This window comes from Cupressus sempervirens, chromosome 8, assembly GCF_028749045.1.
Source record: "Cupressus sempervirens isolate cs-2001-9-10 chromosome 8, ASM2874904v1, whole genome shotgun sequence".
In the NCBI taxonomy this organism is placed as follows: domain Eukaryota; kingdom Viridiplantae; phylum Streptophyta; class Pinopsida; order Cupressales; family Cupressaceae; genus Cupressus; species Cupressus sempervirens.
The window spans coordinates 216,814,764-216,958,942 of record NC_143125.1 but is presented as its reverse complement, the minus strand read 5'-3'; the positions used below and the strand labels follow the sequence as shown (position 1 = coordinate 216,958,942).

The 144,179-nt window shown below is 35.3% G+C and overlaps 1 protein-coding gene across 1 annotated transcript; it reads left to right on the top strand.

Annotated features, from left to right (window-relative positions):
* Positions 1-45,164: 45,164 nt before the first annotated feature.
* On the top strand, positions 45,165-120,845 carry LOC149542272 (uncharacterized). The gene is made up of 4 exons (XM_089797267.1): positions 45,165-45,525; positions 54,742-54,864; positions 67,615-67,833; positions 120,071-120,845. Exons 1-4 carry the CDS (start codon positions 45,361-45,363, stop codon positions 120,554-120,556), a joined length of 993 nt encoding a protein of 330 aa, XP_089653393.1. The 5' UTR covers positions 45,165-45,360; the 3' UTR covers positions 120,557-120,845.
* Positions 120,846-144,179: the final 23,334 nt, after the last annotated feature.

Genomic DNA, 144,179 nt, shown 5'->3' with positions numbered 1-144,179 from the left:
ACATCCTTAACTTGTCAAGGTCATAACTTTTGACCTAGAGCTCAAAAATCAAAATCATTTACACTGTTGGAAAGAAGAACTGAAAATCTAATTTTAGTCCCTATAATAGTGAGCCTTCAGCTGCCCAATTTTAGGGATTGATGAAGGTTTTGACTTGAAATTTTGAGTAGAAGACCTCCAAAAAAGCCATTTAAAAATGCTTAGAAAAACTTGTGAAAAAATATGGAAAAGTTTCAAACATTTGATCAATTTGGATAATCCAATCTCTAACTGGGAAAGATCAGGCAGTTGGAGAGAAGACAAAGGCCAAAGATACAAAGGTTGGACACATGAAGTAGAACAAGTTCCTCATCTTACGCAGCTATTAATGACAAGATTCAATGCAGGTGCCTTGGGATTTTAGATTGAAGAAGCAGAAGGAGTTCAATTTTGTCAAAGTGATTGGCTATAAAGAGGGTATAAATCATCAAAAAGGGGAAAAGTATGCAACAAAAAGTGATCTAAAACCCCATTTGAGCAAAACCCAGAAACCATTTTCAAAATTGAGGACTTTAATTTTTTGGCAAATTGAGCTTCCGAGGTGCGTAGCTCCCAAGTGCATAGCTCTACAAGTACGCAAGTCCACATTTTCAAGAGGTGCACATTTTTGAGGTCTGCAGGTGCACTTTTTTACGTGCATAGCTCCGCAAGTGCACATTTGTGAAAAAATTTCGCCGATAGTTAACTTGCAATTCCAAAAACAGAGCTTTCTATGCATCAAAAATGAATTCTAATGGTATTTTAACTCCTACAAACTCCTAATGAAGGACCAGCTTCTAATTTCGGCACCTCCATGCACTTCCACTTCAACTGATGGCTTCCTCCTACTTTATCTCTCATGCCTTTTCTGTTTTTGACATGTAAAGGGTTCACGCATCCAATTAATGAATAAAATATGGATGGAGTCCCTCTAAGCACCAGATTAATTGTTAGTCTATATATATTTAGTTTGTTCAATGTTTTAAAAGCATTTTATTGCATGAAAATATCTCTCACACTCAACACAAATTGAGGAGACAATTTCTTATAAATACCCCATTGTAATATGTAGCAAGGGCCACCATTATTATGCAATAAAATTATGCTTTTGGTGCTTGCATTTGGAGTGTAGTTATTCTTGCCTAAATGTGTCATCATTTTGTGAATTTTTTTCATGAGATTGTGATTGAGCCAAAAGTTTATTGTGTTGTTTTTGGTTGTGCGATCTTTTAGTTTTGGTGTTTGCTACAAATTTATGAATTTCGTTAACATAATGAGCTTGAGAAGAGATCATCAAATTGTGCTCACATAGCCTTTTGTCTCACATGAGTGCACTTTTCGTGGCCTTGTGATTTGATGAAAGGTGAAATATCATACGATTGTTGAAGTTTCTCACCGACGATTGCATCAATGGATTCTAGGAAGTGTTGTTCCTATTTTCATTGGTTTCCTACCAATTTCTTTGAAAGTTTAACTCATAGCATGTTGTTTTTTCTAGGTTATGTCTGTTTAGGATTTCAATTTCAAGTTATTTCAATTTCATGTTATTTTCTTTCAGTTTCATTATTTGCTTTGCTAACCCCTTGTTAGAATAGGAACTCATTTTAGTTGCACTATTAGAATTGCATTCATTGAAAAACCAAAAAATACAAAAAAAATATTGTTCTTTTGTGTGTGATTTTGAGACAACAAATAGATTTACTTCATTTCGAGATCATAATTAGAACTAGCAAAGGCCACCTTGTGAACAATCACATTTATCTTCAACTGAGCGAATTTTTGTACGTCGCAAGACAAATATTGAACCTTGGAGCTGATCCCAAAAAGATTATCTTTTCAAGAGAGGAATTGCACAATGGATTTCTATCATTGACCTCGTGCAAAATGACTGCCCAACAGTTCTTCAGGCCGGATTTTGCCAGACATGTTGATAACCTTCATGTGTCTTTGGGCGATGTTGCTAGACACCATGAAAATCCATTTGTTATGGTTCTTCAGGCCAGATCTTGTTGGAAACCATAACTTATTAGACCACATTTCGAGTGGTGTTTTTATATCTACTTTAATTTCCCCTTTGCTAAAGAGGGAGTGTTGAGGATTCTAGCCTCATAGTGTATTGAAGTAAATTCCATATGTGTGTTAATGAATTCATATTGATATGCCATTCTAGGGATATAATAGTGAGATGATATCTCCTTATACTCAAGAACATAGCATGTTCTATATCAATCCTTCCTAACTAAGAGGGAGTGTTAAACTGTAGTTCCGTTAGATTGATATGATCATGAGATTTATTATAAATGGTAAATCATCATTAGATTTATATTCTTTATACATACATATTATTATATATATATATATAATATATATTATACATATGGTTAGTTATATTAAATATACTAACCAATGATGATTAACTATAGAGACATGTCTCTTCATGAGACATGCCTCCTCCTCCTCATATTTATATGAGAAGAAAATCTGCAATTGGAACACATCAATCAAATTGGCAATGTTACTACATTTGCATAAATGATCTTAGAAAATCAACATTTCTTTACTCTATATTACCCATTTTTTGACGCACCCCATATAAGTTTGTCTCTTCTGATTTTGTGATTAGTTTTCCTTTGACTAAGGAAGTTTGTTAAGATCTCTTTTTCTTCTATTGATGGACTAGTCACTTCTAGTGATTTTCATGTCCAAAAGTCTTGTCCATCTTCCTTACTAACTTGTTTATAATCATATACCTATTTACCCCATATATCTACTGTTGTATTTTTTATATTTTCTAGAAGATTGAAATTGTTAGGGGTTGGGAGTCCATCCCTAGAATCTTTCTAGAATAAGGCATCCTCCCTTTTTCGTGAATCCCAAGCAAGATAATAACTAATGATGGAACAACATTGAATGATGAAGTTTCGAGTTTTAGAACCTTTTGGGAGAACCCTTGTTTTGAATAGAGAAGTAAAATCTGTAGCATTTAAATACTTTTAATACAATATTTATGCCCATTTACTATCTTTCTATTGGTACATTGACCAAACTAATTTGGCTCCCAAAGCTTCATTTTGCCAACAAAAATTTATAATTCCCAATCCTCTTAGCTCTTTGGGTTTGCAAATATTCTCCCATTTGATCAAAGCTAGTTTCTTCTTTTCTTATATCCCTTTCTAGAAGAAGTTTTTGAGTTTTCTTTCTAATTTTTTATTAACTCCTTTAGACAAGGGGAGACATGACATGTGATGTATAGGTATGGCTGATAAAAATACTTTGATTTTTGTTTCTCTACCTACTTTGGTGAGTCATTTCCCTTTCCAATTTTCTATATTTTTATCAACTCTCTCTAAGATGGGGTTCCAAGTTTTTGACTTTCTATCTCTCTTTTCTAGGTGGATTCCTAGGTACTTGCAAGGGAATAAGCCTTTCCTAAATCCCATAAAATGTCATATATCATCTTCTATTTTTGGAGGGGTATTAAGGAAAAAGGTTTCTAATTTTCCAGCATTAACCATTTTCCCTGAAGCTTCTATATATACTTGTATAATTTGTTCAAAATTTTGAGCTTCTTCTATTGTGATTTATGTTGGTAAGTTCTATAGTCTATAAATTATTGAAGAGTGATATTTGATGTATTTTTTGCCACAGTAATTCCTTTAGTTTTCCCTTGTACTTGAGTTTTTTATTGGGATCAGTGCAAGAAGTTGGGTCTCACTTTTGGCCAAAAAGTGGAAGTGTTTTTCTATTTTTGAAATATATTGTCAATTGATGTCAAAATTTGAGGCATTTAGAGATTAAATATTTTTTTTAAAAATTTAGAAATAAAAATTGTAGTGCCTAGAATCTCCTTTTTGAATATGTAATTTATTTGTGTGCCCATATGATAGATATTTTTTTGGTATGGATCTTTAAAAACCACTTTTTCAAAAAATTTGTTTCAGGACCATACCACACTCATGTGTGGACACCATAATTTGACACAACTAAATGAATTTTTGTGAATCCTTTTAAACGAAGTTACTTGATACACCAAAGATTGATGAGAATAATTTTTTTGAATTTTTTAATGAATCTTTTTTTTTAATTGACAATAAAGCTAATTTCTAAAACCTCTCATGTACGGACACCATAATTTAATCAAAATTTAATTTTTTGAATTTTTTTTTAAATCTAAAAGAATTGTGTGAAGATTGATGACATGTAAATTAATTTTTAAAAATATGAAAATTTTAAAAAGTTATTAAAGTTTTAGTGAATCTCACTATTTAATGTTTAAGAGATACTTTTGATTAATAAATAATGGAAAAATAGAAAATAAACTCATAACACTATAAAATTTACATTTTTTAAATCAAAATAGTAAGGCCTATAATGGGATTTCATTTTGTCAAAAAATTCAATGGGGACGATCGTAAAAAAGTTACGATAATCCCTAAAATTGTTGATTAAATGCCTTAGTCAAAATTTGGTTCATAAAGGCATAGGCTTGGTCCCACCAAGCCTATGCCATGCCTTTCCCCAAGACAAAACCCAATGTGAATTCCCACCCATGGAAAATTCTTGCCCATGGCATTACAATTAGGCACCCAATTTACAATTCAAAAATTGGGTGCTTGATTCTAATTTAGTTGTTAACAGAATTAGGCACCCCATATTTAAATAATCAAGTACCTGATTGTTTAAAAATTAAAATCAGGTACCCGATTATTTAAAGATTGGGTATGTTTCGAGCTACAACAATTAATTTCTATCACAATTATTTTGTTTTCTTGTCATCTTCTACAATTTGCAAGCTATTGATTCGAATTCAAAACTAGTGCAAACATGGGATCAAAACAACGAAGAAAAAAAAAAAATTTCTAGCAAATGAGGAGATTGCAACAAACAAAGAGAATGAAGCACAACATCAACGAGAGAGAAGACAAAGAATTAGAGAGTTGAGCAATGTTTCAGAGGAGAAAGACATTGAGAATACCACAATGGATGAAGAGGTTGAAGACAAGAACCCAATACAAGGAGATTTAGGTGCACATTCTAATCAAACATTCAATACAGGTGTGTCTCCAAATCGTGGAGTGTTTTCTCATGATGAAATTGGTGATTTTTTAGAAGCAGGTTACAATTAAAACAATTTAGATTTTCTTCATGAGAATAGATTGCCAAATGATCATGCACAAAAAATTCCAATGGAAATGCATGCCCTGAAAGAAATACTAAGAAAAAATGAAAATGAGATTCAAATATGAAATGTCAATTGAAAATAGCAATGGTATGAATGTAGAAATGGAAATACCAAGCACTGAACAAACATGTCTAAATGATACTAAAGTGTGTGAACATAATTTTCATTTTTCTAATGATGTGCTAGATAAAGTTCATGGATTGCTTTCATGGAGACAAATTAAGACACATGCTAATAGATTATATACACATTTTGTTTATAATAAGAAATGTGGTTTTCAATGTCACTTGATGTTGCAACTAATTAAAATGTCTAAAATGCAAAAAGTAATGAAAAGGTTAGGAATGTATACAAAACTCAAGAATAAAAATGAGTCTTTAAAACAAGTTGTGTCCACTATTGCTAGTGCCTTTGATGTTATCAGAAAGAGAAGTCGCTCTAAAGATAAGAATGCAGCACAACGAGCAATACCAATAGCTTTAGTTAATGAATCAACTACTGACAAAAGATTGATTAGTGACATAAGTGCATATCTTAATGTGAATTGTAAGATTTTATAAAGAGCTATAAAGAGAAGGGTTAACTTTGAATGTGATCCAACAAATAGTTTGTGGACTTCTAGTGGTAGACTTCTGAGATCTGATATGAAACTTAGTAGTGAAGTCAAAAGTTTGGTTGAAAATTTTTGGCATGATAATACAAGAGTATCGCCTAATTCAAGAGATGTTCTTAAATTCAGAATTGGCTCAAAAATATGTGATCCACATTGTAAACACCTTTTGGACGTGACTCAAACTGAATTGTTTAGAAAATTTGTAGATGGTAAGGTGTTAACTATTAACATTAGTCAAAGATCTTTTGAAAAGTGTAAACCATGGTATGTAAGGATTAACAAGGAAAGAATCACATGTTGTAAAACTCATATTCAATTTTATTGCCATTATGATGTATTTTGATCTATACATGGTACCATGCATAGTAAAGAAATGTTGCAAGAATGTAGTATAAAAATAGCACCTCAAACTATAAAGGATTTCATATAAGGTTTATTTTGTAAGCCACCTAATGACCAATATTTTCTTTTCAATGCATGTCTTTCTGGTACATGTAATATGTGTGGCAATATTTCTTTGTTAGATGAATTTTTGCCTAAAAATTCTTTCACTACTTTTGGACAACAATTAGTTGATGTAAAAAGATTCAAAACTATTGAATATCAATTGAAGGATGGGAAGATTGGAAGAAGGTGTGATCTAGTTACAGATAAAGTTAGTTGTCATGCATTTATGGATGATTTTAAGAGTGTGATCATAAATATGTTAAACACTCTCAATATGCTAGATGGCTTGATGGACAATTTTGCATATGTAAGAATGTGTTTCCAATTGGTATTATACTTTCACTTGTTGACTTTGTAGAGAACTACACACTTGCACCCCAAGATGAGGTATAACCATAATATTACAATTTAGGGCAAGTAATAATTTATGTTCATTTAGTTTATAGGCATGCACCTGATAGTAGAGAGGAGGATCAAAAAATATTGAGAGAGTACCATTTCTATATGAGTTGTCCATTATTGTTTCAAGGTCTTTTATGATAATTTAAAAGAGAGAAAAATTCAAATGAAAAAACATTGGATATGGTTAGATAAAAGTATAGGACAATTCAAGAATGCTAGAATGTTTTATTGGTTGAGTAGGACACATATGCAAACTAATATCCAACATTTGTGGAGTTTTTTTGAGGTTGGACATGGTAAAGAAGAACATGATGGTGTTGGTGCATGCGTGAAGATAGCCCTTAGTAGAGAGCAATTAAAATTTGAAGAAAAGGCCAAATTGAAAAATGCACATGAAATTGTGGACTGGTGTAACAAATATTTATACACATGATCAAATCAAAACTCTACAATCAGATGTTTCTTCTGCCTAGTTGAAGAGAATAATATCCTTTCAAGATACGACTATGAAATTAGGAGGTCAACTAAATGGAATTCATTTAGAAGTTCATATTCTAACACTTGGACTATATGGACTAGGGAGCTTGCTTGTTTTTATCAATTTTGTCTTGCGGGTGAATGGGAAGAACACAAGAATATAGAATGGGTTAAAGATTTGCAACAGAAATCATTAGCACCTACTAACACACATTTTCAAGATGATATAGTAAATGAAGGTTAGAATGTTACTTTTGTATCAGAAGACTATGGTCATATTTCAGACCTCATACAACTTGGTATGCACAATTAAATTAAATTTTGCAACATTATTTATTTATGTACATGTCATTAATATATTATTTATATATGTACACATGTGATTAAAGTGTTTATGTACTTTATCTTATCATGTAGGACATGTTTATGCTATTATTGTACCTAATGATAATGATGAACAAACTGAGTATTAGCTAGCTAGATGTGTGGAACCTAAGAAAAAGTTGATATGTCATCAAGTAGATGATGATGGTTTTCAGTATCCAATTGGGTTTGTCGTTGTAGCTAGCACCTGGCTATGTACATACCTAATAAGAAGAAATGGTTTACCAGCATTTGAAGACTACTAATCTAAAAACAAGATTTTACACTATTCTCATTTGGTTATGGCAATGAATATCAAATTAGAAAGATACAAAGGGAGACCAGCCAATAAGGTATTATGGACAATTTCAATGGATGAGCATGAGACAATCATAGATGCATTGCAAAAGAGAGAGGATACATATGGTACATGGGATGACTACATTTAAATCAAACCCATGTAAGTTTTTTCTTTATTGTTCTATTTTTAGATATGTACTTATATAATTTTTAAATGTATGTATGCATTGTCAATAGTAAATTAGAGAACTTATATATACCTCTTATTCAGGTCTCAATTACAATTTATGAAAATTTAAATATTTAAGGTGGATCGAACATCAATATCTTGTGCAATTACACATAGTGAGTGCATACATTGCATATATTTACATAATTCAGATAGCTTGTAAAATTTATTTTGTAGGACCTCATTTGAAGAAATTTGTTGAACCAATTTTATATTTTGAGTTCACTTATATTTATGCCATTCACATTGTCTTACATATATTGTGAAACATGTTGTAAACATTTAAAAACTGGAGTTTACTTCTATTCGAAAGTTAAAGGTGTGCACTTAATATTAAAAATTAATTATCAATTCAAGTAATGACCTATTTTTTACATTACTTTTAAATTCAAACATGTTTAAATTAATGTTCTTATATAAATAATTAAAATTATTGTTCATGTATCATATACTTACAAAATGTGTCATAACATGAATAAAATATGTCACAATAAAGAAAATGGTTCATACTTTTAACATGATAACATAATAATCTATACTGCATACAATAGCATGATAAGAAGTCGTAAAAATATAGTACATGGTCTAACATGTAATAACATGATCTATGAAGCCAAAAAATACATATAATATAGTTAACTATCCTAATACAAAGTGTATCATAATAAATAATATGTGTCATAAAAACACAATCTAAAAGTGCCAAAAGACCAAATCTATCTGATCTGCAGTCCTCTTTACTCCATGCAAAGAGGACTCAAATGGATCACCCTATGTAACATGAGGTGTCTCATCATGTGGGACACCTTGTGGGGCATCGTGTGTCACATCCTGAGAAGACAATATGTACATACTTAATTGAAATGGGTTTCAAGATCTAGCTTACAAATAAGTTAAATATTTAGTACATAATAAAAATAATATCACGTGAGATAGGTGTCCCTTATAATAGAAAGAGGTGTACTGTGAAAGCTACCAAATGTGGCAGTGGTGAGGTCCTGTAATTTACAATACATAAATTTTTTTAATTTGATAAAGATCATAATGAACTATGTATGTATAAATCACAATACTGACCTCAAAGGATGATATATGTAGCTCCATTTGGCTTAGTGTCGTAGTCTCAACAACACTCATGGTGACATAGTCCTAAAATTATGGATAAATAAACCTTGAGTCAAAATTATATATACATGAATTACAAAGTACGTAAGTTAAAAAGTACATAATTTACACTACATTTTTTTGAAATAAAAACATATACAGATCATACTTGAGTAGCAGCCAGTGTCATAGATGTGTCTAAAGATATGCTACCATGATGATCATTGGCATGTCTGAAATGACCAAAAAATGGAGTCAGAAATAAACTATACTGAGGCCTATATGGATAAGTACGATCCATCTCCTGTTTGTAAAACCAAAATACATAAGATTATACATGAATCAAACTTGAAGATAAGTTAATAACAATGTGTACATAAAAATAGTACAAATTATTTGCCTTCAAAAGTTCATACCATAGGTATTTGAGGTTGTGCCTCAGTTGTCGATGGATCAAAACCTATACAAACATCGAACTGTGTAATAGACGACAATCCCTACAAAATCAAATAAAAAGAACATATGAGCACATGTTATTAAATTTCAGTTCCAATGTACATTATTTATAGTTTAATTCAAAGTGCATACCATATGAGGGATGCCAATGTTTGTAGGTCTCGAAAAAAGACTATACAGCCTCCTAGGAGGAACGGTATCATCCATCCTCTGTTAAATGAAAATCAACATACATTAATATGGTTAATACAATTATGTGTATATGTAGAAAGAAAATAATTATGTACTTTATAAAATTTAATTAAATTTTTACCAGTTGCTCCTGACTGTCTCCCTCTCCATGTAGAAGGTCAACAAATGATGACACATCAATATCGTCACTACCATCACCATGAGCAATGTATGTCATCATCAAAATCAACACCCTTAGTATCATGGCCATCATGTGTTGCATTGACATCACTCTGGGGGCCTCTACATATACCTCCACAACTAGTACAAATGTGTCCAAGTGGATGAATATCTATCGCTTGCATTCACTGCTCTAATAAATTGCCCAAAAGGGTACTCAAATTAAGAGCAGATGAAACTACTCAATGATGGTGAGGCACTAGGATAACTGGTGCAGGAAGAGGTACAAGAGGTTGAGGACATCTGTGATTCCTCATATTATCACTCAAATTTTCCCCAGGCCTATCCTTCCACCAAACCCCAGAAATGATCTAATATCAAAATAATTAGGTTTCAAACTCAACCCATAGTTTCTTAAGAAAATAGTTGGGCACCTCATGATTTACATGTGGTGGATGGTCAAATACCATCCACCACCACTCCCAAAAGTGTGCTGATATATGTGGATGTGTGCACCATCTAATAGAAATGCGAGGCTTCTTCTTGCTAATCTCAAAACTCATCTTAGGGTCTACAAAATATCTTTTAAAATCTCATTTATTTAATTTGAGTTGATGGATCTCTCTATAGGATAGCCCATCATAATAGAAGGCGTGCATGTTTTGCCTCCATAATCTAAAGCTATCGATGGCACTATCCAAATCCTTGATAGGTGGGGGGGGGGGGGGGGGGTCACACCTAATGGTCTAAATATCACGCATGAGGTTGCGAAGGTTGTGTCTTATGCTCTCCCTCAAATCCTCTGTGGTAGGTGTTGGAGGAGGACTAGATGGTTGTGGAGGTGGGGGTGGAGGTGGAGATGGAGATGGAGAGGGTAGGGACGAGGGTGGGCGAGGGGGAAGGGGTGCGGGTGGGTCCATAAAATATAATCTGCATATATGTAAACAACATAAAAATTCACAAAATTAATATTTAATAAAATAAATGTAAATCTCAATTATATAAATGTACATATTTAAAACCATATCAATTATATAAATAAAGTTAAACACTTAAGTAAATGCTAATCTTAAGGCTAATTGAACATTATACCAAATTTAAGCCTAATCATAAAATAATACTCCAAAAAACTATTAATAAATCAACTTAAATGTGAATTCTAAAAATAACTTATATTTATGTTTAGGATTATGCCTTAGCATTTACAATTAAGTTTCAATATTAAAACAATTAGGATTTGACATAAATAAGATTGTGGTTTGGGTTAGGATTTAGGATTATCCATTTAGAATTAGGGTAGAGTAATTAGCATTATGATTGGGGCACAAAATATAAGATTTAGGATTACAACTACTATTTCAAGGCTTATCATTTAAGATTAGGCATTAGAATTTAGAATTATGGTTTAGGTTTAGATTTAGGATTTATGGATGATAATTTAAGATTATAGTTTAGCACTTAGAATTAGTGTTTAAAAATTAGGATTAGAATTAGGATTTACATTTTAGGATCACATGCTAGTTTTAAGGATTAAGATTTTTAATTATGGTTAAGATTGGGATAATTTAGTGTTTAGTAATTTAGATTTTAGCATTTAGGGAAATTATTGAGCAATTAGGGTCTAGCATTTATAAACATGGTTTAGCATTTAGAACTAGGGCTAGGGTAAAGATTATGGTATGGGTTTACATCATTAAATTAGAAATATGGTTAGGATTATGGTATGTATTTTCTAGGATTTAATATGAGTGTTTAGCATTTATATTTAAATGTTTAGTATTATGCCTTAGCATTTATGATTAAGATTCAATATTAAAATGTTCAATTAGGATTGAACGTTTAAATACTTGATTGTGGTTTGGGTTAGGATTTAGGGTTATCCATTTAGAATTAGGGTAGAGTAATTAACATTATGATTGGGGCACAAAATATAAGATTTAGGATTATGGAAACTATTCAAGGCTTATCATTTAAGATTAGGCATTAGAATTTAGAATTATGGTTTAGGTTTAGATTTAGGATTTATGGATGATAATTTAAGATTATAGTTTAGCACTTAGAATTAGTGTTTAAAAATTAGGATTAGAATTAGGGTTTTCATTTTAGGATCACATGCTAGCTTTAAGGATTACGATTTTTAATTTATGGTTAAGATTGAGATAATTTAGTGTTAGCAATTTAGATTTTAGTATTTAGGGCAATTATTGAGCAATTAGGGTCTACCATTTATAATCATGGTCTCACATTTAGAATTAGGGCTAGGGTAAAGATTATGGTATGAGTTTGCATCATTTAATTATAAATATGATTAGGATTATGGTATGTATTTTCTAGGAAATCTAATATGAGTGTTTAGCATTTATATTTAAATGTTTAGGATTATGCTTTAGCATTTACGATTAAGGTTCAATATTAAAACAATTAAGATTTAACATAACTAAGGTTGTGGTTTGGGTTAGGATTTAGAGTTATCCATTTAGAATTAGGGTAGAGCAATTAACATTATGATTGGAACACAAAATATAGATTTAGGATTACGGCTACTATTTCAAGGCTTATCATTTAAGATTAGGCATTAGAATTTAGAATTATGATTTAGGTTTTGATTTAGGATTTATGGATGATAATTTAAGATTATAGTTTAGAACTTAGAATTAGTGTTTAGATATTAGGATTAGAATTAGGGTTTACATTTTAGGATCACGTGCTAGCTTTAAGGATTATGATTTTTAATTATGGTTAGGATTAAGATTACTTTCCATTATGGTTACTATTATGGTTAGGGCTAGGGTTCAAGTGTTAGGTTTAAGATTTGAAGTTACAATTAGAAATAGGGTTTAACATTTAGGATTAAGTTTATCATTTAAGAAATGGGTTAGGATACTTGTATTAGGGTTTCAAATTAATGATTAGGGTTAGGTTTCTCACTTTTAATATAATGGTTAAAATTTTAATTAGCGTTAGGGTTAGGCTTAGAATAATGGTGAAAATGATATTTTACATCAAGGTTAATACTATGCTTAGGGATAGTGTGTAGTTTTATAAAAAAAGATATGGCCATTAAATTATTAAAAATGTTGTTGTAAAATTTATCTAACTAAATAATGAAATGATAAATGGATATGATGACACATAATTTGGAGCAGGGGATTTAAAATGTTACATTTGATTTGGAAGGGAAACATGACTTCTTGAAAATCACAAATAAAATTTAAGAGAGTCTAGGTTTATGCCATGATTAGGGCTAAGGTTGTGTTAAGGATTTGGTTACATGATTGTTTAAGATTAAGGTTTTAGTTAATATTAGGATTAGAGATGGGCTTACAATTAGAGTTACATGAATCTAGGGTTTAGAGTTAAATTATGGTTTTAAGGTAAGGGAGCACATTAAATACTTAGTTTTATGTTTAGGGTTTAGATTAAATTATTGTATAGTTATGGTTAGGTTGAGGATAGACTCAGGAATATAGTTAGTTTTATTGTTGAAGTTATGATTTTTAATAGGGTTTAGGTCTATGTCACGATTATTATTAAGATTTTGTACCTTGTTTACCATTATGATTTAATATTTGTGATCAAAATCATTTGATATATAGGTCAATTGTGCTTAAATGATCTATTATTTGATATATTGAATTTAGAATTTATTTTAATACATAAAGATTGATTATTTATCATTTAAAAATTAAACTAAATTTTAACTTGATTTTTTTCATATAATGTTGTCAATTCATACATACATCAACATATGTGAATAATTGAGAGACTACAACACTACCAATTTTTATAAATTTAATAGATCTACATAAAATATTAAACTTACATTCAATTCAAAAATGTACATACATCACCTCAAACTACAAGATTAGGGTTACATTGTTAAGTTTTAGAAATAACATTTTAGGGTATGAGTTCATTAAACTTGGTTAGGTTTAGTGTTAGGGTATGAATATGGATAGCTAACATTATGGTTTAGATTTACGTTTAGAATTTAGCGTCTAACATTGTGATGCCCAAAATTATAGGGCAAAAAAACAACCTTTTTTTTTTGAAATAACAACCTAGGGTAACACATATAAGAAAGCTACACACACTCCTTTAGGTTATCGCATGGTTAGGAGTTCAAAGCACCTAATTATTATGATTATAGGGTTGCACAACTTTCAATCTCCCAAAAAAGTGATCCTTACTAGGTTGGTTGGCGTCAGAAGTTAGGGGATTAGTTTTGTTGATACAACATCATAATTAGGTGAAGAAAAAATCAGGTCCTTTGTGCTCTCAATGATAGCATATATACTAGGAATTACTAATTTTCAATCCATGGTGAACACTCAAAATGAACTTGAAGACTCTGCATCCAGGGTAGGATCATGATAAGGGTACACTTACTGAAGATGCAAATGCATATATGTTGTGCATTATGAATATGGATCATGGTTAGTTTAACAAACACTTGGTTGTTAGTTAAGTTGTGGTAAGAGCATAAAGGGTGCACTACGATATTCAAACTTGAGTGTTATAGTACATAAGTTAGGTAGGACATTATTCCCTCCCATGATTCACTATTTATTTGATCTAGTTATTGACTTTTCTAACTCCTAAGGATTACATTTACAAAAGAACTTCTACTATTCATCACTATGTTTACATTTCCATAGTTGTGTCCATTATAAGACCACTTGTATCTACTACATTCTCATACAAAACATTAGCTAATGGACTAGGACAATAAAATTACCAAGTTACAACTTGACCACCATCATATAGTCCAAGTCCCAAATTTTGAGTTATTCACCACTAAAAAACTATAAGCTAGGTAATTCTACTTTTGTCCTCAATGGCTAACCTCATTAAAATATTGATTTTTATTTAATTCTCAACATAATGATATTCTAGCCTGTATCATTATTTAAGGATAACATAAATTTGGTAAACATTCTATCATAACTCCTTAATACTAATTTCTTTTAACTAACAAATGAATCTATTATACACTTAGCATTATGCTATTATATACTATACTAATTTTCATGTAATATGATATGCTCCACATTTAATTAATTAATTCCTAAACATACTATATTCTTAATATCTTGCTAACATTATTTCTCTAATCATTTACTGACACAATCTTACATGAGCACATGGTCTATCTACCCTATCACTTCACTTTACCAAATCTCGAATCCCAACACTTACTAACTTTATTAATTAATATAAAAATAACACTAACTTACCCCTAACTATTATACCCCTAATTTCTAACTCTACTCCCCACCCATCTCCATTCTACCCACTTGTGACACATGTGGAAGGGAAGACCATCCTTGGGAAATACTTTTTGGGCGACAAGATCTCCAAGGAGTGTCTTGTCCTAATTCAGACTAGTACAAGCCCCCCACTTTTCAATACCCCCAACATCCCTTATTTGCAACTTTCCCAATGAATGTTGAATGGAATGCAAGATACTAGGTAGGAGGAGGTTTTCCAATGAATGGGGTGAGAGTTAGTGTGTTGGGGTGGGGTTAGAACCTTAGGGAGGTAGTTAGGTTTTAAGGATCAGTGCCTTGCCTTCAACCCATTATTTTTTTTAATGTTTTGAAACTTCATAAACAATATTGAGATTATGTAGGTTTACAAGGCTATTAAAATGGAATAAGGGGGTTTAAGGATGTGGGCCCCATGGGGTCACATCATACTCCTATCCATCTATTGCATGATTCAAATTTTTATTTTTATTATTTTTTATTCTAATAACTAGGTTTTATGGATACTTTGATATTGGGGTTTGAGTAAGAATATTATTTTACAATTATTCTTAGGAATCATGATACACAGGAATATTCCTTAAATTCTTTTTTTTTTTAATTGGCCTATAATAGTTTGGGATATTTTTCCACTTCCTCTACGAATTCCAAAGAATAAAAGTGCATCTACAACAAACTTTCACTAAGAGTTTTAAAGCATTTTCCTCTATACTGCATTTGATAGGATATGAATATGGGTTTAGGGGTGAGTATATTTGACTACCATGTTATATTCAATTGTTGAATTTACATTCATCCTTTACATCTATCTACTTCATTTGACAACTAATTTTTACAAGTATATTAAAATGAGCGCATGTAATGCATTTGCACCAACTGGATTATATTCTTCCAAATGATGAATAATCTCATGAATTGCTTCTTTCTTGAACATATGAACAATTTCTCATGCATACACATGACTATAGGAACATAATAAATTTTTCTTTCTATTGTATCAAAATACATAACATGAAATCTTACAATGGAATTACTTAAGTTTTAAATGGAGTATCTACTAAAATGAATCTTTCACATAAGAAAACCATGAAATTTAAATATTGATTTATTCATGAATATACATGAGGGAAAACTCATTTACATAACTTCAACATAGACTTCATACTAGTGGTTATTCCTTTACATGGAACTATTTCTTTCCTTCCTATACAACCATGAAATTAATACAATCTTTCTCTTATAATGCCCAACTATATGCATAGCATCAAGTTTCAATTTACAAATTCACATTAATATACAATAGAGTGTAAATACTCCTCCCATTACATAGGAAAACAAAGGAAATTATTCCATCACAACACATTACAAAATGACATGGGAAGGTGTAATTCCTTCAACTACATGATACACTAACAGAAATCCTTGGTTATACAACAATGCCAAGGAAAAACCCTAACTTCTTCATAGATCCCATCCTCACAAAATCTTCCAAAAAGAAAACAAAACCAAGAACCATGTAGGGTCACCTCCCACCCTAGGCTTTTAAGAAGCCACTCACTAAGCTGGGGAAACAAGGCTCAAACAGGATACACTCAAACATTTCACAATGCAAAACAACCACAAATCACAATAAATTTACAATACCTCCAATGTTTAACACAATGATTCATCATTTGAATCATGAAACAATGGGTGAAGGTGGGCTCTCCAAAGATGAGAATGCCATATCCATATATACATATACATCTGCAATTGCATAATACCTCTTCAAGGCTATCAAATACATCCTCCTCATCACATCAATACATGTAACGCCCTGCCAAGGGATCCAAAAGAATTAACCTAAAGTTTTACTGAGTTTTCCAAACCATTTTTTTTTAAAACAAGACAGATAAATCATTCACATCAATAACATAGTAGCGGAAGCAATGACATACAATTAACTATAAACATACATAACAGGTTACATTCCTTAAGGATCCCAAGACATTGAGTCACATTTAAATTTAATTAATTCTAAGTCTAACAACTACCACATCCACATGAAAGAATAATAAGAAAGTCCAATGTCCATTTAATATACATTTGTTACGAATGCCTCTTGGAAAATTAATTCAAAATGCTCAATCATCCATTGTACATGTCACAAGGTATGAAAGGCTAAAAGAATATACATATAATGATACACCATCATCCTCGAATTCATGATACAAAGTACAATAAAGTAAATGAAACTAATAGCATACATGATACATCTATCCATCATTAAGATATAAAATCATAAAACACATCTAACTAAGTGTGTGGTTCCTCCCAACCGTCAATAGCATCATTAGACCATCATGGGCCCTAGCAATCCCCCACGCGTAACATCCCAAGCAACTGATAAGATCGTCGGTACTATAGTAATAGGGACATCACTCCTAAACATACTACAACATAAGCATAAGGAAATCTAACATGCTAATCATTAATATAAGGAAATGCATCAGTAGTAACATCACCTAATCATGATAAACAAGCATCCCAAGAAGCTCCAGCCACAGTGACTACAGACGGATCTTAATGGTAAGAGTAAAAAGCACTACCACCTGACCACGTGGAACCTAAATGGCCCACTCCCACCACGTTGAGGAGATAGTCTCAAGTCCCAAACAGGATATCAAATCACATAATATAAATACTCTCTAAGTCCAGGAATCCTAAAATTATACTAACTCAAAGGTTCCAACACATAGATCGACATATAGACCTAGAGGCACACAAGACATGTAGGAAACCTACTATGTAAGTGGGAAAGTGTCATCGCACAAATCACGTTGGATGTTACCTGAGCAGTCCCCTAGGAATCTCGGGTCCCCAATGATCCTGCAGCCACTAGTATCCTCTCGTATTGACGAGGCATACTACAAAATGCAATGTCATAACCAAGCGTTCTCCCTACCCCATCCTAGTCTGTACTAGCACTCAAGGCATGGGGGAGAATATACAATTATCTTATTAGGTTCATTTTAATCCCCAATTTAGTGTAAATGTTATCACTTATTAAAAACAACTTACAATGAGTCATCCCCAGAGCTACTTAGGGTCTCCCATCCCCCATTGCAAGCCACTTCCCGACACTACCAATAGATAACCTACCCTAGGCTCATGAAATCACAAATCACAAAGTCACCTTAGTCCTATACAAGCAATTGGAAAGCATCAAAAGAAAAGCCACAATAATCACATCAGTTCTCCATGAGCAACTGGAAAGCATCAAATGATAATCATAATGATCACAACAGTTCTCTATCAGCAACTAAAGGCATCAATGATAAATCACAATATCCAATGGTTCTCAATGAGGAACTAGGAAATATCCCAAAATAAATCACAATACTGATCGAAGACTCCAAAATGGTCAAGTCAAAACATATCAAAACATGACATCATCAAGAACAAATCACTCAAAACACCTTAGTCCTCTCAAAGCAACTGGAAGAAAAATCAAATATAATTGATCGATGACTCAAAAATGGTTAAGTCAGGTATCTCATATACATACACCTCAGCTTCACACAAGGAAACTGGAAAGCAATAACAGTCAGTAAATACAAACATGTCATAGAGCATACTTAATCACATTACCATGGTTGGAATGGAAAGATTGAGAACAAATAACATCAGCATGACATCACAACTCATAACCCCTGAGCCTCTAGTAGACATCCTATAACTGGCCAACATCTAATCAACCCCCAAAACCCCACAAGCATAGACAGTACAAACAAAATAGTACAGTTTCATAGTTTGGGTTGTTTTGAAAACACATAGTTTGAGTTAAACAATAAGGTTTCAGTTTTCAGTGTTTGTGTTCAAGTAAATAGTCTCATAGTTCACCCTAACGAATTAACCCATTCATAGTTTGAATTTACCCTTATTGGTTTTTAAGTCAATTTCCTAAAATAATAATCCAAGAATAATTTATTTAAATTATTAAAATAATACTCGTTGATTTTCAAAAAGATAATCTATGACTTTGTTAAAAATCAGTATTAAATAAATTTAATACTTAATCGAACATCTTTTATTATTAATTAATTCCAATCAAATAAAGTTTAACCAAATTAAATAATAATTTCTCATCTTAAAAGATCCATATTAATATTAGTTAATACTTCATTTATTAATTAATATTAACATAAATACTTATTAATTAATTCTTTAATATATATATATAAACAAAGTTTATTAATAAAATTCTTTAATTAATATTTAACTAAATTTAAATATAATTAAAAATATATTAATAAACCAATTTTTTTTTAAAAACGTATTAATAAAAATTATTATTAAATAACATAATAATTAATAATTTAATTTTAATATAATATAATTTTAACTTTTTAAATATTAATAAAAATATATAATAAAACTTTATTACTAAAAAACCCTCACGGCTTAATTCATCGCCGACCCTTATAAAGGGTGGCTACTGCGACAGGCCTGCTGATGCAGGACCTGCAGCAGCTTTGCTGATGCAATCCCTGTGCCAGCAATGACTACTAGCGGCTTAAATGCCAAAGGGGGGTGGGGGAGGTGGTGGCCCCCCGCCTCCAATTCATTTTTGTTTTTAAATTATTATTTTTTAAATGTAAACAAGACCCCCCCCCCCCGCCCCCCCTCATTTCAATGTATAATAATATATATATATTTTTAAATAAATATTTATATAAATTATGTTATAAACAAACCCCCTCCAACATATTAAGTTTTAAAATATAATTTATTATTATATATATATATATATATATATATATATATATATTAATAACTTATTGCAATTTTAATCTAATAGGAAAAATAAGTTGAACCATTCGAATTTTCAATCTCAAATTTTCATCTTTCAAAACCCTACCCAGATTAAATACAATTTTCTTCTTACCTATGGACGAGGTTTTCAAATTGACTTATTTATTTCTTTTTAATCTAGGATTTTTCATTTCTCAATTTAACCTCTTCCCAATTAAATACAATTTTCTATCATCTGGAATGAGGGTTTCCAATTGGGTTTTCTCTTGATCTCTTTGCACACAGAAGGAACCAACATGCATATCAGGATTTTTCCAAAATTTACAAGATTGAAGGATTCATTGCAATGAAACACAACAATCAAATTCATAGTCACGAAGAAGACAAAATTTATTTGAATAGTGTAATTAACTAAGCAATTTAAAACATAAGAATCTACCTGGATTCTGATGCTAAAATCACGAGGTCCAAAAGATTTGCGAGAGAATTTGCTTCTTTCCAAAAAAGCTTCTCTCTAACAGTTTTCCCTAAAATTTCCTTTCCAAATTTCGCATCCAAAATCGCCTCCCAAAATTTGCGGTCCCTCGAAAATGAACCCCAAAGTTGTGATAAGGAGTTTTCTCCTCAAATCGAGGCACTAATTGTGTGTTCACCCAAGAGGACTCCTTGCTCACAAGACTCAACTCTATATTAACTTTTATTGTCTTTTCTTTATCTTTACCCATGCACATTTTATTGAATTATTAAATAACTTTATTTAATTTTCACTTGACTCCTCTTTTAATTAATTAATTACTTTTAAATCTCATGCACACTTTAATAAAATATCTTTATTAAGTTCACATGTTTTATCCTTTTAATTAATTTCTTCTATTTTAAACTCATGCACGCATCATGCGATCTAAAATCTTTTCAATAATTAATATCTTTTCACTTTTTAATTTATTTTTGAACATTTAATTTGATAAATATTTATTAACTTAAATAACAATAATATTTAGCATTTATTTTAAAAATGAACTCTAAATATATTATTATTAAATTAAATAAATACTATCATGTTCTAAATTTATACTATAACTTTTATCTCCAAATTTAATTCTTTTTATTTAATTAATTTCTCAATTAATTAAATATAATTAAATATTAAAATGTCATAATAATTTTCGATTAAATTAAATCCTTAATTTAATCTTTTGATTAGACTTAATTAATAGAAAATACACCAAAGACTCATAAAGTAAAATACGAAAACTCATCATAGAAAAACACACACAAAATCAAACTAAAGGGTTATAATCATGAACTAACGTCATTCGACACATTCGGAGGGTACACGACTCAAATACTTGTTCTAATCTTCAATTAGGACAAACGGCTTAAAGGTTTAGGATTTGGACTTCAGAATTTATCTCCCCTCTCTTACCATTGAGATAATGCGATAGGGTACACTCATCCTGGCAATTTAGGGAAGTCAATACCCAATACCTACAACCTGCATAGAATCCACGCATGTACAACATAATATTCTAAGCTAAATAGGAAATGGCAAGAAGTGGTGCATCGTGTAGATCCTGACTAGCAGGTGACTACGACTCCCTTCCTTAACCACATTAGAAATGGCATACATAAAGAAAACAAACACGCACACCATACATATGCAGTATGGGGTAAGTATCCATAAGAAACACGTATGATAATCATCATCAATAATTGAAATCATTGAATAATCATCATGCATACATGAAATGTAGAGTACCAAGAAATCTCATCATAAGTCAACTGAATGTTAAAACAATATCTGATAATCTTAAAACAATGCCACTAATCATAAGCATAAAACCAGCCTATAAGAGTTTGTCAAAGATAACAGAAATGTGAACTAGGGGCAGGTACCACAATACACTTATACCTCCCATAATACAAATGTCTCTTCAAGGCTATCAAAATACAATTATACCTCCCATAAAAAACAAGGCATATGACTTCAATGGAGCCCATACTCCATGAACAACAAAACCCTCTCCAAGAGGAAAATCTCTCAACTTCAATGTTAAGCCCAACTAACCCCTTCACCCAAGGCATCTCTTCCCTCCCAAGGGTGAGTGAAACCTTCACACCCATTAACAATCAACACTCCAAAAATAAGAACAAAGAAAGAAATTTAAAGAAAGTAAATGCAACACAATCTACAATCACTTCAACACAATGCAAACTCTGATTTTACCAACAACAGTTTAACAAGATTACAACACCATTATGCAAGTGCAAAAGAAGGTCATGGCATGGGCATCAACCTTTGTCCAAGCTAAGGCAATGATAGTTGATGAAGAGCTCCCTTCTCCTTAGTCTTTCCCCCTTCCAAAACTCTAGTTGTTTCTAAACTTAGAGAGTGGGTGAACACCTCACTAGTTTTTCCAAGTCCACTAAAAAGACTCTCCCACTATCTCTTTTTGGCAAAAACATCAAGCCACTATCTCTTACAACTTTGTCCCTACCAAATTTTTTATTTTTGACTAAGTGGGAAGATGGGGATGTACTCATGGGACAACTCGATTTTTAAATTGGTAGAAGAATGCATTGATTAAGGGCCCCCCTAGGCTAGCTAAGCACTAAAATGGTCAAATTTAGGACCCTAACATGTTATGCTAACATATGAGTAGCTTATTTTCACAAAAATGACACTTTGGGACCACATGATGACCCTCTAAAATCCTTGTCAAGTTTGAACTCGAGTTTCCCTTGATGGTGGCCCATCCTATCCCTTCTCCAAGTGGATTTTCTTAAATCTTTTGAAAGGTAATTAGTTTAAGGTTAAGTGCAACCATGACATAAACCCTATATGGCATGTCATCAACACATAAACAATTTACAAGTGTCAAGTGACACATTAAAACACATCACACATTACAATGACATGTCCCTAATTCATTCATGAATAAATATTTATTACACACACGCAAACTTACATTTAAGAAATAAGCACATCACAATGAGGCTTTGAATCTTCCAAAGATTCGCCTTGGCTATATTATGTCCACATAAGTTTGGGTCTTGTTTCCCCAATAAAATTCCATGGTTCAATTGCCTGCACACTAAAGTCGAACATTAGCAGCCCAATGAAAAATCATATAAAATGCATGTATATAAGTGCATAATCAACATTAACATACTCAATTGTCATAATCAACTTTTATTTTGTAATCATCTTCATATAAGGATTTAAAACATTAAAATATTAGAATCTACATATTAATATTACTATCTAATCAAATGATCCAACTAACATTTTGAACCACATCATAATCCATTTCCGATCATATTGATGAAATGTTGAATCTAAAATGTTAAATCAACCAACATGAAAATTAGTTTTGAATACATTTCTTAGATCAAAATCTCCTAAATGTAAACATCAAAACTAGCATCCTTTGACTCAATTAAATATAGTTTGATTACTAATAGTATCTTGTTATCATGATGAGATAATACATTATAAGGTGTATCAATTATGTTAGAGAATCAAGATGTGTGCATAGTCATATAGTTTTCAAAATTAACCATAGAATAAATCTAGTACGTTTTATTGGGCCATAAAATCTACCCTCGTGAACATCAACATATCCACCTAATACTACTTGCACAATAATTAATTTATTACATTACATCATATTGAGTTCTACTATGTAGACCCTTATCCAATCTTGATAACAATTTTTTATCTATGATTATTAGTAGTATTCGTGAGGGTGGGTGTTGATTCATATTTACATAATAACCACCTAAATCAATTATCCTCATAGATCAAGAAATATCATGAACCCATTGACATAATCCCTAAGTTATGATGCCTCGAGCCTTTATTCCATAGGGTCTTAGTTTATCAACTAATGTAATTCTGAATACGATACTTAACACCACAATGACTCAAATGTGTATCAGTCTCAATAAGATTTTAGGTTCATTATTGTTAAAGAAAATGCTAGTCATGGCATACTTAAATCTTGGAACCTTCTTACCATCATTCCATCATAAGGTGTATGTTAATAGTATAAAATTCACATCTCATACAGAAGCAGTAGAAACATGACATTACATCTTCCTACTCTTCCAAGATTTAATCATATTCATGTTATTAAGATTTATAATAGGGTCCTAGGGAAGGGGTTTTACAAGCATCATGGTTTAAAAATTTACGTTTACTTTTTTTGTTATATGGTTTACAAACTAATTTACAATTATTTACTATTTAGTTGAAATAAATCTAAAACATCAAATCATTCATCATTGTAACTTTTATTAAATACATCGAAACATCTAAAATAACAATTTTTAAATGAACATCTACAAAACAAAAAATTAAATGAACAAATACAAAACTATTTAAATGAACATATACAATAATCTAAATATAAAACTATTAACGATGGAAATTTACAATTTTACATATTAAAAACTATTAAACGTGAAAAAAAAAGCAATAAATTGACAAAATTATAAAGTGAAAAACTGAAAAATAATAATAATAATAATAGAAAATAAAGTAAAATACCTGGTATAGTGAAAAAAAAAAGCTGGGGGTTAGTAGGAAACCAAAAATGGGCTCCCGTTTCTAAGGTTAAATCGGGCTCCTGTTTACAATAACTATGAAAATGAATGAAAACCCACAAAAAATGGGTTATATACTTTTTAAAAATCAGGTACCTAGGACCCAATTTTAAACAAATTGGGTGCCCAATTTTAAAATCATGATTTAGGTACCCAATTTTTTAATACGGATTGGGCACCCAAACCATAAACGAGTACCCGATTTGTTAAAATTGGGTACCCATTTTTGAAGAGGTCTCATTCCATAAAATTGACTTCCACGGAATTACAACCCAACTTTGTGCATTCAACCATTGTTCTTCCAAATGCTTCAACCATGATGCTAAATATAAAGGGTGAGATTAGATCTCCTTGTCTGGTTCCTCTAGAAATACTAAAAAACCTTCTGATGATCCATTAATGAGGTGAGATATTTTGGTTGTAGCTATACATATAAAAATAAGATTAATCCATTGATGTGAGAATCCAAATGCTTCTTAACTTTTGCACAATAATCTCCAATCCACCATATCATATGTTTTTTTGTATATCTAACTTCATAAGAATGCTTGCTTCTTTATTGTTTTGAGTTGAATGGATAGTTTCTTAAATGATGATGATTCCATCTAAAATAGATCTTCCAAGGGCAAAACTTATCTGCTCTTTTAATATTAGTTTCAGGAAAACGTTTTAAAGTCTAAAGGCTAGTGCTTTTGATAAAAAAATATAAATACTATTACATAGTGCTATTGGTTTAAAATCTCCAACTTCATCATAATTTATTTTTTTAGGGATAAGTGTTAAAATAGTATGATTAATCTCAGTTAACAATGATCCAACACTTCTAGAGGCTTCTATTTCCTTCCCAAGATCCACCCCTAGGATATCCCAACACTATTGGAAGAAGGCTTGTAAACCATCTGGACTTGGGGATTTATCTAGATTAAGGCTAAATAGAGCTTTTTTTAATTTCCTCTAAAGAGAAAGGTTTATTCAATACTTTATTATCCCTAGATGTAATTAATTTAGGGATTTCTTTTGCCATATTCTCTTGTTCTGACCTATTACAGCTATCATAGTTGTTTAAAATATTCTTATAATAATCCACAAAGACTCCACTACTTTAGTAGAATCTTCTTCTAAGATCCCTTCATTGTTTTTGATTTTAGTAATTCTATTAATATTCCTATTATTAAGAGAATTATTATGAAAGAATTTTGTATTATGATTGCCCTTAGCTAACCATATTTCTCTCTATTTATATTTCCAAAAAAATTCCTCTTTGGTTAATATACTTTCTTGTTTTGCTAATAACTCTTTTACTTTAGTATATTTTTCATTATCCATTTCTTTTTTTAATTATTTCTTCATTACATTAAGTGTCTTAAGCTCTTCTTCATTTTCTAAATTTTATTTGAATATATTATTGAAGTGAGTGCTATTCCATTTTAAAATATTTTCTTTAAGCAATATTAGTTTGGAGTAAGGTCTTCCGATTAGGGCCAAATACAATAGCAATTACAAAAACAGTTCTACAAGATCCCTCAAGATCCAATCACAACACAAGCTAGTCTAGATCCACAATTTGGTAGAAACCTCCAAGAAAGATCTCAACTTGTGCTCACAAGTCCACCAAGAAATCTCCTTGTTTCCCAAGCCTCAGCTACTAGCCCTTCTCAAAATTCACAACTCCACCACAATCTTGTTCTAAACTACCTCACATTTGGCGCTCTATCCATGGACTCAGGAAAACTCACCCTTCAGCTAAAGCAATACATCCTAGAACCTTGGAAAGAACTCTCTTGCTGCTATTGTTTGATGTTGTTTATTAAGCCACTATTGAAAAACCACATTTTTCCATATTTGAAAGGATTTCTAGATGGCTTTTGAATTTCTTCAAAGTCTATTTTGATAGGATAGTGATCTAAACCAACATTTGGCAAGATAGTTGAGTGAAATTCTAAATTTATAGTGTTGAGATCCCCTTTGAATATAAATCTATCTAATCTTTCTGCAATATGACAAAATTTGAGTCTTTTATTATTCCATGTAAATAATTCGTTGATTTTTTGAATGTCCATTAAATTATTTCTTTCAAACCATTCTCTAAAATTTGTAACTAACTATGTTACTGTTTGAGATATATCCACCATACTTTTCTTCTAGGTTAAGGATTGCATTAAAGTCTACACCAATTAGGAAGTTATGTCTATGATTAAATTCAATAAATGCACTAATATCATTCCAAGTTTCTTTCTTATCTGTTGTTTGGATAGGTCCATATATATAAATGAGTGTAAATTAGAGGTTATCTCTAAAACTTTTAACTCCACCCCCATCCAATTATTTTTTGAGACTATTTTGACAAAGTCTATTTTTCTTGTATTCCAAATAATACCAATACCCTCAGATGCTCCGTTAGATTCTACTAATTATATCTTCTCATTGCCCAATTTATTTTCCAATTTGATTCCTTCTTCTTTATTTAGTTTAGTCTCTTGAATTAATATTAGTTCTATGTCAAAAAGTGTTAAATTGTGCTTTAGTAAGTGCTTCTTGCTAAGGGCATTTAGGCTCCTAGCATTCCAGGTTGTTATCCTTATTGATTTGTGGGAAGGAACTTCCCCTTCCCTACATTCAATATTTTGCTAATCTTTTTTTGATTGTTTGCCTTCCCTATTTTAGATCTTAGTTCTATGACTATTTTTCTTCCTTGCTTTATCTTTTTCTTGCCACGTCATGGGACCTTTAGTATCTTGATTAATTGAAATACCTCAATTGTCAATCTTTCTTTGGGAATTGTTGACACTAGATGGTATTATGTCATCTTTTATTACTACATCTTCTTTTTCCAATTCCTGAATCATCTGATCTCCTGTATCCATCTCATCCATCTTTGTTCCCTACTTTCTATATTATGATATTTCATGCTTTTGATCTTTTCCTTTTCCTTATAATGATATGTATCTTCTAATACCCCATAATCTTCCCATGATTGTGAACTCTCTGACTAGTTTCCATTCATTCTTCTTTTTTTCTTTTCTAGTATCCTGATCATCTTGGCTTATTTCCCTAAGTTTTTTCGTAAAGGTTTCTACTTCCATTGGTATAGGGACATCCTTATTTTTATCCTTATCTTCATCAATCGACTTTGATTACTATCTCCAAATATATCTTTCTCATTTTCTAGAGTTTTCCAAAATTTATGTGCTCTCTTTTTAGCTCTTTTTCTGATACTAACATTCCCTCATTGCTTAGATGATGTTGTGGGAATACTAGTTCTCTGAGTTTTTCTTTCTTCTAGTAATGTTGTTTCTATCCATTCTTCTCCAATATACCCTTCTATGAGTTTTGTAAACTTTAATTCAAGATTTCCTAAATTTGAGCCTTGCTCTTTCCTACTGTCATCCCCCCTATAATCCTTATGAATGATAGTGGGTGTCTTGGTTATTGCATTCCCTTGTTAAAGTTGTTGTTCATTGAGTTCAATTTTTGCATACTCCTTATGATTGCCTATACTCTAATTCTTGCAATTATCTTTCATATTTGATGCTAAGGGACTCAAATCTAAGAGATTTTCCTTTTGAATTGAGTGGATATCCACCTTTCTTTCCTTATTAGCTGACCTTTTCAAAGTATTTTCTTGTAAAATTCTATTTGTATTCCATTTGTTGATCCTATTCCTTTTGATCTAACACTCTCTTTTTTATTTTCTTGGTCTTTATCTTTTAATGCTTGACTATAATGTTCCCAATCAGCCTATTCCCTTACTGATATTTGATCATAAATATCATTCTAAGTTAATAAAATGTCATGTATTAATATGTCATAGTACTTTATGCAAGTATTTAGATCCTCTAAGAGCCCATCCTCTTTTTGACACTTAACACATTGATGAAATCTAGCTATTTGTTGTTGAAATTATTCATTCACCCTTTCCTTCCTCTCCAAAGATCTCTTAAGCTTCCACTCTATTCTTTTGATGATCTTTTCTTGTAGATTTGCTTGATTCCATTTTTTTAAATACTCCCTTCATTGACTCTTCATTGCCACCTCACTTTTTGTGTGTGTTTTGTTTGAATATAACTAGACTTATCTAACTTCTTGACCTTCTCATATTCTGACCTCTTTCCATTGATGTAATTTATGCTGAGTACTTCTTTAAGATTTGTGGTTTTGTTTTTGATAAGATAAACAAGTTTTATAAGGAGCCTAAAACCCAAAAGTAGCTACATATCAAGGTTGATAATAAGCAAAGAAGCCCAGCCAGAAAAAAACAAGTCTAACAGCTGATAATAAGCACAAGGCCTAGCCAACAATAGAGGGGAACAAAAAGGCCAGATCAAACTGTCTTTAACATAACTAAGAAAAAGCCAGAACAAAAAGCCAAAAGAGAAACAACAAAAGCACAAAAAGATAGAACAAGAGGGCTACTCTTCATTCTTCTTCTCGAAATCCTACATGATCTGGGCAACCTCATAAATCTTCTGGTGCTCCTCGGCCTTCTGCTCCTAGACTTTCTCCATTTCCTAGTCCAAATTGGTAAAGGTGATATCAGTGGCCATATCATCATCAGACCTGGCTCTTTCTCTGTCCTTTCCATCCTCACCTAACAACAGGCCTTTGTCTTTGAACACACCAGTTAAAGAGAGAATATTGTCATTGATTGAATTGAGGAGAGAGATCATCTTACTAGCCAAATTATGATTGTAGTTTTCAAGGTTGTTAATTCTCCTCTCAACCAAACTGGCTCTATCGCTCTGATCCTCTTGGTTCTCATTTTTAGTGTTCCTTTTGTTGCCTTTCAATTGAAAAACCTTCTCTCTAACCTCTTCCAGCTCATGGTATAGCCACTTGATTGATCTGAAATTATCAATCATGTTGTTACGAGCGTTGTTCAGAAGGTTCATACCTGTCTCCCTTGCATTATTAGAGATGGCCACAATAGCTGGATCTATGAGCTCTTCAAGCCAGGGCTCTTCCTAATTTTCCACCAGAATCTGAGGATTCATAGCTTCTCTATAAATTCCCAATGTCACAGTCCTAACATTGAAATTCCTCCAAGCTTTTCTCCTATTTTTGACAAGCACTTCCCCCTCTTTAGCACCAGTATTATCCTTTTCCTTCTCCTTGGACTGAGATTGAGGATGCGGATGAATAGGGGAAAGGGGGAGAATCATAACATCTAACCCCTGGTTCTAAACCCTTTCATTATCTGCATCATCCCTCTTCTGTTTTTCCCCAACATGGTCCTCTTTAATCTCCTCTTCCATCTCCTTGTCTTCATCATTAGAAGCCATGTCCTCCTCATCCTCATTATAATCCATATCATCTTTACCAGAGGTTTGGTCGTGGTCCCATGGGCTCTTTCTTCTTGGGGTTAAATCAGAGGACTACTTCTTAACATGACCCTTAATTTTCTTTCCAGAAGAAGCATTCCCCTCCTCCTTCGAGCTTATGCTCTGAATTTCATCAGAGTTAGAAGAGTAGCTAGAGCTACCATTTTCCTCTTTCACATCCAGTGAAGGATTGTTGCTAATCATATGAGCTTTGAAGTACTCGTGGATTAGCAGCAACAATCCCTCATGCAGAGCAGGGTTGACAATGGGTTTCTTCTTAAAGCTAGTGATAGCCTTACTCATGGAGTTAAGTAAGTAGTAAAGGAAAGAATTTTTCCTATCATGGCAGAAATGATTAAGAAGAATGAAATGGTGGGTTCTTACTCAATCAAGCCTAGGGTCCAGAGTAATATATTCAATGATAGCATGCAACACATACCTCTAGAGCTTCTTGATGGAATCTGTCACATAGAATGTCTCACTTTTAATCAATTCATTCATTTCTTCGGTGCTCTTCACAAAATCCTTCACAGCATTGGTAGAGAGTTTTTTATCCCTGTAAAACTTGAAACCCTCCATAGGAATCTCGGTGACCGTAGCGACAACCTCCTCAGTGATGAAAAAAGAGACACCATTCACTTTCACCTTGCCGTCTTTCCATGAATTCACCATATTGTTGGTGACCTCAGAATTGAAACCATGAATTTTGGCAATGTAACTTGCAACCCCTCCCTTTTTCAACTTTTTCCAAACTTTTCCCCTATTTCTCCATTTCTCTAGGTCCCCCACCAGCTCCTTTCTACAGTGTTCTCCCACCATCTCTTCAGTATTAGCTCCTATAATTCTCATAAACTCCAAGCTCTGCAACTCCTTCGTAGATAAAATTTTGGCACTATTTCTCTAATATGCGCCAAGATAATTCACCTTACTAAAACACAAGTAGTAAATGATGATTTTGACCCACAAAACATGTTAAAAAGACAATGATAGCCTCAACTGCTTGCGTAAACCAAAAAGGCCTTTATGACTCTTACTCATATCCCATATTCCTTTAATATTCATTATTACCATTAGATCTCCATCGTACACCCTTGGATTTTTTCCAGGTTGATAAGGGTCTTGGCTTTCACCAGAAGATCTATTCCTGATTGCCATGTAATCAACTTGTCAGATCCCACACCTTTGTTGGCAAACCAATCCACAACTGGATTTGCTTCTCTAAACACATGTGTGATGTGGACAGTCTCAAATTTAGCAAGGGTGTCACGTGTCTCTTCACTTAGATTGGAAATCAATCAAGAAGGATGAGATTTGCCATTAATACAATTAATTATGTTATTGGAATATCCTTCTAACCAAAGCTTAGTTATTCTGACTTCAAAAGCCAATTTAACCACATGGCACGCTGCTCTGGCTTCTACAAAGTGATTAGTTTGGATTCCCAATGGAAGAGAAAAAGCTGACTCCTCCAAAATTATTTCTTATTATTCCACCACTTCCCGAGGGACTTGGATTTCCTTTTGAGGCACCGTCGAAGTTGGCTTTGTGCCATCCCTCTGGGGGAAGAAGCTATCTGGCTTCCTATCTTTTTAGCTTCTTGTCTTTTTCCTCTTCTATCTTACTGCCACCAACTTCAAAATCTCCCCCCTTCTTGACTTGATAGTTTTCCTTAATGTTTTTATAAATCTTCCCCCCAAGAACAAGAGTCAACTCCTCTCTATCCCTAAAAATTTTGTTGTTCCTTTCCTTCTAGATACTCCAACAAAAGTGAGGCAAAATCCAGGTGCTTAATTCCTGCAAAACATAAGATTTAAACAGACTTTTCCATTGGCTAAAAAAATCTAGAAGATTATCTGTCATGCACCAGCAAATCTCAAAATCCTGGGTTAGGAACTCCCAAACCTCCCTAGAGTAAACACAATGAATGAAAACATGGTTTCCCGACTCTAGCTGGTTTTTACAAAGAGGACATCTATTAGGCATAACATGTCCTCTCTTTTTAAGATTATCTTGAGTGAGGATTTTATTCTAAAGGGCCAACTAATAAAAGATGTTGATCTTGGGAGTGAGACCAAGAAGCCAGGCATTCACCCAAGGGGGTTTCTCCCTCATACACCAAAGAGAGTTATAGCCTGAAGCAACAAAATGACTACCATTGGGATTATCCCCCCAAATCATTTCATCTCTCTTATTACTGAGAACCATAGAGTTTAAAATTATCATAATCAGTTTCAGATCTTCAGATATGAGGGAAAGATCTCTCCATCCCTGGCCAATCCTATAATTGCTAACTTTAAACCCAAATTATCGCGTACATTCATTCACCCAAACTTCATAGGCATGATTGTTCATAAGGGGACCTTGAAAAAGCCAACTATCAGACCAGAATTGAATATCCTCTCCATTACTCAACTTCCAAGAAACCTTGGCCCTTGACAGGTCCCTGGCCTTCAGGATACCATTCCAGATAACTGACCCTTTTGGAATGTCCTCATTGTTTAAAATAAAATGAAGAGAAGGCCTTTTGATATATTTATTAACTAGCATACCCCTCCATTCACCAGTGTTGTTGAAAATACGCCATATTTGCTTGGACAGAAGAGCCTTATTGAGATGGTTAATTTTATTATGCCAAGACCACCATACCTCTTTGGAAGACACACATTCTCCCAAGCAACCAAAGGATACCTTTTTCTCCCTTCAAGACTAGTCCATAGAAAGTCTCTGAATTTTTTCCATCTTCTCTACAAATCTCCCAGGAATTGCATACAAGCTCAAAACATACATAGGCAAGTTTTTTAGAGTAGATTTGACCAACTAACATTTTCCTACTTGGCTAAGTGAAGCACCTTTCCACCCAACCAACTTTCTACTAAATCTTTCCAAAATCCCATTCCAGAAGGAGTCTGGGGAAGAAGATCTCAAAGGGAGCCCAAGATAGGTAGAGGGAAGCTTTCCCACTCCACATCCAAGGATCCTAGCAATTTTTCTCTGTCTGACTTCAGGGGTATTAACAAAGAAAATTGAGCTCTTTTCCCAATTGATCAGCTAACTAGACCCTCTACTGTAAATATTAAGGATCTCTTTCATAGCCTTAGCCTCCTTGATAGAGACCTCCTCCCCCCATTATTGTGTCATCCACAAATTGTTGGTGGGAGAAAGGCTCACATTTTGATGAAGGCTTGATCCCCTTGAGACTTCCATCTTTCTTTTTGCGCTCAATAAGCCTACCAATACATTTAGCCAAAATAATGAAAAGAATAGGCGAGAGGTGGTCTCCTTGTCTAAGACCTCTAGAAGGTTTAAAGAAGTCTGAGGGAGCTCCATTGACCAAAATAGCAAGAGAAGACGTAGAAACGAGCTGAGAGATAATCTTATAAACTTTTTGATCAAATCCAAAGGCTTGAAGGACTAACCCAAGAAACGACCAGTCAACCCGATCATAGGCTTTAGAGAGATCCAGTTTAGCAACATACATTTACATTTACTAGCTTTCATAGAATGAATAACTTCATGAACCATCATAATTGAATCTAAAATCTGTCTTCCAGGGACAAAGCTAGTTTGTTGTTGAGAAATTATCAGAAGGAGAATTTTGAGCATTCTAGAAGTAAGCACCTTCGAGATGATCTTATAAAGAGAGTTGCATAAACTGATAGGTCTGAACTTGTCAAAAGAGTTAACCCTCGAAGATTTAGGAATGAGGACCAAGAAAGTGGAATTAATCTCCTTGAGAATACTTCTCGCTCCAAAGAACTCCTGAACAACCTTCGCCACATCTTCCATTGCCACCTACCAATACATTTGAAAAAAGAAGGTATGAAACCCATATGGACCTGGAGATTTATCAATAGGCAAGAAAAAAAGAGCTTCTTTAACTTCCAACGCATTAGGAATAGCCTAAAGCATTTTGTTGTGGTGGGGTTGGATTATCTGAGGGATACAAGAAACAATGTCCTCTTGAACCACCCTTGATAACAAGGGGTCCCATAACAGAAGAGAAGAGAAGAAAGACACCGCCTCAGCAGAGATATCATTATCTTTGGTCAGCAAAATTTGCCCCCTCTTGATTCCAGAGATTCTATTATTAGCTCTATGCTTAAGAGTGGAGAGGTGAAAAAACTTCGTGTTCTGATCTCCATCTTGGAGCCAATTTACCCTTGATCTTTGTCTCCAGAATTTTTCCTCCTTGTTGATGATATTGTGCAAGTATGAAAGAATAGTCAGCTCAACCTCCCTATTTATCTCATTGTAGTCTTCCTATTGGATATTGTCTTGAATTAAGGTTAGTTTATCTAATAGATCCTCCTTATCATGAAAGATATGACCAAAGTCCATCTTGTTCCAAACTTTAATCATCCTCTTCACATTGCTCAATTTCCTAGTAACTCTAAACATAGCAGTTCCTTCCACACCAATCCCCCACCAGAATTTCAATTATTTTAGAAGCTTTGGGTGGGAAGTCCACATTTTTTCAAACCTAAAAGGAAAGTTCCATCTTGGTTCAATAGGAACAACTGAAAGGGAAATAGGAGAGTGATCAAAGCCAACTCTAGGAAGCAGAGATAACTTACAAGAGAAAGATTGCAACCAATCAAGAGATATTAAGGCTCTGTCCAATCTGACCAGAATACACTCCTGACCTAATCTTTTGTTAGACCAAGTGAAAACACCTTCCGAGAGATCCAAATCCAAAAAAGCCAAACCATTAATAAAATTGGAGAGGTCCTATTTACTCTCCCAATCTTGTGCCAGGCCTCCTATCTTCTCCTCATCCACAAGAGGAGTATTGAAATCTCCCATTACTATGCCCTTCCTTAATTTAATAGACTGCACTAGCTCTCCCACTTTAGACCAATAATTATTTCTTTCTCTTTTATTGTTAGGAGCATATAAATTCAGCAAAAACCAGCTTTCATTATAATACAAATTATAGACTCTACAAAAGAGAATGTTACCTTCATTATATTCAAGTTCAAATTTAAAATGCTTGTTATTGTATAAAATCATCAGGCCCCCCAACGCACCCTCTGAGTCAGAAACAACACCACTCATGATGTTGCTAAATTTAATGTTCCCCAAACTTTCCTTCCTCATTTTAGTTTCTTAAACTAAAAAAACATCAGGCCTTTGGTCCTTGATCATATTCCTTCCAATCTCTTGTTTGTGGCTACCATTGAGTCCACAAATGTTCCAAGATAGAATCTTCATTCTTTGACTGATGAACAAGATTCCTGGATGGTACGCTACGTTCCATCCATTAAATTTCTTCTCATTTCCTCCTTTCTTAGTTGTTTCTTGCTTTTCCTGCTTGACTGATTGGAGATAAGGCCAAGATTAGCTTTTACTCTGCTCCTTGTTGTAGCTGGAGAAGCAAGAGAAGGGTCATGACTATTCTTCTTCTTTCTATTTTTGACCACAAACTAGGGAGCTTCATCAGTGTCCTTGCAATTATCAAACAAAGCCTCCAGTCTGGTCAGGTGTCCCGGTGAGGTGGCTGATAGTCGCTCAATGATTCTGTTCACAATCTTAGGGGTTACCCTATTTACCGAGCTTGTGTTGGATTCTTTGGACAGAGGAGGATCAGCTACCATAGGCTCCTCTAGAGAGTCTGAGACAAAGGATAACTCAAGATCTGGATTAGTAGAAATCATGACCTCATGTATCTTCTCAAGCCCTTGGGTCACCCCCTTACCTTCCTCTTCTAGTAAAACGGTGGTTGCCTTCTTGTGAGGGAGGCATTCCGTGCCATCAGGTTTTTCCTTTGTATCTTTATCTAAGTTTGCATCCACCTCTTGGGGGGCTAAGACCTCAGCTTGAGGATCTATTACCATATTAGTATTAACTTTCCCCACTATCTCCCCTGCTTTCTTGTCTCAAGTATCTTTCTTCTTCCATTTCTTTTTGGGAGCATTCTTGCTGGCTTTGTTTTGGACCTTCCCCTCCTTACCTTTGCCTTTAAATAACAGGCAGGTGCCAGCTTTGTGGCCTACCTTTTTGCAGTGGAAACACACAAAAGGGACACTTTCATAATCGATATATTGGATTCTACTTCCCAAACATGACTGAAGTTCAATGACTTGGGGCATGTCCTGGCCTTCCGTCACGCCAACACATATCCTAGCATAAGTAAGCATCTTCTTAGCAGCTATGACATTATCAATGGAAAGGAGTTCTCCAAATGATCATGCAATATCATCAAAAACATCCTCGTGCCAATATTCAAGAGGAAGTTTAGGCAATCTGATCCAAACCAGGGCCTGGGTAAGGAAATCATTGTTCAGATCCAAGTTGGAGGTCCATTTCTACAGGATCAGAGTGGATCTCCTTAGGGACTAGTTTCCTGCACACAAGATTTTAGCATAGTCCTCTGAGCAAGAGAAATCAAATGACATGAACCCTTTGGCCATAACAGTCACCTCAACATGCCCTTTCAGGTCCCATTTTTTCCTTGTGAAGACCCTCACTACGTCAAAGTTGGTCCATGGACCAATGAATTTGCCCACCAAAGTAGATGCCATACTGAGGATATTATGATCTATGATTTCTCTGGGGACTTCCAGTGCGAAAATGCCCTTCTCCTTATCAGATTTATCAATAATTTTAGGAAAAGTCGACTTACTTGTCAGTTTGACCCTGAAAAGATTTGACCACCGACCCCTGGTCCTAGAAGACCCTCCAGCTAGGGGGGGAGGAAGAATCTTCTCGCCTAGATGAGGTTGCAGTGCTTGTGGGTCCCTGTCCTTGGATGCATCAGCATCTTGCCCACCCTTTTCCTGCTCTGCACTAGCAAAATGGTCCTCGATGCCCGTGTTCTCCAAGTTCCCACCTAAAACCCGTTTCATATTATCGCTTCTCCCTACTTTGCTCTCCATTGTCATGTCTACTAATTGTTTCTTGTCTATGCCATCACTGATTTGTGGTTTTGTTGATCTGATATGAATTACTATTTGAACCCATTATTGATAATGCCATTGATTTTCCCCTCATACCCAGAAAAACTTAAGTTATATTTGGATCTATTTGTTATATCTTTTTAGTTTTGAATTCCTTCTAACCTAACTCGATATTAATAAGGAATTTAATATCGCTTGTTATATTAAAATATGCTTCAATGCGAATGAGATTACCTAGATCTTTAGCAATTTTATTAAGAATTTAAATTTGATTGAGCTCAAAAAGAAGATTTTGATATTTAAACCATATAGGAGCGAGATATTTCTCTAACTTTTGTTTATCACAATCAGGTTCCCAATTTAAGAATTTAAGAGAGTAACCCTTATAAAGACAGTGAGAGACAAATATAAAATCATTCCTAATTTCTTTATTTTGACAATGTAAGTAAATCAAACATTTGGAATAAGTAGATATACTTACCTTCTCCCTACAGAGATCCTTTAACCATCTTACTAGTTGTAAAATCTTATCTTTACGGTCATTCCAGTAAGCATATACTCCAAACTCTTAATATTCCTGCCATCTTCTCTAACTAACTTTGTTATTGGTAATTTGGATACCTCTAAGCGAATTATAGGTTTCGATAGAATCTACAGGTTTGGGTTTTGTATCCTTAACACTTCTTGAGAATGTTAGGGATTTGAATGTAAAGATATAAAATGGGGTTAGCTAATTGGGTATATGAGGTTAAGATAAAGTCTATTGAGACTAGAACCTAATACTGCTTGTTTCCTATGAGGTCAGATACAAGCCCCTATACTTTTGTTCAAGGTATTAATATTACTCGACTCCTTGATTGGACCAACTAAATTTTGGTTAAAAGTAAAAGCGACAGGCCTAGATCCAATGTGGATGCTATTAGCATCAAACAAATTTTTCAGGTGAAGCTTACTCAAACTAGGGTTTCTACTATGATCATCAATTTTAACTTTGAATAGGGGAAGATCTATTAAAATATTAGATTTAAGCATATATTAAGTACTAGCAAAATGAGTGGCTTGCCTCTTCATTTGGATTTCTTCCCATTTTGCTAAAGAAATGGATTTATTTTCAATATAACCATTGACTTGGGGTCGATCTACTGTTGTAGCTTTCTTCTAGAGGTTTGCTATGCTTCTGAGTCTTTTTTTTCTAGTTGCCTACCTAGATTCATCCTTCTTCACACCCTTCTGTTGATGAGGCTTCATTTGATTGTTTGTGTGAGGGCTTATCCTTACCATCTTTCCAAGTTCCTAAAATCTCTTTATCTCTGGTTTCATGGAGATTGGACGGAGCTACAAAGCTATTGTTGCAAGGGATAAAAGAATTTTGCCTTCAAAGTGGAGTTTATCGGTTTATTGATGATGGTCATTTTAGGTTTGGGCTTCCTTCCTTCAGAGAGGTAAAATACTTCCTCTATTTCACATTTTGTAATTTCATCTGGCCTGAATAGGCCACATGCTTCACATATTTTCTCGAGATTCTCAAGGAAAGTTTTTTGGCATTTTGTAGAGCATAACAATTGCCATTTTATATATTTTTTGAGATTGTCATTTAATTTATTAATCAAACTATAATTAATTAATTAATTAGGGGATAATATTAATTAATTATAGGATAACATATTGAATCAATAATGCCTTAGAAGATGACTAAATATGATTAAATATTATGTGATCAGATTCAGGTGTCTACAATATGTAGTGGTAAAAACAAAATCCTCCAAGACTCTAAGAATAGGATACCAAGCTAATTCATGACACCACCTCTTTCACGATGATCATATAAGCCTAGAAGACACCGTTAAACAAATACAACTCATTAGTTGCTCATTTAAAGGCTTCTTGAGCATGATTATACTAGGTAACAAGCACATTTTACAAAAGTGGAAGTTTAGGAGGACGAGAACACAAATTAGATAGCTAATAACTTAAGTAATGAGTTTAAACAATTGAAAGTTTTTGTAATTAAGAAATAGATTTAGAATCAAACGTTGATCCCAAATAAAATAAAATAAAATACTATAAACAAATATTTATAATATTTATACAAAATACTATACTTTTGTCTTTTATATATATATATATATATATATATATATATATATATATATATATATATATATATATATATATATATATATATATATATATATATATATATATATATATATATATATATATATATATATATATATAAATAATTAATTATAACAATTATAATAATTTTATTTATTCACATATAATAAAAAATAAATACTATATATATTTTTAAATTATTTATTTGATAAAGATAAAAATAAAAGGAGAAGAAGTGATTACTTAAAATGAGAAATATAATCATCTTTACATTTTAAAATCAATGTACTTGAAAATTTATACAAATATAATATTAATTCTTTCATTCATATTTATTAAAAAATTTAATTCTACAATAATAAATGCTAACACTCATAATAAAGTTGTGAAAACTAGGTTTTGTTTTGTTTTTGTTCGCTTTGCTAGAGTTTCATGCAATCTTTGAGTTTTCTTGTGTATGACTCTCTATCTGAGCTTCCCTTCTGTCGTTTCCACTTGTCAAACCACATTTACTGTAGGAGTTTTTAGGCTAGTTTATAATGGCCTTGGCTAGTGGTGATCCAGTTGTTGATACTAGTGTTCACGTTGCTACTTTGGAAAGCCATGGCACCTCCATTAAACAAACCTCCTCGCAAATTCGTCCTGAAAGTTTTTCACGAGGTAATCCTAATATTATCCTTCCTTTGCAAGAACTTGATGTTGCTTGTGATTAGCTAGAACAACATACCTTAATAGGGTATTTTGTGGGTAGGACTCTGCCTGAAGCTATGCTCCAAAAATGGGTTAACAAGAGCTGGACTCATCATGGAGTCTGCTTTGACATTGTGCAAAACCTTACCAAAGGTTTTTTTTTAATTTCGCTTCGCCAACCCATCATAGACAGATGCGATTTTTAGCAATGTTCCTTGGTCTGTGCATTCTTCCCTACTTATTTTTCAAAGATGGTTGAGAGACTTCACTATCTCTAAAGAAAAAAAGCCTAGGGTTCCTATGTGGGTAGAGTTCCCAGGTTTACCCTTGCCATGGTGGCGTTTTATTGAGTCATTGCCAATACTCTTGGAAAAGTTATAAAAAAGGAACATGGGAAATTGTCCAATGCTCGCCTTCAGAAACGTGTTTGCGTTGAGGTTCATCTTTCCAAGGATCTTAAGGATTCTGTGGAAGTACAAATTGGGGCTCAAACCTTCTCTCAGAAGGTGCTTTATTTGAACTTGCCTAACAACTACTATAGATGTTAGTCATCGGAGCACAAGATTAGGGATTGCCCTTTGGCTGTGCCTAGGGTTAAACCACTGCCTAAAGAGTTTCCTGCCAAACTAGTAGAAGGGACAAAATAATAATGGACTACTGTTGGGTGCAAGGACAAGGCTCCCTTAGCTTCTAAATAATCATATGTGGCTGCCATTTGGGTTCCTCCTATCTCAATAGGAGTGCAACCCCCAGCCAGTTTAGGGACGCAAGAGACTTTTTCGAAACCAAACCCTAGTGTCTCACGGGTTTCAAACCTTGGTGTTTCATAGGGGATTAAGGTGGCCGCTAGGGCTAACACCTCGGTTGTGATTTGTACCCCTCTTGCTACTTCTTCCATAACGACTCAGAATGTGTGGCGTTCTCACAGTCCTCCCGAATGTGTTGAGAAACCAGAGGAGAAATGACGGGCCATCAGTCCAAAGGATTTTCTGTCTGGCTTTAACCCAGTTTCTACTTTCTTGCTGAATAGTTACTCCTCTCTTGAGGACGAGGAAGATATGGAAGAATTTTCATGAATTTTTTTATCATGGAACGTGCGAGGTCTTACAGACCTCTCCAAAAAGTACTATGCCAGGGATACTCGTCATAGACTTGGAAATTTAGATTTTCTCTATACGCAAGAAGTTAAGATCTCTGGTTTCATGCTTTCATTTGCATGCCGCATTATTTGGCCATATGGCATTATGTTTTCCTCTCAACACGATGCTAACAGAGGTGGTGTAGTTATTCTCTTGTTACCTCGTCTTCATTCCGTTATTATTTCACACCGTTCTGACCCCATGCATAGAATCATTTGGCTTTTGCTTTCTATTAACAATCATTCTTTTGGAGTCGTTAATGTTTATGCTCCCAATGATGCTGTGGAAAGATCTCAATTGTGGGGCTAGCTGGCTAGCTGACAACTTGTCTCTAGCTACTTCGGTTATGTGTGGTGACTTCAATATGGTTGAGTTTGCCTCTGACAAAGATGGCATCTTGCCTTTTCGCTAGATAACTGGGGAAAGGGAAGCCTGGTACTATATGTGCAATAAATTGGACCTTTTTAATCCCAATACTAACCGTCGCCAACATAGTGGGGTTTGGCACACTTGGTCCAACTTTCGAGCTGGCTCTGACCACATTTTAAAATGTCTCAATCGTGCCATGATTACTGCACAATCTTTTTTCTCCTTTTTTTGAAGATCGAGATTTACCTGTAATTCCCTTGCTAGATATGACGTTATCTGATCACTATCCCATTTATTTTGCCATTTCAAGGAAAATAGCTATCCAACGAATTGTCAAGTCACAATTTTTTCTCAACACGTCTATGCTGATGCATGCTTCCACTATTGCTCATATCCTACGTGTCTGGAATTTGGAGCCACATCCGCATTCTCAGACAGGGTGGATTCAGTGGTGGAATGATGCCATTACCAGAATCTCTCGCTTTCTACGTATCTATGGACAACAGTTGGCGGTTTTCAGAAGGTGGTCTTATGAATCCACTACCATTGTGCTCAAAAAAGCTTCTGAGGCTCTCACCCTTAATCTTTTTGATGTTGATTTGCAAATTCAACTTGCCAAATTTCGCCATGACAAACATGTTGCGAATAATTATGCTCCTCAAGGGGCCCAAATCAAAGCTCGCCTCCATTGGTTGGAGGTTGGTGATAAAGCTTCGAAGGAATTCTTTCATGCTCTTTGAGCCTGTCATACCAATTTTGGGATTAAAAAAATCAAACAAGGCACTTCTGTTCTCTCCAATCTCCCTGACATCTTCCGACTATGAGAATGTTTTTGCTTCATAGGGAAATTTGGTTGCTCAGGAGGAAGCTCTCTGAAAGTGCATTTCTATTACTCCAAACCACCTAGCAATTGAGAAACGTGCTTTCTGTGAGCAACTTCTTACCTTCTGAGACCTTAAAGAGGCAGTTTTCTCCATGGCAGATGATAAGTCCCCCAGGTGTGAAGGGTTTCCTTGTGAATTTTACAAACACCTCTGGGAGTATATTGGTCCCAATTTGCACAAAGTTTATCTTGAAGCCTATCATTCTAAAATCCTAGGAGCGATTATTAACAAAGGAAACATTAAATTAATACCTAAAGCTGGAGATCCTGAGGATATTTACAATTGGCGATCCATTACCCTTCTTAATATGTCATACAAGATTATTGCTAAGGCAATTTCTCTTAAAATTCACCATCTCTTCCCTTTAATTGTGTGGCCTGAGCAAACTAGCTTTATCAAGTCCAGATATATTCTTGACAACACCATTGCTGTCTAGGAAGGTATGGAGTGGGCTCGCAAGTCCAAGCAACCGGCTTTTTTTTGAAAATAGATTTTGCAAAAGCCTATGACAGGATTGAATGACCTTTCATTTTGGCTATGCTCCAGGCTCTTGGTTTTGGTCTCGATTTTCTGCAGTCTGTGGAGATGCTCTTTGGAGATGCTAATGCTTGCATTACCATCAATAACTCCTAATTTGACACCTTTGGGCTTTTTCATTCCATCAAGCAAGGTTGCCTTCTAGCTCTGACGCTTTATGTTCTTGTTGCTGAAGGGTTTGACTATTTACTAGCCCACTCCGTAGCTTCAGGTTTGGTTCGTGGCATCTCTTTACTAGAATCCTCTTCCCAGTTGGTCAATGGTCATTTTGCTGATGATTCCTTTCTCACTCTTTTGGAGGATGAATAAAACATCAATAATGCCTTAAATTGCCTTGACACTTTTTGTCAAGCCAGTGGCTTTGCTATTCAATGGCATAAAACACTCTGTTATTGCTATTCCTTTTTGCCAGCACCACCTTGGCTTAACTAGTTTGAATGGAAATGGGTCACTCACAGGGAGATTTTTCGCTTTCTAGGCATTCCTTTTGCTTTTCAAATGTCGACAATGGATCTATGAAATATTGTGCTTGCTAATTACTAAGAAGTTGGATTATTGGCTTACGAAACTGCTTTCTCTTGCGGGCAAATTCCAAATTTGCTCTAAAGTTCTTGTAGCAATGCATGTCTATTATTCTTCTTGTTGGACTCCTTCAAAAGCCTCCTATCAAAAATTAGAGCAATTGCTTCATGATTTTCTATGGGCTTCTGGTCTTGATCATCATGGCTTTCACAGAGTTGCTTGGGATTTTTGTTGTCTCCCCAAAGAATCTAGAGGCCTTGGCCTTCTCTCCACATAGAGCAAGACCTTGCTCTGTGTGCCAAATGGATTATTCATGCCATCACTAGAGATGAAGCTTGGAAGATTCTGGTTCGGCATTGCATTTCTTTTGGGTTTCCTATTAATAGACCTGCATGGAAGGGGATTGGCTTTCACACCCTTCTCATCATGCGAGAACCTGTGCTCATACGAGGCTCTTTTGTTATCAAGAGCATATGGAAAGCTTGAGAAGTTGTCAAGCCTTGGCTTCGCAGGTCTGGTGACGAGTTCTGTGATGGACTCTCTTTGAACCAACAAAACATTTGGCGGTCTCCCCTGTTTGCCATCCAGGGTATCCCCCTTGCCAAGACTCAAGGTGCTAGTGCTCTGCATTTTTTCAAACGAGGCATCAAGACTCCTTAAGATCTTTTCTCTAGGGTCTCCATGAGTCTCAGATCTTAGGAAGATATGCAAGTCCAATACCATCTTGCCCGTTCAAATTGACAGACTTTTGACTTATTGCTTTTTGTAATCTTAGGGCACTTAATTCATAAAGTGGGTATTCAGTCTGTTAGACCTTGGTGGACTGATTGGAAGTGGTATCCTGCCACTCCTTTCACCAATCACAAACCCAGTATGGGTTATAGATGGCTTTCTCCCCATCTACCGATGGTGGATACATTCAATCAGAGATGGCATTTGCAATCTTCTCTTTCCCAGTGGAGAAAGTGCTTTGACACTATTTGGAGTGCTATTACAGAACCCAAAATTGCTCATTTTGCTTGGTGCTTGGCTTTTCAAAGTCTTCCCCTTGGGCCTCGGCTCAAGCATATTGAGATTTCGGATCCTAGGTGTCCATTCTGTGGCCAACCAGAGTCTTTTTTGCATATTTTCTAGTTTTGTAGACGTGCTCAAAATTATTGACACTAGATTCATGATTTTTTAAAGCCATTTCGGCTTGAACCCTTCTCTTGGCACATGGTTATTTTGGGTGATTCCCTCAAGATCCCTAGAAAATTTACCCAGATTTGGCATACCTTGAGGATGGAGATTTTGTTCACTCTGTGGAAAGATAGAAATGTTGTTCTTTTCACTCATAGTTTTCTTGATATAAATATTGCTATGTACACTAAGGTGCACATTTGTAATAATGTAATGATGCAGATTCAAGTACAAGCAAACAAGGTGGCCCTGGAGGTGGCCCACCTTCAAGAGCTTCTTAATCATTGGGGCAATGCCCCTTGTACTATTGCCAGGGTACCTCCAGATGCCTTGGTTAATACCTCGACGCCCAAAGGCCGCCCCTAGAGGCACACTTCTTTAGGCCGCCACTTGCACATGCCGATGGTGGGTGGAGGCACCGCTCGATTTCCCTGACCCGTGGTGGCATTGGTTGGTCCTCGATTCCTCGTCCTAGTCCTCGACGGGTAGTTTCTAGAAAGTGGCCTTTTCGCCTAGAATTGGCCATCTCTCCTTCACGGCTTGATACAAAGGATGCTGACCAGGCCCCTGATGATGTTGCTGATGGCTAAACTGTTCCCAGCCAACCTGCCAAATCCAAAGATGACTAAGGATTTCATAGTTGAGATGAACCACCCCCCATTCGCTGGCACCGCTTTAGCTGTCTGAGGGGTTGTTTCTTATATATATATATATATTTTGATGAATAGTTTATGATTCCAGCTTAAGTCATGTGAACTCTTGCAGAGTGATCTTGTATCACCTAGCCCCTTTTTGTGAATTGTAATCTTAGTGTATTTTTATTAATAGAAAATAACTATTCATAAAAAAAATAAAAAAATCTATTATTTATATAAATTGCCCATGAATTGATCAATCCGACTCCCACACTACACTTCGTCTACAAAAAATTCTGGATAGTTCTTGTCTCACAGTCGTAGCTGTTAGAGCCATTGTGGCTCCTCTCTCTATTACGTAGATAACATATTCATACTGACAAATAAATTTAGTTTTACTAAAAAAAGTTCAGGCTACGAACTCAACAATCCAAAATTCTGTTGTGAATTTTAAAGAAAACAATGAGTTCGAGTGGAAAGAAATATGGGCTTCAGTTGCGAGCGCCCATTCCCGCAAAGAAGCCGTCAAAACCTGTGCGTCCTCCGTTGGGTTTCCTTAATGACGACGACGACGATGTGGAGAGCGAAATTGCTCGGCAGGCCTCTAAAAAGAAATCCCAAAAAGATGTAAGTTTTTTATTTCCATCTTCACGTATCCCAAATTCAATCCACATAGATTTACGAAAAAAATCCTTTAGCTGTTACCGTCTATCCCTCGGAAATGTTATCAGAATCTAAATTGTTTTGGCGTGGACAGTTGTGGGCTATTTTATTGTTCTCCTATCTCTTTCTGTCTCATTTGCTCTCCAGACGTTTCGAAGTGTTTTAAGTCATTCTTGGATTGGTTGTAGATTTACTTTAATCTATCTCTTACGACAAAACATTTGCAGTATCCAAACAATCCCAAATGGCTATTTTGACAATTGCTGGTAATGTCAATACTTAGAAAGCAAGGCAAACGTATCGCAATAAGCATCAACAAGATTCATGTTCAGAGTTTTCAAACAACTATCTTCATTTGCAGAATTATATTTTGGGTACTTTCAATGAATTGCAATTCTGGGGAAAGACAGTACGATAAAGAATCTAATGGTAATCATAACATAATAATACAAAACTCAAGTCTACCATTAGGCTATGAGATTATGACTGTTACACCAATCTTAGTTAGTGATGTCAAATATGATTCTAATAAGGCTCATTAAACAATCCCATTATTTGTATACCAAACATTGATTGCAGTGCACTAGACCAGAATTCATAGTCATTTGGTTTTGCGACAGATTCGTGTTTTGCTTGCATGTCCATTCAGAATTTCAAAACTTCAAAGCTGACAAATATCTGCTTCAATTAATTTAGGAGAATGATGGGACAGGTTGTTGAGTTAGGCAATGCATTTGCCAATCGTCATTGCATATCAAACAATGAGGTGTTAGCAACTATCACATCTTGTGCAGATACAGCAGTGATTGAAGCTTATAAAATTATTGAGGTGTTCCTTCGAGAATCCTCAAGATCCCATCCAGAATACTTCCGACTGAGGTCTTTTAGTTCCAATGTGTAATGCCCCTTTCTTGGATCACCTTGTACTTTGCCCTAAATTTACAGACCCAAGCGAAATAAACAGCATAATATAGCTTGAGATATAATCCTAACTTAAGAATAAAATGAGATAAGTCTGTTTAGGAACCTGCCAACCAAGTTAGATGATAATATATATGTAATTAATGAGATGCATCCATTTCTAGGGTTAGAAATGTATATAAATCTATAAAAAATCTAAATGATTATGTGGGGGTTCAACTATAATGAGGGTTGAGATGGGAGATATGATAAGGTGCCCCAAATATCACTTACCCTAGGCCCAAGGGCAGAAACTCTGCCCCCCTTGGACTCATGTGGCCTGTAATTGTTCTAATGAGGTGGTGTACCAAGTGAGGCCTGTACGCTGTTCTCTTCTATCATACCATCCTTCTCACCTCTTATGATTGAGGATCCCCTCTAGTTTATTTGAACAATTGATCAGTATGGCATTTGTAAGGGATACTGCAACTGAGTGCCCTTAAAACAACCCTCAACCCTAGACCCAAGAGCAGACACACTCTCCCCTTTGGTGTCAAATTTTCCTTTACCATTCTCATGTGGTGTACCTTGTGAGGGGCCCTCCACTGTTCCCCTTCCTTGCACTCCCTTCTTTTCTTCAACATGATTGATTGTTGTAAATAACAATTCACTTTATAAATGCATAGATATGTATGTCAGAATCAAGCATTCATGTCTTCTTATAATCTGGTATAAATATATACACTCACATTTATATGATTGACATAAATGCATATGCATAAGTAATATAACTAATTCGTCATATCATAACAATTGAAAAGCTTACTGCATGAATCACCCTACTGCATAAATTATTACTTCTGCTGTTGATTCGGTGCTATGCAATTGCTGATGCTTATTGATGTTCTGAATTCATTGTTCATTCAATTGTTGTTGAATTATTGAATGAATTCCCTTGATTTGATGATCCAAGGTATTGGTGAGTTATGAATAAGTAATCATGATTAGATGATTGAAGAGAGACAATATATGTTAGCTAGTTTGATATATTGGTGGATGGTGATTGAATGAATGTCAATTTGTAGAGTGATGCTTGATTGCTGAATTATATGTTTTCTTGATCCCAAGATAGAGTGATGATTGATGTGGGTTTGATGATTGTTTGCTTGATCTTGCTATTTGATTGTTTGGTTGTTTTCTTGAGGGATTAAGGCTTGATGGATGAAGGATGATGATCAATAAGTCCTTCAATGCTTGGATTGAAATCTCTTTTATTAGTTTACACTCTATAGGTGAAAGGGTCACTACCCTTCATAAGAATTGAGTCACCATTTTTCATTGTCTAATTTGAGAATAATAATATTGTTTCCCAAATTGATACTGTTGGATGTCCGCCTCAATTGAAACCTTCTCCTCTTTATATCTTCCAATGTTGGGGGGAGAGTTACACCACTTCATAATGGATGCCATTTGCAATGGTCACAACCTTCCACAATCACCACCTTCTGGAAGAGTCACAACTGTTCATCATTTTTACCCTTTGAAGGAGTCATATAACCCTTCATAATTGTCACTCTTTGTAACTTTTGCCCTTTGAAGAAGTCACTTTCTTATTTTCTTCTCATTTCGTTTTCCTCTTTTGTTAATTCTTACTTGATTCACAACTTCCCTTTTTGCTTCCTTACTCTCTTCCCCCTTCCAATTGAAGTTCTCTTCTCCCTTTCTATATCTCATGTTTTAGGGAGTTGGAAGCTTCTCATTTCATGCCTTTACACCCTTCATTAACTTTACTTATTTTAATCGACCCTTCATCAACTTTACTAATTTTAATTATGTTATATTTTAATTTTATTCTTATACATTTTTTTTTGTAATTTTAATTTTATTCTCTTTTTTTATAATTTATAATTTTGTCTTTTATTAAAACTTATTTCAGAAATGAGCCATTACACAATGGTTTTTGGTCCTTGAATATTTGAGAAAAAGCTTAGCTAAATCCATCATTTTGGCCTCAGCAAGCCCACCAAAAATCTAAAATCAAGAGATCCCTGTTGGCAATGGTCTGAATCCATCATTTTGGCCTCAGAAAATCGTAGATCAACTCTCCCCATTCTGCTAGAGTCTGCTGTCATAAATAGTAAATGGTCATCTGAAAGAGTTGAGCCAATCATTGCAAGCAGTTCCTAACTATTGCCTTTTTAGAGGAGAAATTCCAGGAAGTGTTTTTCTATTTTATCATGTATATTTATTGACTGTCATAAAAAATTGTCTAGCATTAAAAAAATAACAGATAATCTAAGTTACTAAATTGGCCTGAAACCTTGATGAATCTGGATATGAAATGTAATGGAATTGGAATTGGAACTGATTTGTGCGCATTAGAACAAGGCTTGATATTTTTAAGCTGGAATTACTTGAATTTGTATTTGGGGTATTCTAAGTGCATAGGGGTAATTCCAATGCAATTCTGAATGATTCGAAAGCAACACTGGATGTTTTCAGGGTGGCAGGTGTCTTCTTTCAATGTGACTTGATCAATTTTCTTTGACTTTTGAGTCTCAACATTCAAAAAGTTGCCCTAAACTCTAAGCTTATGTTCATAATTGATACAGAAAAATGGTGCTTTTTGCTCAATTTTCTATTAATTATTGAATTCAAGCTTGCTGCTTCAGTGCTGACCATACAGGTATCTGCCTCAGACCATTGTTAAATATTTTTTACATACTGTTCATCAAAGAAGGCAGATGAGAAAATTTACTTGCATTTCAATTTGCGCTTTTCAATGCACAAAAATAATGAATACAATCAAAGTTGTGTATGTAGATCCAAAGTGAGCTGACTTGGCTGGTTCTACTGGCTTAAAATCTTAACTTTTCGAGGAGTCAGATAGAAAGCATACTTTTACAGGGAGTGGTTGTGGGGCTGATTGAGGTTATTCTAATCTACTTGTTGTCTAATTTCAATGATGCTGATGGTAGTTTAGATGAAGATCCACAGGACATTGATTATTCTAATTAGTGATTCTATTAATTTAATATTTAACAATGAACATCTATCGCGATATTTGAGTTTGACAAATTATTATCAAATACATGAAATTGCCTCAGTCCATGATATCAGTAAAGAAAAAATTTGGATTTTGACTGCATAACTTTTTTTTTGTGAGTTAGAGAAGAGAGTGGAAGAATAATAGCTGACCTATTTAGTTAAATAGATGTGGGGAGGGTGGGCCACAAATCCACTGACTTAGAAGGGCAAGGAAAGAGACCAGTTCAACTAATTACCCAAAGAGAAGGGAGGGGAAAGAAATAATATTGGGGAAATAAATTGACAAATTAAGGAAGACCAAAATAAAACAAATAAAAGAAAAAGAAAGAGATAAAAGCAAATTAAAATACACATAAATGAAAGTAATTCATATGTAAAGATAAAAAATATTTGCATTCTTATAGTTTTAAACATGCTTATATATAATAAATTAAAATATAGCGATATGGGATTTAGTTATATGCTTACAAGGCAATATAAATATATAATGGAATGAATTGATATTGAATTAGTATATAATATTTGTAATATATATGGTAGTTTTGTTCAGCATATGCATGCCATGTGGTATTCTGATCTTAATTTTTGTTTTAGGCTACAAATATGTATATATTTATGTTTTTTATGTGTTTTTTGCTAAGTTACCTGATTCTTTTATTTTGGTGTCGGTTTGGATTTTGGATTTGATCCTGGACCTGATTCTGATCCAGTTCTCACTTGGTTCTGTCTGGGTCCTTCCCAGGCAGAATTCAGGGAGAATCTGGTAGAACCCAAAGGGGCCCATGGCTATGGGTGCTATAAAATGTGTCCCACATGCTTAATTTTATGCTTTTGAAACCTAACAAAAACTAAAACCCTAATTTCAACCTCTAAAGAAAGCCTTTGGTCATTTTATGTTATTTCATTCTTTTCTTAAGTATTTCTTAGCATTCACCATTTTTACTTTGTTCTTATTATTATTTTATGTTTGAAGTTTTAAACCAATGATGAATGAACATGTATAAATCTATGATGTATATATAAATTTATAATTTCATTGTACATGTATGTATCTATGTATGTATATGCAGAACCAGAATCCAAGCACCTTTTATTCTGCCAAATCTGTGTACCCAAACCCTAACCCAAACCTGAATCATAATCTGGATTGGTAAATTAGGTTTTTTGTATGGGATGCACCCAGAATATTGGCAGCCCCCAATTTGTTTTGCTGTACTGATGTATCACACCTACACAGGCATATGTGCCCGGTTCAAATTCAGTAACTTAGAAGATCCAAATCCATATAGCAAATGACTGGAAAGTTCTCATTTATTATTCCCCAATAAAGCTACAAATAGTATGATACAGTCCTGGACTTGTGTGCTCAATAGAAAGGTCCACACTAGTTAGCTTTGGGAGTAGGAAAGGAGGTTGCTTAAAATTTTGGAAGGGTCTTTCAACACCCTTTGTTGTGTATAATTTGCATTCATAGAATTCTTTGCTACAACAGATGCCAAAAAGCTTTTGGTAATTGAATGAATTGCCTTACTTGTTTACAATACCGGGAGGATTCTGGAAAAGGCTGTCAAGAATAACTATATAGTATATGCTTGTTAATAAAATTTCAAAATTAACTTTGTGTGCGCATATAAGGCCATGATCACTTTCCATTGGACCACATCTTATTAGTTCCTTATACTGCATGCCTTGTGTGCTTCCACATTGACCAAACAATGAAGGCTGGATGTACAGCAGAATAATTTTAGACAATTAAATTTTAATCTTCCTGAAATCATAACTCCATATTCCTGCAAAACATCAAATAATAAGTTGCTGAATAGGTACGGGATTGGGTATGGGATACGAGTATGCTGGTAGGACAATTTTTTATACCTTGGGTGCAGTACATATATACATACATACATACATGCATGCATGCATGCTGGTATGTCAATTTCAAATGAAACTAGTAAGGAAAAGACGTATAAGAGCTACAAATGAATCTTTGGACAAATCAGTAAAATAACAATCTTGCAAATTCTAAATACTAAGATATGAATTGTATGTGTCAAATATGTCAGATGATTAAATATGACTGCTGATTATGATTGATGTTTTATGGACAGTGATACTGTCATTCACCACTGATTATATGAAACCCTTATACATTTCAATCAAGCATTTATGAAAATGGAATTGGGTAATGAATTGTTGGATAAATGTGACAGTAGCACCATGTGAATTGCAAACATGGAAACACCAACATAGAAACTTCAGATTTTTATTTAGGGTAGTCAGTTTAATCAGGAATAATGTTTTCAATAACAGCTACAACTCATAAATTCCCCATATAAGGTTTGTAAATGATCTGAAAATGTCCTTTGATCAGCCAAAATTATATAAATATATATATAAAGAAATTTTTGAAAAATTTACTTTTTAAATGTCTAGCCACAAGAGACTTCCAGGAGTCTCAGAGACACTTAGAGGACTCATGGGCGTTGCCAAGACACACAGGGGTCTCCTAGGCTTCCCTAAGACATTTCAGAGACTTTTGGCCTCCTTGTGTTCCAGTGGTGGTGGGATGTATTGTCTCCGTCCCCTCGTCTTGAGGACCTCTCCAGCTTGGGAATGCAAGGGTCAAAGGGCCTGGAGATGTCCTTCTTTTATTACTTTTTGGCTCTCAATGCCTTTGGGTTCTTTGGGTATGCACCTTGGAGGCACCTAGGTGTACTTCTAGGCAAACCTGTACCTAGACATACCTAGTATTCTTCAGAAGAAAGTATTCTTCCCAATGAAAGCACTTTAAGAATCCAATCAAAGTAGAAAGGAGCAAAAGCTAAACTGCTAAGATACCACCCAAAGCCTAAGAGACCAATCACAACTGAAGATCTAGAACATATTGCCTTAGGGTATTTTGACTTTTGGAGGAATGCTTCCTCATGCTTTTAGCAAGGAGAGTATCTGTGTACAACCATCAACAGAGTCATAGGCATCCATTTGTAATTTTTCAATTTTTGTTTCCGTGCCCTATGGCTTGCCTCATGTCTAGTAGCTGAGTTTGGTAATTTTACTTCTTGTCTTAGAGATGTTTGTTGAACCAAGAATGAAATCTTAGTCTCCATTTTCAAGGAAGTCCCATCATCTTTAAATCTTGCTTTTCCGAGTGCATACAAAATGATTGTTATCTTCGATAATCTATTCCATACAATGTTGAAAGACTTCTAAACACAATATGGAGCCAATGTTTCATTCTTTGTAATTGCTGGGGGCACAGATGGAGAGCCAAGTTCACTATCCTCTTGAGGCAATAATGAGACAAGGCTATTCAAAAACTTGCTTGAGGTTCTGCCAAATAAATAAATTCTTCTTCTAAACTGCTTGATTTGCATACCTATTGCTTGAGATTGACAAACTAAAGATTGAAAGAGGGTTTGCTAGGGCATCCTGATAATCTGTGGCCAATCATGTTGCATCGAAAGCACCTCACAATTAGCCCTTTAAGATGTAAGAATTGGGTTTAGTTGCTTGTGAGGAGCAAATCAAGGAAAATGAGAAAGATGTGTAAGGAGTAGTAGATAAAAAATGATTTTTTCTTACTGATGGAGGTGACAAATTGCTCTGATGCAACAAGTTGCAGTACATGGAAAGCATTTGGGGAAGCTATGGGCCTCAAGAGAAGATTTATTTCACCTTCTAAAGCCCATGTCATGACTGAGGTCTTTAAAGAATATGATGTGGAATCAATCCCTAAATTTTTTAAGGAAATGCAAAAATGTGCAGAACCTTTTCTGTTGTTTCAATGAGTAAATTGGACACAAATTTTTAAAGATAACCCAGTCTTTTTCTTTTATTGGTGGGCTGAAGCCAAGTCGAGATAAATTTTTGAGATCCCTTAACTACTGTGGGAGGGTGTTTCAAACCTCAATCGACGTACCTCTTCATTACAGCCAGAGAAATCTCTTAATCCTTTGTCCTTGGGGAACATAGGGTCCTTACTTTCAAAATCTAGATTTCAATGTTCTGGATGATAGTGTCAATGCAATACGGGACTGTATTGGCAGCTATTTGCTTGTTTTTGGTTGCTTGGGTAAGTATCCCTTGTTGAAGACTTTGTGACTTGGACAAACAATTCTTGGAGAGGATTGGAGGCTGCTTCTGTAGAGATCCTGGAACATGGCTTCTTTTGCAATTAGGTTCAGCTGAAGATTGCAGCTTTGTGCACCAACACAGCATTTAGTTTTTTCCAAAGTTGGTTTCTTCTTGGCCCCATAGACACCATTTTTTGATCTTGTGACTGCAGTCATCTTCAGAAAACCAATGCTGGCTTACCTATCCAACCTTCCTTTCCTACTTGGAGACTCCAGATTTGTCCAAGAATTAATTAATTGACTGGTTGATTTTGTGAAACTCGACGCAGAGCTGGAAGATTTAAAGTGCCATGATTGATATCTCAAAGCCTAGGAGACAACTATTCACTCAGACTCAAATAATCATAGTAACATGGGGACACGTCCCCCCCCTTTTTGCCCAAGGCACCAGGGACTTGGGGACTCTGTTCCCCCATCCCCAGTGGTGCCACCAGATTCCACCATCTCTGCCGAGGATAGGGGGATGTCCCAGTGTTAACTATTTGCTGATTTGACTATTTACGTTCAATGTTTGATGTTCCGATTCAATGCAGTGTTCAAGTATTTACTCTTTTACATCTTTATATCTTATATTGCAACGTCCCCCCGACGACCCCCTGCCATCCCCAAATTAAAACCCCTCTGTCCCCCTGTCCCAGAAACTTGTCCCCATGTTCCCCCATCCCCCCACCCCCAGGGTGGTGTAACTATGCAAATAATTCATATGCCTAATTAATTAGTATGTGAATGGCGGCATATGCATCCAAATCATGTTGCACTGGATGGTTTCGTGACCCAAATCTTTGCAACATTGAGTCAGCAGTAGGCAGTGTATAAGATTTAAATGTATTAATGGTGATAATGTTTATATTGTAATAGTGTTGTCTTCTTAAATGGATGACTATTAAAAATTACAAATGTGCATCCAATCATTTCTCCTTTTTGTTGTCTTTCTATAACTTTATTTTATTGAGATTTCTTTTAATTTGATTTTCCTTTTGTGTACTGCTAAATTTCAATTGTTGGTAATTTAGTTAAATAATGTAATTAAAACAGAAAAGTTTCTCAACTTGTAAAATGTTGTTTCTTAAATCTTATATTTTTATGGTTGTAATTGCAGGTTGAGCAGCAGCATAAGCAAGCGCTGGAAGAGGACCCTTCTGTTTTTGATTATGATGGTGTATATGATGAAATGAAGAACACGATAAATCGCCCTTTGGAGGAAGACCGAGTGAAGAGAGAGGTAGTTATATTGTATTTAATTTGATCCATTCTTCATTTTAGAGCTCTACCTTTTGATCTGTTTTCAGTACACAAAGTTTTTGCCATTCTCCAGCTTCTTGTGTAGAACAATAAAATTATTGAAGATTGTTGTGAATTGTACATTTCTTGCAAAAGTATATCCTTTAACCAAACTAAATTTCAAGATGCTGGTGTATCAACATTGTTGAGTACCATTAGGCTTCAGCCCACTGGACTGACCTTTAGGAAAAATTATGGGTAATCTTTGTGGAATGTTTATTTTTACAAAACAGCTTTGCATTTGGTGAAATTTTTCGAAAAATCAGCATTCTCTAACTAAACTTTATCTCAGTTTTCTCTATTTGGCAATTTTTCATTGACTGATTTTTGTCTGAAGTGTTATGTCCCCTTTTTTGGATTAAAATAATTGATGATACTATTTAAATTGGGCCCAATATCTGCTAATTGTAGTGGTAGCTTAATATTATATATTTCTTTAATTGGCAAAAAGTGGGATCTGGTTCCATTCTAATAAATGAACAAAAGAAAATGAATGACCGCTTCAGGCCCTCGTAAGGTGAGGACAAAAAAAATGAGCTAACACAAGAATCCTACAAAAAGCTTAGGAAACCCCATGAGAGCACAAAAAGTGAGACACTGAAGAAATAATGTTGTTGAGATTGCCAAAGTTTGGAAATGAATCACAAGGAAAGAAAAAATCATCTAGCCTATTTGGATTCCACGACCCACTAAGTTCCATCATCAATCGCATCTTGGCCTTCAATTTTGAGCTTCCCTGCATTAGATATGTGTTCACTCCTAGTTTGAGCAATGGAGCATTGTCTAACTGGAAGAAGCATATCATCGAGATCAAAGAAGTTTGCACAACCGTAATCCAGATTCTCCACGAAGGGGTAAGAGCTCTCATCATCAAAACCATTTCCGACCACCTCATAATGTTGATCAAGTATAGGAAGATCTTTAGGCTGAGAGGGGAAACACACAAAGCACAAATGGGCTGAGTAGAAGGCAACTCTATAGGAGCCAATCAATAGTAGTAGGCTCAGAAGCATGATTGGCTCCACATGAGAAGCCATAAAAATTTCTTGATAGCGCCAAGTAAAATAAGCATATAGATTGCTAGATTTGTTGACCCATTTTTTAAGGTTGAATTTCCTAGAAGTGGTTGTCTTGGAAGAAGAGCATCCAACAACCATATGACCAATCATTTTGCACCTAAAGCATTTTAATGAAAGTCCTTCATAATTTAAGTATGGGTCCAGGTACTAGATGAGAGTGAATTAGAACATAATGGTTTATCAACTTTGAAATTTCAACGATGGCACAAACTTTGGTAAATTTGCAACGAGGAGCCATAAATGCAATATCCATCTTCACAAAAGAGTCTATCTGATCAATCAAATCCCTAATCAATGTTTTATCTAATAAAGTATTTAATATTAATGGTCATTTAGATATTTTAGATATTTATATATTTAGCCTTTTAGGCAGGTTTTAGTTCTCTAGTTAGTTTCTATATAATATGGAAACTTTCCTGCTGTCAGCTTTTCAGAAAGTTTCCATTTTATTTTCAGTTATTCTCTATTATTGTAATATTTCTTTCGGTTAAAAATGGACGAAGCCATTATATTTTATTATAAACCACTTCAAGAGGCTCCAGGAGGAAAGAAGTAGTTAAGAAAACCTCCCTTTGCAGCCGAATCAACAATATATATTCAATGAGAAACAACCAGAATCTGCCCAAAAAACAAATCGGGAGCAGATTCAAAATCAAAATACTACATGAGTAGCCTAAAACCCCCTAGCAATCTGTCAGATACTAAATGAAGATTCTCCCAACACCCATTCCGAATCTTTATCAACTATTAATGAATTGGCTAATGATGTTGAATCCCAATTGATCGACCCTTATCCAAAGCAGCCCCTTTATTGGCTAGCCAATCAGCTAACCTGTTAGCCTCCCTAAAGCAATGTGAAATTTTGAATTCTACAAATTTAGAAAGTAACGCCCTCACCTCTTGGACAATGTAGTGGATCTCCCAACTAGTAGAGTGTCCTAATGTAATGGCTGAAGTTATAATTTGAGAATCCCCTTCTATGTGGATTCTCCAAATGCCATTAAAAATTGCAAGACCCATTCCTAGATGTAAAGCCCTTGCCTTGGCAATGTTATTAGAACCAATTGGAATCTTGGAACATGCTGCCCGAATAACTTGGGAATTCAGAATCTCGTAAGACATAACTTGCCCCTAAAGTCCCAGGGTTTCCTCTTGAAGCTCCATCAAAGTTGAGTTTAACAAAATCTTTATCAGGCGGATCCCACTTAATGTCCTTCCTTCTCTCCATCTTATTTTGTTTGCCAATTAACACTCCTTTGAAGGGGATAGAAATGAGTGTCCACCAATTCAAAACCTTGGAATAGGAGAAAAGTGAAGACAATGACTTAGATTTGGATGTATATGCATTGATCATCTCAGACACTGATTTTTCCACAACTTCAGAAAACTTGAGCTATTGAACATCTCTCTTGTCCGAAAATTCTCTTATTTCTTTCCCACCAGATACTCCAAGTGATAGTTGTTGGAATCACCCGCCAAATTTGAGAAAAAAAGGAATCTTTAAAAAGAAGAGGCCATTGTTCAAGAAGGCCCTGAAGGTCAGCCGGCAAGGGGCCATTCCAACCCAACTTACCAAGTGTCCAGTACCAAACATCCTGAGCAAAGGAACATGATACTAGTAGATGATTGGAATTTTCAAGATGCATTCCACACATAGACTTTGTCTACAATGCCTAATCTGAAAAGACGATCACTAGAAAGATTTCTTTTAAGGATTGCCAACCATAAAAAAGAGCTTTCTTTTGTCAGGACTGCAGGGTGCCAACAAAATCTAAAGATGTGTCTACTAGGATGAAGATTATTGGTAGTCAAAGAAAGATAATCAAACCTGATTGAATACCTGCCAATTAGAGATTCCACAATCCATTAAAATTGTTGGCAAATTGCTTCTGGATTAGATTGTGTTGAAACTTTTACCATCAACGTTTCGAATCACACTATGTGACTCATCATCAGGATGAGAGAGCAAGAGTTGCAAAACAAAGTGAATACCTGCCATTTGGAGCTAATGTCCAAATTAACTTGTCCTCATTTTGATTAATGTACAAGAGCCTTTTTTCAAAGATATTAACCAAGACGTTCTTCTGTGACTGTGTAAGATGAAATTGAGAGAGATCTTTCCAAGCTGCCAAGAACCCATCATCATTTGTTCTGGTTAGAACAGAATAATCCTTTACTACCAACCCCCATTGATGCTAGAGAAGAGTTTTAACTATCGGATCAAAATTTGCATGGAAGAAACGGGGGGCAAGCCATTCCACTAGTCATCCCAAAAATGAGCCTTATCCCTCGAATTTACCAGCCAGGATAAATGAGGAAGGATACCTTGTCTGCATTTGATAACAAAATTCCACAGGGAGGGAGGGTCTTTTATTGTGAAAATCCTAACTGGATCATCAGAATCCAAATACTTCGTCCTAATGATCTTAACCATAAAGACCCTGGATTCTCATATATTTTCCAAGATAGTTTGGCTCCTAAACTGATGTTTCTCTCATAAAGGCTATGAATACCAACACCTCACAATCTTTGGGTAAACAAATCTTATCCCAAGATACTAAAGGGACCTTAGCTGAGTTATCGTTATTGCCCTTCCAAATAAAATCTTTAATATATTTTTTGATCTTTTCCATGACTACCCTAGGAGCCAAAAGAACTGACATAATGTAATTGGGAATGGAGAAAAGAACAGACTTGACTAAAAGGATTCTTCCCGCAAGAGAGAGCCATCTTGCCTTCCAAGAAGCAATCCTATCTCTTATAGATTGAAATATGTTGTCCCAAAGTGAAGCTTTACATAAACCTTGAAAAAGGGGAATGCCAAGATATTTACTAGGGGTTAGAGCAATCTCAAAGCCAAGTAACTTTTGAATAGCTGATTGAATTGATCTTGGGAGATTAAAAAAGAATATCTTTGATTTTGACTTGTTTAATTTTTGGCCTGAGAAAGAGTAGTAAACCTCCAAGGTTTCCTTAATGACATGCGCCTCCCGAAGGGAACCCTTATTATACAACAAAGAATCATCTGCAAATAATGTGTGAGTAACCGACAGCTGGGAGTGATGAAGAGAAATACCTTCCCAAGCACCCTGAGCATTCTTAGCAGTGATGAGTCTGCTCAAGCCTTCTGCCATAATAATGAAGAGGAAGGGAGATAGTGAATCCCCCTGCCTAACTCCCTGTGAAGAAGGGAAGAAACTGCAAGGGGAACCATTCACCATTACTGAGAATCTTGCCTCTTTGATACATGCCATAATCCACTTAGTCCATTTAAATGCGAACCCCATTTTTTGCATAATTTTCATTAAGAGAGGCCAATACACTTTATCATATGCCTTCATCATGTCCAATTTAAGAATCATAGACTAAAGACCCTGAGATTTAATGGAGTGAAGAACCTCATGAGCGATCAAAGCTCCCTCAACTGTGTCTTTTCCTGGAACAAAACCTCCTTGTTAATCAGAGATAATTTTTGAAATAATTTTCCCCAACCTAAGTGAAATAGATTTAGTAATGATTTTGTATATTGTATTACATAATGAGATTGGCCTATAATCCACAAAGGAGGAAGGATTCAAACATTTAGGTATTGATGTGATGAATGTATTATTGAACGGTCTAAACATACATGAGTTTCTCCTGGACTCCTCAGCTGCTGCCAAAATATCTTCTCCCATGAAATCCCAACATTTTTGAAAAAATAAAGGAGTAAGACCATTTGGGCTAGGAGCTTTATCAGCCTCCATTGCAAACACTGCTATCTGAACCTCATCCAAAGTAAAAGGCTGAAGCAAAAGGTTATTATCTTCTTCTGTCACAAGTGACGGGATAAAATTCAGAGAATTTGGAAGGACAAGGGAGTCACCCAATTGGCTGAGAAGATCCTGGAAAAAATGGACTGCCTCTGTTTGAATATCCTTATTCAAAGTAAGGATGTTACCACTAACATCTTTAATTTGAAAAATAGCATTCTTCTGTCTCTTAACTCTGACTGAAGCATGAAAGAAGCTGGTATTCCTATCCTCTTCCCTAAGCCATAATTCTCTAGACTGTTGTCTCCAATAAGTCTCTTCCCTAAGGAGAGTTTCATCCAATCTGCCTTGCAAATCCTTCTGGATATCATAGACCTGTTGTGAGAGACCGTTGTTAAGAACATGAGCATTTCAATCCAATTTTTTGTATAGCTGAAACATCATATACCCTTCAGAAGGGGGGCACTCCAACCACCACTGATGAAGTAGCTGCAGAAAATCTTTATCTCTGAACCACATGCGTTCTATCTTGAAGTATGACTTAGGCTTAAAAGAGTTAGCTTCCAACTGAACCTCTAAACTTATTGCAAAGTAATCTGATCCAGGTAAACTAAGAATATTAGAAGTGCAACATCCGTGTTCCACTAACCATAATGAATTAAGAAAGAACCTGTCCAATCTGACCCCTACATACCGAGATCCCTTTCTCCTATTTCTCCAGGTTATTTTACCATTAGTTGGGACGCAATAAAAAAGAGCATTACCATCAAAGTTCCTAAAATCCTGGGTAACCTGATAAGATGGATCAGCCCCTCCAACCTTATCTTAACTCCTAGTGTAGCATTGAAATCACCACCTAAAATGACCTTAAAGTCCCCAAGGTTTGAGAGAACTTGGGATAGGGTAGTCCACAATCTTTGTTTACTAACAACAGAAATCGGGCCATAAATGTTTGCCAAATAAAAGGAGACTGCAAAGATAGATACTTGAACATTCAGCCAATTATTATTTGAAGAAACCAACTCCACCTCACACTTATGAGGTTGCCATAAAATCGCCAAACCCCCCGAAGCTCCTAAAGAGGGAATGTGGAGAAAAGCCCAACCCTTCCAAGGTCCAAAGAGCTTGTCACCTCTATCCCTAGACAATTTTGTTTCCCGCATTAAAACAATATCTGCCCTGCTTATCAGAATCTGGTCCCTGATAGGCTGGACCTTGTTAGAGGCATTAATGCCTCTAATGTTCCAAAAAATAATTCTCATTGGAGCCTCAGAGAGCCAACTGCTCTCCTTCCTTGCTTCATATGTTTGGCTATTGAAGCAGCAGCCACGTCTTTTGTCTTCCTGGATAATTTGGGGAAAGAGAGGGTAGACTGGACCCCCGAAGCTATTTCTTCCTGTGTTTTTTCCCATAAGGAGGCCTACCTCTTGGATTTTTTGAAGAAAGACCAGAATTTTTGAAGTGTCTGCATCTGTTTGAACAATAGCACAAGCATTATGCAAGGGGGAAACATTCTCATTCATGTCCTCTGTTCGAGTTCCCAAAGTTTTATCATAGTTTGGTTTCCCATTCATGAGCTCTGTTTGAATTCCCATAATTTTATCATATTCAGGCTCTTCCGTTCTTGCAACCTCATCAAACAGTCTATCTGCCACTCCCAAAACAAGGTTGTCAACAAAACCATCTAAATCAGCTTCAGAAAGGCAATTCACTTTAGATGCATCCTCAATATTCTCCTTACCAATATAATCTTGAAAACCCTTATGAGGAGAATGAAATGGAGCAGAATCCTGGTGGCCCTGCTGTACCCCTTTATTAATCTGTAATTCTTGGAGGAAACTATGCTGAAGATTTTTCCTAACTGAGGAACCAGCCAACTCCCCATCGTTAGAAGAACAGTCAGGCTCATAGTCTAAATGCAATCCTTCAATTATTGGAGACTTTTGAGAAGGCACTGCCTTAATATCATCAATATCTTCATCTAAAAAAATACCATCTGGATTTGCCTCATCTAGTACCTTCTCAATGATCAAAGAATCCTGATTTTCGTTTGGAGATAATATAACTGGCTGACAAACCTGATCCACTGAAAGGTTCAAAAGCTTATCTTCACCCAACTGAATACTTTGATCCCTTTGAACCCCTTGAGAACTCTCAATGGGACCTGGTTGCCCTGATTTGTTCATTTACCTGTGGGTTACCCTGTTCTGCTTGGGGAAGGAAATCCGCCCTGAAATCACCCATGATGCGATCAAGAAAATGACCGATCCCCTTAGGACTTGCTATTCTATGAGGATTATGTGAATTGTGGAGGTAAAAGGAAATTGAAAACTTTGATGGAATTCAGGAATCATGACTGAGAGCTTGACACTTTGATGCATATGAACAAGGATCTGAACATATCTGTATAGAGGGTTTATCTCCCTGATTACACTGAGACACCAAATGGCCAAGTGAATCCATTCTGTTCAGAATAGTATGAGAACCATCCAGACGGATTTTCTGATGAAGGGATCCAAATTTGGGTACCAAACACTAGGCTCGAGGCCATTTCCTTGTGACATCTCGGAGTAGGCACAACCTTGGGGGGAGTTTGAAATCATCCAAGGAGATCCAGTCATGCCTCAAAAATATACCTAGTTTATTAGCCATTGCCTCCAAGATTTCCAACTGTCTGAATATGCAGGAAAATAGATCCAAAAGGGGAAAAAATAAATCTGACACTTATCCAATTGAAAATTAAGATACCAGAGCTGCGTGTGGACACCCCAACCATTGAAGAACCAATCCTTAGCATGATGTACTTTATCTCTGCTAACCTTGTCCTTAAAGATAGTAATGAAAAAACTAAGGCTATTATCTACCAGAAAAGACTCTTGGGACCTGCCCCAATTTTTAGCAGTCCAATCTGAAATTTGTGAATTCGAAGGAGTATAGTTCCAGATCTTACCAATGAGAGCCCGTGCCTGTAAGTCTTGGACAGAATAAGAGTACATTGGCTTCGTAATACACAATCTGAAAGCATCCCGTGATGCTGCTCTTTCTTGCTGAGCAAGGACATTACATGAATTAGAGCTGAACCGGTTCGGATTCCCGGAAGTCCTGATGGAGCCCTGATTTTTATGGTCTCCATTTATGCATTTTCCTTACTGCCCTCGTCTTTTCTCCCTATAATTACCATTGTTGTTCTATTTCCGATACTCTAGTGATATCCACATTAGCCTCCGCCATATGCCTACAAAATATTATTCTAACCAACACAATTCACATGAATTGTTGCAAAGATTCTATCTGTGAAATTACTTCCAAATTACTTCTAGACTATCAATAAAATTCCTCATTCTATAATAAAGTTTCATCTATACTCAATACTGAGATGATTAATTGGGTTTTGTAAAGAAACCAATCTCATGTTTGTAGCCCTATAACAAAGACCTTGATAAATAAATAATTTTCATAGAATCAAAAGTGTAGGATGTCAACTATACTGAATGGTGCAATAACTTGCTTACATTAGAAAATACGAAGTCTGAAAGATGAACAACATGAAGTTGCAAATCATGTGTCCAATCTTCGGTGTGTGCTTGAATGCCTACAGTCTGGTGAATGATACAGCAGATGGAGATGTTTCTGACTTAATTAATGCCTTTTCTAAACAAACTGTTTCTTCTGATATAGAGTGAACTGCAAGTTGAATGTCTAAAACACTGGAACGAATTGTAATATGCCCTTCTTGGAGGTCTATGTGCAAAGGAAAGAAAGCCGGCCTGTAGACAGAAGAGTCCAGTGACACACAACATGTATAATGAAGCACGGGAGCATTGGCATACATCTGGAGTATTAACAAATAGAGCAGCATTCAGACACATATGTCTGCCGTAGGTGTTAAGAGACAAGTCAGCATATTGGAGGGAGCCATGCAATCATTATGAAGGTGCCTCTGTGAATGATTTTACTATACCATCTTTTCCCTATGCTATTGAGGCATCGACGTCAGAAGGAACTGAGGAGGATAAGTGACAAATTTTTACCAGAATAAAAGGTGGCTGCTACAATATACATAGACAATATAGAAAGATGGATCCAACATATGTTCAATATTATTGGGGAACTAGAAATGGATAGAAGGATTTCCTAGTCATCGATATGAAGGGAAATAACAAATAATAATAAAATGTACACAACGACTTACACTCAAAGACAATGGTGCTGGAACTAATGAAGCAAGAGTATTATTGTGATTGCCTTTCCACGCACATAGGATATGAGGGTTTGTCGTCATTAGGCTTCTTATCAATTCCATATCAACTATTGGAGAGGACTAGAGAAAATGACAATAGCATCACAGGTCATCGAATGATATTGGAAATCTATCATCGATTTATAATGCACCGTGCCCAAGTCATCCTCCACGCAGTGCCAAAAAGATTTATAATTTATATACTGGAAACGTCATTCTCCACATCAGATGTATATCTGGTAGTTTGAAGCAAATAAGACAGGATATTCATAATCACTTTTCATGTCACAAGCAAAGCCGGAAAGTATGGAGTGAATCACAGACATCTATATGAAGGCTTTATTCACCATTCATATATACAAAAACTTTCTGCATATTCTGAAGCATGTGTTATTTAAACTCCTTCCTTGGAGAAGATTGAAGTTTGAACCAAGCTCCTAGATATTGAATTATTGGGCATAAATTTCGCTATTGTTTGACATCAAATTGTGTTGGGTGGAGCATCAGCATCTGAGTGTCTTCAATAAGATTTTTTCCACAATATAATCAGTAAGATTTTTTATTTGTTTTAGAGTTAAAATACTATATAGTTTGTCCTTTATGATCATCTTTATTTTCTATTAATAATTTGTTATTAGGATAAGTGCATCAAATTGATCGTTGCTATTTAAACTCGATAAATACAAATATTGTGGAATATTATGATTGTTTCCTTATTTGTATCTATTTTGTCTCTATAAGGGTTAAAACATCATAGACTAGTTCAAATATGCATGAATACGAAGTGATTTGACGCATCTTGATAATTGAATTGTTTATAGATTTAATATACATAATATCATAGAGTTGTATGTGAAAACATATAGTTTTGACTCTATCACCCTTTTAAATTTCAGCACTGATTAATAACTCGCTCATAATTCTCAATCTATATGCTGGCAATAATTTAATCTCTTTCCTTTAAGGGTTTGATATCTATTTGTTTTAATAATTCACTTTTGATCTTATTTCAGCATTCACAAGTTTATTAAAGTAATCGTATTTTCGAAGATCAATACTCACTATTAGCAATCTAGAAGTTTCCTTAACCTTTTGCCATTTTGGGAAACTGTCTTTGCACTAAATCAATCTGCCATAAATGTCTTGGATCCAAGTTTGTTATCCAGGATCAGGTGCATCTGCCTTGGTTTTGCAGAACCAGAAGTGCAAGGGATTTGGATCGTATCGATCAATCCCGTCAAGTTGGCCACAACTGATTAGATATTCCAACATCGAGCAGGCAAGGCTTGTAGGATTCTAATCTACGGTTTTGGGAACCAACAAGTCCCTTTCGATTGACTAAAAACTTGGTGAGCAATTGGGGAAGCTGCTTGATCAAGATGAGATTTAACTAGATGGGACGGGGAGATGGGCTCGCAGATATCAAAAGTTACCCTTTTCTTCGGTCTCTATCGTCCCATTTTGTGAAAACAAGCACCCCAATATTGATTTGCATGAATGCGAGTTGGGTTTTGATAACATTTAGGCCAAGCTTTATCCACCCAAGCACTAGATTGGAAAACCCAATGAGGTGTATTTTTAGGCAAAGAATGTACTGATCCATCCACCCATCGACTCAAGTGAGAAACCCTTTGGGGAACCGAAGATGCCCTAGTAGCCGAATCATGAGAAAGTTTTTCCCTGAGATCCTGAATTGGGAAAAACCGATCTACCTCATCACTCCACCGCTTCGATCTATTTGTTGCCTTTCCAATATCCCTTTGGGCCATTCCTATCTCTCAAGCCTGATCCCCAGTTGCAATCTATGCACTCTTATTAATCCTAAACTTCTGCACTTAGTCTCTATTGGTGTGATTGGGAACGAAGATGAGAACATAGTCTCTGTTGGCATGGCTGGAACCGGATTTGGGGGGCCTTTGTTGCTGGTGGTGTTGATGGGGCTGAATCCTCAAGGAAGGGCCAGGTGCAGTTGTAGACATGCTGAACCCTCTTCTCTATTATTGTAATTAATCTTTTATGAATATACATTTTCATAAAACGGTATCAGAGCTTAGGCAGTTTTTGGTGATAGTTTTATAAAAAATCATAGCTTTCACCTATTTTTTTGGTAGTAGTTTTTTGCAATTTTCATATGAAAAATCATGGTGTATCTAGGGAAATCGTTTTCAAAATTTTAAAGGTTTTTCTGGTCTACAATTTTGAGGGTTTTCTTCGCTTGCTTTTTGTTGGTGTTTTTCATTGAAAGCAACCCGTGCAACTAGCTTACGTATGCTTAGGAATGCTTCTGGTCACTTCTCAAATATTTAATTTCAGAACTTTCTTGAAAAATGATTTTGGAGGGAAAATGGTTCTTTTACTTATTCTTTTAATGTACAAAATAAGGAAAACTAAGTGTATTCATGAGACCACCTACTTCCTTAATATTGTTATTTACAATTTGAAGTTGAAGTAGAGTACAAAATTCATGGGACCACCACTTTTGAAATATTCCTAAAAAGTACCAAGCAACTCTTTCTCTATTTGTTAGGAACCTCCCTTCTACAGGACCTCAACAATAGGAAGCGAGTTTGAAACCTTATAAGTTCATGTTGTTGATCAAGTTGCATGCCTTGGTCTCCGAGGGTTATCACCCTAAAAGTCTTTGTTTAGCCCTATCATATTACAACATTCAGTGACTTTCTTTTGACAAGTGATTATTAAATGAAATTTACCCATATCAGCGACTAAATAGAAATGAAAATTTGGTTTGGCTATGGAACTATTTGAAATATTTTCCTTGAAAATAGGAGCTCCTACTTTTTAGTGTTGGATATTTAAGTAGGTGAAAAAGGGGTGGGGCTAGAAATTGCCCCACTAGCTTAAGAAAGCATTTTGCCACTTGTCAAACATTTAATTTCAGAATTTTCTTAAAAAAATGATTTTGGAGGAAAAATAGTTTTTTACATATTTTTTAATGCACAAAATATGGAAGAAAAAGTTATTGGGTTCACAAGACCACCAGCATCTATAAATGTCGGTGTATAAGGTTTGAAGTCGAACTAGATGACAAAATTCATTTGACCACCATCTTTGAAATATTCCTAAAAGGTAGCGAGGAGCTCCAGCTCTATATTTTAGGAGGCTCCCTTCTGTGGTACCCCAGCCTTAGGAAGCAAGTTTGAAACCTTATAAGTTCATATTGTTGATTAAGTTGCATGTCTGGGTCTCCCAGGGTTATCACCCTAAAAGTTTTTGTTTAGCCCTAGCATATTACAACTTCAGTGGCCTAATTTTGATCAGTGAGTATTAGATGAAATTACTTATATTAGTGACCAAATAGAAATTTTCTAATTTAGTGTACATGCTTCTTTTGAAATTTAAAAACCAATCTTGTGCTTGTTTCTTGTATCGTGATATTTTTAAATTTATACATTATCCTTTTGTTGGACTGATGTGCTCAGCATGTATTCATTTACTGTAGTTTGCATGCATTTCTATGTTAGAAAATGGTAGAAAGATATTTTAATTAATTTAATTTTCATTGTAAACTACTGCTTATGAATTTGGATTTAGTGCAGGTACCTTCAGTTTTCATTGAAGTAATTGTTTAATCACTAAAATATCTTTTTGACTCTGGGCAGTCCAAATATATTGGGAAGCTCATTCACAAAGCTCAGGTTCGAAAGCAAGAACAAGAAATAATTTATGAAAGACAACTTGCAAAGGAAAGAAGCAAGGAAGATCACTTGTATGCAGACAAGGAAAAATTTGTTACGTCTGCTTATAAAAAGAAACTTGCAGAGCAAGCACAGTGGCTTGAAGAAGAACGATTACGTAAACTCCGTGAAGAAGCAGATGATGTATGTAAATTCTGGAACTTGTACATTACTTGACCTCAACTTCAGTGGCAGAGGATTCATTTTCTATACATGTTATCTGTATTCTGTCGTTGCATGCATTAAATACATGACATTTCCATTTGTGCTGTTCCTCTTCTTGCATGGATGTCTGTGATCTTATAATCTAGAGGTCTTCATGGTATGCAATCAAGTGCCCTTTTAAAGCAATGCTAACCTTGGAAAAGCCTTTGACAACAGCATATAGAAACCTTGCAGAGTAGATGTCATGCAAGAACCAAACAAAATGAATTTCAAAAAGCCGTTTGACGAACACAATTAACACCACCTTACTTCCATTATATAATTTTTATCAGAATCTGGCTGCTAATAGCCTTTGTCTCCATTAAGGAATATTGAAAATCTTTTTCCATTTGTTGCTTCTGAAACGCCAGAGTGAATGTTTGACCTCAAAAATGCATTCAGAATTAATAAAACCTTTAGCCTAATAGTGTCTCCATGGTGGGATACTGAACATGCTTCTGGAAGTTGAATTACTTACAAGTCCTCCCTATTTCCTCTCCACAGTGCTTTTGGTTGCTTGAGTGATCCATTGAACTGAAATATATGAACTAATTTTGGTAAGGAGGATCTATAAGCTAGTTATGCAAATCATATTGATGTTTGATAGCTTTAGACGGATAAACCTATATATAATTTATATATATATGTGTGTGTGTGTTCTTTATATTTGAGATATAAGGTTATTGTTATATGAGAAATACATACATACATACATACATACATACATACATATATATATATATATATATATATATATATATATATATATATATATGAGATTAAATTTGTTATTATTAATTATCTGATCAATGAATAGACATGTCCCATGAAGGGACATGTCTATTCATGGCATTTTCTCAATATAAATTTAAGAGGATGTTGCATTTGGAACACATACCATAAACAAACAATGTTATTACATTTGTAGCGATTTGAGTAACTCAACATGGTATCAGAGCCAAACTGCAAATAATATAGAAAAGGAAGCAGTAATTTCTCTTTTTAATCGAAAGAATATTTCGTTGACATTATGGAAAGTGTAATGAAGTAACATCGTAACATCAAGATTTTAAGTCACCTTGAATTTATTAGAGCCACAAATAATTCCTTGGCAAATCATGGTTCTTCTCTGACAGTGAAAAATTATACAAGGATATCATTGTACAGTTATTCACCCAATATAAATTCTGGAGACTCGTGAATTGAGAGTTTCTTCAATTTATTATGCCTGGTGGATTTACGTTGAGTGCACTCATCATCTATAGATCACAATAATAATATTGCAAATAATAAATCGGTCAACCATAAGATGTCATAATAAGAAGACAGAACAAATGGAAACTAATTGGATTCGTAATATCTTATGTGGATCTTCATATTTGGAGTGTGAGACTCTATCCTTAGTATAGAAGGAAAAGACACGCATAAGTGATAATGGAATATATTTTTTCTTTAATTTTGTTCCAGCTGTTCCTCTCATGTTCAAACTGCATCGATTCATCGTGATTGAGGAGCCTTGAGAATAATAGCATATGGTATGACTGAAGTCTTCATGTGTGTATGTACGAATGGGCATCATGCAGATATGATTGGTTATAGTGCATGAACATCAGTTCTGTTCACGTTTTTCTCTCCATGCATTGTATTTGACAATTTATGAAATGTCATTAGTGGGTGTTATGATCTACCGCCAAGTCTATGTGGTAGCCGTTAATGATTTGTAACCACTATCATTGAGCCTTCCACAAGCATCTCATCGTTTACATTATGATGAGAGATTGATTCTGGCAGACGAGGAGCGACTTGTGGTAATCAGGTCTGGGCATGACTGGGATGATACTTGCATGCAGATGGACGAGGTTATTTCGAGTGTGCCAGAGACCATCAAGAATTTTGGAGTGATATTCCTGGTGGAAATCACAGAGGTACCGGACTTCAACACCATGTATGAGCTCTATGATCCTTCCATTGTCATTTCTTCTTCCACAACAAGCACAAAATGATTGGTTTGAGTATTGACCACTAACGTAGGTATATATTTTATTATGTAAGTATATATTATATTATGTGAGGTTTCTTTTCATACTATTATAATAAAATATAATGTTAGTTATTTGCATTATTTATATGGAAGGTATTTAATACGAAGATATGTATATGTAAGGTAATTTAAATATTGTAAATATTCTTTCAAAATTATTCTTATTGAATGGTACAATATAAATGTGATCATTATATATAGAGAGGGATAAATTTGTATATATATAATGTCCGAAATTTTCTAATTCATTTATATATAGGTGATTAATCAAAATATATTTTTAAAATGTTTTTAAAGTTAAAATATAATAATAATATTATTGAGAATAATTATTAAAGGTGACTTTTATTACTATAAGAGCTATTTGCCTTGATTTTTTCTTCTGTGAATGTTATTATAGAAAAAGGGTGAGATTGAGATTTAGAGGGAGTCTAACATTTTATTAGAGGCAACTTTGAAAGAGAGAGAGCAGATAGAAGATATGGCTTAATCAACCCTCGGTGATCCCAGTCGTACTGATTTAGAGGGAGTAGACCATGTTGAGATGGATTCTCTACTGATCACTAAATTGTAGTAGTCAAGAGGACTGGATTCATGACTATTGGGTCTACCTCCTGTGTATAATGAGGAAGTGACAACTTCCCAAATGATGTCACTTGTATTTGCAGAAGTTATTGTAAGGTGACAATCTTACAATAACTTGTATTATGAGATCTAATAAATTGAGTATACAGTGAATGTCTTGCATCTCAACATTTTAGGAGGCCATTAGTATTTGGTGAATATCATTGATATTCTGGGAGATTAATACTCATGATATCAGATGTGATATCAAACATTGTTGAGTAATTGGTGAATATCATAATCTGGGAGACCAATACTCATGATATCAAAACTTTTTGGGAGACCGATACTAATAATATCAAAACTTTTTGAGTACTTGGTGAATATCATTGATATTTTGGGAGACCAATACTCTTGATATCAAATGTGATATCAAAACCTTTTGAGTACTTGGTGAATATCATTGATATTCTGGGAGGCCAATACTCTTGATATCAGATATGATAACAAACCTTATTTGGGTGGTGGAAATCAAATTGTGACAACAAACTCATGATATTGAATGCGATATCAAATGGTGGAAATCTTCTGAGATATCCTTAAAATTGTTATTTGTAATATCACATTGAAGTAATATTTATTCTTATGTGTTTATCCTTTTAAGCTAAGAGGGAGTGTTGATGTTTGATAGCTTTAGTTGGATAAACCTATATATTATTTATATATATGTGTGCTCTTTATATTGAGATATAAGGTTATATATATATATATAATAGATTAAATTTGTTATTATTAACTATCTGATAAATGAATAGACATGTACCATGAAGGGTCACGTCTATTCATGGCCTATCCTCAATATAAATTTAAGAGGATGTTGCATTTGGAACACATATACCAAAACCAAACAATGTTATTACATTTGTAGTGATCTGAGAAACTCAACAAATCGAAGATACAGTATACCTCATTAATAGTGCTGTGTTTTAGAACCATGATTTAACAGTAATAGAAGCCTCTGTTGTAATGTTGAATGGAATACTTTTCAAGAGAGTTAGGTAACATATGCATACACATTGTTGCCAACATACTCTGGGGATGCGTTGAATAAAATCTACGTTCCAGAGTTTCTGGGATAGCAATGGCAGGGGATAGCAGGATTCATTTTGGGTCAACTGAGCTAGGAGTCCAGAGGTAATTAATAAAAAAAGAGAATTTTTCAATTATTCATATGTAAGCAGTTTTCCCACAGGGATGTGCGCCAATGTCCTCTACAGGGGCGGGGGATCCGATGATTCATTGTTGTGGGGAGTTGGCGAAAATGGCATTCCACCACCTCCACAGAGTCTTTGGAGATGGTTAGGACATTTTGAGGATGATCCCCTGTTTTGGGGAGAGTATAGAGCTGCTGGAATGACCCTGGGATCCCCTTGGGACTCGCTTATGTCTCCCAAGTGCTCTAGAAATCATCATTTATCTCAGTATCATTCAGCTCAAAAAGTGCAGTTAAAAATAAAATAGCAAGGAATATAGTGATAAGATTGTGGAAATTCCATCATCGCCCATCAGCGTTCCTCCACCACCACACCATAATCCTACTGCTGCCCTCTGGTTTAGGCCTTTTGTCTCTCAATCTCTGAGATCCATCCTTGCATCCCCCTTCCCCCTGTCTTGAGACTCTGTCAACATAGTATATAAGACATTTGTTATATACATTAGAGAACCATATTATATAACGTTATAGCTCAATTGAGAATTCATGATAGGTGATGTGCATATATATTATAAAAAATTACAGAAAAATGTTCAAAGGCTACAGGTTGCAACTACAAAATGACCTATAAAAGCTGGAAATAGAAGATTTTGATATAAAACATGGGGCACGTGCATTATTAATACATTTTTTTAAAATTTGTTGACAATAACTATACCTTTCTGTCAAACTGGTTTGACTCCCTTTAAATATTATAGTAGATTCTATAATCATTGTTTGGTGCTTTGAATAAAATGTATCAATGTTGCCCAATACTTTCTATCTCATAAATTTCACTTTGGCTTTCATTTAAAAGGAAATAGTTCATAATCTCTTCAGTACATAGCTCATTCAGCATGGTAAGAGTGGTGTAAACATTCATCTTTTTCTTTTTGTATTCATTTAGGCATCATTGCCAATATCTTATTCTAAATTTAGTGCATGTTCTCCATTAAAATTTCTTAGAACTGCAAGGGGAGAAAAAATCAGATTGTTATCAGTCAAACAACGCCTGTGACTTGTAGCATATGTAATGCAGCTGTTGATATTGATTTGTATCAATCTGGATCTGGGAATTGCACACCAGGCGTTTCACAAATCTGTCTCAGTTACACAACTGTTATGCTCCCCCTTTTCTCTCATTTTGGTGTGTTATCTATTTAAATTGCACTTTTTGCAGTCTGGGCCATAGGGATGACCGTCCCTGAGATGGCCAGCTGTGCCCTGCCATTCCTGAGCTGTACCAAAAATATTTCCTAAATTAAAATTTATAAGGATCCCTGGTAACATTTCTGATTTGTCCTCAGTGTGAGGATGGGTAAAATTAAAATACCCCGGAATGGGTGAAAAAACCTAGAGGATGTGTCACTGTGGAACATAGATAAAACAATTGATGATTCTTCTTGTACTATTTATTCATGCAATGGATTAGTTTTCCAGATTAGTATCCAAACAAAAGTTTTTTCGGAAAAGGTCTGTATAAGTGGTAGGCAACAGAGACAATTGTTCTAGTCACTTCAAATTAATGATTCCAGGTTTCAAATGTATTGTTGGCTTTTGGTTGATACCCAATGGCGGGTTTGTGTGGGTAAATATGTCAGTAGAGTAAATCACTAAATTGTTTTAATTAACTCTTGGTTATTATGCAAATACACTGAATTATTTAGATCTGGTTCAGATATGCTGTGGCATGTTGATACAGCCTGGATTTTGAGGCACTGGGACAAATCTGTTAGTACAGCTTCAATTTGGCAGTTTTCTATGTGATGGTCTCTTTGGTAAATTCCCTAGTTTTCTTTCCTAAATCACAATTCCAGGTAGAACAAGATGTAGAATAAAATTAGTAATATTATGTACCTGTCTCAGATCCTGCAAAATGTTAGTAAATCATTGCCACATAATACAGAAAATAGATCTTCCTTGTTAGAGCTATTAAAAACATATATCATTTCAACTAGGGTTAGGATCATTAAATTAACCATAAGGTATATTTAGTCTATTAGTGGAATCCAACAATAAGATGGCATATTGGGGTGGCTTAATAAATTCTCTATCCTAGACACAAGAGCGGATGCCACCCCTCTTGGCCATATGTGGCCCCTGCCATGCCTATGTGGGGGTGTACGTATTAAGGAATCCATCGTATTAACCCTCTACTGTAACAAACGGATTTCCATATCTAAAACGTAGACAGTTTTAACTAAAAACTCCCAGCATTATATATAGATAACTGAATCCCTTTCCCATGATATTAACTACTTTTAACTGAAAATTAAACAATAATCATATTCAAGATCAATGATTAACTATTCATAACTGCAATTCATGATCAGCTGAAATAAATAGCTTAACAACTAACTATCATAACTGTATACATGATTAACAGAAATAAATTATATTCATATTCAATTGAAATATCTGGTTCAACGATTAACTACTCATAACTCTAATCATGTTCAGCTGAAATAACTAGATTAATGACTATCTATCATATCTGTATACATGATCAACAGAAAATAAATTATAATCATATTCAATTGAAATAACTGGTTCAATGATTAACTACTCATAACTGTAATCATGTTCAGCTTAAATAACTAGATTAACGACTATCTATCATATCTGTATTCACGATCAATTGATAAATAAAGTAAATGCTTAACAAGAAAAGAAAGGAACATACAAACATCATTGGTGGATCTTTAGCTGGCTGTGCAAGCCTCGACATTGGTGAGAGGAGAAGCATTGACATAGGCTTAACCTCCCAACCTTGGACCATACTTATCCCCACACATTCTATTAAATTAGAATGACCCTCCCTACCTCGGGATCGGGCTTGGGATGTTCTTTAGTCTAGCCACCTGAGCATCTTGATGTTTTGAATGTCCGCTCAATTATGAAACAGACATGCTTACATAATTGACACTACCGACATCAAGTGATCATTAGATGGAAAACATGCCTATAAACTATCTTGGCCAAGGATTTCTGATGGGTTCATTGGCCTGATCACCACTGCTCGACTTGACAACAGGTTCCATTTCAGGGATAAGCGTGAGCTATTGAGCATATTTTTTAAAAAGTTATTCAAGTCTGATTTCTTCTTTGTTTTCTTGCAGATTTGTTCCACCTCTTCACCATTTCATGGCTACCAGCCGGTGAGTCCTAGGTGCATTAAAATTTATGAGCACTCTGCCCTTTTTCACCTCTTCACCTTTTGTGGCTTCATTGCCAGTGATTCCCAGGTGCATTGGATGAGCATTCTGCTCTTAATATCTTTTTCATGGTTTGAGACAGCATAAATCTTGCTAATGATATCGTTATTATTCATGATGGTTTTTACAACATTATGAGACTCCTTAATCAAAGTTACCACTCAACTTCTTTAATGATGGTTTAGGATACAATGAGAAATAAAAATGGGAAACTCTCTATAACTCGCAGGAGACTGTCAACAGGCTACATATGATGATCATAGTCTTAAGAAAATAAATGGACTTCTATGCCTAGCCAGCAGCAGTAGAAATTACATTCAAACAAAGGAAAGAATAAAACCGTAGGGAAGTACTTCATGACTTGATAAATATGGTTTGCCGCACTTGGCTTATGACCGGCACCCTCTTGTCTTCTAACCTCAATAGTCTAGCCAGGAATCTTGCTCGGCTCAGTTGTATCACACAAACCGATCAAGGTTGAATTGGTAATTTGAGGGTGTTGGCGGATGTATAAAATTATTGTGATAAAAGAACTCGGCTTATTGCAAACAAGGAGCTTGGAACGGTGGCAGAAAAGAAGGTAAAAATGGAAACAATGGTGTCCGACTGCAATCATGGCTTCTATTTAAAAGACTAGCTGTGACGTCTCGGCTTCCATTGGTTTTAAAGATTTAAAACCATTTGAATTCCAAGTATTAAATCGATTATGGAGAGAGAGGAAAGAATAAAATAAGAAGTTGGAAAGAAGAATTGGAAAGATTATAATTTTTAATTGTTATTATAATATATATTTGTATACGTTCATGTAAGTATATAAATGGGGTGACATCGTTAAATTATGTTATTATAATTTATTGGTGCCATTTCATTTTTATATTTATATGTACGTAAGTATTTATTATAATAATATGATGAAGATCATTTAAAAATCGCGAGGTATGTTTTATTTTTTTAAAAATTAGATTATTTTATGTTTTTCCTAGAGTATTTTCTTTTTTTTTTGGGATCGGTAAACAGCCGAAGCCTAGTTTAATAATAATAATTTGTTATTATTAATTATTTTTTATGTGATGCAAATTCGAACCCAAGACCTCCCACATAAGAGGCTCACAAGTTACCATTGTGTTGTAGGCTCTTGCCTTTTCCTAGATTATTTTCTTAATAGCTCATGCGGATCCCATAAATGTATCCTATGATCAAGTTATCGCATCCCTTCCAAGGAAGTTTAAGGTCATACTTGCCAATCCTGGTGATTGAACTAAGCAAACATCCCATTCCGCTGATCCCATTTAGCAATGCTTCCCCCCTCTTCATCTTCTCCTGCAATCACCCATGAAAAACACTTTCGCCATAATAATAATTCCATAATAATTCATAAAAGCATATTAATCGTTATTTTAAATCAAACAACTGCTAATCACCTAATAACAGTTATTGGTTAATGACCATCTTCATTAACAGTTAATACAACATATATAAATAACTACCTATTTCACATGATCATGAAAAAATAATTCGTTAAATTCAACGGTTATGAACAAGTTTAAAATTAGGTCAAAATTTGGGATGTAACATCTACCCTAGGTTTAGGAGTTGATAACCACTCCTCTTGGCTTCCTGTGGCTCTTGCCATCCAAATGAGGGGGTGTACCTAGTGAAGTGTCCATAATCCATTAATCCTCTACCCTATGCCTAAGAGCTGATAACCATTCCTCTTGGCCTCATGTGGCTCTTTCCATCCATATGAGGGGGTTTGTTAATGTTTTGTTAGCTGTGATAGAGATCCATCATATTTGTGATGATCTGCGTATGTGATATGAGTTTGAATTTCATGATTTGGTGTCATGTGTATTCAGTTATAGCTGTTGGAGCTTCGTGAGGCTAGCCTCAATTCTTATATTAATTCTTTTCTATTTCGTTCACCGTCCATAACTACTGAGTATGCAATGACTTGACCTCATGAATGCTGTGGCTTGGCAGTAGGGACTTGTGTATTGTTCGGAGATGCCATTGTTTTTTATTTGTAGTTGTTGGTTAATTTTATGGGGGACTCATTGTTTCATGGTAACCGTCAACCCTTGGTCTTCCACGTAAGTCTCTTCAGCTTCAATGTGACACAATGGAGAAATAAAAACTCACTCATGTCACTTTATTCAGGTCCAACAGTTTTGATTGTATTTTAATGGTGGTGTGTATACGTAGCGTTACCGTCTTGGAGTTTTTATATTCACTAGGCTTTGAGAGTTTATCAACATCATCATATTTTTAGTTATTGTAATCTCAGAATTTTGTGAGTCCTGAGTATTATCGCACTCTGTAGAAGTGCTGGTTCTAATATATATCTTGTATTGCAATTTTAAGCCGCAAACATTGGAGCCAACTTTTTGGTGTTGTGATAATCAAAGCTATGAGAATGCTGCTCCTGTTGAGAGGGAGTCTTGATATTTAGATGATCTTTTATATGCTTTAATGAGTTCTTTGTGAGAAGTTCGAGGTTCAATCCCTTGTTAATGAGTTATTCTTTGTGAGAGAAGTTCGAGGTAGAATCCCTTGTTATTGAGTTCTTCTTTGCTAGGGAAGTTCAAGGTGAAATACCTTGTTCCACCCTTTGGGAGTAGCTAAGGTGTATTTACCCTCTGGGAGTACCTATGGTGGAAGTCGTGTGCATGACTCAATGACTTTATTATTCTTTATTTTTTGATTCACCTTCTCGGAGTAGGTATGTTGAATGTTAATATATTGAGACAATTTTGTATTGAGAAAATCCATGATGAGATTTTTGTTGACTCCATTGTGCTTGTCAAGTTGAGAGGCACCTTTTCATATGTCTGATCTCTCTTGCTAAGAGGGAGTGTTAGTGTTCTGTTAATTGCGATAGAGATCCTTCATATCTGTGATGATTTGCATTTGTGATGAGTTTGAAATTTACGATTTAGGGTCGTGTGTATTCAGTTATAGCTGTTGTAACTTTGTTCAACTGGCATCGATTCTCATATTAATTTATTTCTATTTGTTCACTATTTATAACTGCTGAGTATGCAATGGCTTGGGCTCACGAATGCAATGACTTGGCAGTAGAGACTAATGTGTAGCTTGGAGATGGCATCGTCTTTTATTTGCACTTGTTGATTAATGTTATGGGGGAATCATTGATTCATAGCAACCATTGACCCTTGGTCATCCACGCAAGCCACTTTAGCTTCTATGTGATTCAATGGAGAAATAAAAACTCACTCATGTCACTTCATTTGGGTCTGATAGTTTTGATCATATTTAATGGTATTGTGTATAAGTAGTGTTGGCATCTTGGAGTGTTTATATTCTTTTGGCTCTGAGAGTTTATTAGCGACATCGCATTTTTAGTTATTGTAATCTCATAATTTGTGTCCTGAGTATTATCGCACTATGTAGAAGTGCTGATTTTTATATTTTGTATTGCAATTTTGGAATTATTCTAATAAGGATTGTTGTTCTGATTGTAAGAATCATAACATTTGTAATTAGTCGGTCTTACTAGAAGACTTTGGGACTTTTTGATAAGAGAAAAGTCAGGCTTATTGATTGATTGGTTGGAGATTTCAATCATAAGTGAGAATCCTTTTATTCTTTTTGAGATTTTAGGTGTGATTCGGTTTTTCCCTCGAGTATGAGGGTTTACCTGGGGTAAATTTGTGTCTAGTTTTCTTTTTAAATGTACTAATTATTGCATGGATTATATTTTGGTTCAAAAACTTAACAGGGTGCACCTATTGATGTGTCCATAATCCATTAATCCTCTACCTTAGGCCAAGAGCTCATAATCACCACGCTTAACCTTACGTAGCTCTTTCCATCCATTTGAGGGGTTGTACTTGGTGAGGTGTCCATAATCCATTAATCCTCTACCCTTGGCCAAGAGTGGGTAATCATCCCTCTTGTCCTCATGTGGCTCTTGCCATCCATGTGAGGAGGTGTACCTAGTGAGGTGTCCATAATCCATTAATCCTCTACCTTAGGCTCAAGAGCCGCTAACCATGCCTTGGCCTTCTGTGGCTCTTGTCATCCATATGAGGGTGTGTACTTGGTGAGGTGTCCTTAATCCATTAATCCTATACCCTAGGCCTAAGAGCCTATATTGATTCCTCTTGGCCTAATGTGGCTCTTGTCATCCATATGAGCGGGTGTATTGAGTGAGGAGTCCTTAGGAGGATAAATGAATAAATTAAAGAATCTAGCAATTCATAAAAGAAATAATATGTTAGATATGCTAAGAACACATCTCATGTACACCACTTTTGATGTGAGTTTTATTCCACTACAACATGGATAATAAAAAACTCAATGTTTTAGAATGAAACACCAAATATTCAATCCTCTCTTGTTATAAGGTCACTTTTCATGCTAAGTGTGCAAAGTAAGATCATGAAATGACTTCATGGTTCCTTCAATTGAAGATACTCAATTAGTGAATTAATTTAATTTGCTGGTAATCACTTAGTCGGACTTAACGCTATTCATTTAATGGATATCAATCATTTGGACTTCTAAAGATTTGGCTTCACATTGTGCAACGAAAATCTAGTCTTGATTTTCCAATTTCCCACTTCAACTTAACTTTTACTACTACTTCTAACTACAAGTGCAAGTAATCATGAATGGACTTGGACAGTACTAGATGTAACTTAATGACTCTACCCACCTAGTGCAAGCTTGTAAGGAGCAATCAAATGGTTTTCAAATCAATGTCTCCTCTTCAATCCCATCAAATGGGTGCAAACTAAAGATTGAATATCAATTGAAGTTAAGTGCTTTTAATTACAACTAACCACACAAGGCACACTTACAATTAGCAAGAGGCTACTAGCTCGGTTTTATTTGAGTCAAGCAAGTAAACATCCACAATTACTTTCATCGAACTAGACTACTTCAACATCAAATGAAATCTAATCCAAGTGAAATATTGAGGAAGCTATGCAACACTTCAAAGCAACATTAAGTAATCCAGCTTAAAAACCAACAATGAATTATCAATCACCTTGTTAAGCATTATAGCAACAATTTGATCAAGTCTCTTCCTTAGCTAATGTACTTTATTTCTAGCCCTCTAATGCTTCTCTTCTAATCTAATAATTACAAATGTGAAGGCCTTGGCTTTTTATGGTTGTTAAATTACAACGAAGGGCCAAGATCAATTCAAGATCGAGGGCTAGGATTTATCCCTACAAACCCTAATTAGGGTTGCCAAATTGTCAACTAGTTACATGAAGGCACTAATCCATGGGCCACTAAGAAAATTACAAAGCTTTTGATAGCCAGTGAGAAAATTGGACAATTGGCATTATTTGACCGAATGTGCTTGAAATTGGAATTTTCTGATTGGAGATGATAACTAGGTGCCACCTCACTATCCTTATCTTGTAGATTTGTTCAATATTTTGATGGAGAGAAAATATCTCTTGATATTCAACATTGTCCAGCTCCTTTAAGATGACATATTCTCAAATTGCTTCCTCTTTGAAATGTTCACGATTTTGTAGAATTTCACTCATTGCTTGACTTGAAATTGCAGCTTGAACTTGTAAACCTGATTGTATTTGTGAACTGGATGATATCTTCACGTGGTGGGATCCCTTAGAGTAAAGTTGAACTTTCTCCGGAAATTCAAGTTGGTGAAAATTTCTCCTACTTGTAGATTTTGATTATCTTGAACCATCTTGATCTTCATCCGACTTTGTACTTTGATTATGGATGAAATCTTCTTTTCATTTGGAGTCTTCGAGCATCCCGTCTTGGGCTTTTCTTCGTTTGTCCTCTTCTTATGATCACCTTGTAAAATTAGAGAGAAGAGGGTATTAAGTTTGTAAACTTATAGCAAGAGAAAGGAAATCTGAAAGCCATCTTGCATCAACATCAAAGAGTCAAGATGAAGTTTCTTAACCAGAAGGTCACTTGAAGTCTTGGGCTTTTCTTCATTTCTCCTTCCAACGATCACCTTGCAAAATAAGAGAGAAGAGGGCATTAAGTTTGTAAAATTTATAAGCAAGAGAAAGGAAATCTGAAAGCCATCTTACATCAACATCAAAGAGTCGAGATCAAATTTCTTAACAACAAGATCACTTATAATTTTTTTGAAATGCCTTAAGTGAAGAACCAAATCCTTGAACCTACTCTTTTCCTTATAATATCTAATTGCTTTCAAAGAAAACTGAAGTTTGAGACAGGTCGATTATTTTGAATTGGAAGCAAATTGATTAATTCATTCCCCTTGCAAACTTTGATTTGTGAAATCCGGTTATGAATTCAATTCAGATTCTCATTTTATTTCAATCAATTGCCTTACAAACTTCCCTCTCTTATCAAATGTCTTACACCTAGCATAAAGATTTTTGAAATCTGACTGCAAGTATTTTAGTTTTACCATTGCAAATTTTTAAAAATGGAAGGAGATTTTATCCAGAAACAATATGTAATTCTCACTTTCAGATTTGACATCTCACCACCCTCTTAGAATTTTGAGGACAATCTGTTCAACCTCACCCAGAATTACAGCCTCCTGAAAATTTTATCTCCCTCCTAACAGATCGCTGACCTCTAGAGAATCTCGGTGCCCAAACTTAAGAAGAAAGTCACCTCCTAGAGAATGTGCAACTTGCTGTTTCTTGCAGGGAAATTTGTTTGTGATTTTGTAATGTCCCCTTTTCTAGCCATTTACATTTGACGCGTTGTTAGCCTTTTCCATCATGGTCTTGTGGGCTAACTTGGTCTTGCTAGGGGTTATTATGAGTTTGACACATGCTTCTTCACTTTCAAGCCGATCAGAGCCAATATAGCAAGGGGGTCCTGACACTTACTATTTATATTAAGTCAATTGGGTTATGTATTTCTAGTTTTGTAGTATTAGACTTGGAGTGTCTTGCTGAGAGTTTTCCGACAAGATATTATACATGGCTTTCTGAGTTTGACAAGATATTTATTTTAATGTTTGAAGATTAACTTGTTTTGGTAAAGTGACTTTAAAATTAAAAAGGGGAATTAGTAAGTCACTTTAGCTTATAAAGTTATATTACTCACTCAAGTGGGAAAAAGAAATATTAAAAGAGAAAAGAGAATTAAAATGAAGAGACGAACAAGGGAATATGAAGAGTCACCCTGATGTGCTTAAAAGGAGAGGAGGGAGCTAATTTTCAGCATGCTTGGATATTGATTTGGTTTGAGCTTTGTCTTAGACAAATTAAGGAAACTTCAACTTCTATTCGGGATCCAAGGATACAAATCCTTAGGTTCTTGGGTGGATTGGACGTAGCTCCGGTTCATCAACTGTGGTGAATTGGTGACAGAGTTCACAGTTGCATTTTAGGTTCATTTCTGACTATCCAATTTGACTGTTATCACTGTTTATACGATTGGATTGTTATTGTATTGCTGGTTTATAGAAAATTCTGGAGTATTTTGTTGTTTAATGTTGTTGATTATTTACGGGTTATTTGCTGGTTTTTATTTTATAAATTCTTGTTTATGATTCTAAAAATTATTGTGGTAAAAAATTGGGGATAATATCTGGGTAGGATATTACAGTGTTGAAATGATCTCATATTGCCTTCCTTATATAGGCAGTAGATAGCTTGAAGGGGGATGCCTTATGTGGCAACCAACTAGGTATAGTTATGCCAATAAACTTTATTTATTCAAATTGTTTTTAGGCCTCTATAGGCCAACATGAATAGGAGATTTAATATTTCAAATGTCCATTTCCTTATTAAATCAAAATTACTGCCCAATATGTTACAACTGATCCTCATAATAGGAGACAAATTTTTGATATGTGGGAGGATAAATCCTCATGGGAGGGCGGAATCCGCAATCTACTAAGGAATTCCTTCTTTGCTCCTTTGAATGTTAGTCACTGTCCTTCATTTCCTTATAGCATTCATGCTTATTGAAATAGCCACCTCCTAGTCATTCTTGCTGCTTTCATTCCTCCCCCATTTTCTTTGCATCACCACTTTTACAGCGCTCATCGTTTGGAAAGCGAAGATCATGATCCGAAAGACTTTGAATCCTGGGAACGCAACGGGATCAGCTGCTTCCCAAGAACTCCCTCTAACTCCTTCACCCTTGTTTTGACCTTTTTAACCTTCATTGAATTCATCCTAAGGTACCTATTTTGCTTTGGGGACATGAATATTGTTGTCTTGAGTTCTCCCTCAAGTTTCAAGCAACCCATATGCACTAGACTTGGAGGAAAAATCTTGGGCAAGGGCCGATTCCACCCCTTCTTAAGGATTCAATATTCACACTTCGATAGAATCTCCTAATTCATCACTAGATTTTGTTAAACCAATCTCAGGACTCAACCTCTCATTCCAACTAAGAGGGGAGGTAAGTTAATTTTTCGTCATGATGCATTTTCTCATCTCTTGCCACCAAGTCATGATTCGCCTCCTCCATACTCATGTGGTGGAAATTAGGGGAGGGAGAGGATAAAATCCTCAAGAGTAGGTGGATTTTGCTTTGCCCAGAGGATTACTCTTGATAGGATATGCATCCTCCTAACTTCAATACTTAGTTCTAAAGTCACCCAACTTCCATCACGTCATCAATAAGACATCCGATCACATTCACTTAATGGGGTGGAAATTTGATGATGATGAGAATTTAATCCTTAAGGGCAGACGGATTCTACCCTGCCTTAAGTATTACTCATGTGATATGCATCTCACCAAAGTGAATTTTTCTATTTTCCTCCAAATCCTCGCAAAGTGATTCTTGTAGGGAATGTTTTCTTTCTATTGCATTTGGTTGGATTGGGCTCAGAACACCCTTACTCATCCTTATCATAACTGATTGTGGTTGCTCATCCTCTTCCTTTACTTTATCGAACTCTTCATATGGCCTGGAAACTAGAAAAATATGCTAGCTAGAACCTACTTCTACAATTGAAGTGAAAAGAGGGGGTCCCCATCCGTAATGGGACGATGGTGTAAAAACCTCAAAGCACCACTATTGAACAAGAGTGATATTACCTTTATGAATATAATCTCTGGTCTAATCTGCCCGTGTACTTGATATTTGACGTTTGTTTTAGAATGATCATAATAACTAAGAGGGGTGTGAATCAGTTATCCTCAGGTCTAGATGTACCAATTTTAACTTTTACTAGCTTCAAACAACTTATTCAATCTCATGAACCACTCGGTCTATATAGCCTCTCATCAACAACTTAATATATTCATTCATCTCTTAACACTCTGTTCAGTATATGTGTCGACTAACTGAAAATAAACATTAGCAAATAACATGCATCATAACATATCATTTACACAAGTCAATGACACTTAGATTTAACGTGGAAACCCAATTGGTAAAAACCACGACTTACATGCTACCAATTTTTCACTCTTCTGTAGTGAGCTCGGTTAAGAGCCACCCTCTTAAAGGTTATGAAACACACTGTTAGGTTTGACCATGTTAAAGGATTTAATCACCGTGTTAGGAGTGGCCTGGTTAGAGGACTTTTGATCATTTCATTAGAATGTCACCTTAATTAAAGGATTATAAATGACTGTTAGTTCAACCTTGATTAAAGGATTTTGACTGCCACAATAGTTAGCAAGTAACAACAGGTTTTAAAACACAACTCACTTTGCAAATTCAAATCTTCATTTGGCTCATGGTAGTTCATGGACTAGACTTCATCATATTCTCCATCTCTGATTTGCTTAGAAATCCTTCAAGCAATCTCACTTCACCAATCTTTTCACTTTTCCTTTGCTACCCTATTCTTCACTTGTCCACAAGTTCGCCAATCAACAATGAACCAACCAATCAACCAACCAGAAAACATCCCTTTCACCTCCTTAAATAGGCAACTTTGATCTTTTGCTGTTGAAACATCACCATAGATCTTAGGGTTTGAGTAGATTCAACAAATCTGATCGCCATTTTATTCTTCCTTATCTTTCTTGACACATCTAGAAACTTCTCTTTAAATCCTCACCATAGATCGCTTAACAAACTCAATTCTTGCATTAAATATGTGAGGTCATCAATCCTTACCTTTCATGCATTTTGACCAATTCAAAATTTTAACTATGTCAGCCTCAAATCTTGATTCTTTCACAAATTGTTATTTTGCTACCACTCAGTCATCACTGTGTTCTCCTGTTTGGTCATTATAGGATTGCTTGGTCTCTATTGTTTTGTCCATTGCTCGGCTTACATTGGATCGTTCGTTCTTCACTATGCTCGGTCGCTACTCTATATTACCTTTTTCTTGCTTGGCCATAATTGTCACTCAACTAATACTATTTTGCTCGGCTATCTCTTAAGTTCCTTAATCTTCTGCTGTATCTCCTTCATTGACCGACCTTAATTTACTAGGTCATGATTAGTGTTTTACTCAATTTCTTGTCTTTCATTAAACATCTCTTCGATACTTCAACTCAATTGACTTCTTTACATCATATAATGATTAAACAACAAATTATCTTGTCAAAGACTGACTGATCAAGTGCCCATTGTAATTCCATCATACTGATTCCTCTTTTCTCATCAACTTCACTAGTTCATCTAGTTATCTCTCTTTTTATATACTCTTCATCAATCAATTGATATGACATTCTACACTGTTAGCAAATGTCTTACCAATAAGATTTGACATAAATGACAACATAACACTTGCTCTAATTGCAGTTTCCAACAATTTTCCTCTTTGGGATCGATGGCAACACCTTAAGTTACCATGCAAATGCAAAAGACATCACTTGATTTGTCGTTATCAGCTCCTTTTGTATTCTGTAACAAATCTTTATTAATATCCTTAGTTTCATTCTGATTCTCATTTACACAAACTCCTATATGCTTCCACTAGCTTCTTGTACACTTTTCCCTTTATGATACCAATTGTAATATCACATGCATTAGCTCCCTCTATCACACACATCTCCAATTCCATATATCTCCCTCTTTGACAACAATCTCTTCATAACATTTTTATAACATTTCTCCCTCTTAATATTGAATGGTAACTACATATGTATTCTCCCTCTTTGACAACAATGCCAAAGACATCATCCATTCTTCCTCTTTGTTTCAACATACACATCAACTTCTGATTACTGTTCTGATTGATATTACAGGATCACTTCTTTTTTTGTCTTTCTTCATGATTGCTTACAGCGTCATCTGCCCATACTTTGTTCTGTCTTTTCATAGCTTTAGGCAGTTCGTAAAGTGTGACTTCCTGCATCAATTTGTAAGATATTCTGATCATACATTTTATGCATGCATCTCTATTCAATTTTTCTTTAGATAGGGGAATGACCCCTAGCTTACCTCTTAGATACACGTATGCATCCTTAGGTAGTGCCTTTGTGAATATATCAACTATCTGCTCCTTTGTGTTCACATATTCCAATCTCACTTCCTTGTCTTGAACTAGCTCTCTCAAGTAACAATACTTGATAGCAATATGTTTTGTCTTTGTGCGCATCACATGTTTCTTAGATATGTTTATAGCACTTGTGTTATATCACAATATATCACAACAGGTTCAGGGATCTCTTTCTTCATTCCTTTCAACGATTGTTTGATTTATACAATGTTTGAACAATTAACTGCTACATCAACATATTCAGCCTTTGCTATAGATTGAGAAATATAGTTTTGCTTCTTGCTTGTCCATGAAATCAATCTCATGCCTAGAAAGAAAGCGCCTCCACTTGTACTCCTTCTATCATCAATGTTGCCAGCCCAATCAACATCTGTGTAAACTTTTAGTTCAAACTTGTCACTCTTTTTATAACACAAACCATAGTCTTCTCTTCCTTTCAAATATCTTAAAATCCTTTTCACAGCCATCATATGAATTTCTTTAAGATTAGCAAAAAATTTGGCAACGATACCAATAGCTAATGCAATGTCAGGTCTGCTATGTAGAACATATTGCAATTTGCTAATCATTGACCTATACAATGTTTGATTTACTTCTATAGAATCATCATTCTTTGAAAGTTTATGTCCAGTCACCATAGGTGTTCCAACTAGTCTAGAATCTTCCTTTCCAAAGCTCTTTAATATCTCCTTGATATACTTTGGTTGTGTAATGTAAATACCTTTCTTCATCGGCTAAACTTGCAAACCAACAAACAACTTGATCTCTCCAAACATTGACTTCTCAAATCCTTTTCTTCATTTCATTAGCAAATGATTTGCACAACTTATCATGTCTTTCAAATATGATATCATTAACAAAAATTTCAGCTGGCAATATCTTGTTCTTAGATCCACTTTTCAAGTACAGATTGCTATTGTCATTAGTTCTTGCAAAATCAATTTTCACCAAATAAGTGTGTAACCTTTCATACCATGCTCTAGGAGCTTGTTTCAAACCATATAGTGCTTTGTGTAACTTACATACCATATTCCTCTTGCTAGGATCAACAACTCCTTCTGGTTGTTCAACATAGACCTATTCCTCTAAGATTCCATTCAAAAATGCAGGTTTGACATCCATTTGGTATACTTTGAATCCTTTGTAAGCAGCATATGCAAGCAAAGTTCTGACTCCTTCCAACTTTGCAACTGGAGCAAATGTCTCCTCATAATCAAGTCCTTCCTCTTGCATATCTCTTACAAACTAGTCTTGCTTTGTTCCTTGTGCCTTCACCTTTCTCATTCATCTTGTTTTTGAAAACCCACTTGGTTCCAATAAATTCTTGTCCTTTGGCCTTGGTACCAATGTCCAGGTCTTGTTCTTCTCAATTTGATAAATTTCCTCATTCATAGCCTTAATCCAATCTTCATTCTCCAAAGCATCTTGAACTGACTTAGGCTCAAACTCATACAATAAACATGTATCATTCTTTTACTTACTTCTTGTTAGGACTCTTGGATCTTTGTCTCCAATGATTTGATCTAGTGTATGGTTTCTCTTGACATATTTTGCTAAGATAGGTTCAGATCTCTTTTCTTGTTGTATTTCACTTAGTCCAACTTGTTCATCCTCGTCAAGTATCTTTGGCTGCAACTCAACATTGTCTGTCTAGTGTTCGGCCTCCTCATTCTAACGTCCAACTTCTTCATTTTGTGACTTAGCTCCTACAACCTGATACTCAACATAGCACTTGGTCTTGCTCTTGAAACCAAACTTTGTCATTTTTCCCATTTGACATTTTTTACACATCACTTTATCAGGTTTTCTTAATCTTGGTAACCCTCTTACTCTTTTCATCTTATTAATGTTTATTAGAATATCAAAGTTCACATGACATAGCCTCTTATACCATAACCAAACATCTTCATATTGTGCAAATAATTATTTTCAGATAGGTCTAGATAGAACACATTACCTCTTTTTTGCTCTCCACTTCCAATTAATTCACTATAGCATCAAAGATTTTTGCATTTTTTGTTTTGGAATTCAACTTGGTAGCACGAATTGTTTAATTGTGCCACACTCAACAAGTTATATTTCAATCCATCAACCCAATATGCATTGTCACATTTGCTCTTATTATTCAATTTAATTGATCCTTTACCTTTTGCATAACGTGGTGATTCATTGCCAAACTTAACACTACTTCTATTATAATGTTGTAGCTTTTCAAACTTAATTGTATCACCAGTCATATGATGTGAGCAATTGTTGTTAATTATCATTTGTCATTCTTACTCACATGAGAGATTAAAGTAGCTTTCTCATCTTCATTGGATTCATCTTTCATTGCTACATATACAACTTTTTCATCATTTTCATTAGAATCACTATTAGAATGATCTTCTTCAGCAATGTAACAAGATTTCTTACCTTTTCCTCTGTAGTCTTTGTTACCTTGGTTGGTCTTTGTTGTCTCTCCTTCCTTGGTATTTGTTGACTTGCCTTTCGTCCTTTTTATCTTTGTTAGGACATCTTGTTGCAATATGACTTTGTTATATGTAAAACATATAACAGGAAGTTTACCTTTGTATTTGCCTTTTCCTCTTGGTAGTCTTCTTGCCAATAATGCTTCAAGATCATTAGGATCATCATCTGATTCACTTTCACTGTTTACATGCTTGCTCTTTTTCTTTCGTTTAGATCCATCAAGGGTTAGTTGAGACTTGAAAGCACACTCAACACTAGTAGGTGTATAATTATCACAACTCAAATGTAGTGAGTCTACCAATTAGACTATTCTGGGACATATCATTACTAGGTGTACACCTTAGTTCCTGAATTGCAGATAGGGTGTAAAGTCCTTGATACCTTGCTGATCACAGTCTCATCAAATATGATTCCTCCATCACCTCTAATAGCATTCACTACTTCCTTGATTCGGCCACAATACTATGTAATAGATTTTCCTTCTTTCATTCTCATGTCATCAAACTTGCCTCTTAAGCTTTCATCTTTAACTCTTAACTCATTTTTGTCTCCATGAATTTGTGCCAACTTACCCTACATTTGCTTTGTAGTAGTTGACTTCCTCCACATTATCAAATTCAGCATAACTCAGTGAGGATGCCAGATCTATAATCATTTGATTATACTCCTACTTCTTTATTTGCTCAACTGTCATGGGTCTAGGTACTTCAATGTATTTGTTTTCCAGGCAGTATGTTGCAAAATCTCCGACTCTAGATAGTTACAATTTCATTAGACATTACCATGCTGGAAAGTTCTCTTTGTTCAATTTAGGGATCTCTCTCTTGTACATCTTGATCTTTGACTTGAGTTCATTTAAACTTTCCTTACAAGCATTAAAAGCTTGGATACCAATTGTCAAAATGATTAGAATGATTGAGAGGGGGGGTGAATCAGTTATCCTAAAGTCCAGATGTACCCATTTTAACTTTTACTAACTTCAAACAACTTATTCAAACTCAAAAACCACTCAGTCTATGTAGCATCTCATCAACAACTCAACATATTCATTCATCGTTTAACACTCTGTTTAGTATGTAGTGCCTCTCCTATTTGATTTATGTATGTCTTTCTGGGTGATCATGATTGGGACTCGTGAGTGGTCTACACCCTTGGGGTGCTCTGGTTATATTGTTACTTTAGCTAGTTGTTTATGCCTTCGTCTGATTGATGAGATTATTGTTCAAAATTATTGATGTATATTGTTGGATTTAGTGTGATGTGCTTATGCTAAAGATATTTACATCGTTCTTGCAGTAAACCTGTAAACCTTTATTATGGTGCCAATGAATGAGTTAAATGGATTATTTTAATGAAATTGATTAAATGATTATTTATGCGATTTTGTATACTATTGCTTCGGCTATATTATTATCGTGCATCTACACTTGATGACACTTACAAGACATATATCTACAGCAGTGGCACATAGAGTTAGTGATCAAATCTTTCATGTTTAGCCAATATCGTCCTTGTATGGGTGATGTATCCCTATGGTGTTATTTTAACCCTCTGGTAATTGGTAAATCCAGATTCATAATGCATTATGTGATTTGAACCGTAAATGTGTCTGTGCATTTAGGGTTCCGCAGTTGTCGTGGAAAAGATTAAATTAAATGCTTTTTAATGGCATAGAGGGATTTTATTTATTTGATTTAATTTAATTTATTTTCCCAGCTAATTTGTCATAGATGAATTCCAATTAAATTGGAATTTGCTTAATTTAATTTGGGAAAAGGGGGCAAATAATTATTAAGTGAATTAATAATCTATTTATAAGTCACTTGATAAAGTGCTTATATTATGCCAAAAGTGAGTTTGTATACTCACTTTTCTATTTTCCTATTTTTGAGAAATGAGAAATTTCCTCCAAAACCCTCTTGGAGAAATTCTTTCATTTGCTTGTTGTGATCGATCCGTTTGGTGGATTCGAGTGTGGAGTGACTCGTTGGATTCGTGTTGGAATTGCTCCACTTCCCTGATGGTTTCATTCGACTCGGTGGCCTGTTTATTTTACTATGACTTTTCTCGTTTTGCGTACTTGCCTGCGAGGTAGGGCTTTCTCACTTAATTGTTTTGGCTTTGTTTTAGTTTCTGTTCTTGATATTAATTTGATTGGAGGTTGAGAACTTGTGTTCCTCTCTGTTATGATATGCTAGTTCTACCCAATTGGGCAAGTACGAATATTCTAGTGTTTTTGAGGGTTTTAGTTTGAAGTTTTATGTTGTTTTGTTGGCCGTTTTTGCATACGAGCTTAGAACTCAAATTTATATGATTTTTGGGTGTTCGGCAACCATTTGGATAATGGGTTTTAATTTTGTCGATTTTTGATGTTGATTTTTGAGTGATTTTCACATCGCCTTGTTTTGCGTGCCACCTAGTTTTCTTGGGTATTTATCTGTATTCGCCTTGGTCATGGATTTGGAATTTATGTCAGGTTTCTATTTCGACCATAGTTTTATTTTACCATCATTGGGATTTGTGTAGAATCCATACTCTCAGATTTAGGACGGTTGATTGAGTTCATGATGTTTGATGTTTTGTTGCCTTATTGGGATTCATGTCAAATCCATACTCCTGGATATAGGCTGATTGAGTGAGCTTGTTATACTTGTTTCATTTGTTGCATTTCATATCCAAACCTTGCATTGGTAGTATGTGATTATGTTCATGAAGTTGGTTGTGCCCACACATGAGCACGTGCGCATGCATATGGTGGGATCTTGCAAGACCCGAACTCTCGGATATAGGCCGGTTGAGGGATTGTTCATTTGGGGGTTGGGTTGGGAATTGCATTGTCTATGGACACTCATCATGTGATGACCATGGTTATGTAGGATAGGCGGTGGAGTGGCTTCTCTTGTGTACCCTGGCTCAGAAGTGGCCGACAAGGTAACATGAAGAGGATTTAACAAGTGATAACCAAAACTAACAAATGGAAAAATAAACTTAATATAAGATAAGAGTATGGAACACTCGGCGTCCTGAGGGAGTTGATTGAAGGTGTGTGTGTCTGGCCTCCTGAAGGAGTTGATCGAAGGCACAATATCTGGCCTTCTGAGGGAGTTGATCAAAGATACATTTCAAGTCTGGGCTCCCAAGGGAGTTGGTTGAAGGCTTGAAGTACTTGTGCTACCCGATGACATGTAGCGACACTCCACTTGAGTCCCTACATAGTTATCCTTAGTGGTTCAGACCAGTGACTTGATGTTTTGCATTGTCTTTATGATTATATAGATGTTGGTATCATGTTCTTGATTGGTGTGTGTATTAGCCATGGGTGATTGTCTTATGTGATTGTGGTCAGGTCATTATCTCCATGAGCACATTAGGTGTGAGCCTATGGGTTTCACGTGGTTGGGAGGTGTAGCTATCTATACCATTGCCGAGGACTAGTGTACAAAGATGGTCTACTTCTAGTTCGAGGTTGGTGCTAGATATTCACTTGGTACTTCGGGGTATCCGGAGTGTTTCCTTTTGATTTATGCTCTATCTTGGATGCAATGATATCATGTTTAGATGATGTTTAGTATATTACTTGATGCACTCCTTTATCATGATGTTGTATCCTATTGCTAGAGGATGTTTCTTACCACTGCTTTGGATTAGTGATGCTATTGGTAGATGTTTCTTACCACTGCTTTGGATTAGTAATGCTATTGGTAGATTAGCATGTTGGATGTGCTTGTTCCTATGATGTTAATTGATGGTTATTGGTAAGAACGATCTCATGAGACAACTCCAACTGTCTTGTTGACAATTTGAGATTCATGCTCGGGGGTATGGTTAGGATCTTTGAGATCTCATTATGCCATTATGGTGGGGAGGAAACGAGCATGGTTGTATTGAGTTGGTTATTTCACATGTGTGTTCTTTCCCTTTCACTGTGATGATGTTTATGCTCTTTTTGTATATTGATGATACGGTTTAGATGGATAGATGTCTTTGCTTCTACGTTCTAGTCTATTAGGATGATTTGATCTTCTGGATCTGATTTCAAGTGTTTACTCCTAGACTATGGTGGTTTCAGTACCCCTCGGTGTAGAGGTTCTAACCCTACTTGCTTTTTGAATTGGCCATTTGGCCTTGTGAGTAATTCTAGGCAACCATTTGCCAGTTTTGTGCGATGTTGTCCTTTTATCTCACCTCTTCTTGCAAATTATCATATGATACTAGAAGTATTGTACTGCTTCTTGAAGAATGGCGTATGATATGATACTGTCACACCAACATATTAAAGTCTATCATATGGCCTTAGTGGAAAGTATTGCACACGGTCCGCGAGAAAACCTGCTCAGGCAAACAACAGATACTTTCCGACTTGTTTGATGTGTTCTAAAGGGTGTTTTGGATAACCTTTTGGGAGTTCTTGCTTCCTATAGTCATTGGATATATATATATATAGAAGGAGGAAGAAGAAATAAGGAAGAAGAGAATGTCAACTTATAATTAAGATATATTTTATATATATGTGATGATTCATTTGACATAGGTTCTAGACCTCTGCGAGATAAGATAAAGATTCTAGAAAATTTTAGGGCTTAAGGATTTTAGACTTAGCTAATTTCAGGGTTCAACATTTGTCTTTTAGTATGGTGTCTAGTAGAGGAGTGGTTGTAACCTTGAGCCCTCATCTTGTGCATGACCGTTTGGGGGTCTCTGCTTGTGATTTGTGATTATGTTTTGGTTAGTTGGAAACAGACATGTATGTTTAACCATGGTAGGAACTTTTACCTTGGGCTTAAAAAGAACATCTTGTTTAAGATTGGTTGTTCAATTTTTACCTTTTATGATCTGTGGATGTTATCCAAATCTTCGTTAGGTATTCTCTTGATTCATGTGATCTTTGGTTTGCAAGTTATGGTTTAATGCTTGGGGATCTTTGGAAGTGTTTGTAAGACTTTCGCTTGTATGAGTGAACATGTGAGTTTAGTCGTGTTCCCTATTTTGTTATCTTGAGTAGATATTTCATTCTTGCAGTTGGTTACCTTTTGTTGTTGTTAACTTATCTTAAGAAAAAAATTATTCAGTGCATGTTTTATCCTTGCGTTCCAATGATCTTTGGGCGGGGCATTACATAGTATATGCACTAAGTAACAAAAAATAAACATCAGTAAATAGCATGCTTCATAACATAACATTCACACAAGTAAATGACACTAGGATTGAACATGGAAACCCAATTTGGGAAAAACCACTAGTAACATGCTACCAATTTTTCACTATTCTGAAGTGAGCTTGGTTAAGAGCTAATCCTATTAAAGGTTACAAAACACACTGTTAGGAGTGACCTTGTTAAAAGATTTAGTCACTTTGTTAGGAGTGGCCTAGTTAGAGGACTTTTGATCATTCCATTAGAATGTCACCTTGATTAAAGGATTTACAAATGACTATTAGGTCAACCTTGATTAAAGGATTTACAAATGACTGTTAGGTCAACTTTGATAAAAGGATTTTAACTGCCACAATGGTTAGAAAGTAACAACAGGTTTGATCTGTTAAAACACAACTCACTTTGAAAATTCAGATCTCCATTTGGCTCATGCTGGTTCATGGACTAGACTTCATCATATTCTCCATCTCTGATCTACTTGGAAACCTTTCAAGCAATCTCACTTCACCAATCTTCTCACTTTTCCTCTGTTACCCTATTCTTCACTTGTCCTTCCCAAATTCGCCAATCAACAACGAACCAACCAATTAACCAACCTAAAAGCATCCCTTTCACCTCTTTAAATAGGTAGCTTTGATCTTTTGCTGCTTAAACATCACCATAGATCTTAGGGTTTGATTAGATTCAACAAATCAGATCACATTTTGTTCTTCCTCTTCTTTCTTGACACTTCTAGAAACTTCTTTAAATTCTCACCATAGATCACTTAACATACACTGTTCTTGCATTAAATATGCCAACTCATCAATCCTTATCTTTCACGTGTTTTGACCAATTCAAAATTTCTACGTTGGCCTCAAATCTTGATTCTTTTACAGATTGTTATTTTGTTGACATTCGGTCATCACTGTGTTCAGCTCGGTCATCACTTGATTGCTCGGTCTCTACTATTCTATCCACTGCCCAACTTACATTGACTCGCTCAGTCTCTACTATTCTATCCATCACTCGGCTTACACTGGCTCTCTCGGTCTTCACTATGCTCGGTTGCTACTCCATATTGCCTTTCTCTTGCTCATCCATAACTTTCACTTGGCTAATACTATTCTGCTAGGCTATCTCTTAAGTTCCTTAATCTTTTGCTTTATCTCCTTCATTGACCAACCACAGTTTACTGGGTTATGCTTAGTGTTTTACTCAACTTCTTGTCTCTCATCAAGCATCTCTTCCACATTAATTGGGTTGATCTGCTCTTATATTTGGTATTACTCTTTTCATTTGATTAATCCTCTTTCTATATCCCTCTATTGATTGATTGTCTTATACTCCTTATATCTTCCAACTAGAGAGAGAGTCCCACCTCTTCATGACGTCTCCCCCTCTGTAGCGGTCAAAAAATTCACAATTACCATCCTTTGAAAAAGTCACAACCCTTCAGCATTGTTGCCATTTGGAAAAGTTGCTCCCTTATTTTATTCTCGTTTCTTTCTTCTTATGTTAAACCTTCTTCAACTCCTATGCTTCCTTCTTCCTTCCTTCCTCCACATCCCCTTTCAAATGAACTCTCCTCCCTTTTATATGTTGGGAGAGTTACCACTCTTCATTGCATATCCCTTGACCTTTCACTAAACTTAATTAACTTGTAATCATATTACATTGTATTTTAATTTTTAATTTTATTTTTGTTATTATTTATTATCAAATCTTATTTCAAAAAGGGGACATTTCATTCTATCAGAGCATGTGGACACATCACAACCTATGTGGATGTATTTGATATGCATCGAGATTCCAAGTTATAGCTGATACATATCCAAGCTGTATGTATACATAGTTCTATGCCAGGTACTTGAACATATACTATTTCATGGCATAATTTATAATTTAACTGATAGGAGCATTTGTGGGGTCTGCTACATTTAAAGGGAACGACGTTCTGAAAGATCCCTATGACTTATTTGTGTAACTGATGGTATGTCTTCCTTTGGAACTCTTAGATTGATTTTTTATGCTTAAAACAATTTGTTTACTTGGAATTTTCTAAAGAGAAAATGTTTCTTGAGGTATTGACCACTTCTTTGCCTGTGTAGCAGATTCCTTTGATTGCAATATGAATATTTAGCTATTGTTTTTCTTTTCTTATATTGATTTTCATTGATTCAATTTCACATATTTGGTGCAAGAGTCGGCCTTTCAAAGGACAGTGCTACAAAAACCACCGGGAACAATGTTGTAGATAACCTCATTTACATATTTGGTATGATCATGAAATTTGGTTACACACTAGTGGTTGACTATACGACCAGTTTTTTCTCTAGGACAAGATTGTTAAATGCTGTGTTGCTAAAAACCTAGTCCATATCTTGACCGGTTCATAATGGGTATTGATGTTGGTTAGAATATGACGAGCTTGCTTTTGCCCAAGCCAAATGGGGCAAACCCAGGAAGAATCTTCTCCCAAACATAAAACAATTACTCAACACAAAAAAAAGATCATAACCAACCCTAAAAAGTGACTTCCAAGTTACCAATAAAACACGTATTATGATAATAGAAAAGCTTCTATTATTAGTTAATGGATATTTGTTTGTAATCTATTGTAAATATTAGAATGTTTCTAATATTTAGTTAGTTCTAGATAACTGTTAATTTTGTTTTAGCTAGAATAGAAAGTTTCTATTCTTTATGATTGTTTCCTTAGGAAACATCGTTCCATATTTTTGTATATATAGACCTCTTAGTCTCTGTCAATAATAAACAAGTATTCAAATTTTTTCGAAATATTTATAATTTCTTTCGAAATTATTTGTTGAAATTTTTCGAATTTATTTTTGAAAATTTCTCTACAACCATCTAGGGCTTCCGTTTTTTTTGAGAAATTCATTTGCAAATGGCAAGTTTCTTGGTTTGTTCCTAACCTGTGTTTGATTTTTTGAAACCCTACCTCTACTCAAGTTCGCATCTGTGATTTTCTGGTTCACGTGATTTGCTAGTTTTTGCATTCGTTCTTCCCAGTTTCGCGTGCATATATATCTGCAAAAATCATTGTTTCTTGGGCGTTTTTTCTCCAAGGTCATCTCTTCCCCAAGCTCCTTTGCTCGCAACCAAATCCTCAACACAAACAGGTCATTTTTGATGTTTTTTCCTATAGACGGGTCTTTTTTCAAATGCTTGTAACTATCGAATCCGCCATTGTTTGGAGTTCAAACACTGATCTTCAGCACTCTCTCTGCCTGTAGTAGTGCTCTGTGAAAAACTTGGCCTTTCTTCTCCAAGGAATCGCTATTGTTTTCCACAAATTGACCTTCAATGGCTACCGGGTAGGGTTTTACTTGAAACCCTAAATTTTGAGCTTGATTTTTTATTATTATAGATTCTTGGTGGATTTTCTGAGAGCTCATGTCGTTCGTTTTTTCTAGGTGCCTTGATTTTTGTGCCTCAATTTTCAAGCTAGTGGATCCAAAAATTGACAACATATTCTTTTTGGGTTTTTTGAGCTCTCTTCTAGGTCATCGTTCAAATTTTATGGGTTGTGTTTTTTTGACTTGAAGAACATGCCTTCACAGATTTTCATGCTTTTTCATTAGAAAAGGTGCTATGGTATCTTTGACTAATATTTTGCTCAAGAGAAACTCAAAATTCAATGGTCAGAATTATGGCACTTGGAAGCAACAGATAATAGTAATTTTTGAATATCAGAATATCGATCAGATTGTTTTGGGTGTTACACAATGTCCGACTGCCCCCTAGTGTCGATCAAGATACATGAGATTTGAATAATCGGGAGGTTGTGATGCTTCTCAAATTATCTGTAGCTAATGATTAACTCTCTTAGAATCCATCCGACAAGACAACTGCTGAGATATGGGTACATCTCAAAAATCTTCATGAGACTTCTGACAAAAACAAAGCTTTCTTCTTGAAGAACACTCTGTTTTCTATTATCATGGATGAGCGAACATCGCTCTAGGCTTACTTGATCAGGATTCAGGAAATCTGTGATCAGTTGCTTGTCATTGGTCGCAAGATGGAGGAAGAGGACATTGTGTCTATGACTCTTTGAAGTTTACCCAAATGCTACAAGCATATTATTGAGACTCTCATCATCATGTCTTCTGGTGTTGATCTGAAGTTCATCAATCTTTGCACATTTCTACTTCAACAAGATCGGTAGAAACAACAATTTGGTAGCAGTTCCAGCTCCATCTCCATCTCCATAGAGTGAGCCTTTGTTGCTAAATTCTTTCAGAAGGATAAAGGCAAGTCTTAGCCATCTTCTCAGTAGAAGTCCTCTACTCCAACTTCAGAAGGCTCCTAAAAGAACATTCAATGCAACTATTGCCACAAGTTTGGTCACATGAAGGTTGAATGTCAGAAACGCTTAGCTGCCCAATCTAAGCAATCAAGTTCATAGCCCAAAAAAAAATGCATAGCACACTTAGCGGACGGATTCTGTCTTTTACGACTTCATGGCTAAAAGACCTGTAGATCATGTGAAGTCGTCTACCTGGTACATTGATTTAGGTGCCTCTCGTCATTTCACCCACTGCAGATACTAGTTCACTAACTACTAGCCTTACTCAGATTCTATTATTTTTGGTGGTGGAGAAGAGTACATTGTTGTCAGTAAAGGCAACATTCAGATTTAGTCTGCTGGGAGGAATCTCATTTTTCTCAATGTGTACTACGTTCCAGAGATGGAACTAAATCTACTCCCAGTCAGTCAATTATTGCGACATTCTCCACAATTGGAGTCACCTTCAGTTCACATCAGTGTACCATCACTAGTAGGGCGACTCAGTCAATTGTTGCAGTAGGTCTTGAGGATCATGGCCTTTTCTGCCTTACTGATTCTGATGATTCTTGGGACTTAGCTATGGCTGCTCGACATTCTTCTGTTAGCACACTTTGGCATTAGTGATATGGGCACTTAAATGTGCATAATCTCTCTTAACTTGCTCAGGAAGAGCTTATCCTCGGTTTGCTAGAGATTCAAACTCAACAACATGGAGTTTACGATTTATGCCAGGTTGGGAAGCAACATCTCACACCTTTGACTAGTTGCGATTCATGACGCGCTTCTCAGGTACTTCAGCTTGTCCATGCCAATATCTGCAGCCCTATGGCCACTCTTGTTCTTGGGTCCAGGTAATTTCTTTTGTTTGTTGATGATTTCAGTAGAAAAATATGGGTGTATTATTTGAAAATGAGTCTAGGATATCTATTATTACTGCTAGGTCAGACAATGGGGGGTGGAGAATTTTATCCTAATGAATTCTCTAGCTTATTGGATACTCATGGCATCAAATGTCAGTTAACCACACCCCACACACCACAGCAAAAAAGTGTAGTTGAACGTAGGAACATAACAATCACCGAGATGACTCTATCTATGCTCGAACATAGATGTGTTCCAAAGAAGTTTTGGGCAGAAGCAATTAGCATTGTAGTTTTGAACCAGTCACCCATAGTGGTGGTCAAAGGTAAAACTCCGGAATAGGTTTGGTTAGGTCGCAAGCCCAAGATTAGTCACTTCAAGGTTTTTGGCCCCCCTTGCTTTTGTTTGGATCCCTAATGCATCATGCACCAAGTTGGATGCCAAGAGTTAGAAACTCATGCTTGCTGGATATAGTAGTCTTCACAAACCCTACCGCTTGATCGATATTGAGACATCTCGTCTCCCGTTCAGTATCGATGTAGCCTTTGATGAACAATGAAGACCATTCGTGCGTATTTCTCTTATTCTTGATCCAACACACCACCCTATGAAGGCTTGTGCTTTGGAAGTTAGGCTTCCTTAAGGTCCACCTAATGGGAGGACTCGAGTAGCTCCTGCAGCTCCAGTTATACTAGTGATCCCTGTATAGACACCTCCAACTTCTCGTGCAGGATCACCTAAATTCTTAGATGCTTCACTTGAGTTTGATCTGGATTTTTTTGATGAGAAACCTGATTACCAAGCATCTCCTGATAGTAATGTTGGTCGTTCTCCTCTCCGACCTAAGTGGTGGGCTAAGACACTTGTTGATCTTTGTGATGATGAGCTCATTGATGGGAGAACTGCTTGGAAAAAGAGCAAACCTACAGAGTTCGTTAGCTTTTCTCTCATGGCCAAAAACATCAAAGCCTGTTGAAGAATAACACATGGGTCCTTTTTGATCTTCCACTCGGATAGAAACCCATTAGCTGCAAATGGGTTTATAAAATCAATTACAAATTTGATGGTACTTTGGATAAGTAAAAACTTCTTTAGTTGGAAATGGCTTTTCTCAGTGTCAGTTCATTGATTATGAGGAGACCTTTGGTCTTACTGCAAAGATGAGCACCATCAGATTAGTCCTAGCTATGGCAGCATAGTTTGGCTGGAAGGTCTATTAGATGGATGTCAAGAGTGCTTTCCTGAATGGTGATCTCCACGAAGAGGTCTACATGATGCAACCTCCTAGTTTCAAGGTTGCTGGTAAAGAACATCAAGTTCTTAGATTGGTGAAAGTTCTTTATGGCTTGAAGCAGACCCCTAGGGCATGGTACATAAAAATTGATAAGTACCTCAATGATCAAGGCTTCATGAGGAGTTCTTTAGACTCAAATTTGTACATCAAGACTATTGACAGTGACATCATCCTTATGGTTATTTATGTGGATGATTTGGTCATCACTTGCAGTTCGACATCTTTGATTCAGGGAATCAAATAGAATTTATGCTAGTTTTTTGATATGATTGACCTTGGGCTCATGTATTATTGCCTTGGTGTTGACATTTGCCAATAGTCTTTTGGTATATTCATCTCTCAGTCCAAATATGCCAGGGCTCTATTAGACAAATTCTGTATGCATGATTGCAATCTTGCATCTACACCCATGGAGAAAGGTCTCAAGTTATTTGCAAAGTTTGATTCTCCTCCCCTTTGATGATACTACATACAAACAACTAGTGGGCAACCTCATCTATCTCTTTGCTATTAGGCTTGATATCAGCTTCGCAGTTAGTTAGCTAAATCTCATGCTTTATGACAACTCCCAAGGCTGATCATTGGATAGTAGCAGAGCGTGTGCTTCATTATGTGAAGGGTATTTCAGATTATGGACTTCTTTACTCTCAAAGCTCTAATTCTAGACTCAGTGGGTTCACAAATTCAGATTGGACAGGTTTTGATGACTATAAAAAGTCAGCTTGTGAATATGTGTTCAATTTGGGATCAGGTGCCGTCACCTGGACTGGTAAGAAGCAGTCACTTGGACCGGTAAGAAGTAGTAGGTAGTTTCTCTCTCCCCCATCGAGGCTGAATATAGAGGAACATTTAAGGTAGGTTGTGAAGTTGTTTGGCTTCGTTGGATGCTTGGGGATATGTAGATGACACCAATAGGACCAACCACTTTGTTTTTTGATAATGAAGGTGTTATCAAGTTAGCACGAAATCCAGTCTTCCATGAACGAAACAAGCATGTGGATGTTCACTATCACTACATACGACAGCTAGCTGAAGACGAGACAATAGACTTGCAGTATGTTCCTACCACTGATTAGACTGCAAACATTCTCACCAAGCCTCTTGGTCCTAATAAGTTTGTCAAATTAATATGACAGCTTGGTGTTGTAGATAGATTAACCATTAAGGGAGGATATTACAATAATAGAAAAGCTTCTATTATTAGTTAATCGTTATCTATTTGTAATCTATTGTAAATATTAGAATGTATCTAATATCTAGTTAGCTGTAGATAGTTGTTAGTTTTCTTTTAGCTAGAATAGAAAGTTTCTATTCTTTATGATCATTTCTTAAGGAAATATCGTTCCATTCTTTTGTATATATAGATCTCTTGGTCTTTGTTAATATTAAGCAAGTATTTTACCAATTACATCGTAATAACACAGATGAACACAACAAAAGCAAAAATATATTCCCATCTCTCACTCTATTCAGCTTGAGCTTCATGTCTACTCATTGCTTAGTGCTGCAAGTATTATTGTGTTAAAGCATTCTCCAACTATTCTTATGCTTTAGAGTGATAAATAGATGCTAGGAAAGTAAAGGAGCTTGAAAAAGGAGAATCTCCATCCAAGTCTTATTTATTTTTGTTTTAAAATTCTTTTCATGTTTTTTTCTAAGCTCTGATAAGCTTCTAATGGCGAAAGGTATTCCACAATGGCAACAATAGGTGGAGTTTAATGATGTGTGTTAGTAGAAACTCATACATTTCTTGTTAAATTTGACGGGCATTTACATGCCAAAATATTTATATTTAATGATAAACTTAATAGTTCCAAAATAAGTAGCAATTGAAACAATGATAAATATATTAAATGAAAGGAAAGGCCTATAATTTTGTGAGTTTACATTTGTTAGTCAATTGTGTATCAAGTATGAATTTTTTTTGATGTTTTGATTTGGGATATTTTTAAATTTTTTTAATAATAGTTGAAAATTTCATGGGCACATGCTGAGGCAAGATATATACACTTGTTTAACAAAAAAAGAAGAAGAAAACACAGAGTTTTAAACAATTTAGATTTTAAATTAGCAATATTTGATAATGAATACAATATTTTAAAACTTACTCCAAATTGATATCTCAAGGTTTTTTTCAGATGGATAGATTTAAGATACCTATACTAGTATATTTATTCATAAAAATTTCATCATTGTTTCTTTATTTGTTGATCATTTTTTAACTAGTAATGGTAGATTAGGGTTACACTATTGTTTTTGCAATAGATGAATTAATTAATTTATTTTAATTCGTTAATTTTAAAATATATAGGCATGGTCTAGATTCTGATAGAATGGCTGGGAGCATAGTTGAAAATATTGTTATAGGTAACTTATGGTCAAGGGAAAAACAAAAATATTGTGAAATATTGGAGATAAATTAGAAACTTATTGGGAAAATATATGGAACTTAAAAAATTGCTTGAACTTAATTAGAAATGCATTTGTTTTGCAAAATCCAATAAGGAGATGCATCTAATGAGTTAGTAAATGAGTAAACATACTAAACAAGCTGATATGTGTGTGTGCGCGCGTGCAAAAGTGTACAAAATCGCGTCCTCATGTGGAATGTTGATGGCTGACAGCCATAGTTTGGTAGTCTGAATCTTGAAGCAAAATAAAAATAGCAAATTGTCTTTGTAAAACTACAGGGAAATACAAGTACAATATCAGAATCGTCTACGTCTTCCTCTTCTCCTTCCCCTTCTCAACAACTCTAGTAAAACTATGAGAGTGGTAGAGGATCTAGCCTTGAAGTCCGTTATGGTAATGGATATGCCTCCTCTCTCTGCACAATTGGCTGTGACTCGACCTCCATGGTAGATGTAGATGGTACTGGCACTGGCAATGACTCCTCATCTTTTGTATTCTCCTCACCCTTAGTGTCCTCATCCTCCTCTTTATTGGCATCCAATCTCACTACGAATTCACCCTCCTTCATAGCATGCCTCTCCTGTTATGTCCCTCTATTGGAAGTCATTGGCAATATCCTCATCTTATTAAGTGGAACCTCTAAGGATGAAATTGCAATAATGAAGTTCAGATAAGACATAAGATATAAATATAAAACTAAATATTCTTATATGCTAAACTATCATATATTATAGTCAATTATGGCAGATTATAAATAATAATATAAAAATAAATGGCTAGTAAATAATAATAAAAATAGGTGCTTAAGGGACAACAAGAATGAATAAATTAATCAAGATTGAAAATATGTTTATAGAAGCATCCCAACCTGATTGTAAGAGGGAGACAATGATGAAATAAATAAAGACTATGATAAATATCACTATAAATTAATCTAAAAATAACTATCTTATCAATAGCCTTTACAAAAATAGGGATCAACTAAGAAGTATCAATAAATCTAAACATATTTTAAATGGATATTAATATTTTAATTATATATTGTTGATGTTTGTGTGAATACTAAATCTAAACCTATTAAACCAAGCAACCTAACAACATGTGGGATGGATCACAACATTCCAAGTCTTAAGGTATAAGACATTGTGGGACATATATTGAATGAGCAAACACTAATTACAAAATAATATATGTTTCCATTTGATGAACCAAGAAATAGTGGGGACACATGCAATAAAGGAAGGAAGAGTATTGCATAAAGTGGATTATTATGGGAGTAGCCAAAAAGGTTGAAGAGGATAAGAAGGGAGTCAAATAACTTCCGTGTGGATGGTATAATTAAGAGGATAAGGTAAGATTATTCTTGGTGAGGGGTCTTTGGGCCCATGCAATAATTGTTATTATTAATGAGCTTAGTAACATGGGGACACGTCCCCCCCCTCCCTTTTGCTCCACGTGTTGGAGACGGGGACAATCCAGGGACTTGGGGACTTCGTTCCCCTATCCTTGGTGGCGCCACTATATTGTGCCACCTCTGTTTAGGATGGGGGACATCCTGGTATTGACTATTTGCTAATTTGATTATTTATGTTCAATTTCCCATTTAATGCAATGTTCAAGTATTTTACTCTTTTACATCGTTATATCTTATATTGCAAAACATCTTTTCATAACTAGCATTTTAAGTACCATATGTATAGTATATACAATCTCCTCCATCCCTTGCTACCGTCCGCTTGCCATCCCCAAATTAAGGCCCCTCTATTCCCCCATATTGAAAACTTGTTCCCCTGTTCCTCCATCCCCCCATCCCCTAGGGTGGGTGGTGTGACTATTTTAATAAGTATTTATTCTAAGCTCTTTTCACATTATTAAGTAATGAGAATATATACACACACATGTTTGTATTTTATTTGTATAATTTTTATTATATATATTCATTCAAAATGATATTTAATGGTTTATGTATATCAGATAATGGAAATTCACTTAATGATATCCAATGATTATTTGATATAATATTTATTAGTTGAATATAAGAAGTAATGAATTAAAACTCCCATAGTGCCAATGTAGGGGCTGTGCTCATCTCTATATTGTTAAAGTTTGTAGCTGCGATAGAGATGTTTCTCTCAAAATCTGGACATTATTATCGCTATTGTCATCTTTAGCTGTAAAGGACACTTAAGTTTAATTTGTAATAATTAATATAAATGACATGTCATTCACATGCATTGAGGCATGAATATTCAAAGAGTCATAATTAATTATAGGAGTTATGAGAAACTGAAAAGACCTTTGGTTATAATATGAAGTGTCTCTTCTATTGATATATATATCGCATTAAGTGATAGGCATTGTACACTTGAACATTTCATTATCAATAAAGATATTTTGTGTTGTGTGGTTGGGTTTTTCACTTCATTTTTGAAGGGTTTTCCCAGGATATTTTGGTGTTCTTTGTTTTAGTTTTATCTCTTTCTTATTGCTAGTTATTTCATGGTCTAGTTTCAACATGGTATCAGAGCTTGGTGAATAATAGCAGTAAAGAAAGTTTTTTTTAATGCATATATTGCTTAGTAGTTTTGTTGGCTTCATAATTTATTTGTAGTGATCATTCTCTTGGCCTTGATAATTTTATGATTATTGTATGTTGGGTTGTTGTTTCAGTTTCAATCATATTTAATATGGCTCGTTTCTTTGTGTTAGATCGATTTAAATTTCTTTGCTGATGAGATGATTTTTTATTTGTATTGGGAGGATATTTCTGGGTTTGCCTCCAGGTTTCCGATTTCAGTTGATAGATGAAGATTACAGATATAAATTTTAACAAGTACGAGCCCTTCGACTTGCCGACATTATCGTGCTTTGAGGGAGCGAGAGTGAATCGTGATAAGCAGTGGTTTTTCTTCACGCATGGAGATTCGAAGAAGTATCTTAAGGCATTGAGGCTGAACTGCGCAACGCAATGCGGCTATTAGAAGACTACGAGCAAAGACCGTGAGGTTTTTCAAATGGAGTAATTGTAGGCATGAAGAAGACACTCGTGTTTTAAAGGCTGAGCGCCTAATGTGGAGCGGATTAATTGGATCATGAATGAGTACAGGCTTGTTAATGAAAATGCTGCCAACGCCAAATTTTGCTCGTCGGGAAAGTAGCAGCCAAAAAGGTACGGGATAAATTGTTTTTTTTTTCCTTTGAGGGGTTCTCGTTCTTTGCATTAGCTTATATTTATAGTCCATTTGTGGATTTCTATTACCTAAATAATCGTTATCAAAATTATCGTTGGGAGGATTTAGGTCTCAACAAAGTCAAGGTTTTTCACTAAGGTTTGATCTCTCAGCGACAGATTTCGGTATCTTTCAGTGACACAGTAGTTGTTTAGGTGTTGTCCTCTGGAAAGTTTGACAAGGGTTTGGTATTTTATGACGAGACTGTCCTGTAGAGCTCGGTATCTGTAAGTAATACAGTTTTTATCCAGGGTTTGCTTACTTTATCGATACGGTTTTGTTCAATATTTTGCCTCTTAATTTCTCTACTGTTTGATCTCTATATTGAATTTTACAACACTGGTTATAGAGTTTGCATTGATCTAAGTAATAGGTTTTATTAATCTAACTTCATTGCAGGATGCATCAATGAAGTGATGAGAGATTAATGAACATGCAAACATAATATGTTTTGATGATGCCTATCTTCATTTAAAAGGGAGATATCGTATTCAGAGGGAGTCTTTTCAGCTCCAAAGGGAGTCTTTTCAAATTGTGGTGCAACATGCTCATTTTATGTAGTGGTTCTATGGAAGCAACTAGAACTTACATCTTCTGCAGATATAAGACTTAGAGGGAGCTTATAATTTTAGAGGGAGGTTTTCTTTGTTATCTTTATAATGATTCTAATATTATTGTGATGTTAATATTATATTCTTATAATTATATTGATGCTATGAGATTTACAGGCATTATTCTGAATCTCTTTGTTTATATGTGTTTATTGAGATTAGACCACAAAGAGATGAGTATTTATGATTATTGCTAGAAATGGAGTATGCTATTGTTTGGCATCTTTGACTGATTAATCTTTTATATCTCATTGTTGTAGCTGCAACAAGAAAGGCAATAGGTTGCTTTAGGAGATGTTAGATTCAGAGGGAGATTTTATAATTAAGAGGGAGTACTTATGAAATCTCCTTCATTGTCATACATGAATATGATTGCTTGTTACAGGATTTCATGTTGAGTGATTCCATGAATATGATTGCTTGTTACAGGATTTCATTTTGAGTGATTCCATGAATATGATTGCTTGTTATAGGATTTCATGTTGAGTGATTCCATGAATATGATTGATTGTTACAGAGTTTATGATTCATTGTAACAGGTGTTCATGTTGAGTAACTCCATGAATTATGTTTTGAATATGTATGATCAGAATTTATCATTGACATTTTGGTTGCAACTTTGTGTGACTGTTCAGCTAAAGATCTCTCTCTTGCTAAGAGGGAGTGTTCAAGTTTGTAGCTGCGATAGAGATTTTTATCTCTCGAAATCTGGACGTTATTACCGTTATTGTCATCTTCAGCTGAAAATGACACTTACGTTTAATTTGTAATAATTAATATAAATGATGTGTCATTCACATGCATTGAGGTATGAATATTCATGGAGTCATAATTAATTATAGGAGTTATGAGAAACTCAAGAGACCTTTGGTTATAATATGAAGTGTATCTTCTATATATATATATATATATCGTATTAAGTGATAGGCACTGTACACTTGAACATTTCATTATCAATAAAGATATTTTGTGTTGTGTGGCTGGGTTTTTCCCTTCATTCTTGAAGGGTTTTCCCAAGATATTTCTGGTGTTCTTTGTTTCAGTTTTATTTCTTTCTTATTGCTAGTTATTTCATAGTTTTCTGGGCTCTAGTTTCAAGATATATGAATCACTATGTGACAGTTTAGGGTTTGGGTTGTCTCTACGTGAATGACTAAGATGGGATTAATGGAACCTCATAATGCCAATGTGGGGAGGTTAGTATAACCTTCATTTAAATGGCTAATAGTGCTAGTGCAATGTATAAATGGCTAGATAAGTCGATATAATGGTCGGAATATTATGATGAGTCAACATATGCATATGTGACAAGGCTTTGGATAGGGAATGTCCCTTCCAAGAAATTTAGGGGTGCACTCTAGAGAAGATGGTGAAATAATTGAGGATGGTTATAGAATCAATATTATATCGTTCAAAACCTTGGATATCCTCAAGAGGGGTTGATCTCCTGATCTAGAGATGTCTTTAAGGTTTGGGGTTAGAATAGAGAGTAGATTAGTATAGTTAGACTTGTTATTGTGACATTTATTTTGTAGGTATTAGTTGTCTCAAGCTAACTCTAATAGAAAGGACATTACAGTGGTTTTAAAGCATGATCTTGCCATCCTGCAAAGTAAAAAGAATAAACTGAACCTAATCAATAAGAAGGAATCTAACAATATGAAATTATAGTTTGAGTTGAATAAGAGCATAACATAATAGTGAGACATACTATCATCAAGTTATGGTTTGATAGAATACAAATGACACCACCATGAATTGATCAAAGATCAATCTCAAAGAAGCCTGAAGAACTTTGTCTCCAATCGAAATATTCAATTCAACTAGTAGACTATAAGAAAATAAGGTATATTTGCTTGAAGACAAGCAATATTAGGGAGAGCGGACTGTCATGTCCCTCTATTGGAAGTCATTGGCGATATTCTCATCTTATTAAGTGGAACCTCTAAAGACGAAACTGCAATAATGAAGTTCAAACAAGACTTATTATATAACTATAATACTAAATAAATAATAAAAATAAGTGCTTAAGAGACAACACAACAAATATATTAATCAAGATATAAAATATGTTTATAGAAGCATTCCAACCTAATTGTAAGAGGGAGACAATGATGGAATGAATAAAGACTATGATAAATATCACTGTAAATAAATTTAATAATAACTATATTATATTATGAATAGCCTTTACAAAATAGGTATCAACTAAGAAGTCTCAATAAATTTTAAAATTATTTAAATTGATATTAATATTATTATTACATATCTCTAATGTTTGTGTCATCACTAAATCTAAATATGATTTAAACCAAGTGACCGAATAGCATGCAGGAGGGATCACAACATTCCAAGTGTTAGGGTATAAGAAAAAGCGAGGCATGTATTGAATAAGCAGACAATTATAACAAAGAAATATATGTTTCCATTTGATGAAACAAGAAATAGCGGGGATCCATGCGATAAACAAAGGAAGAGTATTGCATAAAGTGGATTATTATGGGAATTATTAGCAAATAACTACCATGTAAATGGTATAATTAAGAGGATAAGGTAAGATTTTTCATGGTGAGGGGTCTTCGCACCCATGCAATGATTGTTATCATTAATAAGTATTTATTCTAAGCTTTTGTTACATCCCAAATTTTGACTTAGTTTTAAAATTTGTCATAGCCGTTGGATTTAACGGATTTTTCTTTCATGATCATGTGAAGTAGGTAGTTATTTATATCCGTTGTATTAATTGTTAATGAAGATGATCGTTAACCATTATTTGTTATATGATGTTTAGCAGTTGCTTGATTTTGGAATTATGATTAATTATTTAAAGTCTTTTAAATGTTTATATGAAAATTATTGTGGAAGTGTTATTATGGTGGAAGTGTTTCACAGGTGATTGCAGGAGAAGATGAAGGGGGGAAGCATTGCATTGACAGGTATGACTTTAAACTTCTTTGGTAAGGACCTAACGACTTGAACTCAAGATACATCTGTAGGACTCACATTAGCTATTAAATAAATAATCCAAGAAATATAAAATAATTTAATTAAAACATAATACTTACCTCGAAGGATTTTAAATAATCTTTCACCTATATATTATAATATATATATGTACATACACAGTTTTAAAATGAAGTGACACCATCATATTATTTTATTATAATAAAATGATGCCGCCCCATTAATATATTTACATGTATGTATATAAATATAAATCATAATAATTTTTGAATTATAACCTTCCAACTCTTTTTCCATCTTTCATTCTTTTCCTTGTTTGAAATCGATTGAACACTTAGCATTTTTTAATTGACAAATATTCTTATGTTACGGAAGCCAAAGAGCCACGTTTTTATGTTATTAGAAATCATGAGTGAGAGTTGGAGGCATCATTTTTTGTAAGCACCTGACTACCTTTTCCATTAAATCTACTTCCTCTCTCTTATTTTTCGATTTCCATTCAAAGACAATAACCTGCAATTACCATTTGAAAATCTTTGCTGCCCATAGATATTCAAGTTCCTTTGCTGTAGTCTTGCTTGCAGAAGAAGTGATCTTTTTTATATTTCGGATATTTGCGCTTGGAGAAACGTTTGTGGAAGAGGCCGAACCATAGCGGCCAGCTAGGCCCAAAAACTTCTTTCTTTTCCAGAATACTCTTAGGTTACGTTACAAGCTTTGCTGAATATTTCCATGTCATTTGTTAGTGTATTTTTTAAAAACTTTCATAACAACTAGAATCATCATAGATGATATTGGATAGAACTTCTTAAGAGAGAGCTTTTTAAATGCAATAAAACCTGATTGAAATATATTGTATGGAAATCAGAATTCAATAATATTTTCAGCTGGTCTCAAGAACATATTCTTCCAAGTCATAGTTTTCGATAAGATATACTAATCAATGAATCCTTTAGAATTTATCTATAGAGCAGATTGCTCAGAATTTCCGAACGCCTGGGACTCACCGGTTGTATAGCCATGTAAAGGTGAAGAGGTGAAATTAATCTGCAAGAACACAAAAGTGGAATAAGATATGATTAAATAAATAAATTAACCATACTTAATAGCTCATGCTCGTTCCTATAAATGTTTCTTGTTGTCAAGTCGAGTGCTAGTGATCGGGTCGTTGAACCCATGAGAAAACCTTGGCCAAGGTAGTTTAAAGGCATGTTTGCCATCTAATGATCACTTGATGTCAGTGGTGCCAGTTATGCAAACATGTTCGTTTCATAACTGTGCAGATATTCTAAACACCGGGATGCTCAGGTGGTTGGACTAAGAATATCCTAAGCCCGATCCTGAGGTAGGGAGGGCCTTTTTAATTCAATAGAATGTGTGGGGATAAGTATGGTCCGAGGTTGGGAGGTTAAACCTAAGTCAATGCTTCTCCTCTTATCGAAAGCCGAGGCTTGGCAACTAGCGAAAAACCCATCGGATGATACTTGTATGTTTCTTTTCTTCTTTCCATGATAAGCATTTACTTACTTGTACGTAGAAAAGATAGTTAATTTTTAATCTGGTTATTTCAGTTAATCATTGATACAGGTATTTTCAGGTAACGTTAATTTAGTTATTTCAGATGATCATTGATACAGTTATTTTCAGTTAATCGTTAATTATTTATTTCAAATGCTCGTTGATATAGTTATTTTCAGTTAATCGTTAATCTAGTTATTTCAGATGATCATGGATACAGTTATTCTCAGTTAAACTAGTTATTTTTCAGTTGATTAATGATATGGTTATCTCAGTTGAACATAGTTATATTAGTTAATTGATGATAGTTAAAACAGTTAATGTCATATGAAAAGGAATTCAGTTATCTATTCAATGAATCTCTTATAAACTGTCTTTGTTTTTGTTATGAAAATACCATTTGTTACAACTCTTTTCACATTATTAATTAATGAGAATATATATAGTTGTATAATTTGAAATATATATATTCATTCAAAATGATAATATTTAAAGGTTTATGTATGTTAAATAATGGAAATTCACATAATGATATTTAATGATTATTTGATATTATATTTATTAATTGAATATAAAAAATAATGAATTAAAACTCCCATAGTGCTAGTGTAGGGAATTAAAACTTATTATAGTTTAATTCTGATATTTATTTTACAGGTATTACTTGTCCCAAGATAACCCTAATAGCAAGGACATTACATTGCCAAATTGCAGATGTCATCCTTTGTGAACAATGGAGGCTACTCTTGTGATGTCCAATGACAGTGAGGACATATGTCGTCCAAATCAAGTGGACCAGCCTGTGCAAATCTACATTTTTTATGCACAACTTAAGGTTATATTGCACAAAGACAAGGTCATTGAGGCATTTTTGCGCTAACTTGTTCCCCTTCTTTGTGTGAATGGCCTCAAATAGGCTCCAATAGTACTCACAACTGGGTGAACTACAAGGATGGTATAAGATTCTAAGGTCAAGTCTTTGCAGATTTGGGACATTTCCACCTCGATTTTGCCACCAAACATTTGTGAAATAAAATATTAAAGAGTTAGAAAACAAGGTGAAAAGTAAAACATATTTTAGTAGCTTAGTTTTTATCTACTTATCAAATACTATGCTTGGGGTTTGAGTGTTTGTTCTCTCCTTGCCAAGTCCAAAGAGAATAGCATGCCTGCTGCATTCTAGTACACTTCCATCTCGGCTACAATGAGGTCTCTTACTGCAACCTCAAGTACTACCGTTTGCATGCATTTATTGAGGTCCTCCATGACCTTGCCAGTAGGATCCCCATAGGATGGAAAGAAGCAAAAATGAGGGTTGAGGAAGTACCTTGCCATACGAATGGGTTGGTGGATCTGATTGTTTCATGTCCTATTAATAATTTCCCACATGGAGTCAAATTGGAGATTGTCCCTCTTGTAGTAATTTTTGATAGCCTCTTTGGCCCTATCCATGGGCTCATTAAGATATCTGTTGGGGTTTGATCCCCATCTACCAAGTAGAGAACTCTAACCGAGGGCCGAGTCACCTATAATTGAAAAGTAGAAAAAAGATTATCATTAATCATTAGAGACTAGAGTTACAAACTAATAATGAGAGGCTTGATTCTTGAATACAAAAGAAATCAAATATTCAACTTTTGAAGTTTCCAAGATACCTTCACAATTCTCTAGTAATCTGTAAAAATTGGTTGTCAAAGTTGATGTATGCAACACTCTTTCCATCCAACTTCTTTGAATAACTTTGAGTCTAGCTATGTTTGACTCACAAACATTGATGTAGGAGCATCTTGCATGGAAAATTATTGGAAAAAATAAATAAAAAAAATTTGAAAAAAAAAAATTGTGGAGGAGAGAGAAAGTGACGAAAATTAGAGGATAAATAATAAAAAAATAAAATAAATAGAAAAAGGTGTGAAAGAGAAGGAAGAAGTGAAGAGTGAGTTTTCCTGAGTCTGTAGACAGAGCGCCAAATGTGAGGCAGTTATAGCAGGATTATGGTGGACTTGTATGTAGACAGAGCGCCGAATGTGAGGCAGTTTGCACTTGGATCTTGGATAAGGAAGAGCTAGTGACTGCGGTTTAGAAACAAGGAGGTTGCTTGGTGGCTTGCGAGCACAAGTTGAGATCTTGGAGGTTTCTACCAGAGTGTGGATCTGGACTAGCTTGGGTTTGGATTGGATCTTGAGAGATCTTGGAGAAATGTTATTGTAATTGCTATTGGATTTTCAAGTATAATAAAATTGTCTTCATATTGTTGCATTCTTGGTTGTGAGTTGGTAAGGGTGGTGTGGCCCTTCGGTAGTAGTATCAGAGCAGTACTTCATCAAGTGGTATCAAAGTGTACCTTTGTCAGTGGTATCAGAGCGTACCTCCATCAAGTGGTATCAGAGCAGGAGTTCCTGAGTGTACAAGCAGATCGCTGAAGTGTGAGGCAGTTTGTACCAAGACCTTGGTTGGGTGAAATTTATCAGAGCAGGCGTTCCTGAGTGTACAAGCAGATCGCCGAAGTGTGAGGCAGTTTGTACCAGGACCTTGGTTGGGTGAAGTTTATTAGAGCAGGAGTTCCTGAGCGTGTAGACAGATCGCCCAAGTTGAGGCAGGTTGCACCAGGACCTTGGAAGGACATGCAAATTGATCGATGGATGCGGAGATGGAAGACTAAACTTGTTGAGGCATGATCGTAGAGAGCTTGTGGATTGCAAATCCGTGGTCCTAGACTTGTGATGTGGTTCCTGATTGTTCGTGCGAGGTAGCAGGTTGCGATCTGACTTGCAAACAATTTGGTTGTCACAAGGAGCGTAGGAAGGATTTGTTGCAGAGGGTTTACAAAGATCTTGGGAGATGGCTCCAAGAGGATTGGACCCTAGGATGATTGCAAAAATTCATGATATAGTAGAGAGAAATTTTTCTAAGATGCTTTCTCGGTTGGATGATAGATTGGCTGATCAAGTTAAGGAGGTTCGTGAGAGAAGATGGCATCGCAAGGTTGAGGTGGAAGAGGATGGTTTTGTTGATCAGATTGTGGAGTCTGATGCAGAACCTGCAAAGCAACTAGAGGTTGTTGCTGAAGATATTCCTAACGTTGTTGATGTTGGGACAGAGGTTGGTTTTCATGATCAAATGGTTGAGTCTGACATGGAGATTGTGGAGCACTCGGTCGTAGATGATCTAGTTGATGTTGGTGGTGACTTGTATGTTGCAGAACACTTAGTCGTGGATGATTCGGTTGTTGGAGGTGAGTTATGTATTGCAGAGCATCTTGTTGTGAGTAATGAGGTTGCTGGTGTTAAGAGTTTGGAATGTGTTGATGGAGATCTACATGTGGCTGTTGATGTGGGGTTTGTTGCTACGGGTATGAATTCACTAGTTGCTGATGTGGATGAGGGTTTTCTGTTGAAGCATTATGTTCAGTTTGTTCTTGGGAATGAGCATGTTGATTGGATGGTTGAGATGCTAGTGTGGAGGATTTGCATGGTGGTTTTGTTGTCCCTATTGAGGTGGAAGCCTTTGGTGAAGATGAAGATGGTGGTAGATTTTTCTTTTTGGCATCAAAGTGTGGGACACACTTTTCTATCTACCGGGGGAGTCTGATGCAAGAGCATCTTGCATGGAAAATTATTGGAAAAAATAAATAAAAGAAATTTGAAAAAAAATTGAAAAAAAAAAAAAAAAAAAAAAAAAATTGTGGAGGAGAGAGAAAGTGACGAAAATTAGAGGAGAAATAATAAAAAAAATAAAATAAATAGAAAAAGGTGTGAAAGAGAAGGAAGAAGTGAAGAGTGAGTTTTCCTGAGTCTGTAGACAGAGCGCCGAATGTGAGGCAGTTTACAACAGGATTATGGTGGACTTGTGAGTGTGTAGACAGAGCGCTGAATGTGAGGCAGTTTGCACTTGGATCTTGGATAAGGAAGAGCTAGTGACTGCAATTTAGAAACAAGGAGTTTGCTTGGTGGCTTGCGAGCACAAGTTGAGATCTCGGAGGTTTCTACGAGAGTGTGGATCTAGACTAGCTGGGGTTTGGATTGGATCTTGAGAGATCTTGGAGAAATGTTATTGTAATTGCTACTAGATTTTCAAGTATAATAAAATTGTCTTCATATTGTTGCATTCTTGGTTGTGAGTTGGTAAGGGTGGTGTGGCCCTTCGGTAGTGGTATCAGAGTAGTACTTCATCAAGTGGTATCAAAGTGTACCTTTGTCAGTGGTATCAGAGCGTACCTCCATCAAACATTTTCTTTAAAGAGGTCAAAGAAATAAGAACACTCTGCAACCCTTTTGAGTGTAGCTTTAACATGATGTATGCAACACTTTTTTCATTCGACTTCTTTGAATAGCTTGAGTCTAGCTATGTTTGACTCACAAACATTTGCTTCAAAGAGGTCAAAGAAATAATAACACTTTGCAACCCTTTTGAGTGTAGGTTTAACATGATGTATGCAACACTTTTTCCATTCGACTTCTTTGAATAGCTTGAGTCTAGCTATGTTTGACTCACAAACATTTGCTTCAAAGAGGTCAAAGAAATAATAACACTTTGCAACCCTTGGGAGTGTAGGTCTAACCAACTCCTTCCCTTGGATGTGTTCTCTCATCAAGTAGAGAATCCACAGGTTATTGTAGGTATATTTTTTTAATCTTTTTTGCATCCTCTATAATTGGCCTCACCTAATTCAATTTTATTATAGGTGGTCAATGACATGGCTTGGAGGATTCTATCTGATGCCACATATGATGTTGCATTGTTGGTTATGCTTTGCTATGCATGGTCAATCTTTACCTTCATTACAAATTGCTCTAACATTAGAGCCAAAGTTTCAGTTGTCTTTACCTTGTCTGAAGCACCCAAGTATTTCATAAAGGTTACTTGATCCTTGCAAGAAACCAAAATATTGATGATGGTATGATTTTTTCGATCTGTCCATCCACTTGAAAGTATGGTGTAGTCAAATTGTTTCCATTGTAATTTTTGGCCTTTTAACACATCTTTGGCCCTAGAGACGTCTTTGAGCAACCTACAAGCATGAGTTAAGATTAACATTAAGTACACAATTTTGATTAAAATGTAACTTACATTCAACAAAAATAAGTAAAGTGTAAAACTTTAAAACTTTTAGAAATTAAAACAAGTGAACTAATCTCCCACTCAAGTCTGCAGGAATAGGCATCTTGTAGCCCTTTCTCCCACAATAATTCCTGTTGCAAAATTCAGCCAAAAAGGAATACCTGCAACATTGAATGTGATGTTGAAACTTAAAATACCAGAAATGAACATATTGAATGTCAACTTGCTGATGCACATCATTGTTCCATCCCATAATCTCCAGTGATGATTGTTCTCTAGGTGTGCTTTTGTGCACCAAAAAACTATCTATAGAAGATGTGTGTGGTGGTGGTCTACTAGAACCAACAATTGTGGTGGCCGAGGGGATGGTAGATTTGCAAATCTGTGGGCCACAGAGAGAGCCCACTATGCCCTCAAGTGTTGCTTCTTCTTCAAGGTTGATTTGGATACTCGGTCACAACCCATATTATTTCAATATGATCAATCTTTTTAGAAAAATCCGAAGTAATAATAGTGATTAGAAAATAATAAATGATTCTTAAAAAGGAGACATAGTGGGTTACCTTGAAATTCAATAATGGCTTCCTTCATGGCCACTTTTGCCCTTTCCCTTTGCATCTTTTTCTCTTCTACGGTAGCAAACAAGGCATTTACTTTTATTTCTTCCCTCGTGAATTCGCAAACCTTTGTATCATGCTTTGTGATCCCTCCAAGGTGATATTTCGAACAAGATATGCCTCCACTAATTAGTTTTTCACATTTTTTGCATATCATAGTATTATATTCGAGTCTTTCAAAGCAATATTTCTATGCCTTGTCGCTAGCCCCTTTAGGGTGTGTGCCTATCCAGATGGACATGCATCTACTATGGTACTGACATATGCTGCAGCTGACCTAGTTGTAGAGCTATCCCTATTTTACCATTCTAATGAAAAATCAACCTATACATATAAATTGAAGGCACGAATTCAGAAATTGAATAAAAAACTTAATAAACAAATCAAATTAGTTTAAAACTTAAAATAATTTTAAATATAGCTAAAATTTGAAAGAAATAAACAAAAAAAAGTGTTAGATTTTGAAAATTTTAAGAAAATATGAAATTGTTGAGAAAGCTATGAAGTTTTTGCAATATTTTGCTAAAGAAAAAATGGTGTTAAATCTCGTTCATTATGCTCTAAAACAAGTTGAGAGTATATTGAAAATGCTATAATAGAGTTCTTATAAACTTTGATGCAACTAAGTCAAGACAATGATTTAAAAAAAGAAAAAAAGAACAAGAATTCGGAAAACTTACTTTTGAATCTGAAGTTGCTTGAATAATCTCTTCAAATCTGCTTTAAATCGTCAATAAATTGCTCTACAATGCTGCAAATCAAGTTCTTTATCCTCCAAACCCTTTTTTGCTCTCTAAACTGGTATTTGCAATCAAAAAAATGTATAATGACCTTTTTGGGCTGCCAGTCACTATAAGCAGACTGAAGTCGATATGTTCTTGACTTATCATGATATTTTATCAAGTTATTGCCAAACTTATCTGTGGTATTTTGGGAACTTTTTGGCGATATTTTTCCGCACGAAAGTTACAGGATTCATCGCTTGGGAAAACTTCTTGCGATAACTATACCTATCGCCGAGAAGTCTGCAATATTTCAATCTGTGGCTGGGAGTACTAGTTTCGGAGGCCAAGGTCAGCTAGTGCTATCAAACTTGATTTTTTTGCGGCTTTGATGATATGTGATGATGATTATCTTTTTAGAGACAAGTTATCTTTGATGGTGTAACACGGGTAATTTCATTGTGAGGGATGGAAATGTCCTAAGATACCGATGCACCCAGAAGAATAGTGTAGGCAGAAGCAAATGCTGGGGGAGGCAGAAGTGAGCACGAAAGCCCTGAGGATGCCTCCCTGATGTGTCCGTCATGGCTGGCAGGTTGCTCTAACACATGCTAGACATGCTAGTGGATGCATTTTACCAGCTCTGATTCATGTGATTCAGGGCTTTGATCCTATTGAAGAGGAAGCGGAGGCAGTGCAAGAAGCTATCGCAACAATCATCTTGTTTTTTGTAGATGATGCAATTTGCTAAAGAATCTGATGAGCTGCCCGGTGATTTGAACTGTGGAGTGGGTGTTGGTAAAATGCGATCTTGAGTCAAGAATAAGTGTGGCAGCTCTTGTGGAAAAGCTGGCCAAAGCGGAGGACGCAGCAGCTGCAGAAATCGGGTCAATGGATGGTATAATGGAGGCTCTCTTAACGTTGCTCCAATACAATAACATGCTTCATTATTTATTAAGCTATATATTAAACTATAAATATTAATAATTAATTTTATCAAATTGATTGTAATAATAATTGACTAGAGTTTATTATTATACTTTATCATTCATTTATTGATTAATCTTGTATTGTATTATTATCAACTTTATTCCAGGGAAGGGGTCATCACATGAACATAGATATATACGATATGGCTTATTAGTTATTTCAATTTAAATATTTGTGAACTATAGACATCTTGATCAATAGGGAAGTATCATATTATCAAATGATTTAATTTTGTAAATTTCTTACAGTTCTATGTTTCTTTGCACATATATATATATATATAGAGAGAGAGAGAGAGAGAGAGAGAGAGAGAGAGAGATGCATCCAAACGCATCCACATCCATCAAGAAAAATCTGCACATCTGTGCTCCTTCTTTTCGCATCCGCACCTGAATTGGTAAGTCAGGAAATATCACTAGGACCATCCTCATAGTTCTCTTTGAGATGGTTGACCATCCTCATAGTTCTCTTTGAGATGGTTAGGCCTCAAAATTTTGTGCAAGTCAATGGTCAACATAAAAGTTTTAGAACCCCAAGTTGTTGGTAGAGGCAAGACTTAAATTCATTTTGAAGGAGGACAGTTCCAGCCCCCATAACTACCCAAAGAATATTAGCCCTTATTGGAACCAGGCATAGAGCTCCTCAATGCCAAAGGAGCCCTTATGGGCTCAACAGACCATTGGTAGATATTTTGGAAATCGGATTTTATGAAGAAAGGTTTGCACTGAGCTGGGAAGAAGGATGTGAATCATTGGCAAGGATGGAAGGGCTGCCATCAAAGGGAGAGTAGCTTTTCTTAAATTTAAGTTAGATATTACATATAGATTATCAAACTTGTGGTGCTTAAATTTTAGGAAATTTTTTACCGACCCTAAATTTTCATCTTCCCATTCCCTATCCTGGAAATTCAGAGAAATACTGCCTTTGAGGTGATCAAGCAGATCAGAAGCTGCATTTATGAGTCTATTTTTGATAGTGAATGCATGCTCCTATCCTAATGTTGCATTTTTATATGCACATTTCTTGTAGTATGTTGAGCAGACATGTCATGACTGTTAAGTGCGGAGACTAGAGAAACAAGCAGCATGGCAAGCATTTGTTATAGTTAGGTTCTTGGAGTATATCTGTCATGATCTGAATAGAATTGGTTTGATTCTCAGTTAAACTAGGCATCTATGTCAATAATTATTACTAGTTTTAACTGTAAGTACCATTACTTTTCTTTTCCTCTGTTATGCATATTAAAGTTTGAACAGAAGTGATTGCATTTGCTTCCTCATGCCACTGTAATATCATTTGGGTGTTTGATAGGGAGAAAATGTTAAAATTTGGATTCGTCTAGAGTTAAGGATAAAAATGATATGTTTCTTAAATGTATTGGTTTTTATTTTTCCTTCCACAGTTCTCTGGTGTGTTGGGTTTCTTTGGAGGATTCATTTCACTATAGTTGGCCAACTTTGCTTTTTAGGTGTTGTAAGGTAATTGTGCTTACCAATGAGTCATTCTTAAATTGACAAGAATCGTTTGCTGCAGGTTACCAAGAAAGGTGATATGGGTGATTTCTATCGTAACTTGCTAAAAAAAAATGTTGCTTTTGGGGCAAATACTAGTAAAAGAGGAGATGAAGTTTTACCTTCTAGGCAGAATTCTGAATCTGGAAAGGAATCTCAACCTTCTGAAACTCATTGTGAGAAACAACCTGACCTTATAAATAGGAAGTCATCTGACCTTACAGCTAGAGATGTCCCAGATGAACCCAATCCATCTGCCAAAAATGGTAGAAGTGAGGACATGGATGAAGACAAGATAGAACTCAGATTGCCTTCTACTGTCTCCGCCAGCCAAGCAGATAGTGGTTTGCAGTCTGAAAAGGGAGAAGTTACCCTAGACATTGGGAGTAAAGCTGAAAACGTTGACGAGAATGTGAAGAGCATTGGTCGGCACCACAGACAAAGTCAAGAGGCATTGGTTGCTGCAAAAGAACGCTATTTAGCTCGAAAGCGAATGCGAGAAGGTTAATACCATCAAAATCTTATGTGATAAATTGCACTATGACTTGTAAGCTTGCAGAAAAGTCAGGTTATATAGTTTCATTTTCATTAGATGGTCTCATCAATGGATTTGTGCCTGTTAAAATCTGCAGAGGGGATATTTTGAATGATTTTATGTTCAAAGGTGGATTTGTATTTCTCTTTGTATAGAAATTTTAGAGTCATCATCGTTAACAATATAAGATTTCAGAGAAGTTGCATGTCAAACCTTGTTGCACTTTAATATTATTTAGTGCCTGAAAATATTTTTTGGAGCATGAATTCTTGTTTTGCAATCTAATTTTTATTCTTTATACATTAGGCTAAGGCTTTATTGTTTTTCTGTGGTAAATTTGAAATACCAACCTGCACTGGGAGGCGCTATGCCTGCCATTGTTTGAATGTCATACGGACGGTGACACCTGGCCCTATCAGAATACTGTAGAATTAAGGTCTAGTTTTAATGGCAGGAGGATATTATTATTTTATGTTGCATTCACAATGCTGAGCTGCTTGTACTACAATTTATTTGTATTTGATTGAAAACGCTGTAGTATAAAGTTATCTGTGGCTGCTAGTCATTGGGTTATAGAATCAAGAAATTTATAATACCACAATTAAAGTTTGTGAACCTATGGCTTCTCTTAATGAAAAATGGGTGCATTTGATTGCCGGCTCTTGAAGATTCCCTAATCATTCAATCATTTCACTTGATAAATCTTTTTACAAAAGAGTTGCAGGTACTCCTGTAAAAAATAATCAATCGCAAAGGAGAGACAGAAAGATTCACTGAAATATATTACTTTGACTGGTATAGAGGGCTAAACTTCCTTCTTTTTCAAAATAGTAAAACTGTCCAAAAGGGTGCCAACTTTTTTTAATAAATAGAGGTGCTATTGATCGCTTTTGCTCGATTGAACGTTCCTTCAGTTCATGAATGGGGGGAGTGCTTCTGGTGGACGGAGTCAAGCCCATTCGTCATGGGTGGATCCACACCTGAGACGGTAGGGTTCAAGGTTTGATCATGTGAAGGTGTCCTATTTTTTTCTTGCATTAAAATAAAATATTATAATATTCAAATAGGGTGGTAAAAAGACACACTACCAAACTCCGAGAACACACAATAACTAAAACAAATGGTACAAGCCTCAGAGCAAACTTAAGCAGCTAAAGCCATGCCTAGTGAAGGGAGGTCTTTTTTCATCTGGTTTCCCCAAACATCCCCGGAGCAGGGTATCGACTTTCATTTTGCATATAAGACAAGTTGATGCAAATTAGTGAAATTGTCTAACATATGGAAGCACTGAAATTGTCGGAAATTTGAGCTCTGCAATTTGACCATATGATTAAAATATTTCAGGATAACCACAAATTTGATGTTCATGGATTTACATCTCTTCTATGTTCAATCCCTGAAAGCTATCCAACTACATCTCTTACATGTTATATAATTCCAAACATCAATAAATCAGTTTGAGTCTTGCAAAAAATATTCTATATATTATTATGTTAAAAACCTAGATTAATGCCTTGAAAGGTATTAAAGTGCATATAAATGTATAGATTCGTGAATGAACTTTTTAACACTCAATAGAGAGTGGGTTCAATTGGAGTCTAAAGCAAAAAGTCCCGATTTTTATAAAGATCAAATACAAAACAAGCTTGTTATGAACGTATGGATGTTGAACATCTAAAATGAATATATCTGTGAATGGATTGTATTGGGTGAAAAACAAAGACTTCACTTTTTTTTTCGATTTAGCAAGATTTGCATAATTTGATCATATGTTTATGTTTTTGTAAATTGGACTACTCCTAAAAATTGAAATTGAGGGACGGAGAATTTAATAAGCATATTTGATAGTAGAAAACTGACATTGTTGGACTCAAATTAGATAAATGAATACTTCAAATGAAGTGAAGAATATGAATAAATATGGTGATGCCACTAGGATAAAAGAGTTTGCATCAAAAGTTTGGGAAACAATTCATTTTCATAGATATCAAGCAATAGTGGAGCTTATTGCCTGTAATACTTATAGTCAAGGTTCGAAAACATTTATCATTTAGGTGAGATGCTTCATGATTGCTTCCGGAAAAGATAGCAACGCCAAATTTAATCCTTCAGTAGTAGCGAATTCAATCCTCCAAAAGAGTGATTCAATAATTAGACAATAGCAACACCAAGTTTAATCCTTCAGTAGTAGCGAATTCAATCCTCCAAAAGAGTGATTTAATAATTTATGCAGACTTATTGTGAAGGAACAAAGTCATATTCTAAATACTTGTGTGTGATGAACTAAGGAAACAAAAGTCAAACTGTAGGGCAGATCAACCATTCAATCGAGAGTAGATTATAGCTAACTGCAAATGAGCATATTGAATTGCTGAGGAAATTAGACATGGTTCAAAAGGCTTGTGCAAATATTGAAATAAGGATAGATTGATAGTGCAAACCTAAGCCTTGTTAAGCCAAAAAAAAAAGTAGACATAAGCAATTACGAACTATATATGCATGTCAAAAACTCAAATCTGAAAGTTAATCAGACCTTGTAGACTTTGAACATCTTCAGTGCGGAATTTCAAGATCATAATTTTCATTAAGCGAGGCATTAGATTATAAAGGCAGGTTGCAAATGCATTTTGAGGGATTGAATTCGAACTAAATCAGATATGTGATCAAATTCTTCAAGGAATCATTAAGAAAAAAAGGAAGTAGACGGATTTTAACAGCCAAAGACCACCTATATCGAAAATTAAATGTCTCAGAAAAAACAACTTGCTCTACCTCATCGACAAAACTTTTTAAAAAGTAGCAAGTCTGCGGCAAAATAGAATATGGAAAATCTCCACTTTTAAATAATTCTTTTGAAACCCTAATTTCTGAAGGCAACATTATAAAACAAAAAACAATTTTCTCCAAAACCAAATATGCTCTGTGAATGCTTAATCAGAACCATGGCTATACGGAAACCCTATAATCCCAGGACATCTTTCCATCTTCAACAAAAAAAATAAAAATTAATGGACTCATATTGACAACAGGCAAAGAGGGGAAGCTTGCATGACAGATAAAGAAATACCAAGTTCTAAACAAGTAAAACTGACTTTTAAGCATGAAATCTCCAAACCAAACTACGACAAAGGTGCGATCTCCACATCTATCAGTGCGGGACATGCAAATCTAGGGCAAAGACATCATCGAAATAAAAACCCCAGTTATTTGACAAAGTCTAATTTGCAAAAATTCACGAACTTCGGAATGACGGAAGGCATAGTAACAACAGTAACCTTGGTACAGAGTACGACCCTGCAATAATATGCCAAAAGATATTTCGATGGTATGTGGAACTATTGCAAGTTGCACAGGTTATACGCTTTCTGGTAAGGAAGCTTCATCTCTACTTTTGACTTATCAAAATAGCTTTCTTCAAGCTACCATGGCCAGGTAAGTATAACCAAAATGGAAAACAATATTTTTTTGTAGATTGTAAATATCTTAAGTAAAAAAAGAGATTATTCGCCTGTAATTTTGAAAGGTTTTTTTAGTTAATTTCTTTAATTGGCTTCCGAATTTGGAAGCTTCTCTTTCTAGTTTTAAAACAATCTATAGACGGATAAATATCCCTAACTTTTCATTAGAATGACTGCAAAGTCGCATTCTGTGGAACATTGGTTATTCGCTGTGTAGATTTGAAGAGTTCGAAGAAAACTTTTCACATACAAATAATGTTAAGATTTTAGTTAAATTAGCACTTCCAGAACTCTGAAACCCTTGAAAATCATCTCAAATCAATATATGTATAATTTGAGACTGGAATTTCATAATGGTAATATCTACTCAAAAAATCATATTTAGGAAACCTGAGCTCTCAGATAAATTTAATGATTCTAATAACCATATACAACTGGATAATCACCATGACAATAACGTAAGGGTTAAGTTTAACAAAAATGGCAGATTTATTACACCAATAATCAAGATCTAGATGAAGGAGAAATAGCTGAAAACAGAGTTAAAAACCAGATCCTGAATCCAACAAAAATAGATGCTCAAAATATAATAAGCACATCACAATCTAAAACATCATGAGATAATCCTATTAATACAAATCTAATAGAGGATGATACTTTAGACAACCCTAAATGCACCAAGGCAGAGGTGCAAAACAATTATGAAAATAAGGCTTCAAAGGAGAACCAAATATTAAACTCATTCTCTAAGCACACTAAAGCCAGCCAGACATAGGTAGATATAATCTCAAATTTAGAATCGAAACTGGAGTTTTGATTTAAGTAAAAACAGGTTTTGAAAAGTCCCGAAACCTTGTACAACAAATCTTAAGATATAACAATATAAAGCCCAAATACAACAGTGTGAATCACCAAACAAAGATAGAAACGACTAACTCCCACCACACTTGACAACCACAACAAGGGAACTTATATTTCTTTCCTTTTACTGCTGTCCATCCATCCTCAAGATTAGCCGCATCATTCTGCCAATCCCTAGAAGAAATAGAGGAAATCACATGGCAGGCATGAGAAGAAGAAACATCCAACAAAACACTCTCCCTAGGAGAGGCCAAAATGGGTGGACCCAGATCCAAAACATTCTGAGCAGCAGGTCCAGAGACAATAGCAAGTCTAGAAACAACAACCAAAGAAGGTTCAACAATTGGGACATCAAGCCCAACACTCTGGGAAGCAAGAGCCTCCTCCAAAAAAGGCTGAACCAAAGCATCGGGAGTAGTGTCCCCAACACCATCAGAAGCAAGAGACCCTATATCAGCTTGCTTCTGGTTAGATGAAGATTTTGTAACTGTGTAATGCTTATCAGAGACATCCACCCACCAAGAAGGTTTACGCTTTGATCTGGCCTTGTCAAAAGAACAACGAGCTACCACATGGCCAATCATGTGACATTTTCTGCATAGGAAGGGAAGACCTTCATAATCTAGAGTCTAAGTCTAGGTACCCTACGAAGAACCCAGACAAATATGCTCAGGGAGAACCTTAGATACATCCATCTCAATGAGGATGCGAGCAAATGTCGAATGAAGAACATCAGAAGTCGCTGTATCCACAATCTGAAAGTCCCCAAGAGCCGCCCCAAGTCTCCAAAATTGAGTCCAACCAAAGATGCATGGGGAGATTCGGAAGCCTAACCTAAACAAGGATCTTCGAGAAAGATTCTGTAAGTGGGTCAAAATCCTTATGCCAAATTTTGGCCATTAGGGGGAAACGATCCTTCCAAGAGAAGTTGTAATTGCACAAGATAGTCCTCCTATCTTCAGCATTATCAAACTTGACAATAAAAAAACCCTTAGCAACAGGGAAAATCTAAATATCTACAGATAAAATGTGCCTCCAGAACTCGGTAATCCAATCATGGAGGGCGGGAAGAGAGGGCCAAAAACCTCTAAATCTGAAAATAGCAGCATGAGAGGAAAAAGCCTCTGCAGTTTTGAAGATCTCATAAACTGTATCAAAATGTAACAAAACCCATAAGGGTTTGATCACATTCACAGGAGTAGCCTCTCAAAGCTTTGAGGAGCCTAAAAAGTGACCAACGACAGGGGCAGACCGATGAAGGTTCGCCTCAAAAGCAGCAACATTTGCATAAGAGGCCGGACTAGCAAACCCTGGCGCCCCTGGCCCTAGACAAGCCCTCCGAAGTAGAATCCCCCTCCGCATAAGACACAACCATACCCACCCCAACTGGCGCCATGACAGAAACCCTAGCGGTAGGAGAACCAGTTCGCCCAAGAAGACGCCCATGGGCGAGAACGCAAACGGGAGCCGGAGCCATAACTAGCACACAACAAACAGGAACAGTAGCAACACAGGCACAAACCAGAAGCCTGTATCGAAACTAGAGTTTCTTGATAATCTTATGACAAATATCATAGCCCTTCATGAAGATATCTGTTAGGAATTAGAGGAATGGCATAAATTACAAAATCTAGATCACAAGGGGCAGTCACTAATTCCACTGAAACTCATGCCACAAAAAGAAAGGAAGAGATTCCTTCAGATCTGGAAGTTATATATAATATCATAGGAATTAATCAAGAATTTGATGAATCAAATATTAGTCTAGCATCTCATATGTAGAGCACTCTAGTAGAAAAATATGGGAATTTGATTGGAGCCCTCTGTAGTATACTAGACACAACAGAAAATAATAACATAGAAGATAATAATAACATAGAATTAGATCAGGTTCTTAATTCAAATGCAACAAACAAATATTAGTCTAGCATCTCATATGTAGAGCACTCTAGGAGAAAAATAAGGGAATTTGATTGGAACCCTCAGTAGTATACTAGACACAACAGAAGATAATAATAACATAGAATTAGATCAGGGTCTTATTTGAAATGCAACAAACAATCAAGTTTTAGGAATAACCTACAATGAAAAAGGAATTGAGACCCCTAACTGTGGAGAGGAAGAAAATCAACAAATGAATTGAGAAAAGGGATGGTGAAACAAAAAATTAGATAAAAATCTATAACTTGTTTAATGTAGGGAGGGGGAAGTTCGTTCCTACAAAACCATGATGATTACAACATGGAATGTTAGGGACTTAAATGCTCCTAACAATTAAAGACTCCTTAGAAAATCCTTAGAATCTTTAAATTCAGAAATTTTAATGATCCAAGAAAATAAATTAATCAAAGAAGACACTAGTAAAATTAAAGAAAAAAATAGGATTATGGCAAATGGAAAGCACTACCACATCCATTGCATTAGGAGTACTAACAATCATTTTGGATTTGAGGAAAGTCAAATATGAAAATATTAGCAACAACCCTAAGGCTGGTTGGTTGGATCAAAAGTGCACATAACCCATCCTCCTTTCTAAGAAACATCTATGGACCCATTGATACGTTAGGAAAAACTCAACTACGATAGAATATAAAAGTTTCTCTAGGCAAACATAAAGATCAGACATACATTTTAGGAGGGGATTTTAATGTAATCAAAGATTTGAATGAAAAACAAGGAGGAGCTTGATGACTCTCAAAATCATCAAAAGACTTCAGTAAACATATAATGGATAACAACTTTTTAGATATTAATATAGACAATGGTTTATATACTTGTAACAATAAAAATACACACTATGACTACATTGTAGAAAGACAAGATAGGTATCTTTTTAGTGGGGACCTAACAACCTTTAGTTACACACTTTCAACTTTAAGTAATCCAATTTATGGATCAAATTATTTTCCAGTTACCTTGGATATTAATGAAGGATCTAAATTGGTTAGAAACTCTTTCAAATTTGAAAATATGTGGTTCTTAGATAATAAATTCACGACCAACATAGAATAATGGTGGACAAAGGAATCCTTTGAAGAATCTAAAAGGTTTTTTTTCATATCCAAGCTGAAAGCACTAAAAATCAAAGTTAAAACCTAGAACAAACAACACTTTAATAATATATTTGAAGAAAAAGAAAACCTAGAAAATGACATAAAATAACTAAGTGAAGATATTTTATAAATGGAATGGATAACAACAAATACTTCAAAGAAAATAAATTATTACACAAACAAAAGAAGATTTTGTTGATATATCAGTCAAGTTTGTTAATAGTGACACACACTTATTTAGATTTTGTACAGCTACCGAGCTCATCGAACAGTTTACAATGATTTCCATGTAATTTAGTAGCCACCGAGCTTTATAGTTGCTACCGAGTCCTTTGGACCAATTCCAGTGGTTACAGAGCAGATTCAGTTAGTGTGAAGTTTAGCAGTTCAAACCAAGCATTTTAGTGTATACCAAGTTTATCAGTAGTTATCGAGTTCGCAGTTCATGTGATGTGAAGCCAGTGGTTACCAAGCATTGCAATATCTACCGAGTTCTTAGTTCATGCGATGTGAAGACAATGTTAATTGAGCCACTTCATGGTAACCAAGTGATTCAATGTTTACCAAGTTGCACAATATCTACCGAGTCACTAGTGCAGACCGAGTTCAAGACTACTTGAAAGTGATCAGTATGGACAGAGCTTCTACGTCTACCAAGAGCATGACAATGCCAAGCAGTGATAGTGGATGCTGATTATCAAAACCTCACCGAGTCAGTCTTTAGAATCCGAGTATCTTCATGTGGGCCGACTTTGTAATATTTGTGTTAACTTGTGTCATGGTTGACTTTGTAATTTTGTAAATTGGATTGGTATATATATGTGATGTATTGTATCATATCCAATGTAATAAGAATGTAAGCAAGAACAAGAAGGTGCAAGAATGCGAATTTGAAAGCATATACAATAGATAAAGAATTGTAAAGGTCATATCAACATAAGGAGCAACAGTGACAAATCTATCACAGAAAGGTGATCAATACACTAAGGAATCTCTATTAGCAAACCTAGTTGCAAGTTAGAGATCAACTGCTTCATCATAACAGGTGAACCAGTCAAAATCCTTTACCAAGGTAGACTAACAGTCTTTTCTAAATCTCTTTATCGAGTGCATACTTCATTGTATGTTTGTAAATCCTCTCACAAGGTGGACCTAGCAGTCCTATTTGCTCCTAACAGGGAAGATCATTAGAAGTGATCAATGTAAGCCTTAACAGGCCAACTTTATGCTGCAGTACTAAAGTTTGTGTAGGTCATCCCTACCCCAGTTTTACTTTCTATTTGGAAAGTTACTGATTCACCTCTCCCTTCTTAGTAACTTAGCATAGTCATAGTCTTGAATATTTCCAACAATTGGTATCAGAGCTTTGTGGTTCTCAGGAGAAAGTATAACAACTTGAGCAAAGATTAAGGATATGGACATATTCAAACTTGACAAAGCTATTGACAATGAAAAGTTAGATTTGGAAATGGCCATTGCCCAACTCAAGAAAGCTAAGGAGCAACTTTCCCAATCCCTAAAAAGAAGAAGGGAACTTGCAAATCAAATGAATGATCATCTTTACATTGAAGAAAGAATTGAAGACTTTCACCCTTCAAGTAGTTTAGATGAAGCAAATGATGCTATCAAAGAACTCCTAGAAAAGAATGGTTCCCTACAAGAAGAAGTAAGAAAGCTGAAAAGTGAACACAAAATTCAGTTAGTAAGGTTATGTGAAGTTCTCGAACAGAGAAACAAGATAAAAGAAGAGATGGATGGAAGGAACAATGAGATCCAGAACCAATCCCTTCAGTATGCATACCTTATTGATCAACTCTCCAATGCAAATGAAGAAATCATGAGCCAAAGACAAATTAATGAAAGATTGAGAAATGACCTAAACATTGAGAAGAAAATCAATGAAAGATTGAGAAATGACCTAAACACTGAAAAGAAAATCTGTGAAAGATTGAGAAATGACTTAAACATTGAGAAGCAAATCAATGAAAGAATGATGAAATCTCAAGCATACATGGATCAACTGAATGAGCAAAATCTCTATAGGCAAAAAGGAAAAGCAAGAATTGGATACGAGGAAGAAGGTGAATCCTCCAAACAAGGTGCTCAAAAGAATCAAAGACCTACTTGCAATCACTGTGGTAAGATAGGTCATACATCAAACAAATGTTGGAGTAATGGAAAATGCTACAATTGCAATCGACATGGTCATAAAGCTAATGAATGCAAAGAGAAACTAAAATTTGAAGGCAATTGTCATAAATGTAAGAAACATGGACACAAGGCATCAGAATGCAAAACAAAGACATTGAATCCTGCAGAACAAATTGTGAAAGCAATATTTGGCTAGGATTACAATACCTGGTGTAGATGTCATTATTGTGGAGAATTTGGACACATTGGTATGAATTGTGTTAAACATCATATGAGGAAAAGAGATACCACTATAAGATGTTTCATTTGTACAAAACTTGGTTATCTTGCCAAGAATTGTATGAATACTCGTAAAATTGAAGATGAAAAGAAGGCAAAAGCTGATAACATTCGAAAGCAGATGAGACATCAATGGATTCCTAAGTCTACCGAGGATATTAGTCCAAGTAATGATGGTCAAGTCACTCAAGAATTGGGTGACTCTACCATTTCTAATTAAGTTCTCAAAAAAGAACTGGAACTAGGCTATCAAAGAAGACATCAGAATCAGTTCTAGTTGAAAGGTGACAAAGATCCAAATCTGTATGCAAGATACAAAGGGATCATTGAGCAAGATCTGTATCAATCATTATCGAGTTACCTTCTCTAGAGAGTAAGGTCGGGTCATAGACTCTACCGAGCATCGTTGCGAGTAACAGAGGCACTTATGGTCACTGAGTCATGAAGCATCACCAAGTGATCATTGGCAAAGTGGATGATAGTCTGTCAAGCATTATGTTAACTCATCTACCATCGTACCAAGCATTAATGACAAATTTTTTGACAAAAGGCATGGGAGTGAATTCATTTTTCACTGTGATTTTTTGAGAGCTATTGTGAAGAGCTATTTTCTGTGCGATCAAGCAACTTGAGCGAATTTTCTACAAAAGTTTTCAAAGTTCTCTCAAGCTACTAAGAAAAATGACATCCAATAGTAGCAACAAGGTCAATAAAGGTTCTAATATGTTGGTTCGAGGTGTTGAATGGAAAGCGCCGGATTTCAAGCTTGTGCTCACAATTGCTGAAACCCTAGACCCCAGTGGAGCTCAATTGCAAATCTCTCCCAAGGTACTTCTTGTTAATGAAATTCAAACTCATTTTAAATGTGCAATTCAAGAAATTGGTACTCTAGAGATGGATGATGCCCTAGGTCAGTTATGTGTTGATGGAAACCTGAAACTTGAGCATCAACATTTGGAAGCAAAAAGGTTAACACATATTCCCCATATGCCCCGAGAGTTTCAAATAAAATGGATTAGGTATATCCTTAGCTGCGTGCATAATGGACAACTAAGGTTAGAACAACCAATTTTGATAACCAAGAAAATGATTCATCAAATCACTGGCCTTCCCATGCTCACCAAAGCCAAAACAACCAAAATCCTAGGTCGAGTAGAGTTGGAAAAGAAAACCCTTGCCGAGTGGGATGGAAGAGGCATGAAGATAAGCAGTGTCACAGATGCAGAATTGAAGTTTGGTATTCATGTTATAGCTCATAAGATATATAGTTCAAGTCGTCTTAATAGTGTATCATGTGAAGCGATGGATTTGGCATATAAAGTGGTTAAGAACAACTTGTCTTATGACCTCACGAAGTTATTATTGAGACAATTCAACAAGAATATGGAAAGTATTAGAACTTCCAAGAATAACCCATGCAAATTTAGTTCTTTGTTAACATGTTTATTCTTTTATGTTCAAAAGTTCTTCCCTTCCAAAGGCATAGTAGTTTGGAGAAAAGATGTGCTTGCACTATACCAAATAAATGAATATATTGCAGAAATGGGAGAGAACTATGGAAGCATAATGGACAACTACTTCGTAGTGTTTAAAGATAAAATGAACAATAGGTTCAGGATACCTAAGAAGTTAGTTTAGGATTAAAAGGATGATGTGTGCTTCATGGTTGACTGTGACAAAAGTATATATCCAGGCAGTCAAGCCTGGAGTTGTGTGGGTCAAGCCTCTTAGTTATGAGGTGAACATTGATGAGACCAAGGATATCATTGAAACCTTTGTCAATGAACTTGTTGACCGCAAGACCCCTTATTTTGCTACTTATGAAGAGGCAAAGGCAAGAATAGAGTTGGAAATAAAGCTCCCTTAGGCGGTTAACAAAGGAAAGAGGAGGATAGACAAACTGAAATCTAGTACATCTCTCATGTTAACCGAGGGTAAAGGTAAGGATGAGGAAGAAATAGAGGATGAAGAGAAATCTAAGAAAGAGGAAGAACCTTTGAAGAAAAAGGGCAAGGTGATCATCACCAAGCCTGCAAAGGCATCTACTACAGTCTTCACAAGCAGGTCATAGAAGAAAGGAAGTGACATTGTTTTCAGTAAACCTCCACCCACCTTCCAGGAAAAATTGAAGCAAAGGAAGAAGGAGTTGGAATAACAAATTTCAAATCTTTGAAATATGAGACATGGATAGAGGTTGAGCAGAAATAAGTTGAAGAATTGGTGCTAAACAAAATGGGTAAATGGAAGTACTCACTAGACTAGATTGCCTCTCAAATCTCTAATGAATTGCTGGAGAAAATAAAGCCAAGATGGGATTTTGCCATGCAAACAGTAAAAGACATATATGCACAAACCCTGAGGTAGCTATTACCAAGCACATTATATGCTGAGGTAAAAGACATATATGCACAAACCCTGAGGTAACTACTACCGAGCACATTAGATGTTGAGGTAAAAGAGTCTTTAAAGAAAAATGAAGAGAAAATGACTCTAAGATTTAATACTTGCTTAATTTTGATTAAGGATATAGAGCATGTAGTTAAGAATGCTACAAACAGTTGGAAAAATGTTTATTATCTTCATAAACTAAGTGAATATCCAATTGAAGTAAAGGATGTTGATGAAGAAGAGGATAAGGAGAAAGATGAGGAGGAAAATGTTGAAGAAGTAACTCATTTTGATAACAAGGAAGAAGAAGAGGAGCAAGGTGCAGAAGCTACCGAGGAAGATAAGGAAGATGATGAGGAGACTAACCCAGTCAAGATAGCAGCTGCAGTCATTGCCTCACTCCCTCACTCCCTAAGAAAACCATTGACTACATCAAGTTTGGAGACAACTTCAACAAGTTTGGTTGTGACTACTACTGATACATCAAATGTCCAATCACTCTTTTCCCCACATAGCTCAACATATCATTGACAGAAGTGACTTCCACTTCATCAATCGAGCTGTAGACTTCCTCTTCATCTACTGAATTGAGTTCTTCAGTCATCACCTTTCCAATTTTGACTTCTTTGGTTTTGAGCTCATCCATGGTAAACACTCCAGTTTTGTCTACTTCAATTTTGGATTCTACAGTTTTGACTTCATCAATTTTGGATTCTTCTAGCATCTCTATAAGTATTCCACCAGTTAGTGCTATAAAAGTTTTTACTGCAACCCTAAGTATGTCTATTATTGTTTCCATTCCGGGTACCAAGGCACTAAGTGCAAGGAAAGTTGAGCCTGAGGCTCAATCGAGTACAAAATTTTTTAAAGGAAAGGAGATAGAAGAAGATATAGATTTGGATGAGGAAATAGAAATTCCCAAATGGGATATCTATAATCTCTCTGCAGATCAAATGCACATATTTGGTGAACTTCTTCAGAAAAAGGTAAAGTAGCAAAGATTGAGAGAAGAAAGAGACAAAGAGTACAAGATTATAGATGATGCCAAGAATATTTTGACCGAGGCTATTGGAATTGAGGTTGATTGTTCTCAACCTATTTTGTTTTAGCTTGGAGAGGTAGTCCAAAAATTCAATGAGGACACCGAAGGACAAGAAAAGTTGGTTAAAAAAGCTGAAAAGAAATTAAATAATAAAGTGTTGGAGCACATTGCTCAGGAAATAGCTATTCATCAAGTTGAATTATCAACAATTTTGGTCAATCTTGAGGTGTCTTATTCAAATGTGTCATCACTTTTTGCAAAGCTATGTGATGTCATTGAGTATACCAAGGAAGTTAAGGACAAATTGTCCAAAATTGATACTGATCTTAAATCAAGTCCTTATCAGCTGCAACTTGACCCTAGTTCAAGCTCTACATATTTTAAGAAGATTAGATTTTTGTCAGATATGAAAGCAGAGTTATTATGAGAAGAAGTAAGGATCCATTCAACATTGGTTGATATACAAAATATGATCCTTCCAGTCATGGATTCTATGCAGAAACACATTGTTTATTCAAAAACCCCGATTCATGATAAAAACTTCTTTGTTGTTGACCACATGATTGAATTATTAACAGAAGTACAAATTGCCATTCATACATTTAAGGTACTTCAAGAAAATTGGGATAAAACCCTGGCAATTACCCTCAAGGTACACTTTGAATTCTTATCTCATTTTGGTGTCTCCATGTAAATATGTTGAATAAATCTTTGGCATTACTGTCAAAAAGGGAGAAATGAGATATGAGAAGAGATGAGATATGGGAGAAAAGTTAAAGGGGGGAAAGAGAAGAGTTACAGGGGGAGATATGTATATAAGAGTAAAGTTACATGTACATAGTAGATCATATAGTATGGGGGAGAAATATGCTATGGAGAAGAACTACTCTATATATACCTTACAAAGATCAATATTGAAAATCTCAAAAATAGACCGAGCTAGTATTACATGGTAATGAATGCAAGGTATTCAGTTTTGCGCTAATAAGTGTTTTTGTCACTAATTCCAAAGGGGGAGATTGTTGACATATGAGTCAAGTTTGTTATTAGTGACACACACTTATTCAGATTCTGTATAGCTACCAAACTCATTGAACAGTTTATAGTGTTTTCCATGTAATTTAGTAGCCACCAAGCTTTACAGTTGCTACCGAGTCCTTTGGACCAATTTCAGTGGTTACCAAGTAGATTTAGTTAGTGTGAAGTTCAACAATTCAAATCGAGCATTTCAGTGTATACCAAGTTTATCAGTGGTTACCGAGTTCGCAGTTCATGTGATGCGAAGCTAGTGGTTACCAAGCATTGTAGTATCTACCGAGTTCTTAGTTCATGCAATGTGAAGACACTGTTAACTGAGCCACTTCATGGTAACCAAGTGATTCAGTGTTTACCAAGTTGCACAATATCTACCGAGTCACCAGTGTAGACCGAGTTTAAGACTACTTGAAAGTGATTAGTATGGACCAAGCTTCTATGTCTACCAAGAGCATGACGATGCCAAGCAGTGACAGTGGATGTCGAGTATTAGAACCTCACCGAGTCAGTCTTTAGAATCCGAGTATCTTCATGTGGGCCGACTTTGTAATATTTGTTTTAACTTGTGTCATGGCCATTGTAATTTTGTAAATTGGATTGGTATATATATGATGTATTGTATCATATCCAATGTAATAAGAATGCAAGCAAGAGCAAGAAGGTGCAAGAATATGAATGTGAAAGCATATACAACAGATTAAGGATTGTAAGGGCCATATGAACATAAGGAGTAGCAGAGACAAATCTATCATAGAAAGGTAATTAGTACACTAAGGAATCTCTATCAACAAACCTAGTTGCAAGTCAGAAATCAACTACTTCATCATAACAGGTGGACTAGTCAAAATCCTTTAACAAGGTAGACCTAATAGTCTTTTCTAAATCTCTTTACCAAGTGCATACTTCATTGTATGTTTGTAAATCCTCTCACAAGGTGGACCTAGCAATCCTATTTGCTCCTAACAGGGCAGATCATCAAAAGTGATCAATGTAAGCCTTAATAGGACAACTTTATGCTACAGTACTAAAGTTTGTGGGTATCATCCCCACCCCAGTTTTACTTTCTATTTGGAAGGTTTTTGGGTCACCAAATCTTTCTGTTTAAGTATTGTGGATACTTTCATATTTTCAAATTTTCATGCATGTAATTAAATCATATGTGATGAATTAAATGCTAATTGGCTTATTGGATTAAGAATTGAAATTGGTAGATGTTTTAGAAGTTACTGATTCACCCCTCCCCTCTCAATAACTTAGCATAGTCTTGAATATTTCCAACAGATTCTTCTCAAAGAAGAAACATTATGGAAACAAAAGTCCTGAGAAGCCTAACTTCAAGATGGAGACAAAACCACTAATTTATTTCATAATAGTACAAAACTGTTAGAGTCAAGGATTAATTTAATTACATTAATTGAATTATCTTTACTCCCTACTTAAGATTTCACTTTATGCACATGTATTCCCATTTAATAATTAAATATTAATTATTAAATGTCATTTACTTCTTAGGGTTTTCCTTTTAGGTTTTACGATCTCCTTCTATTTAAGGATTGACCCATTGTATATTTCTATTATTCTTTTTGTCTAATAATACATTCTTGCATATTTTTAGAGCAAATTCCTTGTACTTTTCTTCTTTCTCTTTCTTTGTGATAGGTTTTACCATGTAGGTTTCTTGGGCTTGGAAGAATTTTTTCCATAAAATCTTACATGGTATTAGAGCCAGATCTATTGAACTTGTTGATATTGTTTGAAGGGATAGAGATCAAGGGTTTGTTGGATCAAATTTGATATTTTTCGGCATCTTTTGTGGAAATAAGGGGGTCTTTGAAATTCAGAGCACTTTGAGGAAAAAAAATCTCATTGTTGCACTCATAGCATCTGAAAACCCCCAAATCGATGTAAAGCATGTTAGATTCGGATACTATAGCTCGAAGATTTTTTTTTTTTTTTTTCCGACAGGGTCGTACAACCTCTGCACATGGATTGAGGTGATTTTCTTTATCAAAAAATAAAAATAAAGATATGAACGTGTAGCTTGCTAGGTGAAGCGATCACCAGTGCACCACCAATGCACCACCTTGTGATGTCCCACGCATCATCGAGCCGCCGCTGCCACTGTTGCCATCGTTGCTCTCTGGCTTCGCTACTGCTCGACTCGTGCACTGCCTTCATTGGCTCCAACCACATGCACACCACTCACAATGTTTCAGCCCCCTGTGCTCAACCCTTGGTTGTGTGCAATCCCCTAGGGGATTATTTTGGTTCCTAAGGGATTTTTTTAAATTTTTGTTTTCCTTCTAAACCTACCTATGACTTTTTTGTGATATCTTGAGCACATGGAGGCATTTTTGGGTAAATAAGATATCGTTGAAAAACTAATTCTAAGACGGACACATTAGTCCAAGTTTTTTTCTATTTTGTTTCTAGTATGGTGCCTATTTTTATTGTTGATGCCCGATGATCATTTTTGCATTCTAGGGGGCATAACTTGCTCAATTTTGCTCTGTTTTTCGATTCAAAAGAAGCACTAGAAAGGCCTCTTTGAGTTCTTTCTAGATTCTCTGCTATTTTCATTAGAACTTTTCAAAGACACACATAATACTCATTCGAAGTGATTTTGTTCTTCTTACTGTATAGCTTTCTTTCTAGCAGTTGGGGTTCAATTTTTTGAATTATGGGGGGTATTTTCTATTCTTGTTTCTATCATTTACATCAGTAAACTAGAAATACATCAAAATGAACACCTTCTAAAAACATGACTGAGACCTCTTCTTGTCTAGGGCTTCTGACCCCACATAGCTATCACACATGGAAAACCTTGATGACATGACTTCTCTATTCAAAAGGATTATGGTATTGTTTCGATGACATGCAACTAGTTTTACAGAGATCCTTTGAGGTCATGCAAAAAAGGAACAAGATGGATGAGGCCATGGGATTGATTCCTCTATAGGTATCCAACAGTTTGCAGTTTCATCTTGGTGGGTGCACTACTCCTCGAGATGTATGGACTAAGAAAGAGGGCTTATTTGGACTATCAACAAGTTCAGGGCACTCCAGATTGATGCATAACTTACATCACTTGTGCCTAATGCTTTTCTCTCCATTGAGGACTTTCTGATGAAGTTCAAATAACATAGATCTTTGTTACATGGTTGTGGGAAAGTAAAGACTCATAAGGAGTGCATTTATCTGATTATGTTAAAGTTTCAAGTAAACTTTCATATTTTCTCTTCAACCTTCCATTCCAATATGGATGCTTTGGGTCTCAGATTTACCACACTCACATTTGAGGTATCTTGTGATCAATTGACTAGAGAGTAGACCAAGCTTACACAATTGGACTCTCTAATAGGACCAAAGAACCAAACATTGGTTGCTCAGACATCTACAGGGAAGGCGGAGGAGAAACAAAAGCCCAAAATAGATTCAGCTAGCAGTGAGAGTTCCTCCAAGCCATCTCCTAGATTAGATTCATGGAAATCCACTCGGAAGGGTAAACCTTCTAAGTCTAGTGAGTCTTCCTCCAAGACTGAGAAGTTTACAAGTTATCCTTGTAGTTTTTGTGGTAGGGAAGGACATCTAGTTTCTAGGTGTTGGAAACATCTTGAAGCTTTAGAGGAGGCTATGCAACAACACAATATTGCTTCTTTGAAGCCACCACCTCCTCCTTCAGGGAAAGAACATGCTCTTTCTACATGAGATTTGTCTTCTTCTTCTTCTACTTGGATCATTAATTCAAGTGCTTCCCACCATTTGACATACTCACCTAATTTGGTTACCTCACTTGCTTAGAGTATTACTACACAAATTGCACTTGGTGACTCCATAGAGCTTTCAATTTTAGGTTTAGACACCATCTCTTTGGAGGGTGGTTCCTTATAGGATGTTCTATTGGTTCAAACCATTTCCACAAACCTTTTGTTTGTCTATCAAATTTGTCATTTTGGCTCTGGTAAGATAGTTCAGTTCTCACCACATTATGTGGTTATTTGAGACCTCCACAATCCTGATTTGGTTGTTAGTACTGGGAGTGTTGATTTACAATCTCACTTCTTTCATTTGATGGATTTGAGAGCTCTAATTCTATAGGTGTTTCTCTTGTTGCTTATGTAGAGATAGTGAGAAAACTTTGGCATGAACATTTTGGCCATGTCAACTATAGATATCTACAATAGATGAGTACATATGAGCTAGTGACTTGGCTACCTTAGATCTCTTGTATGAACGGTTTTTTGTTGAGGTTGTGCACTTGGAAAACATCACAAAGACCCTTTTTCGATAGGTAGATTCACATGTGCTAAGGCACCATTGGAGTTGGTACACAGTGGTGTTATGTTATTTCCCACTCCATCTTTTTCAGGTGCCCGATATGTTGTTATGTTCATAGTTGACTTCTCTAGACATACATGGATGTACTTTTTGAAGTACAACTCTGATGTCTTTGATTCATTTCAAATCTTTAAGATATTCGTGGAGAAGCAGTCCATTATTTTTGTCAAGCATATATGCACTGACAATGGTAGGGAATATGTGAATCAATCTTTTAGAGATTTTTGCACCAAGCATGGTTTACATCATTAGTTCACAGTTCCTCATACCCCTCAGTAGAATGGGGTTGTTGAGAGAAAGAACAAAATATTATGGAAGATGGCCAATTGTATGATACAGTCTTGAGATATGAATCCTTCTTTCTAGGCTACGGCTATCAATTGTGCCAACTATATTTAGAATTAGATGCCTCACAAAGAATTGCGACATTTGACTCCTAAGGAGGCTTGGACTCATGTCAAGCCCAATATTTCTACATTTTGTATTTTTGGTAGTGCAGCTTGGGCATTTATTCCAAATTCTCACAAGAAAGCCATGGAGAGGAAGAGCCAACCACTCATATTTGTTGGCTACTGTGAGGATTTGAAGGCACAAATGTTTTTTAATCTTGATTACATAGAGGTCTTGTTTCAGCGAGATGTCCAGTTTGATGAGTGTTATCCTCTGATGGAGCCTCCATCACCAATTTCTCCCTCACTTCCTAGTACTTCCTCTTCTTCTCTACATGATTTTTTATCCTTTGAGGAAGATCTTGATGGTGATCCACCTTTTCCTCCCCCCATTAATGTTTCAGAGTACCCAAGTGGGCTCCTAATACTGTTGATGCAGCTGGACCTATGGCAAGAGATCCTTTAGATTCTCATTGCACTCATACTCATACATTTGGTACTATACTATTGAGTCATGCCATTTTAGATCATCCATAGAGTTTTTGAGAGGCGATAGGAAACTTAGATTGGGAAAGGGTTATGGATGAGTACTCTTCTTTGATGAAGAACCACATTTGGGATCTTTGTTCTCTTCCAAATGAAAGAAAGTTGGTTTAGTGTAGGTGGGTGTACCATACCAAGTATGCTACAGATGGTTCTATTAATAGGTACAAGACACATCTTGTTGCAAAGGGATTTTTACAGGTGGATGGTATTGATTACTTTGAAACCTTTGCTCCTGTCACCCAGATGAATTCTATTCCCCTTGTCCTCTCTCTTGCAACTTCTTAGGGATGATCAATATTCTTGATGGATTTGAAGAGTGTCTTTTTGCATGGAGACCTACATGAGGAGATCTATATGGAGCAACCTCAAGGTTTTGTGCAAGACTCTTCTATGGTATGCAGACTTTAGTGGTCCTTGTATGGTCTCAAACAAACCCCTCAGACTTGGTATGAGAAGATGGATTCCCTTAGACTTGGTATGTACATTCAATGTCATGGGGCTTATCTATTGACACTTGTGCTATATGTTGCTGATCTCATTATTACAAGTAGCTCACCCTCTATAATTCAAAGTGTTTAACAAGCTTTGAGAGAGCAATTTGAGATGAGAGGCCTTAGACTTTTGTACTATTTTTTGGGCCTACAAGTTGTTCAATCTTCTGATAGGATAGCCATACTACAATAGAAGTATGCTCTTGATATGCCTCAAAGATTCATCATGCTTGATTGCAAGCCTGATTCCATACCTTTACCATTGGGTGTTTTTTAATCTACCACTTGATTGACTACTACAGTGGATTCCACTTTATATGGAAAACTTGTGGGTAGTTTGTTGTACCTGATGCACACATGTCCTAATCTTTCCATTATGGTTGGATTTGTCTCTTGATTCTCACTTGATCCTCATGAGAGTCATTGACAAGATGCCAAACATATTTTGAGGTACATTCGAGGTATTAGATATTATGGAATTCACTATACATCAGGGGATCCTCACATTGTTGGTTATACAGACTTAGATTGAGTTGGTGATATTGATGATTGGAAGTCTACTTATGGATTTGTTTTCTATCTTGGTTCTAATCCTATCACATGGCCTTGCAAGAAGCAACATGCTCACACATTATCATCTACAAAGGCAAAATAGAGGGCACTTGTGCTAGCTAGTCAAGAAGTTTAATGGCTTTGACAATTGATGAAAAAGTTTGGATTTCTCCCTGATAGTTTCAAATTTATTTGGTGTGACAATCAAAGTGCTATACACATTTCTCACAACCTGATTGAGCATTAGCAAACCAAGCACATCGAGCTTCATATGCACTTCATCAGGCATTTGATTCAGGATGAATCTTTTAGCTTGGAGTATATTCCCACTATTGAGCAAGTTGTAGACATCTTCACTAAACCTTATGTATCCCCACGATATCTTTAATTGTGTTCTATGCTTGGGGTGAAGGAAGTTGTCCTTGGGGGGTATCAGTGATGAGTCCTTCCTTGTTATTTGTTAACACTCTTCCATCTCTTTTTGGAGTAGGGTTTCTTCCCAAGTGGATTTCCCTATTTGTCCTTTTGTCAAAGATTTGGTTGTGTCGGGTACCTCATCATACCATGCTGTTGAGACCCATTTATGCTTTCAACATTGTAGTTTCCTTTCTTTTTCTTCATTATTTGTAGCTGTATTGTTGCTCGTCTTAAGGGGGTGTTAGAGTAAAGGATTAATTTAAATACATTTATTAACATGCATTTCATGTTGATCTCTAAGCCATGTTGCCTATTAGTGTCAAATACTTAAGTAATTTCTTAGGCTATATTGGTCGGTCATCACTATGACTGAGCCATACAATGAAGGCCGAGTGATGCATAGTAGACTTGTTCACATTCCAGTTTGAGTTGAGCATGTCTTTAGTTGCTAAGTACTCTAGTATGAGCTGAGTGACAACATGGGCTAAGTAAGATAGAAGTCAGTGGACATCGAGCTAAAGTGGGATATTTAATGATGAGCTACACAGTATGTGTCAAGCATTTAGAACCTGAGGGACAACATGAATATCAATTGTGATTGACTGTCAAGGTATACAACTGCTGAGCAAGCCCATTTTGATATATATTTTTGGAATGACACAAATAGCAAGGTAAACTATTTTGGCTTACTTCTACACATGTTTAGATGATTAAGGAGTAATTTAAGGAGTTAATTATGCATTTTGTCAGAGATCATTGATATCTATGTCAAGTGATTAGCCAATTAGAAAAATGGAAGGACTAAGTGATAAAAGGGGTGAATCTAAATCATTGATCTTGATCTAGAAGGTTCGTCAATTGGTTATTTAATGAGGGCATAAACCCTAAATCATGTATGATGTGAAGAGAGGTGAAGAGATAACAAATGAGGCTATGTTTGTTTGTTGGAAACAAAGAGACTAGACATAGCAACCAAGCAAGAGCAGTGAAGAACACAGTAGAGTATATCTAAGAAGAAGATCAAATTAGATAAGGAAAGAGAAGATATGCAACCTAGCATTAGAGTACTACCAAAGGATTAGGTACTAAGACATTCTAACAAGTGAAACAGAGTAAATCTCTTAACAAAGAGGTTTTAACTGTAGACACCTAAAAACCTTTAGAAAATAAAGTATTTTTATTTTCTGAAAAATTTCTGATGACATCATCATTTATTAATTAATTAATTAATTTATTTTTATGCCATTAAATCCCTTTATCTTAATTAAAAATATTTAATTAAGGAATCCCTCTCAAAAATGTTTAAATCTTATTTAAACATTATTTCCTTATTTATTAATTATTTAATTAATAAATTGACCAAAAAACCCACAATAAATTAAAAATTTATTTTTTGCCCAAAACTTGGCCAATTTCCTTAAGACCACTAACCTCTTCCAAAATCTTCTAATCCTTCTTTAATTTTGATTAAAGGCTAATCCCATCATTTCCTACCCCTAATCCCAACTCAAAATATTTAATTAAGATTAAATATTAATCCTCATGTTTATTAAAAAAGTTTTAATAAATATCTCCTCAACCCAAACCCTTGAAATAAATAAAACTTTATTTATTTCCTAAAAATCTAATTTATCCTCATCCTAAGAAGTTCTAGACTCTTCTAGAAAGTCTTCATCCTCATCTTAGGAAGTTCTAGACTATTCTAGAAAGTCTTTATCCTCATTCAAAGTCTAGACTCTTTTAGAAGATGTCTTTAAACCTAATCCTAATCCCCTCCTAACCTTGTCACATTCTCTAAACATGGGTTAAGACTTACTAACCCAAGCCAAAGTTAACAAATATCTCCTCCTTCACCCACCCTCATTAAATGCCATCCACTTGCCTATCCCTAAGCTAATCCTAAACCATCCTAATCCATCCTCTAATCATTTGCACAATCCTAAGCAAGCTTAAAACTTTCCTAATCAAGCCCAAGTCAAAATTCCTCTCATCTCCTTCAAAATATCCCAACCATAAAACTTTATGAAGCCCACTAGGCCATAAATGACTCTTCCAAGCCCTTTTATTGCTCTTACAAGCCATTATGAGGGTCTTTATGAAGATTTTATCCCTTGAGCCTCCTTTTTTGACTCATCCTTCCCCTTTCCTCCATCCTCTCACCCTGTGACATGTGTCACTCCCTGATTGGCTGTAAGGAAGCACAATCCATGTGCTCTCCTCTCATGCAATTTGAGCCCTCCATGAGCTTTTTCCCATCTTTGCATCTTAGCCCTCAATCCCTCAAGCCTCTTACCTATAAATTGGATCCTTCCCCTTTGAAAAACAACACAATCCATGAAGTAAAGTCATAATGCCATTTTAAGAAGCCATTTTACATCAAAACCATACACTCACACCCAAATTCCAACTCCATTTGAAGCCATTTTTGAAGCATAAGCTTGAGCATACATCCTATCTATTTAGACAAAGCCACTCAACAAGAGAGCTTCTTATTGAGAGAGTCCATTAATGGCTCATATTCTCAATTGAGAGCTCATCTTAGTCTATCTTGAAGTTTATGAATTTTGTTTAGTTTGTAGAAGCTTTATTTAAATTT

Coding starts and splice junctions, on each gene's coding strand:
- LOC149542272 (XM_089797267.1), top strand. CDS start 45,361: ATGAGTTCGAGTGGAAAGAAATATGGGCTTCAGTTGCGAGCGCCCATT. Junction 45,526..54,741: donor AAAAGAAATCCCAAAAAGAT/GTAAGTTTTTTA, acceptor TTGTAATTGCAG/GTTGAGCAGCAGCATAAGCA. Junction 54,865..67,614: donor AAGACCGAGTGAAGAGAGAG/GTAGTTATATTG, acceptor GACTCTGGGCAG/TCCAAATATATTGGGAAGCT.